General features: G+C 43.4%; 3 protein-coding genes, 1 long non-coding RNA gene and 2 pseudogenes across 16 annotated transcripts; 4 read left to right on the plus strand and 2 right to left on the minus strand.

Moving 5' to 3' along the window:
* Positions 1-12,571: 12,571 nt before the first annotated feature.
* On the minus strand, positions 12,572-28,080 carry LOC101788406 (zinc finger protein 583). 5 transcript variants are annotated; one of them, XM_023566074.2, is made up of 5 exons: positions 27,969-28,080; positions 26,237-26,333; positions 23,850-23,976; positions 23,356-23,448; positions 12,572-14,142 (listed from the first exon to the last, which is right to left on the minus strand). In XM_023566074.2, exons 2-5 carry the CDS (start codon positions 26,243-26,245, stop codon positions 12,665-12,667), a joined length of 1,707 nt encoding a protein of 568 aa, XP_023421842.1. In that variant the 5' UTR covers positions 26,246-26,333; positions 27,969-28,080; the 3' UTR covers positions 12,572-12,664. The 5 variants fall into 5 exon arrangements, with proteins under 5 accessions (XP_023421842.1, XP_013010841.1, XP_004999857.1 ...); XM_013155387.3 differs by having other exon boundaries at positions 27,727-28,052; XM_004999800.4 differs by having other exon boundaries at positions 27,548-28,052.
* A 3,918-nt stretch (positions 28,081-31,998) lies between these two features.
* LOC101788927 (zinc finger protein 582) lies at positions 31,999-71,029 on the plus strand. Of its 9 annotated transcripts, none has more exons than XM_004999805.4 (8): positions 51,245-51,553; positions 51,850-52,000; positions 57,431-57,557; positions 57,686-57,781; positions 59,128-59,300; positions 59,692-59,806; positions 60,230-60,325; positions 66,675-71,029. In XM_004999805.4, exons 2-8 carry the CDS (start codon positions 51,992-51,994, stop codon positions 68,378-68,380), a joined length of 2,322 nt encoding a protein of 773 aa, XP_004999862.2. In that variant the 5' UTR covers positions 51,245-51,553; positions 51,850-51,991; the 3' UTR covers positions 68,381-71,029. The 9 variants fall into 9 exon arrangements, with proteins under 9 accessions (XP_023421820.1, XP_063108379.1, XP_023421818.1 ...); XM_063252306.1 differs by having other exon boundaries at positions 57,431-57,520; XM_063252304.1 differs by lacking the exon at positions 60,230-60,325.
* On the minus strand, positions 41,690-43,428 carry LOC134476690 (uncharacterized). Its single transcript, XR_010048500.1, has 2 exons — positions 43,267-43,428; positions 41,690-42,577 (listed from the first exon to the last, which is right to left on the minus strand). It is a non-coding gene; the product is annotated as an uncharacterized LOC134476690 (long non-coding RNA).
* A 15,989-nt stretch (positions 71,030-87,018) lies between the features above and the next one.
* LOC134477091 (zinc finger protein 470-like) lies at positions 87,019-106,955 on the plus strand (annotated as a pseudogene).
* A 12,707-nt stretch (positions 106,956-119,662) lies between these two features.
* On the plus strand, positions 119,663-128,334 carry Smim17 (small integral membrane protein 17). Its single transcript, XM_003461664.5, has 4 exons — positions 119,663-119,796; positions 122,434-122,661; positions 124,586-124,662; positions 126,603-128,334. Exons 2-4 carry the CDS (start codon positions 122,493-122,495, stop codon positions 126,711-126,713), a joined length of 357 nt encoding a protein of 118 aa, XP_003461712.1. The 5' UTR covers positions 119,663-119,796; positions 122,434-122,492; the 3' UTR covers positions 126,714-128,334.
* Positions 128,335-131,938: 3,604 nt separating this feature from the next.
* LOC100715933 (long-chain-fatty-acid--CoA ligase 4-like) lies at positions 131,939-133,930 on the plus strand (annotated as a pseudogene).
* Positions 133,931-143,870: the final 9,940 nt, after the last annotated feature.

Raw genomic sequence — 143,870 nt, forward strand, 5'->3', positions numbered from 1 at the left:
TCATCCGTCCCGCTGCATGCCCTTAGGGAGGACAGTGCTCACACCCTGGTGGCTTTTCCAGTATCCATGTCCAGAGCAGACTAATTTAGTAGTTACACACCCTTCACCCAGTGTCACACATGTAATCCCAGCAGCACACACTGTAGATCCAGCCAGCTCTGAAAAGCCCACCTATGACCACAGGAGGCTTTGCAGGGACATCTGGACATGTAACAGAGGTCCCTGAAAGTCCTGAAAACTCTTCAGGCTTTTTTTTTGCTTGTTTGTTTTTTGAGTCAGGGTCTCACTGTATAGATTCTATTTATTACAGTAGCCACAGATTCCATGTCACAGCACTTCCGTAGGATGCTCTTGTGGTTACACTTTCCGCCATTTGTTCTCTAAGCCACTGTCAGTTTGTTTGAGGTTGCTCTGCAGGTAACTGGATGAGATGCAGTGGGGAGAATAAGAGGTTGTTAGAAGAGAGGTGTCAGGACCTGAGGGAGACCTTGGAAGGGGAGGGCAGTGGTAGGTGAGAAGAAAAGATTGGTGTGGGTCCTGATTTTATTGGACTACTTTTCACTGAGTTGAAGACTTAGTATTGAGTATTCTCAAAGGATAGTTTGTGGGGGGAAGGGTGAGATACGGGAGAGAGGGGTCCACCTTGCAGTTTAGGAATCTATGTGGTTATAGCGGACAGTAAGCTAGGTAAGCTCAGCAAGGGCCAAATGCTTCGGACGGGCGGACCAGGAACTGTACTAGTGACTGTAGGAATGACTGTGCAGGAGGTAATACGATGAATTTAAGACTCGAGTAGTTCACATGTTTAGAAAACGAAAAAGTACGCTAATAATATTGTCTCAGGAATTTGAGGCTAAGAACATAAAGAGCTGAGATGAGGGGGAGAATCCAGATACCTATTAAATCAGAGGCAATCAGCCAAAAAATGAGTAAAACCTAATAAACACGTGAAATCATAAAAGGACATAACATAATCCCAGGTTACTAAATAAATCAAGAAATTAAACCAATACAAAAAAAATCACAAAAATTTAAACCAATGAGATATCTGATGGGAACCCACGATATTCCAGTGAGGAACTGCAGATGTAATTCCCTAGTAGCTTCTTGGCCAGAGAGCATGAGTGCCTTCATCCCAGTAGCCCCTCGGACCCCCCACACTGCAATGCTGATGCTAACTCAGATGCAGGATGTCTTTCAGCCAGGATGCAGGCGTCCTTGTCTGAGCTCTTGGGTCAGGAGCTCTTGCTGTGTCTCTCCCCAGGTGTGACAGTGGACTGGGCCAGAGTGTCACAGGTAATCAGCTGTCCAGAGTCCAATTTTCCTATGCAGTTATTTAGCTACAGGAGGAACAGGCTACTCCACTGCAGGGAGATCTCTCAGGACTGGCTGAAAAGTAAACACCCAAGACATTAGTGGGGTCTCCCTCAACCCAGAGAAGAGACACACTGCTATGGCACAAGCATGATAACAGCCCAAGCCTTGACCATGGTTAATGGGCACTAAATGAGATGGCTGTGTCTCCCCTACTGGTGAAAAGGAGTGTGCAACTCTAATTTTACAGAATCTGTTACCTAAAGCCCAGGAGGTTGTGGACCAGTAACACCAGAGGGAGAAAAGAAGACAAAAAGAAAGGGAAAAAATGAAAGTCCTCTGCTCTGTGGGATGGAAGGAATCAGCAGGAGGGGCAGAGGTTCCTATCAGTGTGAAGGGTCTGTTGCATATTCAGAAAGGGAAAACATGGAAAACTGCAAAGCTGGTAGTGGGAATTCGGCGATTGATAAAATACTAGAGAAAACGCTTAAGGGAGACTATGGAAAAGGTGGAGAGGAGAGAAAAGTGAAACTGAGTAGAATGCAGGAGGAGGAGGCCTGGTAGAGGGGTTGGGTAGGTAGGAGGGGCCGGGATGTGGAAATCCTCTCCCTCTCTGCGGACAGTGCTGGGAGAAGAACAGCAGAGGATGCACACAGACACGCTTGCAAGAGAAGACGTGTAAAACAGTGGGGCTGGAGCATAGGGGAAATGTACAGGGGGAGGCAAACAGCAACTATCAACAACAATATTACATTTAAAGTAAAATAAAAATGAAATATGAAAACAATACGACCAGATAGAAAATGAAGAAAATTTCCTCCTGTCTTGGACACGTGGTTGTTCTCCCCAGGCTCAGGGCAGGCAATGTCTCTGTGCATGCTGGCGGTCTTGGTGGCAGTGGTGACCTGCTCAGTTGGACACAGCGCCATCTGAGCCTGCTGGCCCGGACAGCTCAAGCGGACCCTGGTCTCTGACTGTAGGAGTAACCCATAGCACCCGCCTCTGTGGGGCTCTGCCGTCTGCCTGCTCTCTGATTGCCTCAGTTTCCCATGACTGCCCTTCCCTGATCCCCTCTGGGAACTTGGCATTGTGAAGCAATCAAGGCACTGTTTTGGGACCAAGTTTCAATACCCAGTCCCATCCTACAGTGGCATCCCTATCACTCCTGTCCTACACGACTGTGTTCTGGGGCCTGGGAGACCCCTCCCAGGGCACCAGTTATGGGGGACCCTGGCAAGTTTTCAATCTCCTTCCAATTGTTAAGGCACATGGCAGGAAGAAACAGGAAGAGACAAAATAGGGTTGCAGCGGGGATCTGGGGTGACCAATTGTTCTTGGGGAACAAAAGGCTGTGAGGCACCCAGAACCTTGGTGTTTAGTCTTTCTGTCTGAATCAAGGACAGTGGGTGGAGGGCAGTAGGTGTTTCAGAAGAAACAGAAGCCATGCTTTTAAAGTACCACAGGGCCAAAGGGGTTTCCTGTGGCCCTGTGGTGGTCTCTGGCTGTCAGGACTGCAAGGTCTCTGGTTTTCCTCACGACCCTATTCTGATCCATTCTCGGAGGAAAACAGAGGGAGGTCTCTCTAGATTTCTGGTTTTTCTTTTCTTTTTTCCCTGAGTGTTCTTTGCTCTCAAGTATTCTGTGACTGTAGCCCTGTGCTCTCCTGACTTCCGGCTCCGTCACTGCTGTGCAGGGAGACCTGTGCCACAGGGTACCTGTCGGGACTCACAGGATGGGCCTCTGAGGCTCACTGTCTCTCAGGGATCATTCACTGTCTGGCATCCAGCATTTTTAACACTAAGGTTTTGTACATTTTGTTGAGCTTTTTTCATGTTTTAGACAGGATAAGCCACTTCGCCAGGAGCCTAGGTCTCATACACATTTAAAGACAGCAGGAATCAATGTGAATCTAGGATTTATGTATAAAAAATTAACAGCATTGAAGTTAACATTCTTACACGTATACATGTGTCTTTGAAAAGTTTCACCAAATGTTTTTTGGATAATAAATGAGTTAAAGATAGACATATTTTAATGGAGCCGGCAGCCTCCTGTCCTAACCAAAGTAGTATCTATCTACAGTGAAGCAAAAGAGCCCAGCAGGTTTAGTAAACTATACTCGGAGCTGCCTTTCTCCTGCCGTCCAGACCGGGATACAGCGCTGAAGTCTTGCATCTCCTTCTGTCTGGTTGTTGTCTACTAATAGTGCCTCTACTTGCCAAAGACACTGCATGCTTTTAGTGTGGCCCAAACAGTTGTTTCTTTGGTCTCCTTTCCCCCTAATGCTTTTTCTTTCCTTCTTTTGGTGCCAAGGACTGAGCCTGGTACAAAGTGTGTGCTCCAGTGCTGAAATCCGCCACGTGCCAGCCCACCCCTGTACCCACAAGTGTGTGACCTGAGTTGGCGCCAAACTCTTCAGTGCTCAGTTTTGGCGAGGGAGATTGCTGTAAGTGCAATTCTACCTTATTTAGTAGGATTTGTGAAGAGCTAGACTTTTGCATTTTCGAAGGAAGGACACTCTCTTTGGATAGTTATCAAAAGGCAGAGCTTCAGGGCATCAGGAAATTTGTTTTTGTCTAGTGATTATCCAAACCTGAAATGTACTCAGATCATGTGGGTATCTTATAAAGAGTGCAGATTCTGAGTTGTTGGGCTGGGGGAGTCCTGGGATTCTGGAATTCTCCTAACCCAGGTGACCCTGCTGATAGTCCATCTCCCACATGCTGGCTGTGTTCCCTCCTTGAACCCTCCAATCACCTTGCTGATCTGTGATTGTGAATAGAATTCAGGGATGCTCTTAGGGGCAGACTGCTCAGGGATGTGGGGGCTCCTGTCAAGTGGCTGTTTCTTTTCTCTTTCCAGATATGCCACTGCTTTGGGGGAAGTTTGTGACCTGCAGTGCAGCAGCTTTGTCTTTCCGTGGGATTGTCGGGTTAGCAGTTCCTTTATGGACTGTGAAACTCAGATTTACAGCTGCTTTCCCCCCGAAAGATGGAGCTTCCAGTATCTGTTGCTTATTGCTTTCAATTGGTTTCATGAAGGAGAAATGGAGAGACATTTTGGTTGTTCCATGTTAAATTAAAAGCATGTGTGTGTGTGTGTGTGTTGCACATGTGTGTTTTCTGAGGTAGGGTTTTGCTACATAGATCAGGATGGCCTCAAACTTGCAATCTCTCTCCCTCAGCCTCCTAAGTGCTAGGACTAAAATGTGTGCCACCAGCCTAGCTATAAGTATTTTTTTTTGTTTTATGAGACAGAATCTTGCTATGCAGTTTACTGTTGCTTTGAACTATGTCTTCCAGGCTGACCTGGAACTTGTGGTCATCCTCCTGCCTCAGCCTTCCACATGCTGGGATTATAGGCATGTGCTACCACACCCAGCTTCTAAAAGTATATTTTAAAAAGATGCCACTGAAATGCATTCATGTTTCCGTCTGTAGGGGGGTACACTAGTCATCTACAGAGATGAAGAGAAGGAAGTCAGAAAAGAAATTTCCTTACTTGAAGGCCACATTATTTGTAGATCAGATACTGTCCTTTATATATGTAAACAGTCCTGTGTTCTGTGAGTTGCAACTGCCTGGGAATTCTATGAGCAAGGGCTTGGAATGAATTCTGCCATTCCTGGTCCTTGCAAGGCTAAAGCAGCTGACATCACCCAAACCCCACCTTACTCTTGGGGTTACTTTGTGTATGTAGCGTGCTGTTGCGTCATGACTACTGGCAAGCCAGCTCTTATGTATGTGCCCATTTGACTCATGAAAAATTGACTTATCCTTGCTAAAGGGTCTAAGGCAGCACCCTAATCAAGCGTGCCAGTACTTATGCAGCAGAGGACTATTCAGTCTCCCTAGATGAAGTGGACATTGGTACGTACACTAATGTGAGCTCAGGAGAACGAATCCTCAGCCTTCCTCTACCTCACCACCAGTTTGTGAGGCATTTTTGGAACCAGTCAGTCCAGTTGTAGTCTCCCTGGCAAGGTGGATGCATTTACCTGGAAGTGTCCCCTGTTAGGGATCCAGTTGATTCCCAGTGGGTACATGGTCTATGTTGGAACAAATCGTATCATTGCCCATCCCAAGACTGATACAGAGGCAGAGAGGCCGAGAGATTGTTGCTTTTCAGATCAATAGCTGCAAAGATCTCTTAAGTTTAATATCAGATGCCAGTTATTTTTCACCAAGAGACAGAAGCTGCAGGAAATGAAACAATGGGAGACAGTTGAGAGGTACAGATCAGTGTGAGCATCTCAATCCAGCATGGGAGTGCACTTGTACACTGTCTACATAATCTAAGAAATATCTTTCCTCTTACATTTATACTAGTTTGATTTCTGCAACCTTGACTATGGTTGAAGTTTCTGGGTTTATCAACCCTTGTGAGTCTTTTTTTTTTTTTAAAGCAGGGAGTATTTACTGAGGGAAAGCAAGTTTCTAAGAGAGACGGGGACTCAGGAAAGTGAGTCCCCCTGCTTTGAGGCTTAGGGGAAATAAAAGTTTAGTGAGTTATATTTCAGCTGAGAATACAGCTAGCTCATAGTGCCTACTTTATCAACCCCAGGCTTCCTGAATCCTCAGTCCCCCAGTCACGTGGTCTTTCACGCTTGCTGTGGAGCAGTCCCCTGCTCTCCCTCACTGCACATTTCCACAGCCACTGTTTACTGGGGCCCTTCGGGCTTTCTCCTTTACCACCCACACTTTTCTAACCAGTCCTTTTCATGGCAGTAAGGGACATATGGAGTAACTACAGCACACTGCACATTTCAGAACAGCAATTCCTGGTCGCATGTTTTAATCATTATTGACTGGGTAGAGATTTCTGGATCAAAGTAATTTTGCTTTTCTATATTATCCAATATAACTCTTGAGAGGGAGGGGTAAAGCCAGCTTACTTCTTGTTTTCAGGTAAACTAAACATTACCAAGAGGCTATCAGAATGTTCTCATCTTCAATACTACAAGGTTTCACAAGTATGTTTTGGGATTTTTCTCCTGTTGTGGCTCTCCTGATACACTCTGCCCAACATTCAGTAAACTATTCTAATACTCATGCTTTACTTCAATCTACAGAGATTCTCAATTATTCACTTGATACATTCTTACATTTCAATTTTTTCTAGAATATAATGTTGGATCTTCTAAATTTCCATGTTCATTTTTTCTGGCTTTTAAATTTACATGCCTTGGGGCTGGGGATTTAGCTCAGCGGTATCAGCACCTGCCTTGTAAGCAGGTGGTCGTGAGTTTGATCCCCAGTACTGATAAAAAAAATTACATGCCTGGAAAGTTTCTTGGATATTCTTTCAGACATTTATTACTAGATGTTTAATTTTTTGAACTTCACTTATCTATTGTTTAAAAATATTATTATATTAACAGTGCAACATCTGTTCAAATGTTAAACAAAAGAATTAAACTTTTTACTTTGCTATGACACAGCCTTCATCATTCTGGATTGCATTCTGTCTCTTTGTCTTTATTATGCTGTCTTTATCACAAGTGATCATTAAATACACTCACATTAAAAATGATAGTTTGGTTGTCCCATGGAAATGACAGGGAATTATTTGGGTAATATCACCATAGGTATGTTTGCTCACTGGGAAGGTTTATCAGGATCTCTGTACGCATGGGAAGATGAGCATGTCAATATAAGAATTCCAGAATCCCAAAGTAAAGGCTGTAACTAAGCTGCTAACTCTCCACTCTAGCTGCTGGAGGATCCATAAGTTCTTTAGTAAAACATCCAACACTTCAGATAATACAAACTCCCCCTTTGGCCAGATTCAATTGTTTTCAAAAGGAACACTCATTAGCTGGATGTCCAGAATCTTTGCTAAGCATTTTATGCTAATATAAATGCATTAGAAATGTATTTTAAACTATAAAGGGGTGATAAAAATACAGTGACTGTTTAAGTTACAGTAAAAGGCACATTGTAAAAACTGATAGTGACCGGCGCAGCCCCCCAGTGAGACAGAGGACGCTCTTGTTGGTAACAGGTAACTGCCGCTTTATTGACGCAGGTTCTGGCTTATATATCTGGCCGTGACCAATCACAGGCTGCCATGAGGAGGCAGGGTTGGGATGGGACACGGGCTCTGGCTAGTATACCCAACTGTGGCCAATCAGGGGTTGCCACAGAGTCACCACTGGGCGAATACGGAGTGAGCACGGGGTGTGCACGGGGTGGCTAGTTTGGAGAGGGACGTAGCGCATTGCGGAAGCTGACGTGGTCCTTGGTCCTGGGCGGAGTATGTTGAGTGCCTGCGCCCAACATCTCCCCCTTTCTTTATAACTGACACAGGGTCTCCAGAGGTTGGTGCCCCTCGTGAGGTGTCACGCTGCAGTCATGACAGTGCCTCACTACTCGTTGGTGCTCTTTTGGAGGGGGCGGGAGTATTGTTTTATGAGCCCAACCGGCATGCTCATCGACTTGGAGACCGGGGTGTCTCCTGGCCAAGGACGACACCCCCTGCGATGCTTTGCTCCACACCTGCGTCACAGCATGGCGAGCCATGCTGCCGGGCTTTGACCGGATTCCACGGCCCGCAATGCTTGTTTGATAATTACCTTGTCCCTATTCCTTTGTCTGCGAATCCGACAGAGCAGAAGTAGACTGCCGAATGCGGCAAGTGTAGCCATGGTAGCCAGAGCCCCTATTCCTGCCCATTCCTTTATGAAAGAGAAAGCTTTATGGATCCAATTGGAGAGTTGGCCCAAGTTTATGGCAATATATTGCGCACGAGCTGGATCACAGGAAGCTCGTCTGGGTCCGCCATAACTGGAATCGGTACGAACTGGGGTACCTGCATAATGACAGCTGAAAGTGTACTGTTATCCCAACATTGTGACACATAACAGGTTGCGGTGGAGCAATTTAGAAAAATCATATTTGTGGTGGCTTCAAACAACAGAAAAAGGTAGGGAGCTTGCAGGCAGATTGGGGTTTTTGTGATATTGAAGGCCTTTTGAGACTTGTAGGTGGAGGGTGTGAAGGAATTGTTGCTCCTCACCCCTGAAACATTGCTATGAAAAACACGGACTGGGGTCTCTGTAGTCTGGCCTAATTGGAAAAGGGCTGATATATCTCCTGCTGCTCCGGCCCGTAAGGGGCATTCCATTTATATCAAAAGCTGAGCGGCACTCCGCAGCGGAGTGGTTCCCCTTTTTACATCTAGGGCACTTTCGGTTCTCAGGGGGAGGAGCGTTTTCTCTTCCAGGTCCCCAGGTCGGGCAGTCTCTTTTTATGTGTCCCTGCCTACCACATTTGAAACAGCCCTCCTTCAGGCAGGCGCCATTTTGTGGCGCCGCTCTGCCTCCCTGATTTTCTCTGGTTAGCTTCATCAACATGGCCGCCAGTCCTGAGTTGGTTAATGGTCCCCCGATCTCCCGACAGAGTTTCATCCATGCCTCAAGGGGTCTATTTTTGTATGGGCTAATAGCAGAGCGACATTCTTTGGTGCATTGTTCAAAAATGAGCTGCTTAATGAGCGGCATGGCTGTCTCTGCGTCTCCAAAAACTCTCCCTGCTGCCTCCATCACTCAGTAAGTCGCTCAAAGCAATTAACAGCGGCTAACTGGCAGTGTTACCCATCTTAAGATAGATTTCTCTTTAGGGGACAGCTTAATCCCTGTGCCCCTTCATGGTGCCCCCATAGCCCGCCTTTTTACGGCTCCTGGAACTCTCTTTACAAGTTCCTCAATCCCTTGTGACGCGTCCGCCCAACGTTGCCCAACAGCCCCCGCTATCTGGCGCTGTAGCCCCCGCTACCAGCGTTTTGGCAGTTTTACCTGTTAACATCTCTGTTCCATCGGAGAGAGAGAGGTTCCCCGTATGGGCCGCCAGTTGACCGGCGCAGCCCCCCAATGAGACAGAGGACGCTCTTGTTGGTAACAGGTAACTGCCGCTTTATTGACGCGGGTTCTGGCTTATATATCTGGCCGTGACCAATCACAGGCTGCCACGAGGAGGCAGGGTTGGGATGGGACGCGGGCTCTGGCTAGTATACCCAGCTGTGGCCAATCAGGGGTTGCCACAGAGTCAGCACGGGGCGAATATGGAGTGAGCATGGGGTGTGCACGGGGTGGCTAGTTTGGAGAGGGACGTAGCACATTGCGGAAGCTGACATGGTCCTTGGTCCTGGGCGGAGTATGTTGAGCACCTGCGCCCAACAGATAGGATGTGCTTTAAGTGAGGGGGCATATAGATGCCATCCATAGAAATGTCTTTTACTGTAATAAAATTTCCAAATGTAAACATTACCATTTTTAAACTCATTCTTCACTGACCAACATTTATGAAGTTTCTGTCAAAAGCATTATAGTTTGCCCTCATCCAGCTTACTCTCTGGATCTGATGCTGTGTAACTTCTGATGCTTCCCCAAACTCAAAATGATCTTGCAAGGTAAACATTTTGAACTGATTAAAGACATCCAGGCAGCCACGACAGTGCCAAATAAGGCACTCATGAAAGACTTCCAGTACGACTTCAGAAAGTGTCAAGAGGCTGGGCATGGTGGCACAGGCCTGTAATCCCAGCACTCAGTTGACTGCAACAGGAGGATTACTACGAGATGAGGCCAGCCTGGGCTACAAAGTGAGCTCAAGCCATCTTGAACTTCAGAGTGAAATGCTGTCTCAAGCAAGGGTGGCAAGAATGACAGAATAACTGAAATAAGGGTGAGAATAACCAGGGACTCTAATGGCCATGTTTTTTACTGTAACACATTTTACCATATGCTTTGATCACGCCATGTGAATTCTGAAAAATTTGCTTTTTCCACACCTAAGTCATTTAGTCAAGTCCATCACTACGTCCATTCTTAAACTGTTGGGTAGAATTTCTAGTCACAACTCTGATGGCGTTTAGACTGTTTTCAACCTTTCAGCTACCAACTGTCTTGTCCATGAATGTGCACAATAGTGAACATTTAGAAATTTCACTGCCTTCAAAAGTGACAGTGATGACATTTCTTCTCACTCCAAATATTACGCTTTTGGAATTTGCATGGCAGTATGAGTGGAGTTAGACAGGGACTTATTCATTTGCCATCTGAATTTTACCTGTGGTTTATGTATTTTTCCTTTTCAGATTCCTTCTCTAGGGATCCTCTGCAGACACTCCCATTGTCAAAACCCCGTTTCAGATGATTCAGGTGGCAGCTTCTGCTGCATTTCAGGAACACTTCTATACTTTTTTTTTTTTTTTTTACAAAATTTATATCTGTTAATCTGCTAATGAAACTGCTTTGCTTTGTTTGGTAGCTTCTTACATTACCTCATGTGTTTAATGGGATCCACAGGGAGGACAATTTAATTGCAGAAGAAAGTTCATTCTCTCAATGAAACTTCTGATATTGGCAAACTGCTTATCTGAAAGCCTGCACAGATCACACTCTCCCACATGTGTACAGCAGAAGCAGCTTTCCTATGCTCTAGCATACATTTTTTCTACTCAATGTATTAACATTTTGACCTCATTGGTTTTAACTATTTCTTCTGCTCAGATTCAGTATTTATCACATGTATACCAATTACCTGTCACTTGGTTATATTCTTTACCAATGGGAGAAAAAGTTACTTTATGATTAATTTGTAGGAACACTTAAAGGTATGAATTTTTTAAAAGGGAAGTTTTTATTTTTCTCCCAATCTAGGGTTTAAAGAAACATTTATGCTACATTGGATCATATAGAAGTTTTATACTCAGGTATTTATATAATCAATGAATCTGTGTGAGAAGAGCAGAGACATCTGGCTCTCGTAGCAAGGTTGTTCTCATCCTGTTGTGTTAAGTGTCCACTAATGTTTACTCCACAGCTAAACAACTGGGAACTTTCATGCACAGAATGAACATTTTTTTGTAGAGAACAGAGTCAGATTTTCCCAGTACTGTTTTCCCAAGTACTGAGCCCATGACGTGAAATGTCACTTTTATGCATTTTTTATGTGTATCTGTATGAATGTGCATGTATGTTCACACACAGTATTTTAAAACTTGAAAACTGACTCAAACTTAGTGAGGTAAAATCCATAGATTTCCACTACTGACATCTGTGTAACACTGAAAATTCTTAGAGGATTAATGTATATTCACATTTTCATTTCTACCCTCCATTAAACTTTCATCATTCTCTTTGCATCTGTAAAAGTGCATTTGTTACTACATTGACTGCATACTCAAAGGCTTCAAAAGTCAGCAAACAGCAACCCAGGACAGCTATAAGGCAACAGGAAGTGTTTTGAACTCCAGAGAATTACAAAGCACAGGTTTTCCTAAAGGTGTTACTATTCCTTTAACACTGGGTTTTACTATATAGTTCAGGCTGGCCTTGAACTCACTGTGTAGTCCAGGCTATGCTCAAACTCGCAGTGATCCTCCTGGCTTAGCCTCTCAAGTGCTGGGAAAACAACTTTTAAATGACATAGATTTGATAGACTACATTTGCCTAATTAGGAAAAAGTATCAATCTTATTTTCTATTATTTTTTGGTTACTGATCAAGTTGTTTAATATTTTGCTTTTGCTTACATGTAAATGATGACTATATCTCACTAAACGCTACCTCTTAATTTATTTTAAAACCAGCTTCTGACAACTGCGTTATCTATATGATGTTGTTTTCCTTATCAGGTCATAAATCCACTTTCACCTTTGTATCATCATAAAATATAATGATCCTCCTACTATATTAAATCTCACCACTCAACTTTACTATTTTTAATTAAGAAAAATCTTTACACTTTCCCAGTTGTGTTACTGGTTATTTTTGGTTGATGGGCAGCTCTTTTTTTGTATGCCATAGTTCCTTCTCATTTTACACTAATATCTGAATTAGTTTATGTTAGGCACTGTGATGAGAAATTTTCATGCATTATTTTTCTAATTTTTTGAGGTAGTAGTAGCAATATCTCTCATAATATAAGACTGATGTTTACAAATGACAAAATGCCACCCCAAAATTAGGGCTAGAAAATGGAAAAGCAAGGACTAGAGCCCAGAACTTTTTACTACTGGAATGAGTTCTTAAATCTGGGAGTGTTCAGAGAATTAGATGGATACTGACATGAAGACTTTGGAGTGTAGTGTGGACTAAGGAACTGGGGTGGGGGCATGTGTAATTTAACCTATGGGATGTCACTGGGGGATTTTAAGGAGAAATGACATGATTAAAACTTTTACATTAAAAACAAATTTGGTTGGAATGTGGACAGCTGACAGAGGCAATGGAGAACACAGGGAGACAAAATAGCTATTTTCATAAGGATCTATGTTAAATAGATTAATGTACAAAGATGGATAAAGATGATAAAATGAAAACAGATTAAAGGAGATTCTGAACAGATTTAGGAGATAAAACCCACAGGTCTTGGCAACTGACTGGAGGGTGAAGGTGAGGGAGAGGAAAAGGTTAAGAATGCTTCCATAGTATGAATTTTTTCATGATGAGCAAGGTGTGCACGTTGCCTGAAAGATTTTCTGCAATCTTTACATTCATAGGGTCTCTCTCCAGTATGAATTCTCTGATGTAGAGTAAGAGATCCACTATAGCTAAAGGCTTTCCCACAAACATTACATTCATAGGGTTTCTCTCCAGTATGAATTCTCTGATGTTGAGCAAGGCCTGCATTCTGGCTAAATGTTTTCCTACATTCCTTGCACATATATGGTTTTTCTCCAGTATGACTTCTCTGATGTTGTGCAAGTGATGAACTGTTGCTAAAGGCCTTCCCACATTCAACACATTCATAGGGTTTCTCCCCAGTATGAACCCTCTGATGTTGATCTAGATATGCAACCTGGCTGAAAGCTTTCCTACATACTTTACATTCATAAGGTTTCTCTCCAGTATGTACTCTCTGATGTTGGGCAAGGTGGGCATACTGACTGAAGGTTTTCCTACATTCTTTACATTCATAGGGTCGTTCTCCTGTATGAATTCTCTGATGTACAATTAAGTATCCACGATGGCTGAAGGCTTTCCCACACACATTGCACACATAAGGTTTTTCTCCTGTATGAATTCTTTGATGTTGAGCAAGGAATGAACCGTTACTAAAAGCCTTTCCACATTCAATACATTCAAAAGGTCTCTCTCCTGTATGAACTCTTTGATGCTGAGTAAGATGTGCAATCTGGCTGAAGGCTTTTTTACAATCTTTACACTGATAAGGTTTCTCTCCCGTATGAACTCTCTGATGTTGAGCAAGGTGTGCATTTTGGCTGAAGGCTTTCCTACATTCTTTACATTCATAAGGCTTCTCCCCTGTATGTATTCTTTTGTGCTGAGCTAGGTTTGCACTCTGGCTAAAGGATTTTCCACAGTCAACACATGCATATGGTTTCTCTCCAGTGTGAATTCTCTGATGGAGAGTGAGGGATGAGCTCTGATTGAAGACTTTCTCACATTCATTACATTTCAAAAGTTTCTTTTCCACATAAACCTTCTTATATTTCATTTCAACAGACTTTTTCTGGTAACTTCTCTTTTGTGACTCATGTTTACATGCTCTTTCTTTTGTAGGAAAATTCTGTTGTATATCTAGTAATGCATCCTGCTGGAATGTTTGCCAAGATTTACTATACTCATCACTTTGACCTTCAGAGAGGATTCCTTTATGTCTGATGATCAACTCACTAGAATGTACCTCTTGATGTCCCAACTTATTTTTATACCAGTGCTCACTTCCATAATTTTCTTTTAAATTGGGGTAATCAAGAGTGTAACTAAGATGGCTTCTTTCCATTGTCATTACTTTGGCTGATTCTTCATTAATATTTTGCTCTGTTGAAAATTCAGTGGCTCTAAATACATACTCCCAATCTGAAAGATAATAAGAAAATAAGTATGTTTTATTTACTCATTGTAAGATAAGAAACTTCTAGAATAAAATTAGGAGGATAAAATACAAAAGAAGTTTAAGATTTTCACAGCTTTTAAAGTAGTCTAAAAACTATGAAATTACAAATAGTAAGGGCTTAACAAAGTTGAGGAAATAAGCAGTTATATAAGCAGTTAACTATATCAGAAAAACATAAGAAGTTAAAAGATCATCTAAAATTATCATATCATATCTAAGGTAGCTGTACAATCTTCCAATATCTTTTCTCTCTTGTTAAAGGTTATCCTGCATTTAACTTAATTAGCTTTACAAAGCAAAATTTTACATTAATCATATAAAACCAGCATTGGCCTTCCAGACTAAAAACACATCAGAATGCTCATGAAACTCTCTGGTTGAACTTTTGCAGTTGCAGAAAGTTCTCTGTGAAAATCATTTCCTATGTGATAAATTCCAACTAAATATAAACTTCAATTGACACCTGAAGTTAACCTTGTGTCACACACCTTGCTTTTATTAACAGAAGATAAATCTTTTGGCTTCCAGTTTTCAGTCCCAAATCACAGCACTTCTGTTTTTTTCTTTTCTTTTCAGTACTGTGAAAATCATTTCCTATGTGATAAATTCCAACTAAATATAAACTTCAATTGACACCTGAAGTTAACCTTGTGTCACACACCTTGCTTTTATTAACAGAAGATAAATCTTTTGGCTTCCAGTTTTCAATCCCAAATCACAGCACTTCTGTTTTTTTCTTTTCTTTTTAGCCCAACAGCTAAGGGCCAAGGATCTTGCACATGTGAGGCAAACACTCTACCACTGAGCTACAGCCCCAGCCCTTTGTAACTTGTTTTAAGACATGATTCTGAGGGGCCAGGGACTTAGCTCAGCAGCATAAGCACCTGCCTGGTAAGTGCAAGGCCGTGAGTTCAATTCCTGGTTAAAACAAACAAACAAACAAACAAGAAAAGAAAGGATTTTGTTAAACTGCCCACGTTTGGTGGGATTATAAACATACCAGTAGGCCTGGCGTCAGATCACCTCATACTCATACTTGCTTCCACTACGTTAGCCAAATGGGTACTCATTTTATCCCCACCGTAAGAACACCACATCTGCTTTTTCCTGTCTGGAAGTATCTGTTTCACCCAATCCCTTAAAGTCTTTCTTCTCTTGAGGTTTTACTTACATAGTTGTCTCTTCACTATGACCTTCCCTAACTGCCCAACAAAAAATAGTGCATACTTACCGTTCTCCCTCCTTCTACCTCACTTTTATTTAATACATTACATGCTAATTTACTCTCTGTCCTCATTAGACTGTAAACTTTCACGTGCAAGAACTTTGTTTTTTCTCTCTTCACCCAGACAAGCATCATCTAGAAGAGGCTGGGCACACAGAAGGAACCAATAATACATGAAATATCACAATAACTCCTTATAGTAATTTGTGTGCATAAATCGGGTAAATGGCTAAAAAAATAAGTGGAGTATTACCACTGAACTGGATGTGATACCACAGTACATAACAAAATTAAATAGGAAAACAATACTAAAGACAATATACTTTGAGACACTAAACCCCACCTCATGCTCTTCCAAACTCCAACTTCCCCTCTGATGAAACAATAACAAACCATATTCATGAGATTTTCCTAGAATGTAACATGAGAGTGAAATCCTGAAGGCTCACTGGTAGAGAGTATGAAATGACTGCAAGGTAGCAATTAAACTAGTTAAATATGGATTTAGTTCATAAAACAGTGAAAAGAAGGTACAAATGCAAATATAGTCATTCCTAATATTCTCATTAGATCAAAAAGTTTATATACTGTAATTATGATAACAGTGATTCTCAAACTTTAGAGTACATCAGAATTACCTAAGGAATTTGTTAAAATAGGTTACCATGAAACACATATAGGATTCTAATTGAGTAGGTCTGAGATGACGTTAAGAATCTGCATTTCTTTTTTAAAAACATGTTAGTATATGTTTGTAATACATGATGAATGTATTCATCATGGGGAGAATCTACATTTGTAGCGAGTTCCTAGGAGATACTGCTGGTCCCAGACTATATTTTCAGCACTACTTCTCAACAGCAGTCACTGAAAGTATAATATAAAAATGTGTAACTAAAATGTCCCAAAATTAATCAAAATTCTAAAAAATATTCTAAGATGTCAAAGAGATAAGAAGATAGGGAAAAAGGCAGATGTGGTGGCACACAGCTATAATCCTAAGACTCCAAGAGCTGAGGTAGCATAACTGCTGCAGGTTCAAGGCCCTGGCCTACATAATTCAAGGCCAGCCTGCATTACACAGTGAGACCCTACCTCAGAACACCAACCAACCAACAAATAAATAAATGGGTGGGGGGAGGGTGGTGTATAAATAAGAGTAAATTAAAAAGCAATTTTAAGGCAGATTCAAATAAAATTACACAAATAATTATAGACTGAGTATCTCTTATTCACACTGTTAGGCATGAAAAGAGTTTTGGATTTCAGATTTTTTTTGGTATTTTGGAATATTTGTATATACATAGTAAAATTACTTGGGAATGGGCCCACAGTATAAAACACAAAACTTGTTTATTGATTCATTTTATTGTTATTATTATTATATTTTGGAGATTGAATCTTGCTATATAGCCTCAGCTGGCTTTGAACTTTCAATATTCCTGTCTTAGTCTCTGAAGTGCTAGAATTATAGCTGTGTGCCACCATGCTCAGCTCTGATTCATATATACATTAAACATATAAAATACACATAATTTTGTACATTATTTTAAATATTCAGATAAAACAAGTTTTATGATATGAAAATATCATATATCTCAGAAAGTTTCAGAGTTTGGAGCCTTTCAGGTTTTTGGATTAGGAATGCTCAAACTGTGTACTTAATATTAATTGACCACATATCCACTTAAAATGTAGTGATGGATAAAAAAGGAAGACCCAATGCTGTACACAGAAAACTCACATTAAATATCAGGATATAGTGCAAATAAATAACCAGACAGACAAAGATGCAGCATGCAAATTATACACATCAGGCTTACTCATACAGTGCCTATACTTATATCAGATAAACTTCAAAACCAAAGTACTGCCAAAGATAAACAAAACATATCATAATGATAAGAGGGTCAACTCATCAGGGAGAAGAAATAATTACTAATATGTGTGTATCTAATACAGAGCCTCAACTAAGAGAAAAACTGGCAATGAAAGTAACAAATAGGTAACTCCATAACCATACTAGGCCAACTGTAGTAAGAGCTGCTCAGCCACTAAAGAAACCAGAAAAGATGTATAAATGCATAGAGGATCCTAACAGAATGAATGATGCTTATCTGGTTTATATTAACAGAACAATATGCCTAACAAACTGTATAACATGTATTTATGTGTGATCAGTAAGACAGACCATATGCCAGGCCATAGCCATGTGGCAGTACATGAAAGCATGGAAATTAAAGACAGTTCTTCACCCTCAACAGAATTAAATTAAAAAAAGATGTTTGGTAAACTTCAAACATCTGCGAATTAATCTATTTCTCTATAATTCATAAGTCAAAGCATATAACTGGAGAAATCAGAAAATAACAGTGTGACTGATAATGATGATAATATAACATGTCAAAATTTCTTGGATACAGCTTAACAGTACTTAGAGCAAAGTCTATAATTTTAAAATGCTTATATTAAAAAAACTAAAAGTATAAAAATCAATAATCTAAGATGTCACCTCAAGAAGGGAGGAAAAGACAAAGTAAACTCAAGGAAAAGAAATAGAAACAAAAAAGCTAAGTAGACAAAATAACAAATTAGAAAACAGTCAATGGAGAAAATAAATCATAAGTAGGTTCTTTAAATCATAAGTAGGTTCACGAAGACAAAGCAGAAAACAGAAATCAGCAACATCAGAATTTAATGATGTTATTATACATCTTATGACATTTCAAAGATTATAAACAACTGATATTAATAAACTGGGAAACTAAGACAAATGCACAGATGCCTTAAAAATACAACCTCCCAAAGCTAATCTAAGACAAATTAGATAACTAGAAAAACAATACATCCAGTAAACCTAAGAACAATTAGATAACTGGAAAAACAATATATCCAGTAAACATAAAAAATACTACTTGCACAGATGTCTTCACTGGTAAACTCCACCAAAAACACAAGAGAGCAACAGCAGTATTCTTCTTAACTCTTTCACAAAACAAACCAACCACAAAAGCCCAACTTGTTTTCAGAAGGCCTGCATTATCTTTTTTTGGAACTGAGCATCGAACTCAGGACCTTGTGCTTGCCAGATAGGTGCTTGTGCCCTGTGTTACTTGATACTGAAGCCAAGTTAAGGAATTACAAGAAAGTAAACCTAAAGACCTATATAGCACATAAGCATTTGAATTTTATAAATCTGTGGCAAACCCAAGAATATATGAAAAGCATAATCTTGATCAAATAGAATTTATCTCATCAGTATGGTATATATCAGAACATCCCCCCAAACCTTCTATGCTTAAAGTTACGGCTTTGAAAGATGATTAGGTTATGGGGTTTTTAGCAGGCTTGCAGTTAGGAGGTGGGGCCTGGTGGGAGGAGCTGAGTCACCAGAGGGGAGCTGCCTGGGAGGGTGTATTTCCTTGCTTGGTTCCGCCCTCTCACTCCTCCTCCTGCTGAGAGGTCTGTCTGCCATACCCCAGTACCCTGGAGCCATCTAACAGTGGACTAAAACCACTATGAACCCTAAGCCAAAATAAACCTCTCCACCTTTACTTGCGGGTATTGGGTATTTTGTCCTAGCAATGAGAAAAATATGACATCATGAATATAAGATTGGTTTCATATTTGAAAATCACCAATGCAATTCACCATATTAACAGAATAAACAAAAAAATTACAGGATAATATGATGACTATCTGACCCATTTATTTTAAAGATGCTTAGTATACTAAGAATACAAAGGAGTTACTTCAACTTGATCAGACATCTAAGAAAAATCTATAGCTTGTGTTAACCTAACAGTGAAAGATAAAATATAAATTGTCCTAAGATTAGTACAACACAAGTATATTTTTTCTTACCACTTCTTTTCAACATTGTACAGGAGGTGCTAGCCATTGCAATATACCAAGAAAAAAAGAAGGCAAGGGTCAGAAAGGAAAATATAAAACTCTATAAAAATCTACTGACATCAAGAATCTACTGAAAAATCAAGAATCTACTGAGTAACTGGTAGAACTACTACAAAATGAAAATAGTATGGTCACAAGATATAAAGCTGGGGACTGGGGATTTAGCTCAGTGGCATAAGTGCCTGCCTTGCAAGCAGGCAGTTGTGAGTTCGATCCCCGGTACCGATAAAAAGGAAAAAGACAAAAAAAAAAAAAGATATAAAGCTAAAGATCAATTTACATTTTTGCATACTAGTAGTACTGGAAAATGTAATTTTAAAAATTCTATGTGTAATAGCACCCCAAAACCATAAGACTCCAGAAAGAATATGTAAAAGACATACAAGACCACACTACATTGGTTACTTTAAAATATTCCTCAGAGAAATTAAAAAAGCCTATAATAAATGGCTTATGTCATACTCATGGATTAGAAGACTCAATGTTGTTAAGAGGTCAATCCTTCCCCAAACGATGTATAAATTCAACATAATCCTGATCAAAGTCCAAGCTTTTAAGTAGAAATTCTCAATTTCATTCCAAAACGTGTATCACATACAAGGTGATCTAAAACAATCAGAGCAATTTTACAAATAGCACTATCTGAGCTGGGTGGAGTAACACACCAGCAACCCCGGCACTTAGGAGGCTGAGGCAGGAGAAACACTGTGAGTTCAACATCAGCCTGGGCTATAAAGTGAGCTGAAGGCCAGCCTGAACTGTCTCAAAAAAGACAAAAAAAAAAAAAAAAAACCAAAAAAACAAAGAAACAACAAATATACAAAGCTATAGTAATCAAGATGGTGTGGTTCTGGTGAAAGGATAAACATGTGAATCAATGTAATGAAACAGTACAGAATCAGGATCATACAACACATGTATTCAACTATTTTCAGCAAAGGTACCAATACAATGAAGAAGAGAAAGGCTTTTCCAATAAAGGGTAATGAACAGCATGTTCACAATGGGAAAAAAATGAGCCTCAGTCTTTAGCTTATGAGCTAAAAATATTACAATTAGCTCAAAGTGGATCACAGACCGAAATGTAAAAGCTAAAACAATAAAACTGCTAGAAGAAAATCTTTGTGATGTAGCTATAATAATGAAATAAAAGAATTTAAACAAAACAAGTATTTATTAGATATTAGAAGCACTGACCAAGACAAATCAATAAATTGGATTTTACAAAAATTGAAAATTGGGGCTGGGGATTTAGCTCAGTGGCATAAGCGCCTGCCTTGCAAGTAGGCAGTCCTGAGTTCGATCCCTGGTACCGATAAAAAGGAAAAAGACAAAAAAACAAAAAACAAAAATTGAAAATTTTGGTCCTACCAAAGATAGCAATAGAAAAACAAAAAGCCAAGCCAAAATTGTCATCCATATATTCCAGGGCATATAAAATGAAAAACCTTCTTTGAAATCTACTTAGAACTCTTACAATTCAATAAGACAACTCAATAAAATAGAGAAAAAAGGTTCGAATGAACAGTTCATGAAAGGTAGATTTATGGCCAATAAACATATAAAAGGTGCTCATCATCCCGTTCAACACAGAAATTCTTTTTAAAACCACAAAATGAACTAGACGTAGTGGTACACGTACATAATCTTGGCACTCTGGACAGTTGAGTCAGGAGGATCACAAATTGAAGCCCAGCTTGGGCAATTTAGCTACTTAGCAAGATCACGTATCAAAATGAAAACAAAACAGTTCAAAGCAAAATGCAAATAATAAAAAGGGCCACGGATGTAGATGAATGCAGAGGTACTGAGTTCAATCCCTGGTATTGCAAGTAACCAATCAAGAAACACATAAATGAAAAAATAAGTGACAAAGCAACCGTTAGAGTGACTTTAATTCAAAAAGTACTGCCCATACCATGATTAGGTGACAGCATGAAGCACTTGGAATGCTCATACATCACTAGAGGGGATATAAAATGGTACAATACCTTCAGAAAACCAGCAGTGTCTTACAAAGCTAAGCGTATAACTCCCATATGACTGAATTTAGAAAAATTAAAATATGTCTATATAAAGTTCTACATATGACAGCTTCGTAGAAGTTTTATTTATTATAGCACCAAACTGGAAACAACCACGTCTACCAAGTGAATGGATAATAGATAATGTATTTATCCATTCTCAGTGAATACTATTTAATGGACTATTACTCAGCAATAAAAAGAATAATCTATTCAAACACACACTAGTGTGGATGAATTTCAAAATTATCACGCTAAGTGAAATAAGCCAGATAAAACATAAGCCACATTGTATGATTCCACTTATTTTAGATACAATCCAAATTAAATGAGAGAGACCATTTCGCTGGTTGAAACTGGAAGTGGAGAGAAGGACAGACTGAATGATACAATCAATCTTTTGCAATGATGCTAATGCTATGTGTGGTACTTGTGTGATGGTCTCATGAGTATATGCAAGTGTAAGAGTTCCTTAAATTGTACAATTCATACAAATCAAGTTTTCTCTACAAATATTCTTTGATGTTAACATTATAAAATAATTGATCAAAATACAACAAAACCAGAATGATCTCTTTTAAATAACTTGAGAAAAGGGCAAATTCAAAACAGTAGATTTAGGAAACATCAATAACAAAAGAACTAACAGAATCCATAGGAGCTAGGTGAATAACAAAGAAAAGTCATAGCCCTTAGTAATTTCATTGTTGAAAAAGATATTAAATTAACTGATTAACCTTTCCTTTCAGCAAAGTGGAGAATGAAATAAATGCAACAATAGAAGGAAAGAATAATAAAATCAGCAAAAATAATTGAAAAACAGAAGAATGTTACAGGATAAATCCGTAAGTTGGGTCTTGAAAAATAAATAAAACTGATTTATGAGTGGCAAGCCTAATACATTCTTTCAAAAATAATTACTATCTAAAATAGGAAGTTAAAATAGAAAACTATTATAAAAAAGTAAAAAGAATTATAAGAGATCACTCTGTCCAAATTCATGGAAGTAAGTCTGATGCCCTAAATGAAAAGGGCAATTATCTAGCAAATTTAAAATGCTAAAACTTAATCAAGGACAGAAACTACAGACAGGTAATTTATTTACAATGGAGGATGCTGAGAAAGTTGTCAAAGATCTGCTTTTCTGCAAAGGCCTCAGCATCAGGCTTTACCTCTTAAAATTAGCGATATTTATTCCCACTGGTATCTCTAAATCAGAGTTCTTCTCTGAGTCTTTTCCCCAGTTCCACTGTATACTGCATTTCTAGACTTAGAAATCTTCACATATCATAAATTTCTTCTGTCTCCAGCCAATTTATCCTTTTTTTCTCCTACTAACCTATTTTCTTCTTATAGTTTTATTAAATGCTATCTTCCTCTAGTTAACAGATATGAAAATAAAACCAGAAATACTTTCTTTTGCTTTGATGGTCCACAAACTTCTAAATAATTCCAAGAATTTAGGAGGATGCTATGCTTAAAAGCAGAAACTCAGGGAAAGAATAAATGGCTGACCAATATGTAATCTATTAACTAGTGATTTCTTACCTTTTTTTTTTTTTTTTTGTAAGTCTGTATTACTTGTACCCTTATACTGTTTTGTTTTTTTCCTTTAAAAAAAAAAAGTAAAAAAAACCAAAAAGAATAAATGGATGAGTAAATGTATTGATCCTTGCACCTAAAAAAAATGAGTAACTGGAAAGGAAAAAAAGTGTAGATTTGTAAAAAATGGGAATCAGTGAACTTGTATGAAACTAAATGTAAAGATGTTGGGATATTTGGACCCACAGAACAGGAATACAGGTTAACAGAGTAGTCGCTAATTTGTAAGACAACACAGACAAAGAGAACACATTTAGGGAGCTCATGGTAGAGATAGCTCAGGGTTTCTTTCCAGGCCCTGAGCCATTAATAAAATCTACGTGGTAAGCACCACATATAAGCTGGAACCTTTCAGAATTGCTAAACCCTTCCTGCAATGGTATGTACTTTCCTAATTCTTTCTCACTCACCAGGGCACAGGTCTCTTGTTCCCTTCTTCATCATCCAGGGCTCTTTTCCTTGTTCCAATAATGAGATTACATCTGGCTTAGAAACAGAAATTCCTGATTACAAGAAATAAGAAAAGAATTAGCCACATCTGTAGATCAGATCAAATTATTTGGTCATCAGGAAAGATGTGGGCACTATAGGAGGGAAGGATGAGAAAGATGTTTCAGGAATAGTCTAGTGAAGCTACCAACCGTGCAAAAGTCAACCTATTTTGCAGAGCATAAGAACTTTTGTTTCTGTTTTTAGAGGGATCTTGCTCAGGCCGGCCCTGAATTCCAGAGTAAACAAAACCTTCTGTCTCAGTCTCCCAAGTAGATGGGACTACTGGTGCATACCAAGACACCAAGCTTGAGAAACAGAAATTTAGTTCGGGAAGCATATGGGAGGCTTCTCAATCATATCACTGGAACACAATCCTCTGTGCAGATTCTGAATTATGGGGAGACTTCCTTACCCAGTGATACCAGGCTCCTATAGTTCTCCAACATCACCTTCCTGTACAAATTCCGCTGCACAGGGCTCAGCCATTTCCATTCCTCTTGAGTAAAATTTATAGACACATCCCCAAATGTGACCAAATCCTGAAATGACAGAAACACATTCTTGCTCAACTAGTTCTGACACAGGCCTCGGTTAGAGTGAAACTGTCTATACTTTTGAAGAAACATCTTGCATACAGCAAAAATTTTAGGCAAGATCCAACATATGTCAAAGAACTGCTATGAGAAATATATGGTTTCAAAGAGAATCCGGACTGGTAGAGAAAAGATATACATATATGCACAAAACTGGGCAATAACTGAACACTGTAACCAATCAAATATAAAATTCTAGGCTATTCACACTAAATGCCACAGCATTTCTCCATTTGGGGAAATCAGGATACATGGGGGCAGTAAAGATTATTACATAATAAGTAATGGCTGCATATCATCTTAAAAGTAGCCACTAAAAGATTTATGAAAATTATGTATCATTAATAAGAAAATAGGAGGGATGCCTAATTTATCTAAAAGGCAAAAAGGATAAAGGAATAAAAATCAAATGGCATAAGTGGAAAACAAACAGATATCATAGCTATGTTTTAATATGCATCTATATGTAATAATATTAAACTAAAATGTACTGAGCATTAATTAAAGACCAGTCTCGATTCTTTTTTTTTTTTTTGGTCTTTTTCATTTTTATCGGTACCGGGGATCGAACTCACAACTGTCTGCTTGCAAGGCAGGCGCTTATGCCGCTGAGCTAAATCCCCAGCCCCTCGATTCTAAAAAGCCAGCTGTTAGAGTTGTGTCTGGATGGACCCCAAAGACTCATGCAGTCATGGGGTCAGGCTTGTAGAATTTGTGATTAATTCATGGTCCAATGCTGGGGTTATGGGTGTGAGTTCTATACCCAAACTAGGGTGGGTGTGGCCTACCTACAATATAAGGCACAGAGAGTCTTGTTTCAGTGCTCCTCCCTTTTTGCTCTTGATGTTCTTGCTGTTTTCCACCACCAAGAACCATTGCCCTCTACCATGTGCCATTCTGCCTTGGAGCCAACTGATTATGGATTGAAACCTCCACAACTGTGAGCTAAATAAATCTTTCCTTTCTCCATTTTGGGTGTCAGGTATTTTGTCTCAGAATTGACAGAAAAATAACCAAGATACCAGCCAATGATATACTATTTTCACCAACTATACTTTAAATATATACTCTTGGGTAAAGTTTTTGAAAGGTGTACATTAAAATTTCCCTGAGAAACGTAGCACCAAGAGATTATGATTCAGGAGGCCTAGATGAGGGTCGGGAAACAGCACTAGGGCTGATGGGCTTGATCTACTCTGTAAATTGTACCCTGTGCTTTCTCTCCCACCTTTAGCAAGTCAGAGACAAGAAACAGAAGGTGAATGACCCCTGCTGTCCTTGTCCAGCTCACAGATGAAAGAATAAGCCTATATATCAGAGTGAAGGTGGGATTCATTTCCATAATTCTTTTGTTCATTCATGTATTTATCTGGCAAATATTTACTAACTGCTACAACCTCCTGGCCACTATCCTAAGAGTCAGAAATACAAAATGGAAGTCCTTTCCTTTGTAGAGTTAAAATTCTACCAAAGCAAAAACACTTCAAACATAAGATCACACTATACTAGGTAGTGTAAAATACTGTCACAAAAAACAAGTGAGTGAAAAGTGATTGAGAGTGACAGAGGTGTTTACTATAGATAAGCCTAAATGAAGAAGTAATGATTGTTAGACAACCATTGTTAGACAAATGGAGACAGCAAGTCACGGCAATATCCAGGGGAGGACAATTAAAGAAGCAGGGAGCACATGCGAAAGTTCAGACAGGAGTTTGGTAAGTCTGAGGGGCAGCAATTTGATCAGCGTGTCTGGAATGAAGAGAGGGAAAGACTTATGGGAAAGGTCTGAGATAATGAGAAGCGATGCACACAAGGTCTTACAGGTCAGAGTGAGGGTAGGATTCATTCCAATAAGAGGAAAGCTGATTAAGGTACTAGGCTAGGAATGAAACAGGCACCATTGCAGTATCATCTATGCTATGGACGCCCAGTGTATTGTCTAACTCATTACATCTAATTCAGTCACCAACTGGTGGCAAGGATGTGACACTTTTCCTCCCTTGATCTCTTAATTAGCTGAAGGGAAAAAGGAAGCCCATGGCCTTTTTAGCATCTCTTTTTTTTCTGGAATGGAAACCATGAGGAGCAGCGTCATTGGATAAAAAAGATATTGTCAGGATAGGAAGTTTTAGAAGCAAATCAAAATGTTCAAATAACCTGGAAGGTAAGAGAGCACTTCAGGTAAGAAAGAAGAAACACTTCTTACCTCGGACATGGCTTTAAGACTTTAAGGATTTTTGATGGTTCTACCTCCTCCTTCTCGTTCCTCTATGGGAGAAGAACAATATCCTGAGAAAGCAGAGCTGGAGAAGAAAAAAGAAACCATAAAAATGCTAGGTCTGCAACTGCAGCTCCCAGCATCACAGGCCTAGAAACCCTTCTTTCCTCTTCTCCTTCCACCACAGAGGCAGACTTCAGGAATCACTGAATGAAATCAGTTTAACTGAATTTACAGTCCTTTTCTCCCTGTGCCTTATATCTACAGACTACAATATATATCTGTGCATAACTTATCTCATTTATATTCATGAACAATAACAGCAACTGCAGATCGGTATTACCAAACAAGGTTTCTCCACCTTTTCATGCATGAAGGTGTTCCACTGGTGAGTACCAAGGTCTCATGGTAGTAAATACTTGAGCCAAAATAGAAACTAGGTCTAAATATTTACTTTTTCTATAAGTGATGATGATGAAATGAAATATGTCCCTATCCTTTCTAAACAGAAGACAGACAAAATCATCAATTGAGTTCCTAAAGAAAACATCTTGGGGCCAGAGATACAGCTCAGCAGCACAACACCTGCTTGGTAAGTTTGAGGTCCCGAGTTTGATTCCCAGTTCAAAAAAATCTTTACATAGAGTATACATCAGAAAGGCCATATGATGTGGAGATGCTGAACCAGAATCAGGACATCATGAACCTGGCTTATAAAAAAATGACCTGAAAATCTAGCCCTTGATTTTTCGGAGCGATTTCTTTGGGGAGGAGGTGGTGGTGGTGTGTGTGGGAGACACAGTGTGTACATGAATACTCATCACAACCTTTCAACCAGGGGTTGGGGATTTAGCTCAGTGGCATAAGTGCCTCCCTTGCAAGTACGTGGTCATGAGTTCAATCCCCAGTACCGATTTTTTTTTTTTTTTAAAAAGAATCTTTCAACAGTGATTCTTTTCCTCTGGACTTTACTGCCTTGCAGAATAAAGCATTTAAAGTGCACGAGAACCCCTACGACAGCACCACGCACAAACTGTTCACAAAATCACACTCTGCACTCACACACACTATCACATGGTCCAAACCATTACACATTGTGAGCGCCTCAGTATCAGTCTCCCACATACACCCGTGGCAGGGGCTGTCAAAGAGTCACACGCACCCCCCGGAGCTTCACTGTCACGGGGCTCTCACGCTGTGACAGTCTCACATATCGTCACGGGCTCATAGTCTCACACTGTCACACAGAGGGTCACATCCCCGTAGCCTTAGTCTCACAGTGCTGGTGGATAGGCTCACCTTGGCGTGACTGCGTCCCGTCACACACAGTCACACGCACTGTTTGCACAGTCACACACAAGTGACCCGGTCTCGCACTGTCACAGTCCCTCCACGGTCACAGGACCTCCAACGGCCACGCACAGTGGCACTGTCGCACACTGTCACAGGTCACGCATCTCTCCGGCGGTCACACACACAGTGTCGCATTTCCACAGCGCTCCACGGGTCTCTCTCCGGCCTCACGCCGTCGCGGGTCAAACGGTGCTTCCCGCAGTCACGCATTGCCACGCCTCCGGCACGGTCACAAGAGTCTCCGGCAGTCACACACGGCGGCCAGTCGCGCACTGTCACACGCCGTCACATTTCCACACCGCCCTTGTTTCTTGCCGGCTCCCCGGGTGACGCGCCCATCCAATCCCAGGGTAACAGCCGTTCTCACCGCCTCCCCCGCCACAGGCCTGAGGTCCGGATCCGGCGCCGACCTCACTCACAAAGGCGCCGCGCGCTCGCGCAGGCGGCTGGGGCCGCCCAGGGGCCTCTGGGAAGTGGAGTCCGGCACGGGGCGGCACGCGCCAGGTGCGGGAGGGCGACTCAAACTGCGCAGGCGCAGCGGCGTCGCCCAAGCCGTGGCCGTGCGTTGCAAAGAGCTTTGTGCGCATGCATAGTGCCGGCCAAACCAGGCAAGGGTGCTGGCTGTACAAGTGATTAGACGAGTTGCTCCCCACGTGTACTGTCTTTTTTACTCTGCCTCACGCTTTTATTCTTCATTTGCTGAGGGCTTGCAGTGCTTCAGGCACTGTTGTGAACTCTGGGGACAACACTGGATAAGCAGACAAAATTTCTGACATTCATAGACCTACCATTGTTATTTCAAGACTTAAATTGAAGAAAATGATACTTTATTTTTTTTAGTGACATACATTCTAGATGCGGTTTTCAGACAGGGCCTTTCCGTATATTTCAAGCTGGCCTGGGATTCCCTGTGTCACCCAGGTTTGCTTTGAACTCCCTGAGATCCTCCTGCCCTTGCCTCCCTAGTGCTGGGATTACAGGCCTGCGCCACCGCTCCCAGTTTAACTGATACACATTAAAAAGGAAGGAGAATTAAGATCGTTCAGTTGTTTGCTGTCGTTTTCATTATTCAACCTTCGTTTGAAACTTTTTACAACTATCCCTAGACTTAACTACTATTCATGTCATAGGAAATTGGTTATCGTCTTAGAAACTTGGTCTCAGTGGAATTGCCAATGACAAGCATTATATGAACTAAGAAATTTTATCTTGGTGTACAAAAAAATGCAGTTACATTCATAAAGACAACTAAAATGTGATGAAACAAATATGGCTAAAAAAAGTAACAGCACAAAGCTATACAACTTTTAAAACAAATTGTGATAAATGTGTGCTAAAATGCTTTGGGGTGATTTTATTTTAAAGGTGGAACAAAGTTTTTATACTCGTATTAAGACTTTAGTCCCAGAAAACTGTTCCTGAGTGTAAAAAGGAACACAATTCACAAAAATTGTAGTTGATTACAAACATTCACTTGTTTTTTCAAATCAGACTCATAAATTTTAAGGTAAAACAGAAAACTTCCAGGAGATTTTAGTCTTTTCTACATTTCAAAAGTACTGGGCTTATTTACATTTAAGAAGTTGGGTCATATGCCAGGCATAGTGATGCATGTTTGTAATCCCTGCACTCTTGAGGTTGAGGCAGGATGGCTGCAAGCTCAAGACCAGTGTGAAGTCAAGGCCAGCCTAAACTATATCTTGTCTCACAAAACATAAAAGTTGGATTGTAACATTTTAATGAATTAATTTATTTATGGTTTATTGAAACAGTATCTTATCAAGTGTTACTGCCGGGGGTCTGAAGAGGTACTTTGGCAGGTGAGAATGTGTAGGGAGCCACTGAAGCTGGAGATTGATCACATGTGTGAAGCTAAAGCAAGGCCAGCCAGGAAAAAACAGAGACCAAAACAAGTTATGTAAACAAGTAGCTCCAGCATCAAGAAGGCAAGGGGCCCAGGCCTGCCAAGCAATGGGTTGCTAGGCAGAGGGGCTGAAATTGACATCATCTTTCCCAGTATATAAATAAAGGTACTACAGTGGTTGGGCGGTTCCTTTCCTCCCATCAGGAGGATAAGGGCTCTACCTGACCCCAGCCTTGTCTTTTCTTTGTTTTTTTGATCCTCTTGTGGTTCTTAACCCCAAGAACTTCAGGAGCCACAATGGGTTGCAGCAAGAATGCACTTTGGGTAGAAAAATGTTCAAAAGTCAGGGAACATGGACTGGAGGTTTAGCTCAGTGTCATTAAGTGCCTGCTTGGCAAGTGCAAGGTTGTGAGTTCAAACCCAGGTATCGGGGAAAAGACAGGCAGCAGCAAGAGAACACTCTGTGTCTTTAGTGTTTTATATGGGTAGTTCTTATATTTACATTCTTCCATGTTGGTTGAACTAGCACATGCGTTGTTGTCTACTACTAAGTCGCCCTTGTATAACTTCGCTAGTCTGTGCTTGAGTTAGTAGGATCCTGTCCTAAAGCTGGCCACAGGCATCCTTATCTATCCCCTGATCCTTAAAATCTAAAGGAGTTTGTCTGGAAATATACTCCACACCAAGGTTAACCTTGAACTCATTTGCCCAGGCTGCCCTCAAACACTAGGTGATCCTCTTGCCTCAGCCTCACTAGTGCTGGGATTAAGAGGTCTGTAACACTACACTCTATTTCAATTGTAACATTTTTTTCAGCTTCATATCTCAAGCTTCTTCCACTGATAGAACCTTCTTCAAAGTTTAATAAATCACTAAATGAATTAAAATTTACTTTGATTGCATTAAAAGCTGTATTTACCCTTCTTAAATGGATAATCAGTAGGTGGCTCCCTACAGTATCAAAGTTTACTTATACACTCAGAAGGATGATGTCAGTTTCAGCCCTGCTGTCTAGCAACTTGTTTGCCTGGCTGGCCTGGGCCCCTTTCCTTCTCAGAGCTGGAACACCTTGTTTACCTGGCTTGCTTTGGGCTCTTCCTGTTTTCAGCACTGGCCTTGCTTGGGCCCCACAAATGTGATCAATCTCCAGCTTCACCAGCTCCCTACAGATATAGACTTTAGTCCTTATTGCCTTGGTATCCAGGGAGGAGTCTTGAGAGGATCATAAGAATATTTCTTTGAGATATAAAGGTAGCTAGGTAGGCTCCCTAAGTTAATCCATGCCTGAAATTTATTCTATACCTATACTTCTAGCCACAAGGGGCAGTAAATGCTCTGAATGTTAAATTCAGTTAAGAGCTTAACTCTTATCTCTGCCTTGTATTTATGCCATATTACCCAAATTTATTCCATAACATTATAGTTAAAAAAGGAACTCTAGACTGCATCTGACAGGACATAAATGGAGAAAAGGAACTGGAAGTTCCTGATCTTTTTCATTGGGTCACCTGCATTATTTATGTGCTTCCCTTATGTTGTATTTTGCCTAGCACAATGGCTTTGGTAGTTTTTTTTTTTTTTCAGCTGTAGTAGTCTTCTGGATTTTTGAGCCATAATTAAAATATTCTTTCACACATATAACTGATTATTAAGTCCACCTCTGTTCCCCTTTTGGTAATTAAATGGATTAATTTAGACCTCAGATAAATTTGGAATTTATTTTTTTCCATTATGTCACCTATGCATGCATAAAAAGGCAAAATGGTAGATTTCTTGGAATAAGCATCTCTGGAGGAAGAAACCATTAGTTTCATTCACATCGTGATCAAAAGCAGCAGCAGCTGCAACATTACTTTCCATATGTTAGCTCATTCAATCATCCCAAAAAACTCAACAAGAAGCGCTGTTATCATTTTCACCTTCAAATGTGAAAGCTCAGGGAAATTTCTGAGAATAGGCCTCAGGAATTTTGGCTCCAATGTTCACCTGGTAACTGAAGCATTACAGACATCACATGGCTGGAGGGTAAGTGGATTGACTGAGTGGGCATTACCTTGGATTCTGGGCCTGACCTGCATCCAGGACTTCAAACCCTCACCCACACTGGCCCACGCTGCCTCAGGATGTGTGAAGTCCAAGGTTTCTCACACTTTCCCACACCAAAGAGCATAATGTTCCTGTGGCGTCGGTCCTTTGCTAGACACCACCCCATAATAGGTTCTCCTTCGTAATCCACATGTCTCACTGCCTGTATTTATAATTTTACCAGACAAAATCGAAGGCTCTTCCTCCTTCCAATCCTGCAATCACACACAGTTGTGTATCGATCATTAGATGGCCCAACTCACTCAAAGGGTGCCATCCAGTCGGAACTAAACACCACACATCTCTACAATAAACACTTTGCAGACAGCGACAATCATTCGTTCACAGAGCATCGCGCATCAGCATCCAACGGACTCGAACGCGCGCGCCTTGCTATAGGTAACATCGCGAGATGAGCATCAGGCTTTGGCAACAGCCTTGACGACTGGAGACTACAGTTCCCAGAAGGCTCTGCGGCATCCACGCCACCTTCCGGCTCCAGGCGGCAAGTCCGCTAGTGCTGAGGGGAAACGCGCCCTGGGCTGCGGAACGCGGTCGCTGTGGCAGCGGGATCTAGGACCGGCAGGTGAGGCGCTCTGGGGCTTCTCGGGCGCTCCGGGATCCGAGCAAGAGCGGCCACTTCGGCCTGGCGAGTTGCGAGCACTGGGAGGGTCGGTCTCAAGTCAGCTCGCGGCTCCTAGCACTGTGAACCACACTTCCCAGGGGCCCCAGCGTGCTGCGCCTCCTGCCCCCTCGGGAGGGCGGGCCAGAGGGGGGTCCTGCCCCTGGACTCTCGGCTCATTTGCATGTATTTGCATATAAGCTTTTTAAATCTGGAAGGAATATTTGTTTTCTTTTCCACGTCTTCATTCCTTTTATTGAAAAAAAGTTTTAGAAAATGGTAGTTAATAAAGGGCGCAAATAAATCATGCCTTTCTGAACATTAGGAGTACTGGTTTGGTTGTCATGAATTTCCCCCAGTTTTCTTTGTCGTGGAAGTATCTTATTTTTCCATCAGTTTTAAAAATAGTCTTGCAGGGTACATCAAACGACTGGAAGTTGTTTTGTTTTAGGGGTGGAAATATTTCATTCCAAGCGCTGTCCTTGACTTGACTGTGATTCTGATGGGCTCTCCTTTATAGGTGCTTTCTTTCCTTTAATAGCTTTTAATATTCTGTTCTTGTGCAGAATTTCTGGCATCCTGACTATTACATGCCTTGGTGTACTTGTTTTATGAAGTCCTCCAAGAATTGCAAGACCTCTGAAGACTTGGAACCGCTAATTTAGAAACAAAGATTATCTGTGAGGATATTTTATTTTTTATTTTTGTCTTTTTTTCATTTTTACCGGTACCGGGGATTGAACTCACGACTGCCTGCTTGCAAGGCGGGTACTTATGCTGCTGAGCTAAGTCCGCAGCCCCTACCGTGAGGATATTTTAGTTGGTTTTGAAATTGTGTGTTCAATAATGGAGAAGCAAATAAGTCACAGGCTAGCCATATAATAGGATGCAATAGTGTCTATATAAGTGATCATCATAAGGAAAAACTTACTATTGTATTAAGCAACATTCACAAATATGTACATCTTAGAGTGAAGTATTTATGATATGCCAGGCACTGGCCTGCACTGCTTCACAAAATAATACTCGTTCAGTGATGACTCAGGGAGTGGTTAAATGACAATACGTGACATACCTGTTTTCTGTTCAGTTGGTTTGGAGTGTGTGTGTAGTATTGAGCCCATCTTTCAGTGGGCAGGGGGTTTGACTTCTGTTTGATGAATATTCCCATATTATGCAAAGGATCTAGTTGTCAATATCTTTCCTTGACATTTACTGTTGCCCAGTGTCAGTTTTGATAGTTGTGTGGTATTTCATTGTAGGACTGTGCCAAAAATGATTTAGCTACTGTAGATTTAGTGCAGTAAGTTTTTATTCTGTTCCTAAGCAGATGTACTGTGTGTGTGTGTTTGGCTTTGCATACTGTTCTGTTTTTATAGGTGGGCACATTCACATGCCAATAATGGAGTCCTGGGCCTGCTCTGTTTCCCTTCTCACATTTTCCCCTGCAACTCCACCCCCTTTGCTGACTCATGGTGGACTCTAGAGATGGTGTCCACAAAGTCTCAGCTTGGGCTGTGGAGCATTTTAAATTTGGAAGTTGGGAATAGCCAGAAAGACTTTTGAGGGTGTTACATTTGATGCCTAAGAGAATTACGTGGTTTGGTCCTGGGCAGGTTTTTATTTAGGCGTTGGAGCTATGCAAATTATGCAGGCCCGCTATATGTTCTGACTGAGGAGAGCTCTCTTTGTCCTTGAGGAGCTGGGCTTAGGCAATGGAACTGATGTGAGCACCCGGGTCTTGCAATTAGTATCTGCAACAGGGCACAACTTGTGCCACTTTAGGGAAATAAGACAGAAAGGATCGCTGTTTCTGTCCCAGCTGAAGCTGGTGTCCTCTAGTTGGGTGACAGCTGCAGTGTGTCCCATCTCTCTCATTTGAGGGTTTGGTGGGGACAGTGAGGTGGGGATTGTAACCTTGGCATTTTGGGAGCTGTGGGGCAAGCCTCCCCCTCATGTTTACTCTTTCTTCCTACAGCTCTGCCCACTTATGCGCCAGGCCATCCCCTCGAGTGGAACCTGGAGGAGGACCCATCAGGCCTCAAGATTCTAAAAGTCATGTCCCTCGTGAGTTTTAAAATCATGTAAATATTTGTTTTCTTATCCTGAAACTTCCCACCTGGGTTTCATCCCTTAATTTGACTCTCAAAAGTCTCCGTTTTAGGCAGTGAAACAGCTAGTTCCCCTCCCCTTGGCTCCTCTGACAAATGCCCGTGAATTTATTCAGGATAGCATTCTTCGTCTCCTGAGAGTCAGTTTTGGGCTAAGAGGCCAGATGGAGTAGAAACATATTTCCCTATCTGAGATGAGAGCATTCCCATGGGAAGTGACGTTTGAAGATCTGGAAGTGACACTCAGGAGGGATCACATGGAAAGGCTGGGAGGTGAAGTTGGTTGGTCTCAAGTCAGTGAACAGTACAGTGCCCTGCTTCAGAGGAGATTGACAGTTAGGTGTAACTGAGTCTTGGCTGGGAATCCATGAGAAATTGAATGCCAGAATTAAACTCTTGATTTGTGGATGGGATCATTCTTCCTTCACCTCTTCAGCTTAGGAGCAAGAGAAGTGAGGAGCTGAAGATGATAGATAATAGCAGGTTAAGTTATTAGCTTGGGAAGTGCAGCATCAGAGCTTGCAAGAGTAGAGAAATCTGATCCAATCTCTGAATCCAAAATGAGAGGATATTTGAGTCATTCTTTTTGTTTGATAGAAAACTGATCAACAAAAGTGATCTTTCATTTTACTCATGAAGAAAATGTTTGCAGCCACCTGGGAGGTACAGCCTGTCATCCCAGCACTCAGGGAGGCTGAGGCAAGTGGGTCGTAGGTTCAGCCCCAGGCTGGGCAATTAGCAACTTAGGGAGACCTTCTCATTACATAGCTAGCTAGAGAAATAAAATTTAATAAAGAAAATTAAAGAAATAAAGGCAAGTGAGCAAGCTTGGGGATATAGCTCAGTGCAGAGACCCTGGGCTCAATCCATATGACCACACACACACGAAAGAAAGAAAGAAAGAAAGAAAGAAAGAAAGAAAGAAAGAAAGAAAGAAAGAAAAAGAAATATAAATATAAAGAAACGTCAGATATACATTGATATAACAATGAACTTAGATCTTTAGGAAATTTTTGATTTACATGAAAATCCTGTTTCTAAGATCTTTTTCCAAAATTTCTTTGAACAAAATACTTGGAAAAAGACTCAAGTATCTCTTTTGTTATTCCATGACATTAAAAATAATAGTCTGACCTTAATTGAGAAGTTATTATGTACCCTGCATGGTGGGCGGTGTGTTTTATTACACTCTTCCCTTTGGTAAGAAGTCATTTGGTTTTCTAATCACTATTTCAGACCTGTGCACAAGAGCTCTGATGTGCAGGAAAGAGGGTATTTGAGAATATAAAAGTTATTTTCCTCACGCCCATTTCCTTTGTCACTTGTTATATCCAGCCACAGGCTTTCTGTTCACCAGAAAAGACCCTTCCAGCCCCCACTGTAAAACACTGACTCAATTCCCTGACATGCATGTCATTCACGCCCTTTGTTTCAGGGGCCAGCACTGTTCAGGGATGTGGCTGTAGTCTTCTCCCAAGAGGAGTGGGCGTGGCTGGAGCCTGCACAGAGGGACCTGTACCGGGATGTGATGCTGGAGACATACAGCAACCTGGTGTCACTGGGTAAGGTGATCTGTCCATTAGTTTGGAGTTTTTCCTAGGCATGTCTGTTCCCTCCTGCTCAGTTCCTGGTGCCTCGAAGTGTGGTGACCAGTTGGTCATATGTGAGTGGCCAAAGGGCAGTCCACTGGCTGAGGCTGTGTTCCTTTCCTCCAGTCGTTCCTGCAGCTGCCTTGCCTGCTTAGGGATCAAGCTCTGGAATGAATCCTGGGGCCCTCTACAATATAACCGGTGGTGTATTTTCTCATCTCCAGGTCTTGCCATATCCAAACCTGATGTAATCTCCTTTCTGGAGCAAGGCAGAGAGCCCTGGGTAGAGGAGAAGGTGAAAGCAGGAGGCCTGTGTCCAGGTAAAGTGTCAGTGGCAACACAGCAGCTCCTGCGGTTACAGGTCAGCAAGGATCCCTGCAGTAGATCATCTTCCCTCCAGACTGCCAGACCCAGGGGTCTGTCTTTGTTACCTCCCTCCTCAGCTGATCAGTAACATTTAACATAGGTGATTGCTCTGGCATGAAGTGGAGACCAGCTGAGACCAGCAGGCTTGTGTAAAGGCAAATGGGTGTAGAATTTATTGTGCTTGGCTTCCTGCAGAAAGAAGTAGGCTTTTTTTAAAAAAGGCTTGAAAGAAGGCAAGGAACATGAGGCGAGAAGGTCTTAGTAAACTTCAGTGTTCAGAGTTCTCTGGATGTTTCGTGCCTCAGTGAACAAAGTGTTCTTCTTTTTCTAGAAGTTTGAGGTTCAAAATTAAGTTGTTTATTTGAGCTTCTCTTTCTCCTAATAAGTATTTACTGCTATAAATTTCTTTTGTAGGACTGCTTTGATTTTGTTCCATAAGTTCTGGTATACTGTATCGGCATTATGGTTGAATTGTGAAAACTAATTTCTTCTTTAACATCTGTGACCCATTGGTTGCTCAGGAGGGTGATAGTTAATTGCCAAGAAGTTCTTGTGGTTTCTTTTGCCATCAGTTTCCAATTTCATTGCACTTTGGTCTGATAATATGCATGGGATAATTTCAGTTCCTTTGCATTTACTTAAGCATGTTCTCTGAGCTAGTAAGTGGTCTGTTTTGGAGAATATCCCATGTACAGCTGAGAAGAATGTTTATTCTGATGCTGTGGAGTGGAACACTGTAGACATCTACTAAGTCCATTTGTTCAAAAGTTTGGTTCAATTCTAATATTTCATTGTTGATTTTTTTGTCTAGTTGATCTATTTGTGACAGTGGGATATTTGGATCCCCCAATACAATTGTATTAGTGCTTATTTGATTTTTCATGTCTGTTAATATTTGTTTTATATAGTTGGTACACTGATATTTGTTGCATCTGTATTAATGATTGCTGTCTTTTCCTCTTGGAGTGTTCCCTTTACAAGAATATGTAGTGACCTTCTTTGTCTTTATAAGTCTTGCCTTGAAATCCACTTTGTCTGCAAATACCTATCCTTGTTTTTTTCTGGGTTCCTGTTGCATAGAGTATTGTTTTCCATCCTTTGACTTTCAGTCAATGAATTCCCTTCTCAATTAAATGTGTATCTTGTATACAGCATATTTTTGGATCTCACTGCTTCATTCAGTTTCTTTTGATTTGTTAAGTTGAGACCACTAACATTCATGGTTGTGACTGATATGTGTTGACTTACCCTCATCATGTTACTTTCCTATTGCTGGCTCTCTATTTTTCCCCTTTTAATTGTTTGCCTTTCCTGATGGATTTTTTTTGTTGGAGTTCATGGAGTTGTAGTCCTTGTTACCTCTTGCTGGAGTGTCTTTCAGGACATAGTGGAATGCTGTTTTGACTGCCATGAATTCCCTGTGGCATTCTTTGTAATGGAAGTATTTTATTTCTCCATCATTTTTTTTTTTTTCTTTTTGAGACAGGGTTTCACTCTGAAGTTCAGGCTGACCTTGAACTCATGTCATAACCCAGGCTAGCTCCAAATTTGCAGTGATCTTCCTGCCTTGGCCTGTTGCTGGGATTACAGGTATGTGCCACCATGCCTGGCCTTCCCATCAGTTCTGAAAGATAGGTGAGCAGGATATATCAGTCTGCCCTGGAGGCTGTTTTGAAACATCACTCCAAGCTCTCTGGCTTGAGGTTTTGTGTTGAGAAGTCAGGAGTGATTCTGATGGGCTTTCCTTTGTGGGTGATTTGTTTCTTTTCTCTAACAGGTTTTAATATTCTATTCTTGTGCTTAATCTCTGGGCTCTTGACTTTGATATGCCTTGCTGTATATATTTTTTTGATCATGGCTATATGCCTCATTTATTTATTTATTTATTGTCTTTTTGAGACAGGGTCTCGCTATGCAGTTCAGGCTGGCCTTGAGCTCACTTTGTAGCCCACGCTGGTCTCAAACTTGCAACGATCCTCCTGCCTCAGCCTCCCAAGTGCTGGGATTACAGGCATGAGCCACCATGCCTGGCCACCTCATTTGTATGTCAAATTCTGTTTCCTTGCCAGGAAAGTTTTATGCTATAACATCTGTGAACAGTTTTTTTAAAAATCATTTGTGTTACCTCTTTTTTTCATTGACTTCAGTCAATTTTATGTTATTCTTCTTTGCATCATCTGCATTGATTTCTTGTGGTCCCTTGTTATTTTTTAGGAAATCTTTCTTTTCCTGATCGCTAACCCCAAGCCTGACATCTATATCTTGAGAGTCTGTCCTCATGTTGGTTTATTCTGCTGTGGTAGTTTCAATGAAATTTTTAATCTCTTGGATATCTGTTTGAATTTCTTTTATTTATTTATTTTATTGGTACCAGGGATCAAACTCATGACTGCCTGCTTGCAAGGCAGGTGCTTATACTGCTGAGCTAAATCCCCAGCCCTGTTTGAATCTCTTTTATGGATTTCATTTTTTTCCCTATGTTTCTCATTCATGTTTTCCAACATTTTCCTAAACTCCTCTTTTTTTGTTTTAATCTTTATGTGCTCTGTACTCACTAAGCATGTTTTTCACCCTGGTCACCATCTCTGTAGTTATGTGAGAAATTATTGCTGAGTTGACTTTTTCTAGAGCTTCATTCATTCGCTTTGTTTTTATGACTTCAGAGAGGCGAGGTAGGTAGCTTTCAGATTGTCCCACCTCTTTGTCCCCTGGGTTTGTCTTGGTGCACTGGATGAGTGGGGCTGCATCTTGTTTAAGTGTCTTCTGATTTTCTCTTTTTTAATTTATTTTTTATTTTTACTTTAATTCCTGGATTGATGCTTGTAAATTACCTATGGTGGGTTGCTGTATTGCTAGTATTTAGAACCCTTAGGAAATGACAACTTCTCAGATATGTCTTCCAGATGTAGCTGGCTTTTGGGTTGCAAGATCCTACATCTTCAAATGATTAGGGATAAGGAGTTGCTGCCTGCTTGGCCCAGCCCCTGGTTCTTTGGCACTGGCCCACAGTATTTTCGATGACCCTTAGGCAATCTCAGTCTTGGTGTATGAGGAAGAATAGTGGTTAGAACAATTATGTCTCTTTGGCTAAAGTGGTACAATCAGTAATAATGATAGTAGCAAAGACTACTAGAAGCCTAGAAGATGACAGCTTGAGGTAACTGTTCATTTGCCACCTTTAGCCATCTGAACTAAATTTGTAGTTGTACAACAAAATCTAAAATAAAGTACAAAATTGTTTGCAGCAAATAAGTCCTCAATATGCTGATTTTACCCTCAGGGGAGAAAATGTAAAATGGGTTGGGGAAAAAATAGAGAAATAAAAGAAGAGGAAGAAATTAGAAGCAAGACTGGAGGATAAAAGAGGATCACACAAACTTTGGGAAACTGGTGCAGAAGATGGAGGAGAAAGAAGATAAAAGGAGAACAGAACAGTAATCACAAAAGAATTAGAAACTATGTTCACAGATAAAAATAAGATCAAAAAATGAGGAAAACAAAAAAACTGAGCCAAAAAAAGAAGAGAAAATAACAGTGTCCCCTCCATGGTGTGTCTGTGTTGTCACTGGTAGACACAGCGTGGAGACAAAGTCCAGATCCATGTTGATTTATCTGAGCAGGCCAGTAGTAGTTTTAGGGCAGAGTGGTGGCTGCACCTTGATTCCCCTGAAGCTTAGCGGGTTTCTGGTCATGGGGTGGGAATCAGGCCCCGACTGCGTGCAGCAGTCAGTGCACCCTCCTTGGGCTTGAGCTCAGCTGGGAGCCATTAGGTGGAACTAGCAGTTGTTTTGAGTTTAGGGCTCACTCAGCCCTTCCCAAGATGGGTCATGGCCAGTTGCCCTCTTTTTTTTTTTTTTTTGGTCTTTTTCCTTTTTATCGGTACCAGGGATCGAACTCACGAATGCCTGCTTGCAAGGCAGGCGCTTATGTCGCTGAGCTAAATCCCCAGCCCCCAGTTGCCCTCTCTTGAGGGAACACCAGATCTGTGCCCCTCATGAGTCAGTGCAGTTCACAGCATCTGCTGCTCTGTTGCACTTTGGGTCTTTCTGTGGAGCCCCCTGAGGCTGCCTGCTGGCAAAGTGTGTCTGCAGGTTGGACAACTCCTCCCCTGCAGGAAGTCCGCCCCCAGTGAGAAGGCACTGCCCATCCCCCTCCTTCTTTGCTTCATTTCTCTTCCCTGTGCTTTATTCATTCCTTGTGCTTCATTTCTCTTCAGATCCTGCCTGGGTCCAGCGGACACACTTCCTTCCCTCTTCTTTTCCTTGCATTGCTGTGTCTCATTGCTTGGACACCAAATCTTGGAGAGGCTCCTTCTCTGCTTCTTATCATGCTGCCATCTTCCTAGAAGCCCTTTCTTTTTTATGTCAGTATCAGATGAAGGCATTAAACAGAAGCTAGAGATGATGACTACAGTAGTCTCCTTGGGTACTCAGAACTAGAGAAGAGTAGAGAAGTGCTTGGGGAACAGACACCATACTGTCATCAGTCCACACCCCTCAGTTGTGAGTAGGACATGGCAAAGGCATTTGGTGAAAGAAGTGCCTTTAATGCGCTTGTGAAGTTCCCCGAGGCCCTCTGCCTTGTACGCCAGGGACACACTCAGGCGTACTCATGGTCCTTGTACCAAGCTGTGCATGCGTCTTCTGCAGCTAAGCAAGTGGTTGCTGTTGCAGTGTAACCTGCCACCCACTGCGCCTGCAGCCATGCACCAGACAAATCTGGATTGCATACGCTGCTCAGCTCTTGCCGTTAATAAGCAGCAAAGTACACTTCTGTGCCAGAGGCTCCCGGTTAGCACACCAGGCCTGGTCCTCTGTCGAGGAGCAAGCCATTCTTTCCAAGGTTACCTTTAAGCCATGGAAAGTTCGAGGAAAAGCCACTCAGTGGCCATTGCTGTCAGAGAAACTTCAGATACAGAGGCCACCACAGCGTCAGGCAGCACGAGAGGTATTACATGTCCACTGCGTGTGAGGCCAGCCACCAGGATTCTAGCGCACTGGGACCTGCTGGTGTGTCCACCGTCCTGCTCACCCTTCCTCCCACGTCTGCGCCGATGTGGGACACAGGTCTGGCCGTGCAGTCCTGCCATCACTTTCTCACTTTAGTTTTTTAAGTCGTGTTGAAGTGCACGTAACAGAATTAACCATTTGACGTGCGCAGCTCAGGAGTGGCAAGTGCAGTCACGTTGTTCTTCAGCCCGCACCACTCCATGTCCAGAGCCTTTCATTTTGTGACATCTCGGGTTTTAGAGTGTACTCTAGGAAAGTATAATGTACGCTCATGTGGTAAAATGTAAATTGTGAGCACAGTGTGTCAAAGGACAGACACATATACCCGTGTAACGAGACACAACACCTCTATCTCCACGAAAAGCGCCATAAGCCTTCTCTCCCCGGCAGCCATGACTTGCACAATGCACTCAGGCACTCAGGAGATTTGTCTGTCTTGTAGTTTCAGAGAAACCATTCAGTTTTTTTTTTTTTTTTTTTTTTTTTGTCTTTTTTGAGACAGGGTCTTGCTATGCAGTTCAGGCTGGCCTTGAGCTCTCTTTGTAGCCCAGGTTGGTCTCAAACTCGCAACAATCCTCCCACCTCAGCCTCCCAAGTGCTAGGATTACAGGCGTGAGCCACTGCGCCCGGCTCCCATTCAGTTTTTTTTTTTCTTTCTTTTTTTTGTGTGTTTTTCGTTTTTATCGGTACTAGGGATCGAACACACGACTGCCTGCTTGCAAGGCAGGCGCTTATGCCGCTGAGCTAAATCCCCAGCCCCTCTCATACATTTTTTTTTTTTTAAAAACGTAGTTCAGAGGTGAATTGGAGCTACACTAGCATTTTATTTTTATATTTTGTTTTTTTCAAATCTGTTTTATTTCAGAGAGAAAAACAAAACAATTTCAAAACATGACAATCGGGACAATAATGGTACCTACCGTTGCACACTGCCATCCCCAAATACATGAACTACTCTTATAACCTCTTTTTGATTATACCCGTGTCATTATCTTATTATTCCTTTTTCTTTTTTATTGCCTCACTTTCTAACTGTTTAGCCGATACTGTATTTCTTCTTTTGCAGTACTGGAGTCCGAATATTATACCAGAGCCCTGTCTCCAAAGTGGGATGTTTATGACGGCGAATCCTCACAGTGGGAGTTAACAGAAGGCCTTGCACGCTACAGTCTTGCGTGCTCGAGTTCCCAGGATGACTGGGAGTGCAGAAGCCAGTTTGACAGACAACCAGGAAGTCCAGACGGCCATTTCAGCCAAACGTTAGACAGTCACGAGGAGATGCCCACTTTGAAGCAGGAAGTATCCTTTACTTTTTATCAGAAAATGCATCCTGGAAGAAAACCATGTGGATACAATAAACGTAGAAAAGACTTCTGGCAAGAGGAATTCCTAATGGATCATCAAGGTGTTCATACAAACGAGAAACCCTATAAATGTAAGGAATGTGGGAAAGCCTTCAGATACGGCTCTCGACTGATTCAGCACGAGAATATCCATTCTGGCAAGAAGCCTTATGAATGTAAGGAATGTGGGAAAGCCTTCAATTCTGGTTCAAATTTCATACAGCACCAGAGAGTTCACACCGGGGAGAAACCTTACGAATGTAAGGATTGTACAAAGGCCTTTAGTCGGAGCTCACAGCTGATTGAACATCAGCGAATTCACACTGGTGAAAAACCCTATCAGTGTAAGGAATGTAGCAAGGCCTTCAATCGCATCTCACACCTTAAGGTTCACTACAGAATTCATACTGGTGAGAAACCTTACTCTTGTAAGGAATGTGGGAAGACCTTTAGTCACCGTTCCCAGTTAATCCAACACCAGACTGTTCATACTGGCAAAAAACTTTATGAATGTAAGGAGTGTGGGAAGGCCTTTAACCAAAGGTCCACTCTCATCCGCCACCAAAGAATTCACACTGGTGAGAAGCCCTACACCTGCCAGGTGTGTGGAAAGACCTTTAGAGTGAGCTCCCAGCTTAAGCAACATCAGCGGATTCATACTGGAGAGAAACCGTACCAGTGTAAGGTGTGTGGCAGGGCCTTCACACGGGTCTCCCACCTCAGTGTCCACTGCAGAATCCACACGGGTGAGAAGCCATATGAATGTAGGGAATGTGGGAAGGCCTTCAGTCACTGTTCACAGCTGGTCCAACATCAGGTCACTCATACTGAGGAAGAGCCCTGTGGACACAAGGAATGCAGGAGGCTTGTAAGTCATGATTCAGCTGCTCCTCTTCAATATCAGAGACTGCGCGCTAGAGAAACACACATGAGTGTGTTAAATGTGGAAAAGCCTTCCATCAGCACTTACCCACTGTTCATCATTAGAGAGTTTATGCTAGCAAGTAGCCACATGAATAGAAGCAACAAGAAAAGCCCATTAGCCTAGGCCAGTGATGGCAAAGCTTCCTGGGCAGTGGTGGCGAACCTATGGCACGTGTGCCCCAGCAGGCTGTTTGTTAGCATTGAAAGCCTGAAAGGTTTGCCATCACTGTTGTAGAGTTTCAGTGATACAAACAGCCCGCTATGGCACACATGCCGTAGGTTCGCCACCACCTGCGTAGGTGAATCACAGTTAACTCTGGCATCTTAGAGAAAGACCTGGGAATTAGAGTGCAAAAGAGAATGCCTTGATTCTGAGTTTATTTAGCCTAAGTCAGGACGCTTCATATAAAACATTTACAAATTATTTACAGTTGTCAAGCAGGGAAAGGTTGGAAAGTTGTTTCTAACACATTCCAGAATTATATTTTCTAACCAAGGCTTCTTTTCATAAGTTTAAACGTTTAGTTTTCTCAGAAAACAATAAAACGAAACAAAAAACCAACTAATCAAATACTGTTGGATTAACTAGGAAATCCATTATGCAAACACCAAGACTGAAAAGAGGAGAATGAATCCAGCATTTCACATGCAGGGAGGTGAGATGGGCTTTCCATTTTGCCACCTTTCAGTGCGTGTAGGTCCAGGTCCAGACTGCTCACACACACGAAATGCACTGTTGAAGATACCCAGGCACTTCTAGACACCCAGGCAATAAAGAATGTGCAAATAGAAAATACAAACAAGAAATGACACGGGGTGGTCAGGCATTTTACAGTCATCTCAGTACTTGTTCCTGTTTCAGGAGTCATCTAATTTTGGGAACATGTTTCTTGACTTCCACGTTGTTAAATTGTTTTGTATTATCTTTATGACTTGGTTACCTACACAGGAGCTATACGCAATTCTTACTGGTAGCATCTGTCTCTTGACTTAGAATTTGCTGATGTAAGATTCTAATTTTCTGATAGGCGGGGTAGTGCATGCTGGTAATCCCAGCACTCAGGAGGCTGAGGCAGGATGATTGCTGAGTGTGAGGCCAGCCTGGGCTACATAGCAAGACTTTGTCTTGAAAAGAGAAAACAAACAAACCCCAAACAAACTAATGTTCCAACCTGGTGCTATTCAGAGTCCCCGGTTTCTCCCAGTGGTGGCCAGTGAAATCTGCTGGGGCTTCTGGGAAGAACCCTTTTCCTTTGGGGAGACAGATTGTGAAGACCCCTCGTCTCTCACTTCCTGCCCTTGAACCTTCCCATGTGGTAACGAGATGGCAGCAGTTACCTTGGACGCAGGATGGGGAGGACGCAGGATGACCTCGGGGAAGCTAACTCAGCTTCCAGGCCAATTATGAAACTGCCTCTTTGATGCTTGGTTGTATAAGAAAAACCCTTGTTGATGAAGTTACTTTTAGTTGATATTTTGCTTTTTTAAAAAAAAATCAGCACCGGAGATCTCATAACGTCATGCTTGCAAGATAGGCACTTATGCCACTGAACTAAATCCCCAGCCCCTAGTTGGATATTTTATAAATTATTATCCAGAAGCATCCCAAATGATGTCAAATTTTATCATTAGTAAAATGACCTGAAAATACCTACTTAAAAAAAATTTGACATTGTTCTTTGTGGTTGACTAAATGACTGGTTGTTGTGTATGTTCCTTGAACTTTTCTTTTTCTTTTTTTTTTTTTTTTTTGAGACAGGGTCTTGCTGTGTAGTTCAGGCTGGTCTTGATATTGCTGTGTCTTCCAGGCTCGCCTCAAACTCAAGTGATCCTCCTGTCTCAGCCTCCCAAATGCTGGCATTATAGGCACTCTTTTCAAAGATGAGACTATGCCTGGGTGAACTTTGGGAACCATATACATCCTACATCTCTTATGGCCAGGATGTTTTGCCTAGAAAGACATATTACTAATTATTTATGAATCATACTTCTTACCAGTATATAATATCCCGTTTTTCCTACAAAATCCAGCCTTCTGCCAATGTTACAATCTCAGTGAAGCACAGCCCTGCTGCTCACTGTTGGTGACTGTGTTTGCCCCCTTGTGGCAGAGCTGAGTAGTGACAAGGGCAGTCAGCCGCAAAGCCTGTACTTACTGTCTGGCCCTTCAGATAAAAGGTTTGCTTACTCCGACCCAGAGTAATTATTTTGGTATTTGATGCTCACATTTTGTAATATTAAATAGTAACAACTTGACTTTGGTATGTTTTTGCACATCCATTGGTTTTCAGCCTATCATGTATTCTGAAAATAACACAAATTCAAAATGTGGATATTTGGGATTTGTATTTGAAAGAGAAATTCCCATTCTTGGTGTAGTGATTAAACTTTATCCCTTTGGTTCACGTTGTGTGTTTGTGTGGCACCCACTCCTTTCCTTTCTGTATGTGACTGATTGTCTCGTTTCTCTTGCTGAGTCAGAACTCCGCTGTGCTTGGGGTAGTGGTGGTTTTCCTTAGAAATCACTGTTGGGACTGAGAGAGATCACCGTTGTACCTTCTATCCTGGCATGGATTTTTTTTCTCTTTTCAGAGAAGAGACCCAGATGGTTAGCTCTTTCTCTGCCCTCGGCACACATTCATTAATGTCTCTTTCATCTCACTAACCTAGTGGTCAGCTTTGAACTTCCTTCACTCATTTGCTTTTGCTTAGTGATTATGTAATCACCAGACTCTACCCAGATTTCCATTTAGATTTAAATACACTCAGGGAGAGTGGCTTTCATCGATGGTCACTGTTGTCTTCCCCTGTCTATACAAGGACAGAGTTTTACTTCAAATGCCATTTAGTTAGGCCATTTGCTTGGATATTTGTCTCAGTGAAGTGTATTCTGAATCCTTCCATGTTCAGAAAGCTTTGTACCTTCATAAATGTACTTCAGGTCAGTAGAACGTGCTGATATCTTCTCCATGATGTGCAGGTATCACTGCAGTGGACAGTGGCTTCTGATTTTGGAGTAGGGAGATGAATTCATTTCCTATTGCTATGGTGATAAATTATCACCAGCTAGTGACTTCCAGCATATTAGCTAAAGTCAAATCCAAAGCATCTCACTGGACTAAAATCAAGATGGTAGCAGGCCTGTGCTTTCTTCTGGAAGGTTTTATTTGCTTTCTGGGAGAGGACTTTACATGAAAATGTAGAAAAGTGGCCACAACACACCCAGAGGCCGAGTGGGGCTGAGTTGGCCTTTGCACTCAGATGTCTGTGACTGAAAACCCTGCTTCCGTCAAGCATGGTGCTTACAGAGAACGGACCCACTTCCCTGCTCCAGCTTCTGAGCGGTGAAATCAAGTGGTAGATTACTTAAAGAAAGAGAAGTCAGAGATTGGAGATGCATGCTTTGTGCCATTCCAACTTTAGGAAGCTGGACAGAATGAAACTAAGGCCAGGGGCTGTGGCTGGGTTTGGAGACAGTTCTGGGACAAACTGCTATCGTATGCCTGTTTCCAGAGTAGGCATAATAGGCCATGCCTGTCTTAAAACTGATTCGGGATAGAGCAAGCCAGTTCCACACTCCAAGGGTGTCCAGGTTTTTCTATAGCCATCTTCCTATCAGGAAAACATGGGTGTCCACTTGACACCAGGAATCTCTTTCGATAGTCACTAAGTCTGGGATGACTTCCCTTCAGTCTGGCCAGAAATGACCTGGCCTCCTTGAGAAACGTGCTTAGCTTCGACGAGGTGTTGAACCAGGTCTGTAGTAACAGCCCTCTGCCCGCACCTGTAGGTGCCTCCTCATAGGCCTAGCTATTTCAGAGGCTGAGGCGGGAGAATGGCTGGATCCCGGCAGTTCAAAGATAGTTTGGGCAACATAGCGAGGCAGTCTCAAAAGCGAAAAACAACAGAACAAACAAAAACAAGAAAACCCTACAGGAGTGGAAAAAACAAACACCCCCCCAACCCAAGAAAAATGTGAGGCTTGTACGTACCTAATCTTTCCAGCAGGTGGTGCGCACGCGCTGCTGTGTCCCCGCTGGTGGCCTTTCTGAATTTCTTCAACTTCCGATACAGCTACTAATTGTGATTTTACTAGTCATTCGTTACAAGGGTAATTTCCACTCTGGCGCGGTGCAGAACCGAGCTCAGGCGTAACAGTGTGGTGCTGAAGACGCCGTCCGATCTGCCAACGCTCCATACTAATAAAGAGGCAGGAGTCGCAGAGGTGAGGAGCATTCGCGGTTTCTCAGTGCTGTTCTTACTGTGCTAAAGCTCAGCCTAGAGGAAGGATCCCGCGGCACCGACAGGCATCTGGGACCGCATGGAACCAGGACACTGGCTCAGACGCCCGGTAACTAGGGACGCTTCTGGTTTCCAGGCAAGGGAGGGGGGCGCGCACTCCCCGCGCCTGCGCACATCTGTCCCCGAGCCCCGGGCCACGCCCCTTCCACACGCGGCCTTGCTGTTGGTTTTCCATCGGAACTCTCGTTTTGCGGGTCAGGGGAAATAAGTGGACTGTTAAAGACGAGGGCGTGTTCGCGTGCGCGGCTGCAATGTGTGCGGCAGTGGCGCGTCTCAGACAGACATCGTCGGGGCGTGTGGGAAACACCGGGTTTCGTGAGCGTCGGGGAGGAAAACTGCCTCGGTGGTAGCGAGTCCCGAGCCGCACGGTGCCTTGGTGCGCGTGCGCTTGCCGGAGCGCATGCGCGTCGCCGTGGCCTGGCCCGCCAGCCGCACACGACCACGTGCTGTGTTGTCCTGGTTGCGCGTGGTCGTCGTGTGATCCGGACTCACCCGACTGACTGCTAGTAACCGTGGCCCGGTTACCAGGCCAACCGACTGCTGTGGAGATGGACAGCGTTGGATTCCTTGTGGGAGCCGCTGTTTGGAACGTTGCGTTACTGCGCTGGGAATCCAAAGAGTTGGAGCTGAGTGGCAGCGACTCAACATTAATACTTTAGTGGTGTGCTTGCGCAGGCTCGCCCTTGCAAGCAAGAGCTGAGTGCAGTTCGGAATGTTCTGTGAACTGGTTGTTAAACCGTGTGTTCGGTGTATGCATGTGTCACACAACCTTACCAGTAATATTGAGGATAAGAGGCATGCATGCATGTTCCTGGGGAGCTGGATATCAGACCCTTACCAGCAGGTCAGCAGCAGGAAAAGATAACCCGCTGTGATTACTGGTAAATCTGCGGCAGTGAACTCTGCTTAGCTTAATCTTTTCAGCCGACACAGGGCTGTTCAGATAATCTTGTTGCTTGAGTTTGGGTGGTTTGAGAGTTCTTTCAAGGAGTCGGTTCATTTCACCTGAGTTATCTAACTAGGGGACACAGCATTGCTCGTAGCAGTCCCTGATTAACCTGCAGTATCTGTAAGATCAATATCGATGCCTGCATCTTCTTACTAGTGTTTTTCATATGTTGTCTCTTTTCTTTTGGGCAGTCTACTTTGGTCATCTCAGTTTAATTTTCAAAGAATTCAGTTTTGCAGTGGATGTCTACCCAGTTCCCAGTGAGGAGAGGACTGCCACTCTGTCCAAGCCAATCACAATGATTTTCCTGAATGACTGGCACAGGTCTAGGAGTGGGCTGTGTCCATGCTGGCACAATCAGGCCAAAGGAAGGACCCACACCTTGTGGATGTCAAATCCCTGTGGGGAACCTCAGACTGCTCAGGGGTGTACGTCTAAGGACACCTGAGGATGTGACCCTGTTTGCCTACTGCAGGAACGCAGTGGGATACAGTTCTGTAACCATGACAGCACAGGTAAACACATGTGCTGGTTATGGCACTATGTAAGAATGTAAATACGAGCTAACAACCTGCTCTTCTCCATTGGGCCTGCTCTTGTTGCTGATGTCTTGCACAGGTGTGTCCTTTAACCTTGAGACTTCATCCTTGAAAATCTCCCTTGGGCTCCCTGAACTGGCCCAGAATCCCTCTCAGAAGATACAGAATCAGAAGTTATGATTTTGTAGAAAATGCATTTTTCGCTGTACTTTCTAGATAACTAAGTTCACTGAATTAAAATTATGTCCAAAGTGAAATATGTCATCTTGTACATTCTGTTTATTAACTATCCAACAGCCAAGAATATGACATCCTTACTTGGTGCTGGAATTCTTTTGCCTACTGTGAAGAACATATAATTCTTTGTAATGGATTTCTTCAAAAGTAATAAAAGCGCTGTTCTGCTAGCCTCATAGGGGGGCAGCAAGCCCCATCACCACAGATAGGAGGTGCCTGGGTCAGCCTGACCCTGAAAACAGGCTTTTACCAGGAAATAGGCGGGTGTCCAGGGGAGATGCTGATCTCAAGCTTCCCCAGCTGGCGGCTTGAGGCTCCCTGGGATGGAAGTCATCTTAATTCCTCATTGAGGCCACGGAAAATGGACCAACCCAGAGTTGGAAGAGCAGGTGGCTGGGTGTGTAGCTGAGTGTGTCTGTGATGGTGGGGACAGAGATGCCTTTGTTGCTTTCCTCATTGTTGCTGAGACAAAATAGCTGACACTCAAAATTAAAGGGTAAAATGTTAGCTCACAGTTTGTAGAAGTTTCAGTCCATAAGTGTTTGGCTCCAAGGGAATGTAGCATGGTGGAGGGACATCACAGAGAAGAAACAGTTCACAGTGGGCAGAAGGTAGAAAGCAAGCAAGGAGCAAGACAACAAGCCTCTTTCTGTCCCTTATGTTGTATTCAGTCGAGGGGCTTTCGGGTTGTGCCCAGTCAGTGGGCTAATCTACTGATCACCCACACTTAATCTTAGCATTGCACCATGAATCAAAATATATTCTGGGTTCATCTACCTCTGCAAAAGCCACACCTATGACTGCATAAGGCTTTGGAGGGACATGTAGACGTGCACCATAACAGGGGCATCTGTGATGCCTGCACATCTTTGATGCCACGCACCTGTGATAGTGGGCTTGCATGTGACTCTGCACACCTTCTACCGTGGGGATACCTGTGGCCGGCGCACCTGTAATGCCATGCCTCTGTGACAGTGGGCTGATCCCTCCCTCTGACGGTGGGGACTCCTGTGATGGGGCAGGGCACCTGTGACTGTGCACCTGAGAACGTGGGTAGGTTCACCTGTGGCGCTGCGCACCTGCGACAGCCCTTGGTTCCCAGGCTGACGCCACCCTCCCTGAGGTCAGCGCCCAGACTGGCACTGCGCGTGCACGCAACAGACGCCCGCGAACTCCTGCATTACAAAAGGGCTCTCGAAGGTCTTGACGGGGGGGGGTCATTATAGTCGCAACCCCGCGGCTGTGTCTGGTGAATGACCAAAGAAGCCAGGTGGGACTAGAGTTAGGAGGGGCCCCAGTCCCGGCCAGGGTGAGCTAGGAGGAGACTCCAGAAGCCTGGAGTTGGCCGGATCTCACCGGCACCCAGCCGTACACCTCCACCAGCATCACATTGGACAGACAAGGTCTGGGGAGACAGTGCCGCGGTCAACGTCCCTGACCCCGCCTCCCCAATAGGCCGCACCCCAGGAAGGACGCCCCCATGGTAGGCCGCGCCCCTCCCATCCGCTCTGCCAGTGCGCCTGCGCACTGCGAGCTTGGCCCCGGCTGCTTTGGGGCGCGCTTCTGCATCTCGAGGTGTGTTGTGCTTACGGCCAAAACCAGCTGGCAGGCGCGATCCCGAACGAGTGACCCGGAGCGGGGTTCATGGGCACGGCCTTAGCCTGGGGCGAATCCAAGCTTTGCAGCCGAAGGGCCGCCGCTGCCTGCTCCGAACTCCATTTCCCACAGGGCTCTGCGCGGGCCACGCCCACTTCCGGCGGCGGGAGCAAACTGCTGGGCAGCGGGGCTGGCTGGCAGGGTGGAGGCAGGCGGGCAGGCGTGGCCGGGGGTGTGTCCCCCAGCGCCCCAGCCGGTTGAGCGTCCTCGGTTACGGGCGGGGAGCCCTCTCGGTAGGAGGCGATTGCCTCCCCAAGCCCAGGACTCCGGTCGTCCCTGGCCGCGGAGAGCCGCGCTGCTCCGGCGGAGGCTCAGGGGCCTGCGGGGAGCTGGAGCCGCGGGGCCTGCGCGCGGAGGTGAGACCGGCCGGCGTCGCGGAGGGGCGGGCGGCGACAGACTCGTGGGTCTGGAATAAGGACTGGGGTCCGGAGCTGGCGGAGCCCTGGTGCTGGATGTCCCTGACCTCCAGGCTGGCGACCCCGGGCCGTCCAGAGATTGGGAAGGGTCTGAGTCAGCGGCGGGCCGAAGGGTGCTTGACTTTTTCAGGGTCCCACAGAGAAGCAGCCCGTGCCCCAACTCCTTGGCAGCCTCTCGGTGGGCTAATAAAGGGTCCCACCTGCTCCTTTAAAATGGCTTTACCCTGCTCCTGCAGAAAGGGCCGTCTCCAGGCCGGTGCTTTGGGAGTCTTGTCCAGACTTGGTCTCTTTCCCCCGGCACTGCTTTCAAGGGACACTGCCCTCCAGGAGAGAGGCCACACACTGGAGACCGCAAGGACAGGAACTAGACTTAAAGTCATGTCCCAGGTGAGTTGGCATTTCCTCTCCTCTCTCCTTTCTAAAATACTCTTGCTTTTTTTTTTTTTTTTTTTTTAAGAACTTAGTGAGGAGCATTTTCTCTGAAAAGTTTTAATGTTAAGAACCCTGTCCTGGGTACCAGTTCCCATTTCCTCAAATTCTGGTGAATGATGGGCTGTGGGGATAGTGTCTTAGTTACCTTCTCGTCGCTGAGACGCAATACTGGACACCCACAATTTAAGTAGGATGTGTTGTATTTTTTTTTATCGGTACCAGGAATCGAACTCACGCTTGCAAGGCAGGTGCTTATGCCGCCGCTGAGCTAAATCCCCAGCCTCGACACCCACAATTTAAATAAGTAAAAGTTTATTTAGCTCACAGTTTGTAGAGGTTTTGGTCCATAGTTGGCTGGCGCCAAGGCAGGGCAGTGAGGTGAAGAATTGTTGCCTGCAGTGCTAGCATGAAGCAGAGAATGAGGTCAATGGGAGAGGAAGGGAGACTTAAGCTTCTGGGCCACACCCCCATGTCCCACCTCTTCCAATGTCAAATTTAGCTCTCAGTTTGGGAGAGGACTGATGAGTATCCACACTCATGACCCAGTCAGCTCTTAAAAGCCCCATTTGGAGCACACGAGGGTTTGAAGATGTAAACCACAACAACGGGTTTAAACTGCCCAGGGCTTCCTCTGCTGCTTCCTCTCCAGCCCAGTCCTTGTTCAGTGTTCGGTCCTGATGCAGTGACCCAGCCCCTTGGAGGTCCCCCTTTCTCAGAGGGACTCTCAGGAGTGGCACCTGCACCTAGAAACAGCCCGCTCTTTCGTACCTTTGCTGGAGCTCCCAGTCTGTGGATGTAAACTCAGGAAAGCAAGCAGGATTCAAGGAGCTGCACCTTGGCTGGAAGACTCATGACCCCGCTTCTGTGTTTCTTTGCTTGCTTCTGCCCATGCTGACCTCAGTGCAGCGGCTGCATGGCTCTGTTCAAACTCCAGGTCTTGGCACTTGCTGCTCAAGACCCTCCAGTGGCTTCCTGGAGAAAGCCAAAGCCCCCACGTGACTGGTGAGCCCTCAGCGGCCCAGCTCAGGGCGTCCCACACCTGTTGCCCCACTGCCCCTTGCTCTCTTCCCTTCTCATTTCCCCACCACAGTACTAAGGTTGCAGAGCCTCCCACGGTTCTTCAGATCTCTCTCATTCTTCTGTTTAGCACTTTCATCATGCTACTTTACTTAACTGTCTTATTTTCTCTTGTATCATTTCCATGTTTCTAAGGCAGGATTTGGGGCAGCTTTGCCCTGTTTCCTGATAAGGAAAATGTTTGCTGGGTGAATGTTCTCTTGAGATCAGCATTTTGTTGTGTTGGTGGTGTCACAGTCCTTCTTTGCCTGAAAGTGTGCTTCCTTACTGATTATTTCATCTGAATTCCAAGCCATTTTTTCTTTCTTTGTGGATTAAGTTTTCCTAAATTTAGGTGAGATCAGAGTACTGTACTTCCAATATTATATGTGGATGGAACAGCAGTAGGGCTAGAATTGATGGTCCCTCAAAAATAGCCTAATTATTACTATTATTAAATTATTATTAAAAAACCTAATTATTACTGAATAATTTTCACTAATGTTTTTAAATGAACAGAATTGGATTGAACCAAAAAGTTTTTAATACATTTGCCCCTATAACATACTTTTTTTTTTTTTTTTGTCTTTTTCCTTTTTATCGGTACCGGGGATCGAACTCATGACTGCCTGCTTGCAAGGCAGGCACTTATGCCGCTGAGCTAAATCTCCAGCCCCTATAACATACTTTTTACTCATTTTTTTCCTGAAATTCTTGAATAGCATTTTTCTATAAGGACAGATTTGCTGTTTTTATTTTTAATTGGTTTGTGTGGTTTTATAGTCTCTATTTCTTCTGTGTGAATTGGTTTGTGTGGTTTTAGAGTCTCTATTTCTTCTGTGTGAAGAAACCAAGTGAAGTCACTGAACCAAATGCTTGTAGCAGATGCAGACTGTGTGCCTGTGTGGAGTTTTCCTGCTGGGGTAGTGCGAAAATGTAAGCCAATTTGGAAATCTACATGTTCGAATCTCAGCAAAGAGATAAGAATGCTTCTGCATTCGAGAGAGTTCTGTGTGCTTGATTAAGCAGGTTGATCTAGACCTCAGAAGCCTCTCACTGTGTCTGGAAATCATGTTGTTTTCTAGTGGGTCTTGCTTCCCAGTCAGATGGATGGGATCACTGCTGTGATCCCTGTCACACGCTGGAATAGTGGCAGAGCTACGTAGTAGCTGCAGGCATGGCCTTGGGAACAGGCTTTGTGGGCTCAAATGTGGCTCTAGCATGTAACTACCGGGTAACTGTCTTCCCGGCTGTGGAGTGAGGAACAATGATGGGGTCTGCCTCAAATACTTCCTGTAAGGAGTAAGTTAATACATGGCTTAGAAATATTTTAAAATATCTCTAAACTACTCTTAAACACAACTGCTCTTAAAGAAGAATGTGCTCAACATCTCAGTTATAGATTAAAAGTTAATTGCCTGGTGTCTGCATACATTAGTACTTTTTTTTTTCCATTAGTACATTTTTGTTAATAGAAGTGGCAGTATCAGATGTAGTGTTCTGTAAAATGCTATTTAATGTAGCAGAGTGAGATGCGTCCCTTTCACCTCCACAGATTCAACATGTACATCATGATGCTCAGTGATACAATGAGTAACTTTTCTCATATCCCTCACTACCCTCTATTATGCACTCTGCTCCTTCCGTCCCTTTATTCCCTTCCTCTTGTGTAGTAACTTTCATGCTATTTTTTTAGTTTCCACATATTAGGGAGAATATGTGGTATTGTCTAAGTCTGGCTTATTTTGCTTTGATAACGGTCACCATTTCCATCTAGTTTCCTGCAAATGACATATTTTCCTTCTTTTTTTACAGCTGATTAATACTTCACTGTGCATATGGACCACAATTTCTTTGTTCACTCATTGGCTGATGAGTAACCAGGCTGTTTCTATACCTTGGCAATTATGAATTATGCTGTAATAAACATAGATATGCAGGCATATCTATAGTACCCTGGCTTTCATTCCTTCAGGAATGTATCAAGGAGTGACATAGCTGAATCATATGGAATTTCTGTTTTCAGGTCTCTGAAGAATTTCCATCCTGATGTTCATGGCAGTTATATTAGTTTACATTCCCAAGTGCAGTGTAGATGGTTTCTTTTCCCCACATCCGCTCCAGGACTTACTGTGGTTTGTATTCCTGGTGGTGACCATTGTGACTGGGACGAGGTGGAATCTCAGTGTAGTTTTGATTTGTCTTTGCTTGCATACTGAAGATGTTGAACATGTTTTCAACTAGTGATTGGCCATTTGTACTTCTTTTGAGAAGTGTCTGTTCAGTTTGTTTACCCTTTTACTGGTTGGATTATTTGCTTTTTTGTGTTAAGTATTTGGAATTCTCTGTATGTTTAGATACTAATCCCCTGTCAGGAAAGTAGCTGACAAAGATTTCCTCCCATTCCTCAGACTATCTCTTCACTCTGTTGGCTGTTTTCCTTGATGCCCAGAAGCCTTCTAGTTAGGTGTAGTCCCGGTTGTTGGTTCTTGCTGGGATTGGGTGGGTTGCTCTTAGAGCGCCTATTCAGGAAGTCTTTGCCTGTGCCTACTAAGGTGTCAGGTGTTTCTCCTGAGTTTTCTTCTAGCAGTTTAAAAATCTTAAGTCTTATACATAGTCTTTGATTATTTTGAATTGATTTTTTTTACAGAGTAGGAGACAGAGGTCTAGTTTGAATCCTCTACATATGGATATCTTGTTTTCCTTGCATCATTTGTTAAAGATGCTATCTTTTCTCCAGTGTATATTTTTGATCCTGTTGTCAAGAACAGATGACTTTAGTTGTATGGTTTGTTTCTGTGTCCTCTATTCCATTGGTCTATGTCTATCTTTGTGTTGGTACCATGCTGTTTTTGTTACAGTGGCTTTGTAGTATAACTTAAAACTGGGTATTGTGATGCTCCCTTTATTGTTGTCCTTGCTTAGGATTCCCTTGGTTATTCTGGATCTTTTATGTTTCTCTATGAGTTTTAAGACTGTTTTTCTAGTGCTGGGAAGAATGCCATTGATATTCTGATAGGTTTATATTGAGTTTGTAGGTTACTTTCAATGATATGGCCATGCCAATCCATGAATATAGTAGGTCTTTCTATTTCTAGGATCTTCTTTAATTTCTTTCTTCATTCTTCTGTAATGTTATTGTAGCATTTTGTCCCCTCTTTGGTTAGGTTTATGCCTGCATAATTTTTTAAAAATATGTTTATTTATTTATTCGTTGGCACCAGGAATCTGTACTGCTGAGCTATACCCCCAACCTCTGGGTAATTTTCTTATACTTATAAATGGAGCTGTTTTTCTGATTTCTTTCTCAGATTGTTTACTATTGTTCTATAGAAGAGCTATTTTTTAAATGATGATTTTATATCCTGGACATTCCTTTTTAATTTTAGAAGAAGGAATATGATCATGTTTTGTTTAACAAGCATTGAGTTAACACTAAAAGTGAACTAGCAGCCCTTAGGCCCCAGCTGGGCATTGGCTGTGCTGCTCTTTGAAGGTTCACCCCAGGCTGGTTTTCTGCTTGGTCTGCTGTGGGCCACTTGCACACCTCAGACAGAAATGCTCTAGTGTCCCTACTAAGCGTGGGGCAAGTTAGTCTCATAGACTGTCTGGAATTGATATATTTTGTGTGTGTTGCCTCCCTTCATCTCCCCCAGATGACACTTCCCCAAGGGTAGGGTGGTTGCCATGTCAGTCTCTGACATGGTCTCTGACTTAGTCTGAGGTAAGTCCCTGAGATCAGCTTTTGAGGGATGTGGGTGTCGGGTATGCTTAATATGTGCTAGTAGGTCCTCGGTCCAGTCGACAGCACAAGAAAGGAAGAGAGAAAGAAGCAAGCAAGCTTCCCAGCAGTTACCTAGCTCTCCAAATAGATAAACATGTATTTGTTACTGACATGAAGACAAGGTAACCTTCAGACCCCCTGTATTTTGCTAGGGATGCCATACCAGACTACCAATGAAGTGTCAAAATACTTTTCTCACAGTTCTGGAAGCTAGAGCCCGAGACCACAATGTCAGTGGATTTGACTCACCATGAGGCCTCTCCTTGGCATGGATTGTCCTTTCTCCCTGTGACCTCACACTGTGTGCACCCCCCTGCTGTCTCATCCTCATATAAGTTCTGTTCTGTCCTGTCCGATCGCATGAGGGGCCCGATGTATGACCTCATGTAACTTCATCCCTTTAGAGGCCCTGTCCCTGGATGCAGTCATACTCCGAGGTACCAGGGATAAAAACTCCAACCTAGGAAGGAGGGGAGGGATTCCCTCAGTAGCAGGCCTTGGGCCCTGAGCACTGACTGAGCAAGAATATATTAATGTCGTTCCAGGGCTTGGTGACATTTGGTGATGTGGCTGTGGATTTCTCCCAGGAGGAGTGGGAATGGCTGAACTCTGTGCAGAGGAGTCTGTATAGAAAGGTGATGTTGGAGAATTACAGGAACCTGGCCTCACTGGGTAAGGGTGTCTTGCTGCTTTGTGACCTCTCGTCCTGTGCAGTGCCTTCTTCTCTGAGCCCGGGGGGCTGGATCTCAGTCTGCGCCGGTCCACAGCCTGACCACATTCTGGTCTTCTGGTGTGTTTAGGCCTCTGTGCTTCTAAGCCTGATGTGATCTCCTCGATGGAACAAGGACAGGACCCCTGGATGGCCGGAAGGGGGAGGACAGGAGACTGGCACCCTGGTACGTATGGACGGGACAAGGAGCTGGGAGCTGCCGCCCACAGGTGCTGTCCTCAGCACATGCATTAAACACCTGGGTCTGGGCCTGGCCTGGCCTGGCCTCAGCGCATGCATTAAAGACCCTGTCATCTCCCAGAGGAGACCAGATAGACCTATGTCACTGAAGTGCGTTAGACACTGCCGTTCTGAGAGGGGAAGAGAAGATAGGGACTTAGGAGGAAACAGGAGAGTCAGTCACAGTTTTAAGTCAGTGAAACAATAAACAGAGGCATTAGAGGTGAGTGGTAAGTTAGAGATGGATTTTGGTTGGGCTGAAGCAGATCCAGGGTTCCACTGGGCTTCTCATTGCAGGAGGGCAGTGGGTAGTGCTTTCATCGGACCTGGGGGGGGGGAGCACAGTGGTCCTTACCACTGGGGCATTTTTGGAGCTGTCGCGGTGACGTGGTGCTGTTCCGGATGTGGTGCAAGGTTCTACACACAGCTTTACTTGGGAAACCGCAACCCAGTGGGGCAGGGACTCAGCCTTTCTGGTTTCTTGTGGGGGCTTAATCAGAACCGGAAATGGTAACCATTTCAAAAAAATTGAGTCTCCTCGGACCTCTCTGCTCAGGTCATGCTTGAAAGGAGGAGCTTGTGTTTTCAGAACTGGGCAGGTTGCCCTGTTACAGATTATGACTGCCCACACAGGACATGGGGCCACACGGAAGGCCAAAACCAGTATTTTTGTGAAGACTTGGCATTTTTAAGGCTGTGATATATCAGTTCTTTTATGAGTTAGCATCGTCATAAAAGGGAGGTCGGAGAAACAGGATCAGGAGTTTTACTTAGCAAAGCTGGAGTAAGGCTCAGGCAGCACTTTTCTCTGTCAGAGGCGCTGGTGAGTAAACTCAGCCCCTTCCCAGTGACCGCATCCCCAGAGCTTTGTTTTTTATTTTTAATTTGAGACAGGGTCTCACTGAGTGCCCAGGCTGGGCTCGAACCAGTCCTGCCTCAGCCTTGCAGAGTGCACCAGCCCGTGCTTTTCCTTAGAGGGGCCGCTGCCTCTTTGTTTACGTTAGAACCCCCTGTCTCAGGTTTGAACCTTTGTGAACTCCTTTATGCCTTACTTTCTTTTTCTAGTCTTCTGTGAAAAACAGAACGTGTGATGCTTGTTCAACATCGTGTGGCCTACAGGCCTGCAGGCCTGCAGCTGTATAAATTTGGGAATCTTTACTAGTCATATAAAAAAAACCTTCCAAAGTGACATGTCTTGTTTTGAAGGTTTTCACTTACCCAGTTGCATTTTATAAATTTGCATCGATGTAACACATAAAGGAGTGAGATGTTTGCTTTCTTACTATCCTTCAGATCTGAAGGCTGTGTGTGGGACAAAGGAGTTCCTTCCACCCAAGGACTCACCCGAGAAACAGTTCTCCCCAGCAGCCGGACCAGAGCGGCTCGAGGGCTGCGGCATGGAGTGCTGTCTGCTGGGGCAGGGCTGGAATTACAGTGCCCTGTTGGAGACCCAGCCGATGAGTCAGGTGATACCTCCAGGCCAGAGAAGGCACAGGGGCCCTGTGTACCCACAGCAACAGTGGGCGAGTTCCCATCGGGATCCAGTGTTTTCTGTGGGCAGATGATCCTGCTGGAAGAAAGATTCACACAATCTTTCCACACAGTGGGGCTGGGGTGGGGGCTGAGTTGAAGTGAATCACAGTGAGCCTGTTTAAGAACAGTTTCACTTTAGGGAATGTGAGGAAGCTTTGAGCAGGCTCTCAGGTTTCTCCTGTTTTTCTGTAAGTAGCACAGATACCTGGATTACTCGGCACTGGTAAAGAGTACTCAGGTCACCATCTGTGATGCTGCCCATCTACTTAGGGCCACACAGGTCGGAGAAAGCGAGCTAATGGAGAACATGTCTGCTCCTTTCAGGGCCTGGTGGCCATTGCAGACATGGCCATAGACTTTACCCCGCAGCTAGAGCCAGCGCAGAAGAGCTTCTGTGGGAATGTGCTGTGGGAGAGCCATGCTGGCCTCGGACCCCTCGGTAAGCTGTCCGTCTCACAGATGCAAGTCTGTCTCCTGGACCGCTGTGTTCATCACCTCAAGTTTGAGTGTGGAGAAGGCAGAGGGTTTCCTGAAAGTTTGCCCCAATTCCTCAGATAAGAGCTTGGCCTTGGTGGGGTTGGTGTCTTTCTCGTATGTGCAGCCTCGTCTTTGAGAGCTCCCCTTCACTTGTTCTGATTCTCCCTGCAGTAATACTTTTCTGTCAAAACCGGGGAGCAGCTCCTTGATTTTTTTTTTTTTTTTTTTTTTTTTGTCTTTTTCATTTTTACCGGTACCAGGGATCGAACTCACGACCGCCTGCTTACAAGGCAGGTGCTTATGTCGCTGAGCTAAATCCCCAGCCCCGTAGCTCCTTGATTTTAAAACAGCAGTTAACCAGATCCTCTGTCTTCCATTCATGCAGGCCACTGTGTGTCCAAGCCAGATTTTGTGGCTTTTCTGGAGTTAGGGAAGGAGCACTGGGTGGTGCAGAGAGAGCTGGTGGCAGGCCTGTTCCCAGGTGAGTGTGGGCAGAGGTGTGGCGAAGTCACCGTGGGGGAAGAGCTTAGTTTTTACCCCTGGATCTGGTCCAGAAATGGACACTTAGAAGTTGAACCAAATCTTTCAGGTCTGGAGAGAAAACCACACACTGGGATTTCATAATTACTCTTCTCTCCTCTTCCCCTCCTCTCTAAAACCACATTTCCCTGTAGTGTTGCTTTGTTTTTGACCACTGAGACGTGGGTCATCAGTCCATTGAAGTGGCTTTGCCTGGTCCTGATGCACTTCTGGAGGTCTGCTGTTTGCTTGTTAAGTGGTCACTCCTGTCACCATGCGCCTAGTCATGGAGGAGTGCAGGCTGCAGGGCGGGTGATGGGTTGGTGTGTAGGCAGTGGGAGAAGGAGAAAATGCACATGTAAATGTAGGCCGCTGGAGACCTGCTCTGGTGAGGGGGGGCCATGCGTGGACAACTTGCCAGAGGTGGTGTTCTCAGATTTTTACTAGGGTGGACGGAGGCAGAGACTCCCATGTTTCAGTGTCACAGGAGTCACTGAGAGAAGACGGAAGTAGCAGGTCTCTTCCTCCTGACACACAGGGCGAGAAAAGAAGTTTCCTTTGAAACAGTGGTTGGTAGAACTGTTAGAAAAGAATAGAAAATGGCAACTCGTCATCACGGCACAGCCACATGTGACTGCTTGAGACTTCGTTAGGTCGAGGTAAAGGTGTACGTTCCCCACAGGAGGAATGAGGATGTGTTTCCCTCATGCATGTTGGTGTCTGCCGCGTGCGTTCGTGTCAGTGTCCCTTGGCTCAGGGCACCTCTTCCTTGGTGTTGAGTGCACGCCTTCCTGGGGTGCTGCGTGTCAGGGAAGTAGCTCATGTCGGGTCACCATGCACCTGGGTGTGGGCACGAACTCTGTTCAGAAGTGCCATCTTCAGTGACCTGGTGAGGCCAGCAGTGTGGGTTTAGTGGGACCCTCAAAGCATTCTTATTTGTAGGCCAGTTTTTACTCACTATTTAGTGAAAGATTATGTAGCCAGAAGTAATTACTTTATTATGATATAGAGATGAAATTTGGTTTTCTCCCTTCTGTAAAATGTCCCTTGTTTGCACCCATTTCTCTATTTGTGTATTAAATGCTGTGTTAACACTCCCAGTGATTTCTATATATAAACATACCCACTACCTGGTGAAATGTCTCGAACCATTTTTCATATATGGTAGCAGGAGTCTACATTTTAGGTAGGTGTTTTGACATTACAGTAGATACACTTTTATGAAATTTGTGGTTTTTGCTATGGCTCCTCTCTTGTGTCTGTCGGAACTTGTTGCGTATTGTTCTGTTTGGTGGTTTGGGTGGCATCCAGTGTTTCACTGTACTGCTCTGCTGTACTTTATCTACCACACCACGACAGGACTGGAATTTGTATGTCTTGTTGCTGGGTGGCTTAAACCACCAGTGATCATGTGTGACTACTGTCCCAGGCCACCCAAAGGGACTGTCATTCCTGTACTACTGGTGGCCCAAGTCTCCCTTTCAGGTATTGTCCAAAAGAGCTGAAACCAGGATTGTGAAGAAATGTTGCTCTTGCGTGTTCATACCAGCAACATGGGCAATGATAAAGATGTGGACACAGTCTAAATGTCCACCAGCAGGTAAACAGTTAAAAGAGAGTTCAGTATGTGTGCCACGCAGCAGTGCTCAGCTGGACACAGTAGGGAATTCTGCAGTCTGGGCTGTATGGGTGAAGCTGGAGGGCATGATGCTAGGTCCAGACACAGAAAGTAAGTGTTCTGTGATTGCCTGCGAGGTTATGTGGTGTCTAAGACAGTTAGGATCCTAGGATCAGAATGGAAGGGTGATTGGCAGTGGCCAGCGGAGAAGGAAACAGGGAGTTGCTAATGTATGGGTACAGAGATTCAGTTAAGCACAAGGAATAAAGTTCTAGAAATCTGCTGTACACCGCATTGTTCTTCTAGTCACTGTCTTGAATACTTAAAAACTGGCCAAAAGGGGCCATCTTGTGGTAAGTGTGTTTTTCCTCATAAAATTACTGAAGTAAAAAATAAAATGTGATAATAATGGTTTCTTTTTTTAGAAAGCCAGTGGTTTTTTTTATTTTTGTCTTTTTCCTTTTTATTGGTACCAGGGATCGAACTCACGACTGCCTGCTTGCAAGGCAGGTGCTTATGCCGCTGAGCTAAATCCCCAGCCGGTAATAATGGTTTCTGAGACACCGGTTATCTGAGATGTTTGGGTTTGTGTCTGGGCTCTTAGTTCTGTTCCACTGATCGCTGTGTCTGCCCTAATGCCAGACCTTGCTGCTGCGAGTGCTTACTGGTAGAAAGTTTGACAAGCAGGAAGTGTAGTCCCTTACTTACACTTTTTTCTAAGATCGTTTTAAGATTAGCTTTTTCTATTTTTGCACGAACAACTAGTAGGATTTGTGGAGATTGCATTGAATCTGTAGATTATTTTAGGAGTATTATGATTTTGTCATCATCAAGTCATTGTAAAAAAGCTATTATGATTTTATTATCATCATGATGGTCACCGTAAAAAAAAAAAATCAGGCATCATCCCACTGATTTAGGTCTTTTTGTTTCTTACAGCTCTTTTTGTAGTTTGCAGCATACAATCTTATACCTCCATGGTTAAAGTTATTTCTAAGTAGTCTATTATCTTATGCTATTTTTCATGAAATTGTTTTCATAATTTCCTTTTTTGAATCAGTAATGTATAATGTATAGTGTACAGAAATAGAACTGACTTTTGCATGTTGGTCTTTTCCTGAATTCATTTTTCTGTCAGTGTTAGTACTTCTTTTTTGTATTCCTCCTGATTTTCTCACCTGTGAGTAGAGATAATTTTAATTTTCTTCTAATTTGGATGACTTAGTGTCAAGTAGAAGTTTTAAAGCAGGCATCCTTTGTTGGTGATCTAGGCACAAAGCAGTGAGTCTTTAGCTGTCATAAAAGACTTAAACTTCTTTTCAAAGAAAAAACAAACTTCTATTTTTAAGAACATATTTTTGCAAGCATTTGATGCACTCCCTAAAAACCAGGTATAACTCTTTGGGTGTAAAATTCTAGCGTCTGCCAAGTGACTTTGTAAAAAGACTTCAGGCACAGTTACTCTTCCCCATAAGTGTATTGTGTGAGATTAAACCAATACTTGTTACTTGTGTATGAGAATGTAAAATCATCTCTGTGACAAGGGAAAACTAACTCAGTCTCCCAGTAGATAAAGGAAACACGTTTAACAGAATTCAACATTCTTTTATGTTCATACTCTTGACAGTTTAGGTGCAGAAGTGATATACCTCAGCAAACTAAAGACCATGCATGACAAACGCACAGCTAACATCATGCTGACTGGGAAATAGTTGGAAGCTTTTTATGATCAGAAACAAGACAAGGACTCCTACTTACACCACTTCTATTTAGCATATTACTGGAAGTCGTAGCTGGATCAGTCAGTAAGAAAAAGAAATGTAAGGGTTTCAGGTAAGAATAGACGGAATTGTCCATGTTTGCAGGTGACATGGTCATATATGTAAGACACCACACACACACACACACACACACACAGACACACACTGCCAGAGCTAATAAATGAATTCCACAGAGATGTAGAATACAAAACCAACATATAAAAATAGGGTGCATTTATGTTACACTAACATGAACTATCTGAAAAAGAACTTACAAAAATTCCATTTATAAAAGTGATTAAAATTAAAATACTTAAGAGTTGAAAATAATGTAATTTACTTAGGAACAAATTTAACCAAGGAGGTAAAAGACTTGTGCACTGAAAACTGTACATTATTGATAAAAGAAATTAAAGAAGGTGGAATAGATAAATGGAAATATGTTCCAGATTCATGAATCAGTAGAATTAATATTGTCAAAATAACAATATTTCCCAAAGTAGTCTAGAAATTCAGTATAATCCTCATCAAAATCCCAAAGACAAAAATAGCCCTAAAATTAATATGGAATTCCAAAAGATCACAAATAGCTAAAGCAGTCTTGACCAAGATAAGCTGGAGTCATCACACTCCCTGATTTAAGATTATACAAAGCTATTGTAGTCAAAACAGCATGATACTTGCATAAAACATATAAGGCATGTAGGTCAGTGGGCTAGACATCTTAGGAAAAAAGCCGCACCTAGAATGTAAACTGATCTTTGACAGAGACACCAAGAACATACAATAGGGAAAGTATAGTGTCTTCTGTGTTTAGTTTTGGGAAACTGGATGTCTACATACAGGAAAATAACTGAATGTAGGTTGAAGACTTAACAGCCCTGTAGCCATAAAAACTAGTTAAAAAATGTAAGAAAAGCTAAATGATATTCTTGGCAGTGATTTCCTTGATGTGATAGTAAAAGCACGGCAGCAAAGGTAAAAATAAGCAAATGGGATTCCATGAAAAGAAAAAAAGGTCTGCACAGCAAAGGAAGCAATCCATAAAATGAAAAGACAGCTTACAAAGTGGGTGAAAATGTTCGCAAATCAGTTATCCAATAACTGTCCAAAATCTATAAGCAACTCATAAAACAGCAGAAGCCAAATCGCCCACTGAGAATTGGTAAAGGACCTAGGCAGACCTTTTTCCAGAAGACGACACGGAATGGCTAACAGTCATGCAGAGATGCTTAACATCCCCAGTCCTGGGAGGAATAAACCTCAAAGCACAGCACCTCATGCCTATTGGGACAGCTGTTGTTAAAACATGAAAGCAGGAGTGTGGATAGAGACGTGGAGAAATGAAACCTTTGTGCAGTGTTAGTGGGAGTCTAAATAACTGCAGCTGTTAGTGAAGGCAGTCTGGAGGGGCCTGAAACTAGAACCACAAACAATTGGCTGTCCTGCTGCAAGGTTATAACTGCAGAAAGGAAGAGGCGCTGCCAGAGCCGTCAGCACTCCCAAGTTCAGGCAGCGCCATTCACAGCACCCCCAGAGTGCAAAAAACCCGTGCCTGCCGGAGGGGAGTGAATTAGGGCAGTGTGGTCTCTGGGTATGTGCACGTAAGAGGATCTTCTTCAGCCATAAGAGGAAGGGATTCCTCCTGTGGAGTCCTGCATGGGCTGAGGGCCTGTTCCACATCAGGGACTGAGAGAGTACCATGCTAAGTGAAAGAAGCCGGATTAAAGATGGTGCTTAAGTATGTGGGGTCCACGAAAAGCCAAACTCAAGAAACAGAGTCAAAGAGCGATTACTTGGAGTTAGGGCTGGGTGAAAAGGGAGGAGGCATTGGTCAAAGAGCACAGAGTTTTAAGTTCAAGATGGATCCGCTCTGGACACTTACTGTGTAGCAAGCACAGTGGCCACATTGTGACTGTGGTGGTTGGAATCTGCTCGGTAGATCTCCAGCACCCTCACCACACACAGAGATGTCAACTGTGTAAGGTAATGGATTAGTAAATAGTGATATTGTGATATTACATAATGCATATCAAGACCCAGGGCATAGGTTAAATGTACACAGGTAGTTATTTTTCAGCTCTGCTTCAGTAAAGCTGGAAAACCCGAGTGGACCTTGTGGATTTGGGAAGGGGCAAAAGGGAAGGCAGGAAGTAGCAATGCTGCTGCGAGATGTCTGTGTTCCAACTCCCGAGAAGAACCTCATTACTATGAATTGTAAACGTGCCAGGAAAGATTTTTAAAAAGAGTAAAATTTTAAAGTCTCATTAAGAAATGTTCAGAGAAGTGAGGATTTTTTTTCAAACTTGTAGAAGCAAACAGGAAAATGCAAAAATGACTTTATGCAAATACTAGACTCGAGCAATTCATTGGCCATTAGCTTTTGTTCCTAGTAACGGCACCGTTTTCTGGCCATGATGAACATCGGCTTTCCGGTAATCCTAGTGAATAGACAAGAATACAAGGTGTTAAAAAAAAAAAAAAAAAAACAAGGTGCTGAGTGTGCAGGGGCGTGCTCTTCTGAACAGCTTTTGGGATGTGATAACCTGTATTTAATGACATCACCTACACAACCTTAGAGAGCACATTCCAGGGAGAAGTGTTCTAAGTGCAGAGTGTGAGAGAGGTTTCAGGTACAATGTATACCTTGCGAGGCACCTGAGGGTCCAAAGCGTAGATAGGAATGCCATAGCCCATCAGCTCCTTCTGTTTGAGATATGTAACTGACTCCACATATACTTAACTGTTTTCGATTTCCAATATGAATTCAGTTTTCTTATATACAATGTACACTGAATATTTAAAAGTAGTAGCTCTTACAGCTGCAGAATTTGTGTTTAGTTCCGCAGTTAGTGAAATAGTTAAGCTTTCCTTTCATCACACTTTTTTTAGCAAATGATAAAGGAGATGATTGTTTTCTTGATGTGTTTCAGCCCAACAGTGTGCACGTGAGACCCCGCAGTTACTTCTGAAGCAGAACTCATGCACGGAGGTCATCACAGACAGAGCTTCAGGCGCGAAACTTGCAAGTTCCACTTTCCGACCAAGTTGGGCTTCTGAGTGTGTGTTTGAGATGAAGCTAGCAGATCAGGAGACACAACTTGGGCAAGAGGGTGCTTCTCATAACGAAGCTCTCCCAAAGGAGAGAGAACACATGTACAACAAGTCTGGAAGATGGTTCCACTTGGATGATTCAGAAGAGAGAGGTCACACTGGCATTTCAAGTAAAAGCTTCAGAAAAGCCTCAATGGTAAGAAAACAGACAGGAATCTATGCAGGAAAAAAGCTTTTCAAGTGTAATGAGTGTAAAAAAACTTTTACCCAGAGCTCATCCCTTACTGTCCATCAGAGAATTCATACTGGCGAGAAACCCTACAAATGCAACGATTGTGGAAAGGCCTTCAGTGATGGTTCCTCCTTTGCCCGACATCAGAGGTGTCACACAGGCAAGAAGCCCTATGAGTGCGTGGAGTGTGGCAAAGCCTTCATACAGAACACGTCCCTTGTCCGCCACTGGAGGTACTACCACACCGGGGAGAAGCCCTTTGACTGCATTGATTGTGGGAAGGCCTTCAGCGATCATATAGGCCTCAGTCAGCACAGGAGGATTCACACTGGAGAGAAACCCTACAAGTGTGATGTGTGTCACAAGTCCTTCAGGTATGGCTCATCCCTGACTGTGCATCAAAGGATTCACACCGGAGAGAAACCGTATGAGTGCGATGTTTGCAGGAAAGCCTTCAGCCATCACGCTTCTCTTACGCAGCATCAGAGAGTGCACTCTGGAGAGAAGCCTTTCAAGTGTAAGGAATGCGGCAAAGCTTTCAGGCAGAACATTCACCTTGCGAGTCATCTGAGGATCCACACGGGGGAGAAGCCCTTCGAGTGTGGGCAGTGCGGGAAATCCTTCAGCATCAGTTCCCAGCTCGCCACTCATCAGAGGATCCACACGGGAGAGAAGCCCTACGAATGCAAGGTTTGCGGTAAAGCCTTCACCCAGAAGGCCCACCTTGCCCAGCATCAGAAGACGCACACGGGAGAGAAGCCATATGAGTGCAAGGAGTGTGGGAAGGCCTTCAGCCAGACTACGCACCTCATCCAGCACCAGAGGGTTCACACTGGAGAGAAGCCCTACAAATGTGCCGAGTGTGGGAAGGCCTTTGGGGATAACTCATCCTGCACCCAGCACCAGAGACTGCACACGGGCCAGCGGCCTTATGAGTGCATCGAATGTGGGAAGGCCTTTAAAACAAAGTCGTCCCTCATTTGTCACCGCAGAAGCCACACCGGAGAGAAACCTTATGAGTGCGGTGTGTGTGGCAAAGCCTTTAGTCATCGCCAGTCTCTGAGTGTGCATCAGAGGATTCATTCTGGGAAGAAGCCCTACGAGTGTAAGGAATGCAGGAAAACCTTTATCCAAATCGGACACCTCAACCAACACAAGCGGGTGCATTCTGGAGAAAGAGCCTGTAACTACAGGAAGAGCAGGAAGGTCTTCAGGCAGACCGCACACTGTGCCCACCATCAGCGGGTTCACTCTGGGGAGGTGTCCCCACGCCCCTCCTTGCCTCCCACGTCAAGCTCTGTGGATCTGTTCCCCAAATTTCTCTGGAATCCACCTGCACTCCCGTCGTCATAGTCTCAAGACATTGTCATTTCATATGCACCCAGGTCATTAACAAACTCTGCCCTTGTGGCTTGGTCCCCACCAGTTTGTTCTTCACATTACAGTTGGGCTGACTTTTTAAAAGTATAAATGTAATTTGCTTATGTAAAGCTTGTATTGCGGTCCTCTCACTTGGTTAATGCATAAGATGAGCCCCATACAGTACCTGAACCATGCTGTGTCCATGGAGCTTAGTTCTTTTAAAACATTGTTTTTGAACATTGGAAAGTTACTATAGCCAGTTCTAATAAATGACCCAGTAGGATGAGACCAGGAGAAGCCAGATTTCACTTAGCAGTGGGGTGGTTGAAGCAGTTGAGGTTTTGCCTGTGTTTGTTTCAAACCTGATTCCCTTGTGCCAGGTCTTATTGTGGCTTTCTGTCCAGTCCACATGAGTGTAAGGTGGGAAGGTTTGATGTGAAGGTGACCTTTGGTGACACTGTCAGAAAGGCTAGGGAGGGGAGTAGGCCAGCTGGAACAAATGGGCTGAAAGAACCAGAAAATCAAAAGATTCGTGTGCATAAAGTTAAAACTACTGACATTACTCAAGAATCAGAAAGTTCAGCAGAATATAGTCCATTTGACAATACTGGTTTATGAATAAATTCTATACAATTTAAGGACCCATCAATGCTGGGCTAAACTGAGTCAGAGCAGAGTCAGCAAGCTGACTCACAGTCAAGGTGTCACTACATTTTTATAGGGCCCATTAGCTCAGAATTTATAAACGTTTTCAAGTGGTTAGAAGTGGGAAGACTGTTTTCAGTGTAATGATGTGAAATTTAAATTTCGGTGTCTGTCGTTGAGTTGCATGGGTGGACAGCCACTCCACCCTGCTACTGTCTAAGGCTGCCCACTGCCACCACAGCAGCACTGAGTCAGTCACAGAGACCACATGGCCCACCGTCAGGCCTCCTTGCAGCCGGTACCTGCCCGGGAGCTTCCCAGAGTGCTTGCTAACCCCGGTCTGGAGTCCTGAGAGACCGCAGCTCAGGGTCCAAGTCCTGTCAGCTGCTGGCTTCCCCATTGTCCAACACAATGGCAGCCTGAGCGTCTGTCGCAGGGACTGTGGGCTGGGAAGGTAGCTCAGTGGCACAGTGCCTGCATGGCAAGTGCAAATCCTGAGTTCAGTCCCCTGTTCTGGGAGGAAAAAACCCAAGTCTGTGGCGGAGGCTGTGGCTGCAGCACTCAGAACATTTGCCAACCACTGCCCCAGCATAGATGAGACTCTACAAAAGGTTTTCATTTTATGGAGGTAACACAGCTTACATCAAACACAAGAAAACAGACTAAAAACAATGTATGAAAAATGAAAGAGAGGGCTGGGGATTTAGCTCAGCAGCATAGGTGCTTGCCTGGTAAGCACAAGGTCATGAGTTTGATCCCTGCCCCCCACCCCCAAAAGAAAAAAGAAAAAAATTTTTTTTGTCTTCTTGAGAGAGATTCACTATGCATTTCAGGCTGGGCTTGCACTCACTTTGTAGTCCTGGCTGGTCTCAAATTCACAGTGATCCTCCTGCCTCAGCCTGCTTAGAGCTGGGATTCCACCCCTGGCTAGAAATGAAATTATTAAATTAGAAAATACGTAAAGGGGGAGTTATTTTTAGATTAAATATTCAGGATTATTAAAATGTTTATAAATTTGATTGAAAAAATAGGATACATTTACTCTGGTGTTTTTCCTGAAACAACATGAAGCATGAGGCAAAAATAACAAGGATTTTTTTTTAAATAGTTTTTTTTTTTTTTTTTTGGTATGAGGCTTGTAATGTCATGTTGATGTTTCAGTTTTAGGGAAACGACATTTTGATAATTGGTTGTCCACATCTCCAAAAGGAAGAAGCACACGTACGCCTTACAGATAACTGTAGGGCACCTGTATTTAACATATCTAGTTATAAAGTAAGATTTTAAAGTAAACATAGAAAAGAAGATGCCTTTAACAAATAGGAGATGGGATCCTAGGAGCTGAAAAGGCAGAAAAAAAAAATTGGCCTCCATAACAATTTAAAACCAAAAAGCCACCAAAAACGTGGGAAAATCAGCTGATAGAAAATGCGTGTAGCTTGTAAATGCGCCGATTAGGGATGACGCAGTTCCACCTGTAGAGCAGAGTGGGGCAGTTGGCAAAGCCAGGAGGAAGGGAAGTCACACAGCGGAGCATTCGGGTGCATGAATTTTGTGAATGTCTCACCTTCGTGTATCAAAACAACAAAAAAATAAAGGGAAAACAAGCTCTCAGCCCTTAGATGGATTAAAGTCTAAAATTCGTGTGACACCAGTACTGGTATCTGTGAGAAGACTAATGCTTGCATTATGAGCAGTGTAAATCTGTCTCCTTCCTGCCTTTGAAGATGGTACCTGGCATGACCTGTCAGAATTCTGACTGTGATCCTTTGAGAGCAATTCCAGATCTAGGAGTCTTATGGGAAGAAAGATATATATATATGAAATTTATGCACAATTTTTAAAATTGTGGCAGAGTTTCTGTGTCCTGCCAAGCACATTGCCTAAATTGTGATTATTTAGTACTGTGTTGTGCAGTTAGCAGAAAGGTTGGGCATCATGTCTACCCATAGAGAGCCCTCTGCAGTAATTAAATGAAATATGACATTTGCAGAACGTTATGTGTAAAATGGTTTTGTAGTCGAGTCAAGATACTGACTGTGTGTGTGCACTCAGGCATAGTGTGGGAATGTTTTTGTCTCTTTTTTTGCTTGTTGTGGGACTTTACTCTTCTTCACTGTGTATTCTGGCAAACCGTCAGCCACACATGGCTCCAGTTAAGCCAACTAGATTTTTCATCCTTGGTATTTTGATTGGACACAGGGATAGAAGTAGGGCCAATTTTCAGCTTCTTGCACATTTGGAGCCACGTGTCCTAGGCTGTGGCCTGTCTTGCCACCTGAGGCATCTCCTTGTTCTCAGTCCAGCCATGCCACAGCCCTGCACATGTATTCAGCTTCAGGCACCATGATGGACGTTTGCCTTTAATCCACATTCATTGTGGTTGGCTGGATCCCTTACTGTTAGCTGTTTGGTGTGTGGGGTATCATCCCAGGGCTCCCCTGCGTTGGAGTTGAGGCATCTTTTGATAACAACACAAGTCACTGGGACCCATTGAAATGATTCCTGATTTGCCATATCCTGGTTTGTTCAGTTCTTGAAGTCTAAGCTGCGCGGTATTTGTCAGTACTTAATTTGTTTTTAAATTAAATTCTTTTGTTCTCAACCAAAGAAAGCAAACCTATACAGAAGTTGATACTAGGGCATGATCGCCAGGCTATTGAAAAGCAGGGCAGTAACAACTTATTACACACCAGCAAGTGAAATCAAAAGATAGAAACTCCAGCTGCCATTTTATTCAAGGAAAGAAGATTCCCGATGTGGGATTGTAAATCCATTATGTGATAAAGGAGGGGCTGCACCCATGAAAACTGTAGGTGAGGATGACAGCTATTTCCAGAAGTATATGTGGGATTTGCTTATAATGAAACTGGATAATTGAAAGTCAAATTTCAAGGATCTTTATGATTGTTGGGAAATATTTCTTACTGGTTCCAGTTGGGGATGCAGTTGCTGAAAATCAAATATACCAATAGAATCTGAGCGGTGATGCCTAACTGCACTCCCAACCCTGCCACTTTCCTTAAGTCATGGAATGAAACTGTCAGGGATTTCAGTCCATATTCGGTTGGCTCCAAGGCAGCATGGCATGGTGGGGCACCCATTCATGGCCATTGCAAACAGCCAGGTGCCAACCGGCAAGAGAGAGAGACACCTTTCTGTCCTCCATCATATCCTGGTTCCACCCTGGGGCGGGTGAAACACACCACCAATCCGAGCTCTAGATAACAAACTAATCACAAATGCTAGATTTGGTTGCATCCATAATTGCATGAGGCTTGGGGGCTGCTGACATAAACTATGACACCCACCTAATAAAGTCAGAATTTAATATAATCTGTGATGTGAAATACAGAAACAGGTCAATTTAACCCAGAAATATTTAATACCTTGTACCAATTAAACCATCATAAATTGAGGGAACATTTTTCAGAACATATTTGAGTTAATTATTTTGCATATTAAATAAGGGCTGAAAGAATCCAAGGAGTCACAAAGGTGGATGAGTTCATTTATCATCCGTGCCCCTCACCCTTCTTCAGGTCCCCTGATGGCTCAGCAGCTCTTCTGTGTCCTTTGGTGAAAGAAGCCCCAGCATCTTTTAAAAGGGCTTCCTCCTCTTGGTGCTGAGACACTTTGTGAAGGGGACTGCATTTGGGAAGGGTATCTGGAACCTCTAGGAAGTATGGCATTTGTAGTGTCTTAGTTACAGAGCAGCAGTCAACTATGAGAAGTGGTCATAATCTCAGAGCTCTAGAAGTGTTCTATTTGTGATATTTCCTCTTTATTCAATAATCCCCAGTGTTGAAAATGCACTAAGGCTTCCTATTAATTACAAAGACTCGGTGGCGGGGGAGGGGTGTTGTTAATGTATCTCAGTGGCAGAGCATGCATTTGACACATAAGCCCTGGATTCAATCCCCAGTGCGTGTGCATGTGCATGCATGCATGCACACATGCAATTCATGGCATTCTGATCATTGGCAGCAAGACTGGGTGCTCGAGTGGCCCTAACTAAAGTTGTTGGACATTTACACTGGGGTTTCTAGTGAGTTGCATTAATGCACATTAGAGGGGATTCATATCCAGGTCCCCCGAGGCTACAAACCCAAGTAGTGGTCTTTACGCACCAGCAAGTGTTTTCCTTAGTGGCATCTAAGATGCGACCAGATGTTCTGTGCTTTCTTTCTGCTGTCTGAAATTAGTTCTGTGATGTGTCCACCTGCATGTGCTACATCTCCCAGCCATGCTTGTTTCCCTTTGTGGCTAACTTGATTACTTTTATATCACCCAGGCTTTGTTAATCAGAAAAAGATGCGCTACTCAGCTGGGGAGGGATCTTAACTGTGTGGTACAATGAAGCCAAAAGATGGAAAGCCCGTGGGTCACTAACCCACTATTGGGTGGAAAGCCCCCAGTTACCCAGGGACATCAGCAGCAGATGACTGTGTGGTGAGAAATATATTCATCCATAGCAGGGTGCTGATATTTGGGGTTTAATTATAAAAGCTTCTGTAACTGTAATTAGTATGGTCTCTTTGGTGAAACCTTTATTTTATTGAGTCATTGGCTAAGAGCAGCACTGGTGTGTTAGTTGTCTATCCTTTGTAACAAGTTGCCTCTTAGTAGCTCAACATGCTTGTCCAGTTTCGTTAAGGAAGCCAAATGTGGCTGGGCTGTGTGCCTGTGGCTCAGAGTCTCACAAGGCTGTGGTCCAATCGTCACCAGTGTGCCAGGTACCTGGAGGCCGTGCTAGAGGAGAATCACGTTGCAAACTCACATGGCTCTTGGCAGCCTCAGCTCCTCCCTGGCTTTGTGTGGGCATAGCAGTCCCTTCCACTGGGGCCTTTTTGTATGGCCACTTATAACGGAGCAAGTGGCTTCCTTGAAAGTGGACACACAGGACAGGGAACCCAGGATGGAAGCTGAAGTCTTCTTTCCCTACCTGATATTAAAGGTGACATTCCTTCATCCTTGTTTTTGGTTGGTTAGAAAGCACTAGGTCCAGGCCCCTTTCAAAAGGAGAGGACAACAAAGTGCATAAATGCCAGGACATCGGGGTCACTGGCAACCGTGGTAAATGTTATTCACCAGCAACTGGCCTCTATGCACCCTGGTGGTTCATGTCCCTTCCACATGCCACATTCACTCCCTCATTCCAAGGCTCTTTCCAGAATCCAGCTTCATCACGGTATCATCTTCAAGCAAGAATCTTGTCAGAAGGGGCCAGGCACTGGCGAAGCACATGTGGCGTGGTTTCTTCAGTACAAGTACTGTCCCTCTGCAGAACATTGTAAATAAAGGAACTGTCACCCGTGTGTGCAAGCTTCAGCCGCTCCCTGTGTACACTGGCCCACAGTAGCCCTGCAACTGGCCACATGTTTGGACATTCATTAATTAGGCCAAGGCCTGGGATAATTTTCTGCCTTCTGGGTTCTTGGTTCTATCCTTGGCATATGTTGTTTTTCATCAAATATATTTGTCTCTGAAGATTTTTCTGCTTGTGTTCTGACATTAGAATTTTGGGAATTCAGTGGCCTCTCATTGGCTCCATCTGTGTCTCTTTCACTCTGAGGGACCAGTGTTTCTCCTGAACTGATTTTCTTGAAAACTTTGTACGTTCATGTGAACCTTACTAGGGTAGAGACCAACCAGAGTCTCACATCCCTTTCATAAACTTCTTAGAGACCTAAGTACAGTATTCGAATGAAAATATCTATGATGTTTACCCTTATGTCTTCAGAGAGCTTCTGTGTGGTTAAACAGCACTAACTGATCTTTCTGAGGTTCTAACAAAATATTTCATGGTCATGTTCTTAGTTTCTCAGCCTTGATTGGTTTTATCATCTGTACTATGGATTTTATCTTTGCTTGGAAAATATCTGGATTTTAGCATCATTTCTCATACAGAAGCTGAAAATTTTCAAAATCCAAATGTCCTGGTTCTTTGTTAACAGTCCTGTCAGTTTATATTTCTTTTGTCTCAAGTGTCTGTCGACAGCAAGGTAAAAATAACAAGAAGAAGCACCTTCAACACCGTTTAGCTTGAGTACCCAGTTCTGCCCAAATCAGCTAAACTTTCAGACAGTTTGCAACAAGGCCCCTTTTCATCTAGATTCTAATACAGTTTTCTCTCACTGTGCTTTAAGATCTTAAGGTCCAGAATTTAGGTGTAATACTTTCTTTATGTAAATATCTTACAGACTCCAAGCATCCCGGCAAAGGCTGAGAGGACAGAGAAAAGGCTTCTACATTACCTACTTCAGGGAGACAGAGTCTTTCAGTTAGGTTCACCCAACTGAACTACACAGCACCAAAACAAAAGTCATTACTCTTTGCAAGAACATAACAGAGTCTTTACAGTATTATTCAAATAAAAATCATTAGATAAATAAAAAACTGGAAAGTAGGCCATATACAGGAGAAAAAGAGCAAAGGCCAATCCTGAGGTAACTCCAGTATTGGAATTAGTAAACAATGTTCTAGCCTCTATAATCCTGAATTAATATGGACAATATCCCGAGTAATATAAAGAAGTGTGCTATTAATGAACAGATCAGAATTTTGTCAAATAATCAATGAATTCAGAAATGGGAATCCTAGAACTGAGAAACATTTGGAAGTAAACATTTATTGGCTAGGTGTAACAGGAAATCAGAGGAGAAAGAAGTCAATGGAGTTGAATAAACATAAATAGATATTTAAAAAGAAATTGAAAGCACTGAACAGTGCCTAAGTCACTTATGATAATGCCAAAAGGTCCAAAACACATGTATTTAGAGTTAGCAGAAGAGAAAGGATGAAATATGAATCTGGTTTCAGTTATGTTGACAATTTTCATAATTTTGGAGGAAAATTGCAAATTTTCACATTCAGAATATCACCAAATGCCACATAGGGTACATACAGAGAAAATATAACTTTCTCATATCATTAGAAGCCTGCTGAAACCAGAAGATGAAAAATACCTGAAAATCGTCCCCCCTTCAAATGATGTATTGCAAACAGAAGCAATAACATGGATGTTGGTTGGTTTTTCATTATCGGTGACAGTTGTTAAGTGTTGGTATGAAGAAAACATTTCAACTTAGAACTTTATACTCAGAGAAAATGCCCTTTACAATGAAGGTAAAATATTTTCAGATAAAGAACTGCTATGACTTTTTTGTTAGCAAGGCAATGAAAAATGTTAAAAAGCAATTCTTCAGAAAAAAGAAATAGCCGAGGAAGCAAGGCGAGAGGCTGAGATGGCTCCTTTCCTCTTCCAGTGGTTCAGTAAGACTCTAGGAAGCAGTTTTCCTTGGAGTGCAGGTAGTTATTAAGGAAAATACTCTGCCTGTTTTTCAGCATGGTTTCTATTCCCCTTGCTCTGCCCAAAATATGAGGAACCCCTCCCCCAATTTCACTGAATAACTGATAAGATTCCTTGGGGTAAAATTCATAAAATTGTGGGGGCATATTTAAGCCTGGGCCTGTAGGAGATTCTAACTCATGAGCTGGTCTACATTAAGCCTCTAGCAATTCATCAAAATTACCAGTGAATAGTTCATATAATCTGGGGATGGTGTTGTGTTCATTTATCCTGGCATTCTGGTAGACTGATGCAAGAGAATCAAAATTTCAAACCCAGCCTTGGAAGCTTAGTGATTTAGTAAAACCTTGGCTCAAAATAAAAACATAAGAAGAGCTGGACTTCCATGAAGATGGCAGAGTGATGAACAGCAGAGAAAAGCTTCTCTGAGATTTGGGATGCTGATGCTAAAATATAGTAATGTGAGGAAGTGAAGGAGGGAAGTCGGTTCCAGGGACCTGGCAAGGATTTGAAGCAAGAATTGAAGCCCATGTGGAGAGTGAAGAGTGAGACCTCAATGCAGAAGAAGATGGTCAGCCGTGCTTTCTCCTTGAACTCTTTTTTTTTAAATTTTTTTTTATTTAAGGAGAAAAGAAAAGAAAAAAAAAACAGTGAAGGGGTACAAGTTATACAGATTTACAGAAGAAAAAAATGCACAATAGGGAATCACTAGTTAATGGATTACATATTGCCATCTTAGAAATAATTGTTCAAGTCACAAAATTAAAGCTTGTAAAGTGGGCATTCCAACAATGATACTGCAAACAGTTCTGTTCAATGATCCAATAAAACTCTGTGATACCTTTTTCTATCTTATACACTTAAATATACATGCAGTTATATAGTTTAGAGCACTTTCTTTTCTTCTCTTTTGTACAATGACTATTACACATTTTGGGTTTCATTGCTCCCACGGTTCTTATTGCTTTTTTGGAAGAGAGTAAAACCAAATGTGACATAACAGAACAGAATCGGTCAAGTCAAAAGGGTGGACATAATAGATAATATAAAAACATAATACAAGGTGATCAACAATGGTTACCATAATGCCTCCTGCTATCTCTAATAGAATTGCCTATATCATTAGTTGTAATACAATTGAACAAAACAGTAAAGAATAAAACCGACAAAACCAAAACATTGGAGACATTGTAGGTCTTCAAAAGTAGATAAAAGTCAACGAGAATGGGCGTTATAATGAATCTCATTATCTTCTCAGCTGATACCTAAACTTTCAAACCTGATACTATCCAGCAAAACAGAATAGAGGAACCTCAGTCAAAAACAAGATGGTGAGAGTAATACAGGGCTTCAAATCGAGATAATAGAAAGTCAAAGTGGGTTACTATATTATATCCTGCTATTTTTTCCCTTTAATTAAACGGATAAAAATAAAAAAGTAAATAATGGAGTGGAGATTGAGAAAAAAGAGGGCATAACAGCGAAACAGGGCAGATCAAAACATAACCATTTAAGCAGAATAGTGTTTCACCACCAGATATTTCCGACCCAAAAGTAGTTACCATATTGACTCTTTCCTTGAAGTCCTTGAGTACAATTTCGTATACTGTAGCATTAAGTATATCAAAACAATGTAAAACCTTTTAAGAGAATGACAGCATTATAGAGTATTTAGAATCGACTAACAGAAAATGAACAATAGTTTCTGTATAATCTCCTTGTCTTTAAAGGGTTTTTGCTTATACTATCATACATATTAAAATCCAATAAGATACAACCTGTTTAGACCATTGGAGACAGAAGAACAAAAGCTAGATGAGACTTCAAAACAAGATGGTACTAAATCAGTATTACCTATTGAGATGTCATTTTCTCCAAAATAGCTGTTCCTATCATCCAATCTTCTCTGTCTCATTTCTGTTGAGCTCTTTTTCTGTCAGTAGCTGTCAGTTTGTCTTCTTCATTTTGTTCTCTGCTCCATTCGTTGTGGCCTCCCCGCCACTATTTCTGGGTTCTTTGTATTTTTCTTTTTTTAGAATATCCTGCAATACTTTCTGTAGGGTTGAATTGGTGGTTGCAAATTCCCCCAGTTCTTCTTTATCCTGGAAGCACCTCGTTTTTCCATCAATTTCCAGGGACAGTTGTGCAGGATATCTCAATCTTGGTTGGAGATTATTATCTTTCAAAGCTTGAATTATTTCCCCCCATGCTCTTCGTGATTTGATGGTTTGTGAAGAGAAATCTGCTGTAATTCTGATGGGTGTTCCCTTGTAAGTAGTCTGTTTCTTGTCTCTTACAGCTTTTAATATTCTGTTCTTGTATTGAATTTCTGGAATTTTTATTATTATATGCCTGGGTGTTTCTCTGTTAGGATTGTAGGTAGCTGGGGTCCTGTATGCCTCGTACATCTGAGTATCTTTACCTTTTGCTAAATTAGGAAAATTCTCCTGGATTATTTCTGTGAGTAGCTTTTGTAGTTCACTTGTTTGTGTCCCTACTTCTTCTTTTATGTTCTTAATCCTTAAGTTATGGCTCCTCTTATCATCTTCTTGTCTTTGTATTATTGCTGTTTGTTTCTTTGTTATTTTTAAGAAGTTTTTCATTTCATTCTCCCATATTACAAGTCTGCCCTCCAGCTCAGATAGTCTGTCCTTAGTTTCTTTCAAGCTGTTATGCCAGTCTTGGATAGACTTCTTAATTACTTGATAGTCCCTTTGAACCTGCTTCACATACTCAATGCTTTCTCTGTTTTCTCCATCAAGCAATTCTCCCCTCTTTTTCTGTTCTTCCATTCCACCATCTGTTTTTTCCTGGGTGGTGCTTAGCATTTCTCTAACTATTCTGCATACTTCTAGCTTCAGGTCGTTGATAACTTCATTCCTGAATTGGTCTATGAGGCTCTCTATATGGCTCTTAATGTATATTGATGCGGTGTCCACTATTGCCTGTTTCTCAGAATTGGGGGCCGAGGAGCCTTTCTTGTTACTTCCCTTCCCCAATTATCTGTTCCTTATAAAATGCAAGCTTACATAGGAGGCCCGGCTTCCCTGCCTGTCAGCCACAGCCTGATCAAATTGCGCTGGCTAGGTGTTCCCGCCCACTGCTGCGCACCAGGGAGTCGCGGAGGAGGCAGCCTACTCGGGAGTCAGTCGCTCCTCCGGGCCACCGTCAGGCTCTGGGATCTGGGTTAGGCCAGGCTAGGGAGTCCACCAGCAGCGTTACGCAGGCCAGGCTCTTTTCACCAATCCCATCCGAGAGGGGGATGTGTGGCTGGAGTCGACACCGCGCCCTGCTCTCACAGGACTGCCAGAGCCCAGAAAGTCCTCCGCTGGAGTCAAACTGTGGTAGGGGGTCAGTTTCTCACTCACCTCGCCACCAGTCAGTTTTCGTGTACGCCTCCTTGTCCGTCCTGTTTTCGACTCCGTTCGCAGACTCCCGTTCCCAGAGCTCGGCGCGTCTCTCCTTGCCGAGCCGCTGTGGAGGCAGCCAGCCGCCGGGCGGCGGGAAACCCAAATCGCGGTTTCCAATGGTGCGGGGTCGAGCCTCCACACCGAGTCTTTTCTGTTCCTATTTTAGCGCCAGGACTGTATTCTAAGTTGGTTTCTCTCAGCCCAGTTCGTTCCTGAGTCAGCAGAGCATATCTCTACCGGTTCGTGTCTCCTTAGTCCTCATCATTCCTGGTCTCTGAGCCGAGCCTTTCAGAGAGCCTCCGGTAGTTGCTGTTGTCTGTCCGCCATGTTCTCCGATTCCTCTCCTTGAACTCTTACAGCATGGGAGGGGCAGCTCAAACCTGCAGACGCACACTGAGTATTGGTCACCCAACAGGCCTCCACAGGAGAAATGCACCAGTGGAATGGATCAGCAGATGCAGCAGACTTCAGTGTCAGGCGAGTTATTCAGTTTCAGACATCTCCCAGGAGAGGGTGATTAGCTGGTAGCCATCTTGGCGGGGAGCCAGCTGAGCTCAGAACTCAGAGCAGCTGTGGGGTGGCTCCATCTAGCAGCTCCCAGTGTTAGGGTGAGGCAGAACTGAATTCAAGCAAGAGGTCATGATTCTACTCTGTTCTGTTCTTATTTTTATTTTTTCCTTTTCTTTTTCTCTCCTGTCTTCCTCACCAGTATACCAAATCTTCCTTTGTCCTCCAGCCTTGCTTCTAATATCTTCTATTTCTCTATGTTTTCCCCAGCCCCTTTTAAATTTTTTCCCTGAGGGTAAAAATCACCATATTAAGGGAATATTTACTGTTTATAATTTTCTGATTTTACATTTTGTTATATAACCACAAATATAATTCATATTGTTAAAGGTGGCAAATTTATAGTTACTATGGTTCATAATTTTTAAGGCTGATGATTTTGTAGCTAGCTGGGATACTGGGAAGTGAAGTGTGGCTAGAGGTGCATCACTGGAGGTCTGCCTGGGGAGGATAATCTTGCCACTTCCTCAATCTCTGCCTCCCCATGGCCGTGCCATGAGGTGTTTCTCTGCCATACCTCCCTGCCTTGGAGCCATGCTACTATGGACTGAAATCTCTACAAACTGAGCCAAAAATGAACCTTTACTGACAAAAAAGAAAGAAAAGAAATGAAAAATGAAAGAGAAATATGTGTTTAATGGCCACAGAGCAGATATAGATAAAAAATAGGGAAATGGTGGAAACCATGAATGGGAAATAGGAAAGAAATGGAATCCATGAAATAGATTTAAACAGTTGTCCAGGAGATTAAAACTTCCATTGAAATTATATGCAACAGAATGAGCCAGTATGAGGACATACTAGCATATATAGAAGATAGGACTGCAGATAGGATCATGAAAAGAAAGATTTCTTTAAAATAGCAAGGGACCATGAAAAGTCAGTCCAGCAGATGCTAGGTGTTCAAAAGAATACATAAGATTGATTGGAGTCAATTAGAAAAGCAGGAAATAGCACAAATAACCTAAAAACCTGTTTGTAGAAATAATAGCAAAAAACTTCCCTGGTGGGGGCTGGGGATTTAGCTCAGCGGCATAAGTGCCTGCCTTGCAAGCAGGCAGTCGTGGGTTCGATCCCGGTACCGATAAAAAGGAAAAAGACAAACAAAAACAAAAACAAAAACAAAAAAACTTCCCTGGCAGGGAAAAATCATTTTACATACAGATAAGTGAGGCATATAAAACTCCAATTAGCTATGATAAAAAGAAAAACAAAAGTTCACCCAAATATATAGTCATCAAGATTCCAGAAATCCAACACAAGAAGCAAATATTAAAAGCCATTAGATAAAAGAAACAAACTATCTATAAAGAAAAGACCATCAGAATCGTAGCTGACTGCCTAACACAAGCTCTCAAGTCAAGGAGAGTCTGGAGTGAAGTATTTCAAGCCCTAAAAGAAAAGATCCTCCAATCCAGATTGATGTACCCTGCAAAATAACCTTTCAAAATTGATGGAGAAGTAAGAGCATCTAAGGAAATTAATGACCATCAAACCAGGTCCAAAATGTTCTGAAGAATATTATACATAGAGATAACGAGGATTACGATTCATGAACCTCAAGAGAATGAATCCACCAGGTGAGGAAAGTAATTGAATAGATGAGGTGGGTGAGAGAACCAAAAACAGGAAAATAACATGACAAGGATAAGCCAACAGTGATAACCATAAATGTTAATGATCTCAATTCACCAAGTAAAAGAAACAGTCTGGCAAAATGTAATAAGAAGCAACACCCAACAATGTGCTTCATACAAGAAACATATTTAATTAAAAATAAATTATAGACTGACAGTCAAAGGATAGAAATACTGCATGCAACAGGAACTCAGAAAACAACAGGGGTAGCTATTCTATTTACAGACAATGTGGATTTCTAACCAGGACTGATTAAGAGAGAAATCCTTGCATCCTTGCATCCTTGCAGAGGAAACAATTGAAGAAATCCTGCATCCTTGCAGAGGGAACAATTGAAGAGGAAGACATAACAATCATATACATGCACCAGACCAGTGTGCTCAAATATATAAAACAAATATTAATGGACATGAAGGATCAAATAAGCCATAATATAATTGTTTTAGGGTGAATATCAATACCCCTGTTTCACAATTAGACAAACAACTAGACAGAAACTCAACTATGAAATGTTAGAACTGAACCAAACTTTTGAACAAATGAACTTAAAAGTAGATGTATACAGTGTTCCACCCCACAGCATCAGAATATACATTTTTCTCAGCTGTACATGGGGTGTTCTCCAAAACAGACCATGTACTAGCTCATAGAGCATGATTAAATAAAGGCAAAAGAACTGAAATTATTCCATGCATATTATTAAACCATAGTGCAATGAAATTATAAATGAATGGCAAAAGAAACCACAAAAACTTCATAAACACATGGAAATTAACACCCTCCTGAGTAACCAATAGGTCACAGATGAAAGTAAGGAAGAAATTAGATAGCTTCTACAGTTAAATGATAATGCCAATACAATATATCAGAACTTATGGGTCCCCATGGAAGCAATCCTATGAAGGAAATTTATAGCAATGAATTCTCATGTCAGAAAAACAGAGCAAGCTCAAATAAACAACCTAATGTTGAACCTCAATGTTTTAGAAAAAGAAGAGAAAGTCAATCCCAAAGCTTATACGAAGGAGAAAATTATAAAGATCAGAGCAGAACTTAATGGGCTGGAGACTAAGAAAACAATACAAAGAACGAGTCAAAGAGCTCGTTCTTCCAAAGATTAAAATTGACAAACACCTTAGTAAACCTCATCAGAAAAGGAAAGAAAAAACTCAAATTCATGCAATTAGGAATTAAAAGGGAGAAACTGGGGGGCTGGAGAATTAGCTCAGTGGCATAAGTGCCTGCCTTGCAAGCAGGCAGTCGTGAGTTCCATCCCCGGTACCAATAAAAAGGAAAAAGACAAAAAAAAAAGGGGGAAAAATTACAAAGGATCCTTCAGAAATCCAGAAGATCCAAAGGCAAGGGAGAGGGCGTCACAATCCCTGACTTTAAATTATATTATAAAGGTACTGTGAAAGAAACAGCATAGTAATAGAAAGAAAAACCTTGAAGATCAGTGGAACAGATTAGATGTAAAAACAACTCCAGACATATGTACCTTATCTTTGACAAAGGTGGCAAACACATTCACTAGAAGAAAAATAGCTTCTTTAATAAATGGTGCTGGAAAAACTGGCTTTTCACATACCAAAGATTAAAATTTCATCATCCACTAAACTAAATTTAAAATGGATCAAGGATCTAAATATTAAAACAGAAACATTAAGTTTGCTGGAAGATAGAATAGGTAAAACTCTTGAAGACACTGGTATATGCAAAACTACTTTTCCATAAAGAAGGATACACTGGAGACTTTTATAGATAAATGGATGAACCTGACACTATACTCATATGTGAAATAAAGCAGACTCATATGTGTGAACATTATATTGTCTCCCTAGTGTGAGAAGATGAAAGAGTAAACAAGATCCAAAATGTACAATGGATATTGTAAAATGGGAAGAAACTGCTCAAAAAGAAAGAGAAACTGGGATGGGGGAAAGGAAAAAAGAAGAGAGGGAAAAGCAAAAAATATATATTATGTATTATATACAAGATGAGTAAGATTGTTGCACAACTAATTTAGTTCATTGAAAAGAAAGGTTTGCGCTAATATCATTTGGTCAATTAAATGTCTGTATCTTGTACTCTGAGTAACTAATTTAAAGATAACAATATGCAATATATTAATCATTGTTACTCTCCTTTTATCTTACTTTGAAATTTTATCTTTTTCTCCTTAAATTAAAAGAAAACCAAAACACTAAAAACAGAACTGAGGATCAATACAACAACAGAAAATGCAGAAACCATTCCAGAAATACTCAGCTATCTTATCTTTGACAAAGGAGCCAAACATCCTCACTGGAAGATAGATATCTCTGTAATAAATTGTGCATGAAATAGTGACTTTTATATACTGAAAACTAAAACTAGACCCATATCTATCTTGCACTAACCTAAAGTCAAACTGGATCAAAGATCTAAATATTAAGAAGAAACTCTAATTCTACTGGAAAATGTAATAGGCAGGATTCTTGAAGACACTTGTGTAGGCAAAGTCTGTATGAACAAAACCTTGGTCATAGAGGAGAAAAACCCCACAAAGAATCAACAACTGGAATCTTATCTCATTAATAAGCTTTTTTTTCGCAGCAAGAGAAACCACCAACAAAGTGAAAAGACAACACACAATGTGGGAAAAACATTTTGTCAGCTTTTCCTCAGACAAAGGACCAAGTGAAGAATATATAAAGAACTGAAAAATCTCACCCCTCAAGTTTAAAGACTAGATTTAAAAATGGGCATCTGAAATGAACAAACTCTTCTCAGATGAAGAAGCACAAACAGCAGATAAATTTACGAAAAAATGTTGAACATCACTGGTCATTCAAGAGTTTCAAATTAAAACAAAACAGTCAGAATGAATGACTCTCATCAAGAAATCAAGCAATAACAAATGTTGGTGGGGCCATGAGGAAAAACGAACCCTTCTCCCCTGTTGGTAGGAATGTAAACTGGTGTAACCACTATGGAAATAAGTGTGGAGATTCCTCAAAAAGTAAAAGTAGAAGTAGAAGTTCCATTTCCAAAAGTAAAAGTAGAAGTTCCATTTTACTCAGGTATTCCTCTCCTTGGTGTCTTCCCAAGAGAATTAAAAGTGTAATTCCACAGCAGTATATGCACATGTGTGTTTATAGTGTCATAGTTTGCAATGTGTAAATCTGGAAACAGCCTAAATCCCCATCAACTGATGAATGGATGAAGAAGATTATAAACAACGGAGTGCTACTCTGCCATAAAATAAGCTTGAGACATTTTCTAGGTAAGTGGACACAATTTCAGCCCATACTCTTAAGTGAAATAAATTGGACACACATGTATAAAGACCCTACCTTATTTCTCTGGTACAAAATAAGACACCATCTTATTTCGCTGGTATGAAAAACCAAAAGTGTAAACAAGGATCAAAATGTATAATAGATATTGGAAAATGGGAAAATAATTTTCCAATTAGAAGGAAAAAAGGGAAGGAGGAGGGGGAAAGGAGAGATAAAGAATAGAAAGGAAAATGGAAACAAAGCTTTTTTAAAAAACGAGGGGAAGAAGGAGTTCAGGGAAATACAGCAAAGTGAGAGAAAATGAAGAAGCACTATATATCAGGTACAGGTACAAATTCCCTATGATGCATGTTATCATTATGTATATCTAAAATGTGCCAATAAAATAAATAAAAAGGGCTGGGGATGTATCTCAGCATTAAGGCCTTGTGTGCAATCTTTAAAAGAGCAATAAATAAAGAAATAAACAAAAACAGAGTTCATTGCAGTTTATGGCTCCAGCAACATCTGTTTCATGTAAGCTGATCTTGACTATGATTTCAGTTTGGTTATTTCCTTTGTGCCTATATCTTTTTTTTTTCTAGGCTCCCGTGTCCTATATCTTTGATGTATCAAGAAGGGTTGTTGATTTTTATTTTGTTGAATATTTTTCTAGTTGTGAAGATTGAAGCTTTCCAACCTTTTCATATCTCATAACTAAAACAAAAATATCAGTAACATTTTTATATAAATCAACCACAAAAATGTATATACTGAAATGGCATTTATAGTCCCTTACAAAAAGCACCCTCACAGCTAAATTTAGCTTCATTATGTAGCCTAGGGACGATGAGCGAAATCAGATCCAGAAAAGCCAGTGTGACTGAGTGGGATTAGGTGATTATGTCTGGAAAGGAGAAATCCTTTTGTAGTGCCGTGCAGTAGACTAGTCAGTATCTGTGATCCTGGGTCTTGGTCAGCTGGGTCTGCTATACCCAAAATGACACAGACAGGTAGGTTTCTTTAGGTAGAAACAGGTAGGTTTCTCACAATTCTAGGGTCTGGGAAGTCAAGGTCAGAGGTACCAGCAGTGTCAGATCTTGTTGAGGCTGTCTTCTTGGCTTTCAGGCTGCTGTGTGGTCACACAGTTTTCCTTTCTGGGTGTGAGAGCATGATAACCTTCCTTAATACACCCTTATGAACTAATGTAAATCCCTTCATTTTCCAAAAGCCCCACCTTCTAATAGCATCAGTCGGAGATAAGTGATTCAGCATCTGATAACTGGGAGGATACAGTGCATAACATGCTGTCATCATTAGACTGCTGATCTTAATTTAAGTGTTTTAAAACTAAAAACCTATGTACCCAATACTCTTTAGTCACTCAAACTATAACCCAGGACCAGACTGAAGCTGCGTGGCTTCTTGGAATTCTTCTAGTAGGGGGAAAGAGAAAGGAGTAAGATGACAGTGCACTGTGTCAGAGGACAGAACCTCCACTCTCGGACTGGCACAGTTTCTGCAGCTTCACCTAATAGGAACTGTATTTCCCAGGGTCCCTTGTGGTAGGGATTTGGCTACTTCTGGCGAGGACCGGAAGTTGGGTCCAGGAACCGGAAGATGCTGAGGAGGGAACTCAGGCGGGAGACTAGCAGGGAGGCAGCGGCGACGTGTTGTTGCTGTCACCACGAGCGGTGCTTGAGGCCGGGTTGCATGAAGGCTGAAGCGCCTCAGGGCTGGGCACCTTCCTGCCTCCGCGCCTTGGTGGACTCGCGCGGCGTCCGGGTGGGCGCGAGAATGCGCGATATGCAGAGTGAGACCCCACCATTGGCCTGGAGGAGGTGACAGACGGGCTGGGTGGGGCCGGAAGTGGGTTTAAGATTTGCAGGGCGCGGTCCTTGAGGGGCCGAGTGCTGGATGAGGTTTCCAGCTTTGAAGTTGACCCTGGAGCCAGACCGTAAGGGGCCCTTAGTGTGAAGGTGGGTTCAGAAAGGGACTCGGGCTTGCCGGGAGTCCCGTCACCAGGCCCTGGCCAGCCCACGTCCAGCTCCTGTGGGTGACCATGGAGAGAGTGCTTCGCACTGCAGTCTGACACCTCGTGTTCTGTTGTTCTCTCAAGACTCAGTATTTAGGTTTTACGTGTCAGATTCTATCTTGTCAGCTTGGATGGGACTTGAGAGGCAGGTGACAGTCACAGCTTCATCTGAAAGTGGCGAGTGGTTCCATCACCTTCTAGCGAGTGCAGGAAGATAGCCCCATTTCTGAAACTTACCGTCATTGAAGAAGGAGAATTGCTATCCATACCTGTATTGTTTTTTGTTGGCTTTACGGCGTGCAATAGAGTAGATAATATTTAGTGAGTCCTTTCTGTGTGTCAGATGCAGATCTAAGACCTTTTGGAAGCATTAACTCTAATCTCTACCATATTACGAAGTACAAGGGTGATTGAATATGGTGAATATTTAAATTAAAAAATTATTACTGACTGTAAAAGAGGCATTGTCTTTAATCCCCCTCAGAATACTATCCCTCCCTTCAACCATACCTGTCCCGTCATTCTTGATGCTTTCTGAAGCGGTTTTGGGAGTCCTCTTTTGTGACTGTCTTTAGTGGCACTCTTGTGGCTGCCTCTGTGTCCTCTTGTTTCCCTTGTAGTAAGTTTCTTTTCTTTTCTGAAACAGAGAAAAAGTAATTATTAGTAAGTGGAAGAGCCAGGATCCAGATGCAGGATGGACTGTGTCCAGCATCTCCTTGGGCACAGACTATCATGTAATCCTGAGTGACTGCCTGAGGTGGGTGTTCCTAAATACTTTGGACAGTTGAAGAAACCAACCCCGAGATGGTTAAGTAATGTCAGATCCCATGATCTCCACTGAGCAGGGTTGGGGCTTTCTTAAACTTTATGACTCTCAATATGTGTTTGCCTTTTTTTTGCTTTATTTGTTTGTTCTATTGAGACAACATCTCATTATGTAGCTCACACTGACCTTAAACTCATGACAGTTTTTTGGTCCATTTTTCTGTAATGAGTAGGGACCATTTGTTACATCAAAGGTAAGGCCTTTCTCCATGCGTGATTGGATTCTTCAAGGAATTAATCTCATAGAGTCTTTATACATCCTGCTCTGTAGCATAGAGGCATATTTTCTGCTGTTTTCTTGGGCTAATAACCTGGGTGGTGGAGTCAAAAAGATACAGGTTGATGAGTTTTTCTCACAATAATACTCTATGATTTATGCAAAAGTTTTCATCTCCCAGAGATTTTATTTGTAAAACAGTGACAGTATTCCCTGCTTTTTAAAAAAGATTGATTAAAAGATTCATATATATGTTAATATAAATAATACATACTGCATACCTCATACATTGCTGATGCTGAATGAGTGACTTTGAGAGCTATTACGTTCTTGAAAACCTAAAGCAGAGGGAAAACCCAGGTGTAAGATATAGGTCTCCCAATGAGTACTTGGTATATGGGGTTTAGGGGAGATAAAAATGGAAGCCAGGTGAGAGGGTTTGTATGCTGTAGTTTTAGTGCTGGTTGGTGTTACAATTCTTTTGTCTTCCTTCAGTGCTACACTGTCAGGGTAGCATTCTTCTCCACCTGAAGGGCGAGCAAGAGGGGGAGTTGACAGGAATAGAACTGGTCAAAGCCATGTCCCTGGTGAGTGAGTATCTCTTCCACTAAAAGTCTTGCTTTTCAGGATTTTTCAGGGTTTTTTTTTGAAAATTGTCTATTTTAAGTGTTCTGCTGCGGGCCAGTTTCTGATTTCCTTCTTATCTTTTGGATGACAGGAATACAGACAGATTTACCCAGTCCAGTCTTCTCTGGGGCTCTTCCTCTTCCTACTTGGTGTTTATTTTTTATTCAAGAAGTAGTTCAGTCTGAGCCCTTCATTATTTTCCTCAGGGTTTTTGTAGGCATCTGACAAAGCAAAAGTATTGACCTTGAAGGAAATTTGATTGTCACTGTGTGCCTGGCCCCTATGTCTCTGTCCTGGCTTGCAGAGAGCTTTCTGTGAGAGAAGTGAAGACACAGCAGATGTTCACTCTGTGGTAAATGTGGCAGGCTGGCATAGATTTGCTGTGTAGCAGTGGGACGGCATCATTAATAGACCATGTAGACAAAAATCTGCCCCCTCTTCTGGCTTGGTGGTTCTCTGAGCCATGCCACACTGTTTACAGGAAGTAGTCTATTTCATGTTGGCTCCTTTTTGGCTCCTTAGTGAGGGGTCTTTGTGCAGAATATGGTCTGCATAACTGTACCACTACTGAAAGGAAGAGGTTGGCAGGCTTTCATGGACGGAGATTCCTGAGTTGCATCTTGAGGAAAGTAGAGATCTACAGGAAAAGATGGAACAAGTGTCATTCTGACTGGAGTATTCAGAGGTTTCCCTCACCTCTTGACTGGTACTGTCAAGGTTCTAAATCCTTTTTTCTTTCTAGGATGACTACCAGTATCTTCTTACTCATAGGAAGATTGTTGCCAGTTTAGTCATTTAGAGGAAGGCTATGTAGTGATCTTTGTTTTTGTTTTTGAGACAGATTGTTACTATGCAGTTGGACTGGTCAGCCTTGAACTCACTATATAGCCTAGGCTGGCCTTGAATTTGTGGCAGCCCTCTGGCTTCAGCCTTCTGAGTGCTGGGATTATAGATATGTGTCAAACATGCCCAGCCTTGTAGTGATCGTTCTTGTAGTTGAATTTTTGCGTTTATCTCTGATTATGTTCTTCAGTTAAATCCCTATTTTTCATTTTTTGTGAATGAGAGTTCCAGAACATTTTTAATGTTAGTATTTTTAAGACCAACAATAAAAGCTTGAGAGCTGTGATTTATATTCTGATTAAGATGAACTAATTTCACCAGCAAATTGACTAAGAAATCATGCAAATCAGTTCATAAATTTAGAAAATTAATCAAATAAAAATTAATTTAGAGTCAACTTTTTTTAATAGCAGAGACACAATGAACAATTTATGTTAATACAAAATTCCTTTTCTAGGGGTCATGAAAAACTTATACTACTATTAGAACTTGTTTCCTAGAGCACTTGTAAACATTTTAAACAAAGGTATTATTTTAAGAGCAGAATATGACTTAGTTACTTTTTGTCATTGCTGAGATCGAATACCCAAGGTTAAAAGAGGGAAAGATTATTTTGCTCACAATTTGTAGAGGTTTCAGTCCCTAATTTTCTGGCTCCAAGGCAGGGTGACATTGCAGAGGAGAAACAGTTCATGGTAGTCAGAAGATAGCAAAAGCAGCAAACCAGTGACAGTTGTGTTTCTCTTCTGTCTTATTTAAGCTGCTCACCCTTAGGGCAGATTAGCAGTCACGATCTTATCCTAACACTGTATCCTCCAACCCAGCATAACATGCTCTAGATGCAATCATCTCTGAAAAGCCCCAGCTGTGACTGCTGGGGCTTGTGGGGACAGCTAGACGCAAACCATAACAGCAGCAAAAAGTTTTGTAATGTGGGCTGCAGGGATAGAAAGTCTGGATCCACTAAATACTCATTACACTGCCTTAACTTTAGTTTCCTCGACTGTAAAATGGACATAGTAATAAGAGTCTAATTTATGGGACTGTTGTAAGGATCAACGAGTTAATATATTTTAAGTATTTAAGTAGAAGTATCTGGCATGTACCAAGCACATTAGAAGATATGCTGTACAAGCACTACAGTGGAAGGGATGCTATACAAGAGCTACAGCAGAAGGGATGCTATACAAGAACTACAGCAGAGGGGATGCTATACAAGAGCTACAGTGGAAGGGATGCCATACAGGAACTACAGCAGAGGGGGTGCTATACAAGAACTACAGTGGAAGGGATGCTATACGAGAACTACAGCATAAGGGATGCTGCACAAGAGCTACAGCGGAAGGGATGTTATACAAGAACTACAGTGGAAGGGATGCTATACAAGAAATACTGAATATTATGATGCTTTTTATTCATTTATTATTTATTTAGAAATTAATCACTCACACTGAATTTGATAAGGTCATGGTTGTGAGTGAGATGGATTAAACACATAGTCTAGCTTGAATTTATCATTGAAAGCTGCTATAAAACCAGGACAGCCTGCCTGCAGCAGGAAGTTGGGGTCTCCGAGAAGAAACTGGTAACAGACAGATTGGGCAAGAAGTTCCAAATTTATAGTGCCACTGCTGTGATGTACAGTAATACCTCAGTTCACAGACACTTCTGTTCCCAAATGAAAGCTTTTGACAAAATTTTATTTCTGTTTGCAAGCTCCATTTTGGATAACACATAAACTATGGCCATCTCCCTGTAAACACAAACACAGCCATCTTCTCCAAAATCATAAAACAAATTAAGTCTGTGAACAAGATACCACTGTATTTCCCTTCTGGTCTTCAGTATCTTCCGAATGGGTTCCACAGGCCCTAAATCCAGTAGTGGGTATGACATGGGCAGAAAGAACTGATAGTGACTAAAGAATTTTTATAAAAAATTTTTTTGGTATTTTTTGAGACAGGGTCTCTGCAGTTTAGGCTGGCCTTTCCTGGAGCTCATTTTGTAACCCAGGCTGTTCTCGAACTTGCAGCAGTCCTCCTGCCTCAACAGCCTGAGTGCTGGGATTACAGGTGTGCACCATCATTCCCAGCTTATATAAATGTTTTTACTTAGATTTTTTTCTTTTTCTTTTTTTGATACTACTTTTTTCTTATTTTAATACTACTTGCTATGTAGTGCAGGCTGGCTGTAGCCCAGGCTGGCGTCAAACTCATGGCCATCCTCCCACCTCAACCTTTTGAGTGCTGGGATTATAGGCATGTGCCACCATACCCAGCTACTTAGGGTTGACAAAAATGAAATCACAAAATAAACTGAAAATCTTCCAGCAGTTGTAGAGTGAAAGATTGCCATTACCTTGCTGGCCAGTTAGGAAATATGATCCATGCAACAGAACACAGGTTGTATGACATGTTTTACATTGCATGACTTCCCCTGGTACTTCTCAGAAGAGTATAAAAGATAATTTCCAAACATTCTCCCCATATATATTTTTCTAGGTAATATTTGCTTTCAATTTTTAGGCACAACTCTTAACATCTCAAGAACATGTAAGATTTCTTAGAAAATATTGTGGAGGTTGAAATCATGTTCATCAGCACTGTTCCTTGAAACTTCCTCTCACTTTTCCAGAGCTCCTTAATTTCTCCGTGTGAAGAAATGACCCAACTCCCAAATGGATACCGCATTTCACATGGTTTGACTCTTGATTACAGCTTGTGTGGATGTAGTGAGTGTACATTCGTGGGAGAATGTGTTCTCACTGTTGTAGAGTGTCTCATTTTCTGCTAGTGTGTGCTCTACACCCAGGCAGACAGTTGTTCAGTAACTACCTGATGGACTATTTAGACCCTTGGTGCAGTTATTGATGAGATTTTTATTGCATCATGAGAACATCATAACCTGTTATCTGGAGTTTCATGGTAATGTGCACAGTGACTGGGCAGGACTGCATTTGTGTCATTTTAGGATTTAGTGACTTTCACAGATGTGGCCATAGCCTTCTCCGAGGGTGAATGGGAATGGCTGAATCTTGCTCAGAGAAGTTTGTACAGGAAGATGATGCTGGAGAACTACCAGAACTTGGTTTCAGTAGGAAAGGATGGTGTTCTTTCTTTTGCCTCTCCATGACTCAGCAGCCTTTTATCCTTTATTGCATTTTCCTGATAGTGTCCCTCTTTCTCTAATACCTATAGCGTACTCCACTTTCATACGTTCTGGGCAGGTCTTTGCACTTTTAAACCAGATGTGATGGAGAGCGGAGAAGATGGTGGATAGATAACAGCAGCTATAGTGGCTCTCTGAGATAGCTAGCTTAGATTCCAGGAATGGTGTGGTGTGGGGAATCCTAAGCAGGGGGAGATATACCCTGCCGACCCAGGAATGAACTAAGCTGAGAGAAATCAATTTGAAATGCAATTCTGGTGCTACGACTGGAACAGCTAAAGTCTCAGTGCCGCTGCTGGAACCCGCACCTCTGGAACCCACGGCTTGAGTTCCCTGCCACTGCTGCTGTATCTGAATTGGCACAGCAGGGATAGAGACACAAAAGCTCTGAGAGTGGAATCGGTGAACTGAATTGAGAACAGAGATGGCAGGGAGCCCTGCATTGACCTGCAGTGAGTGAGAGGAACGGGGACCCTTCCATAGACTAGGAGGTTCCAGCAGAGGACATTCTGGGGCTGGGCAGACTAGCCGGAACAGGATGCTGCAGTGACTTCAGTCACATGTTCCCCTCTCAAGCAGGATTGGTGGGGAGCACTTGACCTGGGTAACGCCATGGACTAAGACCCAGTAAGCTAGCCCAAACCAGGTCCCTGCACCTGGAAGTGCACCATAATGCAGTGAAGCCTTCAGCAGGTTGACTAACCTGGAGGGGTGGGCCCAGCATAGGCTGCCCCGGTCTGTGTCTCCCTAGTACAACTGCAGTGGGTGGGAACACCTAGCTGGTGTGATTCAAACAAACTGTAAACAACAAAGAAAGAAACTGGGCCTCCTATATACACCTGAATTGAAGGAACAAAAAAATATGAGAAGAGGAGGCAACAAGAAAGGGTCCTTGGTCCCCAATCCTGAGAACACTGATCCTGGAAAGGTAAATGCAAAGGAGAATGAGGACAGAAAACATGCAGTATCAGGCATGGAACCAGGAGACTTAAAGTGATATCTCCGGGACCTCGTAGATAAGTTCAAAAGTGAAGTATTTAACCAAGTAAAGCAAGATATAAGCAGAATAGTTAAAGAAATGCTAAGTACCTCAAAGGAAAAAAAAAAACAGATGGTGGAATGGAAGAACAGAAAAAAAGGGGAGAATTGTTTGATAGATAAAATAGAGAAAACATAGAATACATGAAGTAGGTTCAAAGAGATTACCAGGAAACTAAAAACTCTATTGAAAGCTGGCATAACAGCTTGAAAGAAACTAAGTATAGATTATCTAGAGGACAGATTTGTAATGTGTCCGACCCAGGAATGAACTAAGCTGAACTAAGCATGAAAGGAAAAACTTCTTAAATATAATGAAACAAGGATCCTAAAATGGCGGCTTGCTAGGGGATCGGGTGGACAGTCTCTCCGGAGAAATCATATTAGATGCTAGAATATGACAACATGGAGAGGGCCAGATGAATGGATAATGATTCTTATTAACCAAGACAGCACGGCTGGAGGATTTAAAGACATTCTGAGACTGCGAAGGCTGATAACAGGAGGCTGCAAATCCTGTGCCTTTAATGCAACAAACTGACCTGTGGACCCAACAGGAAAAGCTGTGTTGGCTTTTGGTGACTGCTGGAAATTGAGACCCGGGACCCCAAGAAGCAGCCAGGACTGCCCCGCTGCACCAGAGGAGATTGTGAAAGGCTCTGGAGCTCCAAAGCTGAACGCTGTGCAGTTTTCTGACCATTCCATGCTGTGCCGGGAGCACAGTGAGGGCGAGCGGCGTGGTGTGCAGTAGACTCAAGAGGAGGACCTGCCCCGAGCCCTGGTGAGTACTGTGGACTGGGTCCCATGGCTGCTGGGGTTGGTCAGAGAACATCTTGGAACTGGGCAGAGGCCGCCACCACAGGGACATCAATAACACAGAGAGTCTGGCAGAAGACATCTTAGAGTTGGGCAGAACCTGTGGCTCGGTGACATCAAAGAGTCACCCCTGTAGAGAGATCTGGTGGAGGACATCTTGAAATTGGGCAGAGCCTGACGCCATGCTGGCTTCAGCGTCATACAGAGAACTAGTGGAAGACATCTTGAAATTGGGCAGACCCGCTGTCCTGGTGCTCCTGTTAGAGAGGTCTGGAAGAGAACAGCTGGGATTTGGGCAGAACCCTGTGCCATGGTGACATTAGTCAGTTGCTTTTGGCACAGAGAGAACTGGCAGGATCTGCTGGGGCTGAACCAAGCCTCTGCTTGGGGCCCAATAAGCAGATACAAAATAGTCACAACTCAGTGACATCCAGAAAGTACAGCCTGATTTACGGATTGACTGGCACAGAGGCTGGAGGCTAGCCTTACCACCCCTGCATCCCAGCCTACCCCAGATAACAGCAAATTGGGGAGGACAGCAAAAACTCAAGTCAGCATGCTTCTGAAAGGCCCTAAGCAATACAGAGAGGGCCAGAGACCCCCAGGACACTCCAGTCTGAAAGAATCCAGAAACATGACAAGAGATAAAAATAAAAAAATCTCCAGCTGCCTAACATGAGAAAATAAGCCCAGGAGAAGTAAACACTGAAGAGAACAAGCACAGTAACCATCCAATACTGGACACAACATCAGCCGAAATTAAAAAATACCTCCATGACCTCATAGATGAATTTAAAGCTGTACTCTTGACCCAAGTGAGGCAAGATATAAAGAGATTAATTAAAAAAATGACAAGCCCCACCCAAGAGAACACAGATGGAAGAACTGAGGAAATCAGAAATGAAAGAGAAACTTCTGAAGAAGAATTTAAACATAACTTAGAATACATGAAACAAATCCAAAGAGATTTCCAGGAAACTAAAAACTCCATTGAACACTGGCAAAATATCCTGATAGAAACTAAAGACAGCCTTCTGAAACTTGAAAGATTTATGGCATATGATCATGAAAGGAAAAGTATCTTAAAAATAACAAGGAACCAGAAAGAAACAATTCAAAGGATAGAAGATGACAAAAAGATACATAACTTAAGAATAAAGAATGTGAGTGAGGAAGCAGGAGCAACCAAAAATGAAATACAAAGAATATTCACAGATATATTAAAGCAAAATTTCCCATGTATAGCAAAAAGAAATGATATCCAGATAAAAGAGGCATACAGAACACCAGCCACCTACAACCAAAACAGATCTATGCCTAGACCTATAATAGTCAAGATTCCAGAAATCCACCAAAAGAACAGAATATTAAAAGCAGCCAGAGAAAAGAAGCAGATTACCTACAATGGGAAAGTTATCAAAATAACAACAGACTTATAAACACAAACTCTTAAGAAGGGAATGGGGAGAAATATTCCAAGTCCTGAGAGAAAATAATATGCAACCAAGGCTCATATACCCGTCAAAACTCTCTCTCAAAATTAATGGAGAAATAAGATGCTTCCAAGACAAGGAGGAACTGTAGGAGTTCATGGTCACCAATCCAACCCTACAGAGAGTGCTGAAGGACATTCCAGAGAAAGAGAGGAAGGGATACCAGGATCCCAGCAACAGTGGCAGAGAGGCCTCAATGAATGGGGCAGACAGTGGAATGAGGGAATAAGGCGGACAAATTATAGCAGAAAAGTGGAGTAGTAGACATGAGGCAGAGACGGTAAGCTATAGTCTTTAGTATAGACAGCTCTGAAACACTATAAAAAAAGGCAGAGGTCATTGTTAATAGTGTATCAGGATTTAAAAGACACAGTAGTCTTATCCACCATATGTAGTTTGAATTTAATTTGTTCTGGTCTGTCCACTCATGTCAGATTTGAGGGCACAGACATCTGACCCAAAAATAGCAGGTTATACCATGGTAACTATCCTTACTTTCCTATTAACTTAAACTGAAATCCTGTATTACTTACATTGTCTTACTATGACTGATCTTAATTGAATCTGAATCATAAGACCATGGGTTGGCCTTGGCTGATTTTATTTGAATTTGGTATGCTTGTTAGTATCAACCCTAAAAGTAGAGGCAACTACTCTGAAGATGACAAGATGTAAAGGATATCCATACTGGTATTAACTATTGACAGCTCTCAAATCCTACAATGCTTTCAAAGTTGTGTTTTTATAAAAATGGGTAATACTATGTTTAACTATATTAAGCCGGTGTTGTGGACAAATCTATTGAAAATAACAAGAGAAAACATAGTAACTACGGAAGATCACCTATATTGTGATCTTATATGTCTTATCCATTGCATGTTTTTCTAGGAATTTGTTTTGCTGTCTTGTTACGACTTGGTTTTCCCTATAATACAGAGAGGATAGATATAGATGTAGAAATTCTAACATGAGTTTTTTTCAAATTATTTATGGGAACAGATTATATAATGCAAGATGTAATGAACAGATACTCTGAAGAAGAGATGCTAAGAAACACAGTGCTAATTTTGTAGCATTAAGAAATAAATTTCTAGCAATACTATTGTTCGCTGATTAGAATGACATTGGTCTGGTCTCTTGAGTTCAATTTCAGCATATGTGGAGATGGGACGGCTACCAAGAAGAGAGTGAGAGATGCAATGGTAGTTATTGTCTTCCCTAATGTTGGATCTTAAAGACCTAAAAAGCCTTCATCATCCTGTAATGATTTGATTAGTTTTATAATATGCAATAAGTATATAAAGTGGGTGAAGATGGGGACAACTATTTGTAAGAAACTAGAGACAATTAGATAGACAGTGAAGATCTCCAGTGGACTTGCTTTGAAATCTGTATTTCTTTAAATTGTTTTTTTTTAACCGTTTTGTTCTGTTTTGATATGTTTAATCTTACCCTCTTTGAGATGTAAAACAAGTGTGTAGGACTGATAACCATATTACTGAGTTTTTGTTCGATATTGAGCAGAACTGTTTGTAGTGTCACTTTTTGAATGTCATTCTAAATACTTTAATTTTGTAACCTGAACAGCTATTTCTAAGATGACAATATGTAACTTATCAACCAGCGATTTCTTGCCATTTGTTTTTCTGTAATTTTGTATTATTTCTACCCTTTTTTATCTCCATGTATTTTTTGTTTCCTTTTCTTTAAATAAAAAAAAAATAATGAAACAAGCAGTAACAATACAATGGTTAGAAGATGATAAGAGGTTCTATAACTTAAAGAGTTAAGAATGTAAAAGAAGCAGAGATACAAACAAATGAACTGCAAAGTCTATTCACAGAAATAATCAAGGAGAACTTCCCAAATATAGGAAAAGATAAAGATGCTCAGATGTATGAAGCATACAGAACTCCAGCCACCTACAATCCAAACAGAGCTACACCCACGGATGTAATAATAAAAATTCCAGAAATCCAATATAAGAACAGAATATTCAAAGCTGTCAGAGACAAGAAACAGATCACTTACAAGGGAACATCCATCAGAATTACAGCAGACTTCTTGGCACAAACCATCAAATCAAGAGCATGAGGCGAAATAATTCAAGCTTTGAAAGATAATAACCTCCAGCCAAGATTGATGTATTCTGCACAACTGTCCCTAGAAATTAATGGAGAAACAAGGTCCTTCCAGGAGTAAGAGGAACTAGGGGAATTTGCAACCACAAATTCAGATCTACAGAGAATACTGCAGGACATTCTAAAAGAGAAAAATACCAAGATTCCAGAAACAGTGGCAGAGAGGCCATAATGAATGGAGAAGAAAGCAAAATGAAGACGACAGACTGACAACTAATGACAGAAAAAGAGCTCAACAGAAATGAGGCAGAGAAGGTTGGATATAATTTCTAATATAGATGGCCTAGATACACTAACTTAAGGGAAAAAAGAGAATTTCAGGCAGAGTGGATCAAGAGATAGGGTCCACTGAGAGGCTCTTTATAGGGAGTATAATTAGCCTGAAGAAAGTTATATGGACCAAAGTCAAACATGAGAAAACAGAACTCAATGTGATAGGGAACCAGGAAGTAATAGGGGTAACTAGATCAGTATTTATGGATAGGTTGAACAGACAGGCTTAATAAATGAAAAAATATAACTAGAAATCCAGCCTAGGAGTGAGAAAGTTCAGAAACACTTAGGTAAATAGCAGGTTGCCCCTCCAAATACAAAATGGTGAGTGTTGGGGAGACCCAAAAATACACAATTCATTTTGGGGGAATAGTCTTTTAAAAAACAGCAAAAGATACAGCTAGTAGTGTATCAGGAATTAAAACCTCTATTACTCACACCACTCTGCTTGGTTAGAACTTGCTCCGTCCGATCTGAGGGGCACAGACAGCTGTCCATAGCACAGAGGACATCTTTAATTTCCTATTAACTCAATCAGGATCCATGTATGACTTATACTGTTGTGTCATGACTGATGTTAGTTAAATCTGACTTGTTTGATTGCTGCTTATTACTGACAGATTTTATTCAAAACTGTAAGGTTCATGGTATCAAGTTGAGGAATATAGACAACTATACTGAACATGACAGTGATTCACTATGATATCCATTCTGATTTGATTGATGCCTGTTTTTGTAGCTCTACACTATCTACAAAGTTATATTTCTGTTAATCCTGTTATGTACTGATATGTTCAATTATACTTTATCTGATGACATAGCCAGTTCTGTTGATGATAACAAGAAACAGCACAGTGACCTTGGTAGTACTCCTTATATAGCAGATTTATATGTCTTTTTATTTTTATATGTCTACAGGAAAAAGTTTAGTTCTGTTCTGCTTTGTTATGTTTCTCCCTCTAATATATAAAGGCTAGAAATACATGTTAAGACTCATGCTTACATAAAACCTATAAGCAGTTTATGAGAACTGATCTGTTGACACATGATGAAGTGAACAAAAACTTTGAAGGAAATAAAGTAGCACTGCAGTACCCAGTGCTGATTCCGGAGTGTTATGATGTGAAATCCAGCCATATGATTAATCTTTGTTCAGAAGTGACCGGAGCCGCGGGAGACAGGAGACCAAACTCGAGCAGGATCAGCTCTCAAACTTTATTGCGTACAGCGAACCGGACCTAACAAGGTCCGCCACCCTCAACGTTGGTTCCTCTTCCACCCGTTGGGGGCAGGAACAGCCTCTTATAAGGGGAAGCAGTATCCAATCACAGAGAAGCGCGTCTAACAAGCTGATAGGCTAGCGTCACGGGTAACTGGGCAGACATGACAATTTGGCGGGCTTGTTCAGGCCGGGAAGAACCCGGAAGCAGGAAATGGGCGCCATCATAGGCGGCTTCCCACATCTCCCCCTTTTTTATTTATTAAAATAGGATGGTCTGTGGGTCCCTCCAAGGTGTCTATGACCTTGTTGCTGTTAGACACCTAGGAGTGGGCCTACCTTGTAGACCGAGGCATGAGAGAATGTAGAGGTCTACACCCTGCTGTGCATCACCCTGTTTTGTGCATATCCTTGCGCCAGGACCATGCTCAAGGTGAGTGGTTCATTTTTTCGCAGGGCCAGGCTTTTGTGAACCGAACCTGGATGCATATAGACATTCATTCCTGCCTTCCCCCCAACCTTTGGGGCGGATGGCACTGTAGTACCCTTGGTCTCGCATCTCAATGCCAATAATTTGACTCCGGGAGGGACTCCTGGCCTTATAGGCCATGTATATCTGAGTGGAGCCTGTCTTAGGTTGACCGGGAGGGCTTTTCCCATCTTACCCGTCATTGGCTTGCCCACTCAGCTTTTATAGCTGATGTTCTGCAATGTGAAGGAGATATGCGGTGGCCTGCTGGCCTGATGGGCCACCTGCTGCCATTTGCATGGCTGCCATAGCTGTGATCTTAACCTGCTGCTGAGTTTGTATGAGGCGATCTAACAAGCATTTAATAACCACAAGCCCCACTAGGATGGCCACAGCAATCAGGATCCAAGTAGTCAGGTTGGGCCAGGAGAACCAGGAGGTGACGTGTTCCCACAAACTGGCTATAACACTGCCTAAAGTTGATAAATCAAACCTGACTGGACCTAGTTGGATACCGTCCATATTGTCAAGTTCCTGACCGACTATGAGGGACAAATTGTGAAACTTAGGTAGGTAGGTGTCTTGCAGCCAAGCTGTCATATTTTTAACAGTGTTGGTCAAATTTGTGCGGACAGGGGTGATTAATAGGAACCCACAGAATAGAAAAAGCTCCAAACCAGACATTTTAGTTTGTAGATGGTCTCGGGCGCTGAGCGTCGGTCCCAGAAGGGTCGAGTTGACTTGTGTCCGCGGGCTTATCCTCCTGTGCTTTATCAGGAACTGGTGGGGAGTTTACTGCTCGCGTCAATCTTTCCGGGACCCACAGTGGCTTGCGACCTGGTTCCTGTGGGAAGACACAAACCGCACCTCGGGTCCAACTAACCACTGGATCCGGGCCCATCCATTGTCCTGTAAGGACATCTTTCCATCTCACCAGCCCTTTGTCGGCCGGGGACGGGTTATTGTGCTCCATGGCAGGGGAATGATTATTGTGATTAAGGTTTAAAAAATTTATGGTAAAGAGTGCCAATGATATTCTTCCTTTGGGCGTTAGGCCATGGCCTATTCCCTCCTTTTGTTTTTGTAAGACACCCTTGAGTGTCCGATGGGATCGCTCAATGATGCCTTGTCCTTGGGGGTTGTAAGGAATGCCATGTTTAAGAGTGACCTCCATTTGTTGACAAAATGTCATAAAAATTTTGCTGGTATAGGCAGGACCATTGTCTGTTTTTAGTATATTGGGCTTTCCCCAAGCAGCCCAGGCTGCCAGGCATTGATTAATAGCGTGGGTGGCCCTTTCTCCGGGTTCTGCCGAGGCAAACATAACCTGAGAAGCGGTGTCAACCGAAACATGTACATATTTGAGTTTTCCGAATTCTGGGATGTGTGTAACATCCATTTGCCAAATATGATTGGGGCGCAGTCCTCTCGGGTTAACACCAATAGATTGTTGAGGTGAAGAGATCACACAGGCCTGCCAATGCCTCTAAAAGCGCCATGGTAAATTGCGTATTGGGCCCATAAGCTGAAACTGCGTCCTTGATAGCTTTAAGTTGTTTAATTTCTAAGGGCTCATAATATCCTCCTCCTCCCCTGCCTCCTACTTGTACCGGGAATGCATTGAGACCGGAACACTCAAAGGGAAGCCGCGACCATACCCTCTGGTGGAAGGAACGTCCTCCTCCCTCCCCAGATGGGGGCGCAGAAGGCAACCCAGGAAGTAGCTCTCCCTCTAACCAGGGCGGTGCCATAGGTTGTGGGCGCCCTCTGGCGGCCACGGGTGGAGGTGGCAGCCCAGGGAGCAACTCCTCTTCCGGCCACGGCGGTGCAGTAGGGCCTGGCGTCCTAAAGGGGGCGACCATGGGTCGCGAGCTTGCCAAGGAGCGGAAGGACCTAAGTTCCTCCCGCAAAACGGAGTAGCTCGGGCAGGGTGGTGTTTGGTTCCCCTTTTTATCTTCCCGAGCCCTAAGTTCCTCTTTTAACGGTGTAGGAGGGTCATGCTTAGCAAAGACGACCTCCTCTTCTGAGCCTTCCGAATCCGAATCAGAATCGGAGCCCTTGTGTTTCTCTGGAGGCCCAAAGTCAGGTGTGACTTCGGGCTCCTCCGAGCACTCGGATCGAGCTTTGTCAAGAGCCTGTCGGGCTGAACAAAGCCCGGGGGTTTGTTCGTCCGTCAGACAAGCCCTAATCAGTTCCCACAGGGGTAAAACCATGGGATCCAAGCGTCCCTCTTCTCGGGCGCATCTAAGATCCCCTCCTAACTTCTCCCATGACGGGAGGGTTAGAGAGCCCGTGGGCCAAAACCAGGCCAGAAATCTCGAAAGGGTGACCCGGTTTATGTAGATGCCTCGGGTCCGCAGCAGGACTCTTAGGGAGTCAGCGAGGGGTTTGCGAGCAGCGTTGCCCATAATGGCGAAGCGAAAGCGAAACAAATGCAAAGAAAAAAAAAAGACCGGCGTCCACCCGTGTGGCGCTCAAAATCTGTTAGGTGCGTCCACCCAACCCAGGCGATCCAGTACTCACCTGTCCCGGGAACCGCTGTATCTCACGTAGCTGATCAGGGTGAAGAGAAGAGGCGCTCGGGGCCTTCCGTTGTTATTGGGCCAGGTCCTCCATCGTACCGCAGGCGACAGCAATCGCACCTCCCGGCCGAAGAGGCACGTCGCTGAGTCTTTTACCTTTTTCCCTGTACGGGCCACCAGATGACCAGAGCCGCGGGAGACAGGAGACCAAACTCGAGCAGGATCAGCTCTCAAACTTTATTGCGTACAGCGAACCGGACCTAACAAGGTCCGCCACCCTCAACGTTGGTTCCTCTTCCGCCCGTTGGGGGCAGGAACAGCCTCTTATAAGGGGAAGCAGTATCCAATCACAGAGAAGCGCGTCTAACAAGCTGATAGGCTAGCGTCACAGGTAACTGGGCAGACATGACAATTTGGCGAGCTTGTTCAGGCCGGGAAGAACCCGGAAGCAGGAAATGGGCGCCATCATAGGCGGCTTCCCACACAGAAGGATTTTAATCTAATAAGTTATGTTAGGTCTCAACATAAATGGAGATATGGATAAATGTGTACATGTCTAAGTGTACAGGATTGATAGCCATAATACTTAGTTTTTGTTGGATAGTTGAACAGAACTGTTTGCAGTCTCCCTGGTTGAATTCCCATTTATATGTTCCACTTGTGTACCTTGAATAACTATTTATAGGGGGACAATATGTATACATCAGCTAATGATTTATTACTGTCTAATTCTTTTCTTTGAAAGTAAGTACTATTTCTGCCCACTTTCTATTTTGTTTTGTCTTTCTTTAAATAAAAAAAATTTCTAAGGAAAAAAATAAACCAGATGTGATTTCCTTACTGGAGCAAGAGGATCCCAGGGTAACACCAGGAGAGATATCAAGAAATCTGTGCTCTGTAAATACAGGGTAACTAGAGTTGGAGAACATGTTCTTAACAGTTTCTTGCTCTAATGTTTGTTGGAAAATATCTCATAAGTTCACTCCCAGATTGAGTAGTTCTTTTGAATGCTGCCACCTGTGTGGGTTTCATTTTTGTACCAAGGTGTGTTTTCTGAACTTCTGCTCATTCTATGTTTACTTAGCACTGCTCAAGTTCTGGATGATAATTATTGCTGATTCCAAACATTTCTGAATTGTTTCTAGACAAACTTCCTTTTGTTTTTTGAAATGTTTTAAATGGTTTCCTTTCTTTAAAGGTGAGCTTATCGTCTTAACAGATATTATAGCTACGAGGTGTGAAAAATACATTGGATATTTACATTTTTAAAAATTTATTACAGTAGGAGACACTGTAATATCATGAATCCCCCTCCAAATACTCCCTCTCACTTTGAACATGTTTGTCCCATCTTTTTTGCTAACTCCTGAAGCAGTTCTGGAAGTCTTTTTCCAGTATCTGTAGTTGTGTCGTTGTGGCTGCCTCAGTGTCCTGAACCAGTTGAAAATGCTTTTACTTTTCATGGAGTAAGAGCCAGAAGATGCATGGTTCTAGATCCAGTAAATAAAGTGGCTGAGGACACATCATAATGTTTTTACTTAACAGAAATTTCCATAAACATTTGTTCAATGATAAGGTGTTAAAATATGGTAAATGTTTAAATTAAACACTTACTATAGTTAAAGACACATTGCCATTAATCCCTTCAAAATACTTCCTCTCACTTTAAATGTATTTGTCCCTTTGTTCTTACCAGTGTATCCTTTTTTGTACGTATGTATGTACGTATTGGGTAGTGGGAATGGAACTCAGGACCTCACACTTTCCATGCAGGCACTGTGTCACTGAGCTAGATGCCCTGCCACCACTGTAATAATTTTTTTTAAAATGTAACAATTTTAATTTCCCATTGCATGTTCTTAACAAATATGTTATATATTATGATTTGTATCTGTAGAGATAAAAGTAGAAATACATGAATAAGAAAGAGATAGAGCTAGTGAAAATAAATACCAAAAAGGAAATTACAAATTTCAGTTACAAATCTGGGTACAAAATCTTGGATGAAAGTTAACATACTGTAATATACTATGACAAACAAAATTTTATTCTAGGAATGTAAAAGTGTTTGTATCATTTAAACTTACTTAAGAAATATCAAAAATACACCTTTTGTGAGCTTCAGTACCTGATTCATGTGTTTCATTTTAGAAATTTCCACGCTTCTAGCATTTAATAAAAAGTTACATTTGCCTTCTTAAGGCCTTTCAGACCTGGAGTATATGTGTTTGTCCAAAGAATTACCTTTAAACGAAGACATTTCTGAAGAAGCTTTATCCAAGGCAGGACCTGTATACTGTAACCCTGAAAGTTTTGCATTAGAGGAAGACTAGAAATGTAAGGGCTTGTTTGAGAGTGGCCCAGTGAGTCAGAAGACATGTTAAAAGCCAGAGGTGATCCCTCCTGTAGGTAACCCTTCTGAGAAGACTGACCACTCTATCACATCCGGGACAGACTTTTATCTGAGTACATCCTCTTATGTAAAGCAGATTTTTCCCATGGAAGAGAGAATATATAATTTTGATACAGATATGAAAACACAGTCAGTTGTGAGAAAACGCAAGCAAGTTTATGGAGAAAAGAAACTTTTAAAGTGTAATGACTGTGGGAAAACGTTCAACAGAATCTCAACCCTTACTCTTCATCAAAGGATCCACAGAAACTCTATGAGTGTGTTGAATGTGAGAAGGCCTTTAACCAGAGCGCTCATCTGGTTCAACATCAGAGAACACACACGGGAGAAAAACCACTTGAATGTAGTGAATGTGGGAAGGCCTTCAGCCAGAACGCTCATCTGGTCCAACATCAGAGAGTTCACACTGGAGAGAAACTTTACCAGTGTAAGCAGTGTGGCAGAGCCTTCAGCCAGCTTTCACACCTTGCTCAACATCAGACAGTTCACACTGGAGAGAAGCCCTATGAATGTACTGAATGTGGGAAGGCTTTTGGTGACTGCTCATCCCTAGCTCATCATTGTAGGATTCACACTGGAACGAGACCCTGTGAGTGCATTGACTGTAGAAAAGCCTTCCGACAGAATGTGGCCCTTATCATTCATTGGCAGTACTGTCACACTGGAGAGAAACCCTTTGATTGCACTGACTGTAGGAAGGCTTTCACCTACCACGTAGGCCTTGCCCAGCATAAGCTAATTGACTCTGGAGAGAGGCCGTACAGGTGTCAGATGTGTGGTAAGGCTTTTAGCCATGGCTCTTCCTTGACTGTGCATCAGATAATTAATACAGGAGAGAAGCCTTATGGGTGTATTATCTGTGAGAAAGCCTTTAGTCACCATGGCTCACTTACTCTTCATCAAAGGGTTCATACTGGAAAGAAACACTAAGAGTGTAAGGAGTGTGGGAAAGCTTCTCGGCAAAGCACACACCTCGCCCATCATCACAGAATTCATACAGGAGAGAAACCTTATAAATATGGGGAATGCAGCAAAACTTTTAGCCAGAATGCTCGCCTTGTGCAGCACCAGAAAGTACACAGAAGAGAGAAACCTTATGAGTGCCAGGAGTGTGGTAAGGCTTTCAGCCAGATTGCACACCTTCAGCACTAGAGGGTTCACACTGGAGAGAAGCCTTATGAATACACTGAGTTGGGAAGGCCTTTAGTAATGGCTCATACCATGTTCAGCATGAGAGACTGCACTCCGGCAAGAGACCATATGAGTGTCTTGAGTGTGGGTAGCCCTTCAGACAGAGGGCATCTCTGATTTGTCACCAGAGGTGCCATACTGGTGAGAAACCTTATGACTAGTGTTTGTGGCAAAGCCTTTGGCCATCATAAGTCCCTCACTCTACATCAGAGAATTCACATAGCTGAGAAACCTTATGCATGTAAGGAATGTAGCAAGTCCTTCAGCCGGATTGCCCATCTTACACTCCACGAAAGAATTTATACAGGAGAAAGATCCTACGAGTGTAAAGAATGTGGAAGAGCCTTCAGGCAGAGTGTACGTCTCACTCACCATCAGTGAATTCACACCAGAGAGCTGTCCTCTGTTATTCCCTCCTCAATCTCTTACCACCAAGTCCTGTAGATTCCAAATGCCTCTAGAACCTGCTTTTTCCCAGTCTTCATCCTGTCATCGTATTTCAAGACATAGCTATCTCATTTGGATTTCTGCAGTACCAACTTCTGTCCCTCTTGCTTTTCTTAAGTGCATTTCAGCACTATACCCAAATTAATCTTGGGTATCTCATATAATCTTGGGTACCTCATAAAATAAAAATGTATCTCATATCTTTCAGTTTAAAACATTCTCTTTGAAGTTGTATATACATACACACACATATATACACATATACATATATTTTGGGGTAATACATTTTAAGGGTTTAACACACAAGCTCTGATACAGTTAGTGAAAATAGATGCTAGGCATTAAGGTCGAGGTTTCCTTAAACTCTCATATTAAGCTCTAAGATAAAATAACGGTAGGTCAAATCTAAGAAACTTGTAGCTTTGGGCACATGGAGAACCTTTCTCTCAGTGGGAAGAAAAGGTTAATTCAGAATTGAGAGACTGCTGATGCACAAAACAGCTTGGTGCTTCACCACTTCTGTGAGGATACAGGTAGTAGGAGCACTGCTGGTGCACTATCACCTGACCTGACACAGAACAAGCTAACCAGGCAAAAGCCTCTGGTAGAACGTAGAACTAGCCAGTGGGTAGTAGAAGGATGCAGTAGATGACTACTATGCAGAGAATGGGCAATGGTAAAAACCTCAAAAAAGCACCTCAGACAGTTTCTGTGGTGTTAGAATTGTTCTCGAGCATTAGAAAATGCAGTAAGAGCTGGACATTGTGGCACATAACCATAATCCCATTCCTTGGGAGGCTGAGGCAGGAGAATCATTGTGAGTTTGAGATCAGCATGGGCTATAGAGTGAGTTCAAAAGCCAGCCTGAACTGCACAGTGTGACCTTGTCTCAAAAGGACTGAAAAACCATGCAGCAAGAATGTGCATCTTGCTCCACAAAGTTGAACATACCAAAACAGGAAAATATATTGCAGTTAATTTTGTATTTAGATCTTAAAATTGAGCTCATTTTAAAACTATTATAAGAAGGCTGGACATGTGCCTCAATTAGAAATAGTTGGATGAAGATGTTATATATGTGAATTTGTTGATATTCCAGAAAAAGACCCAATGCAGTATTCAATTGACAGTGTGTCTCTAACCATCTGCCTATTTGTGATGACAGCAAGAGATGCGGCTTACATTGGGAATGTAGTATTTTTTCAATTAATACTAGTGAAGTGTTGACTAATGTGCCAGAGATGGTTTTAGGTGCGGGGATACAGCAAGGAACAAAGTGGACAACATTACAGATACAGTGGAAGAAAACAAAAGTACTGTGTGCTAATTACATGATACATACCTTAAAGAGATGATCTAAAGAAGCTGGGGGTTCCTGGATGCGGGTACCTTACTGGAGGCAGACACTAAGGAAGAACTGGCTACATGCCCTTGATGGTCCCAGGGCAAGTACTGGCATTGAAGAAAGGGAGCAGTGATAGATTACCCAGAATCATGAGAGTTCTGTCACAGCAACTTAGAGGCTGTGGAAGGTTTTGTTTATTTTGGTAGCAGCTTGGTTGTGATATAAGATATCATATACCATACACTTTCAGATAAGACCCCTCGCCTCAATGTCACCATCAGCAGAAGCCAAGAAGTATTCCCAGGCTTCTTCTAAAGTGATTTAGTGACTTGGTGTACTCAAGATTTGTGTAACCACCATCACAGTGAATTTCAGACCCACATCCTCTAGGAGTTATCCAACTCCTGTATAACACTATCTCAGGGAGTGCCTGGAGCCCTTGTCCATGCTTGTCTTACTTTCTCATTGCTGGAACAAAACACTGGACACTCAAAGTTACAAGTGCAAAGGTTTATTTGAGCTCACTTTAGCCCAAAGTCAGTTGACTGCAAGCAGGGCGGCATGGTAGCAGAGCCTGGCAGAGGAGAAACAATCCTAGGCAGGGCAGGCACAGAGCTGCGAGTACTGGCCTCTTGCCTTTTTTTCCATTCAGCCTCAAGCCTCTTGGTCGGTGCCATGCATACCTGAAGTGGGCTCATGCACACTCAGCATTATGCCAAACGAAGCAGGGAATGAATCCAGTCACACCTGCCCTTGACCCAGGCTCACACTGAGAATCCAGCTGCTTCCTTCCCAAAAGTCCCACTATGAGCCCCTGAGACCTTGTGGTGGCATCTGTGTTTAAGCCATAGCAACCCTCCTGGCTGCCTCCCAAGATAGTACAGAGGACCGTGTCAGATGTGCTGTTAACCAGAGCTCACATCTGCCAGACATGAGCTTTCAGACTCCCTCTTCACTTCTGATGGAAGCATACAGGCGGGGGCAGTGGTGGTGAACTTAACGACATGTGTGTTACTATATTTTTCATTGGAAGGACTGATCTGTACCTTGGATACTAATAGAAGCCTGAAATACTTAAATATTTTACATGCTGAATATTTAAGTGTAAAATATTAAAAGCATGAGAAAGATATAAAATAATATTTATGTAACCTTGGTTTGAGATGGGCCTTTAGCATTAAACATTACCACAAAATCTCAGAGCCAGAAGTGACCCAAGTGTGCAGACACAGATGATGGATGCAGGAAATACTGTGCATCCACACAGTGCAGCATGATCAGCCTTGGGAGGGAAGGGTGCTGCTGTGACAGGAGTGTGCATGGACAGAGCGTACTCTGACAGCCAAAAATCAGGTCTTGCTGCTTTCGTGCCCAAACCATGTGAAGAATGAAGAGGAAAGGACTAGAGGTTTGAGGAAGGTGTTCCAGCCGCAGGAAGAGCACGGAGTCACACCAAGGGGCAGAAGGAAGTTGTGCTAACCCAACTTCCTATCAGCATGCACAGCAGCCTGGAGGACTCGGCACAAGGAGGAAGCAGCTCCTCACAAAAGCCCTAGTCCACACCCTCTTCCAGGGAGCAGCAGCACCCCAGCAGGTCCCTGCCTGCAGGTGAGTCTGCTAAGCTGACTCCAATCTTCTTTACACAGATGCCCCTACCTGGCCTGCCTTCTCTGGGGACAGATAAACCACTCCTATATTGATGCTGCTCCTTGCTAATATCTTGGCATTTCTCTGTTCCACACTGTGACACAGTGTGCAGAATTAATAAGTAATTCAGTTCTGAAAATCATTCGTGTCACCCAGCATGGGGGGTAGGCAATGCCCCGTGTTGGCATGGGTACCAGGGCGGCCCTGGTCCAGATACTCAGCATCCGAGCCAGAGCCGCAGAGCCAGCTCTGGTTCTCCTTGAATCTCTGGCTGTCCCCTGGCAGCATCTTTGGTCCACTTTGCATATGGCAGGGTCCCTGATGGCAGCACCTCCTGTGGAGTCTCCATCTTCTCAGTCATTCTCAGTCAGAAAGAAACCACTTCTGGTCATATCAGGAAAATCCTAGGCTCTTTCTGTTGGATTCGCCCACCGATCAGTCCCTGTCCTGTCTTTATCGCCAAAATGGTAACTGGCAAGGGGGTGAGGTTGACTGAAATCACTGCTCACCTGGATGTGGATGTGGGGTCTGTCCATCTGGGTTACAGTGGGGTGATGGACAAGATGCCCATTATCTGGGGGTTGTGGCAGGGGGGAGGGGGCAGAAGGAGGTTTGGGCTGGGAACAAGCACAGCAGCATTGCCTGTGTCCTGTCAGCCAGTCTGAGGAGAGCGGTTCCAAACTCCAGGACCTAGAGCAAGGGCCGGACAAGCTAGGACACATTTATCAGGCTGAAGGTCTGAAGAGTGTGCGGGGTTTGATGAAAAGCAGAACACATGGGTTTAGAGATGTTTGCCTTATGTGTTTTAAATCCGGTGTTGTCTGAATTTCTCTTCTGGAGTAAACATGCTGCTTTGAAGCACTGCATCAAGGATGTCTTCAAGCACTATTTTATTTATAGCAGCTAAAGTGTGTCAGCAGCCCGGTGTCACTGCCGAGAGAAGGAGTAAACAAAATGCAGTCGACTCACACTGTCGGAGTCATTCAGCCTAGGTCGAAGGCCACTGTGACACAGGCAGAAGCAGGTCAGCCGTGGGGACGTTGTGCTCAGTGAAACAAGCAGTCACAAAGTGACAAGCACCACGTGGTTCTACCCACAGGAATTACCTGGAGGCATCACATTTGCTGGACAAGAGTGAGGCAGTGAGTGCTGGGGCTGGGGGCGGCGTTAGCCTGTGTGGGCGGGGACAGAGTTTCAGTTGTACCTGACGAAGAGCTGTGGAAATGGTGGCGGTGGTGGTCACATAGTGGTCTGAGTGTAATCAGTAATCAGGCTGTGCATGTGAAAATGGTGACTATGACAAGTTTTGTGTTATGCATATTGTGCCACAATTTTAAAAGGAACAAAGCATTGGGGAGGCGCTTCAAGGTTGCAGGACAATGTAGAGAATAAAACAAGTCACTTCTCAGGCATTTACAACTCAGAAGGATTTAATTTTTAAAACTGTATGGTTAGATCACTTGAGTTCAAACAGAAGCTATAAACTACAGTATATCTCATGCCAAAACAATTGCTAAAATTTATTAACTTACTCACTTTACAAGAATATTTAAAAAATGAACCTAATTTCTCACTTAAGTGCAGCTATGATACAGTGTGGAAAAGAAAGAAAGAAAATGACAAAAAAAGTAAGGTTGCCCCCATCTTCTGACACCCAGTTCTCTTTCCCTATCAATTTCAAAGTAAAAAGTCTTAGACTTTTTATTGCACATGCACATACACACACATGCATACACATGCACAGGCACATACTTCCCAGGGCAAAGCACGGCCTGCGCACGACAGTCCAGCAGCAGCAACACCGTCCTTCCCTGGAGCTGGGTATCCACAGCAACCGTTCTTCCTTGAAGATGGAGAGAAAGCATCCTTGGCTGCTGAGGCATGGAGCCGGGATCCTGTCTGGGAAAAGTGGCCTCCTGCAGACCAAGGACAAGGTAGGAGGACTCTACACTGTCGTTCTCCAACTAGGGCCTAGGAATTCAAAGACCTGGGAGTGGGGCTGGGGAAGAAGAGGGTCTCTCCTGGTGCTGAAAGTCCATCAGATGGTGGCTTCTTGGGCTTGAACTGGGGCAGGCGTAACCCCAATCCCAACCCAGCACCAGCCCCAGTTCCAACCCCAGCCCTAACCCTAACCCTAAGCCTAACCCTTTACTGGTGGCATGAGGCAGCCACCTTGTTTGATGGATTTGTGCTAGGTGTGTGCCAGTCTTTGGGAATCAAGGGAAGTAGGACCTTTCCAGTCCTGCATTTCAGAGGGTCTTTTATTGTCTCTGAATCCCACTTTAAAAATTATTACTTCTGTTTTTTTAAAATAAAAACCCCCACATTTTCTTGGTCAGATGTCACAGAGCGTCTCACTCTGGCAGCCCATCTGTGCTTGTCAGGTAGGTCACTGCTGTTGGGCTGTGGTGCCGGTGGGGAGGCACTTGGTCCCTGTGAGCACTGGATGAACAGACAGGTGTGTTGTGGCGCTGCGCTGATTCTCAGCCTTGTTTCCTTACCGTAGGCTGTGCCCGTATCACAGCACCAATGCTAAGTGTGCATCAGCTGCTTTCCATGAGCTAGCGTGTTGTTAGTAGGTGGGTCATGATAATTAAATCTACCTACCGCAGTTCACCGGTGCTACAGTGATTTCTAAGTTTTTTTCCCATTTTAACCAGTTCAGCATTAAAATACCTTAAACTGTCCACATCTTTGAATTTGCCTCTTCAAGATTCTTAACACTTTCTTTTTATTATTATATCTTTATTAGTGTATGTTAATATTGCATGACGGTGTGGTTCCTTTTGTGCAGGAAAATTTGTGCCTCAGAAATGATCATATTGAAGCCATATCATGATGAAGAAGAAACACCGGCTGCTTCCTGTGGTTAGCTTAGTATGTCTGAACCTGTTTAGTCCTGGTTGTCAAATAAAAGAGCATCCAGCACAGTCTGGGAGCCTGAACTCATTAATGAAAGCAGCTGTGTCCCAGGCTTCCTGTGCTGAGATCTGAGGGTGTGTCACAAGGTTTCTGGATGAGCTAAGTATCTAATAACATTCATTTTTTTAAATTGTGGAAGAACAAATGCAACATTAGTAAAATATATAATCTTGCATTTTTCTTTTAAATCCATGCACCCACAAAGATATCTGGCATTGTTTTATGTGCTGGATTTTGATATAAATGATGTCAGACCATAATCTGGTGGTTGTGTAACTTGTCTTTTTAACCTCCTGCCTCCAAGTATCTATCATTCCATATCAGTCCACAAAGATTTTGTTCTGCAAAGTGAGGATAATAACATTACCCAACCAATAGGATGCTGGTGAGAATGTAAGATGTGATCTGTACATACTACCTGACTTACAGTGGTTGCCTTTGGAATGTCAGCCCCATCATTTCTGCAGTGGGACTTCAGAGTGGCCTTGCAGGCTGGCCTGGGTGGGGGTCAGCCTTTCTCCAGGCAGCCCAGGCAGCTCACTGCCCTTCTGTGACATCACCCTAAGTTCCCCCCGAAGAGAACAGGCTTCAAATCTGAGGCCACAAAGTGAACCCTCCCATTTCAGTCATTGCCTGTTCCCCCTTCATAATGATAAATGGAAGAATTTTCAGTATTATGAAACAGGAAAGCCTGGGGTGGGGACAGTTTTCCCTGAGCCAAATTCTGGCGGTGTCATTTAAAACTGAGTAGGAAGCCTTCCCAGGGGGTCTGAAGCCCTGAATGACCCCTATTTGGAAATAGCTCCTGCCAGTGTGAGAGTGGCTCACAAACATGATGCACCCACATGGAATCGTTTTTTTAAAAAAGTAAATTATTCTCCCTGTGGGATGATCCTTGCTGACAAGATTCCCTCAGGTTTCCCCACCTGGTGTTGCAGGACTCTGCTGTCTGGTCTTAGGGCAGAGCCTTGCTCAGTAAAGGATCCATGATCTTGGAAGTCTTAACTCACTGTGGCATGAGCTGCCTCCAGCCGAAGGATGAGCTTGGCTTGGCACACTTGTTTTCTTTTCAGTTGAGTGAGTTGTTAATATAGAGGTGCAAATGTCACCATTCTTTCATTCAGTCCTCAAAACCACATCCGTAGAGCATGTGGTATGTGCCAAGAAGTGTGCTAGAAGACTCAAAATAAAAATAAATAAATAAATAAATAAATAAATAAAAACATCTAGTTCCTACCACCGTGGAGCCTCAACTTTTTTTGAGGCAGGGTCTCACCGTGTAGCTCAGACTGGCCTTGAACTCACTATGCAGTCCAAGCTGTCCTCAAACATGGTGATCCTCCCTCCTCAGCCTCCCAAGTGCTGGTATTACAGGCATGCTGGTATTACAGACTGCAAGGCCACCCTGAAGTCCCACTGCAGAAATTATGGGGCTGACATTCCATTCACCGTCTGGCTAAGCCTCAGTTCTCAAAGGCATGGCAAGAAAAAGTATGCAATGTAATAAACTAGTTTTTTTTGAGAGCTGGGAATATCAAGACCCATGGGCCAACTATTCCATAATAGCATGGGGAAGTAAGTTACAGCCAGATTAAAAATTGTTTATATGTGCAGAGGAGTCCAGTCCAGGGACTGTATTCCCCTTTAAGAAATCTGGACGTCACCCTCTTAGAGGACAAGAATCTGCCTCAGGCCTCTGACGCCTGCTGCACTTTCCAGTACACAGTGGAAGCTCTACAAATGCCCTGCTCTTGAGTGACTGATTTAGGAGCTGCGGTTTTTCTGGAGACCAAACGTTGTAAACTTGGAGCTCGCTTCCCTGGTAAGCGGCTGTGGTGTGGCAGGTTGTGGCCCCCCAGGGGGAGAACCACCAGTGACTCCTGAGATCTGTGCCATGTTGTAACTTAGGGTACTGGGAAACCAAGCAACCAGCTCGCCTCCCTGCTAAGTGGTAGTGAGCCTGCTGGTGCATGAGCTGAGAATCAAACATCCCACCTACACCCCCCTTAGCAAATGGGAGCCAGAGTTCTGAGCATCTTTTGAGAGACTGACCATATGCAATATAGCAAACAGGGGGATTTCCTTTTACCATCTCTTTGAAGACAAATATTTGTACCACTGTTTTGCTTTATTCTGACTAATGGTATTATTCCATTCAATATTCTGTTTTGATTAGTTCTATAATGTGCTGCATTTCATTTTATTTTTCTATACCTGATTGAAAGAACAACTATTGTGAAGATAATGAGATATACTGTGGTACCTACTACTGTTACCCCAGTAACCTGCTGTGATGTTCTGTACCAATTTCACTAAACTGTCTAAATTGGCTTTTTTCTGTCTTGTTCTGTTTATTTTAGTACCTTTAAAATTAAAAAAAGAATGAACTTGTTCATTCACTCAAAGATTTTGAAGAGGTGGGAGAATTTTAAGCCAGAGACTCATTCTTGAAGAGGCTGCACAACTCAACGCCTACATAATTCAAGGCTAATCCTTGCCAAGAATGGCAGGCATGCCCACTCACAATCTAAAGTGATACTGAAACAACAAACATAGTTCACAATGCATGCTTTTGGCTATATTTTAAAGTAGGGGTTTTTGAACAATTTAAAGTCACAACATCTTCATTTCAAAAAATGCAGCCTATGGGTGAGAACAGCTATGGCTCAGGATTTCAGATGTTTGTAATGATATCCAGTCACACCACATTTCCATACATGTGCAATAATACCTCCTTTGTGACCCCTGTGTTGCAGCATAAAGGCTGGGTTTTGCAAACAACTCACACGTGCTTATATCACTCTCCACCCTGTGCAAGTCGGGATGGCGATTTCCCCCAACCTGAATGCTAGACATGTCTTTCCTCTCATCTTCCCTTTTGTACATTCATTCGGATCTTTTCAGTCAGGCTGTAGCCAGGCCCAATCCTAAGAGCCAAAGCTGCCACTTAGAAATGACTGTGCCGTTTATCCTTATTTGCTTTCATCCCACGTTCTCCGCATTCCCCGGAGTTTTGTTTCTAGGCAACAGCTGGGCTTTTCCCAGGCAATGGATGCTTTGGAAGTGCAGGGGGAGGAGGAGTCCTCTCGTTTAGACTGATTGGAGATTCAGCACCGTGGATAACCATGCCGCGACAATTCAGCACCACGGACAGCTCACACCGTGACAGCATCCTTTGTGGCTCAGGCAGAAGTGGCGTTGGTACCACGGACAGCGGCGATATACAAGGTTCAGCACTGCGGATAGCTCGCAGGGCCGCGGGTGAGACTAGCCGGCGGCTCGGCGGTAATTTTCAGCGCCATGGACAGCAGCAAGTGGAGTGGGGCCTACGCTGCAGGTGGGTGGGTCTGCACCAGGCCCTCCCTCTCCCCTTCCCTGTCTGGTTCCTTGTGCATTGCATATCCACCGCTCAGCACTGCAGGCGGCCAGTGCTGCAACTGCTCAGCACCGCGAACACTCAGAATGCAATGATCTAGCGCTGTGGAGAGCTCTGTCCTGCAACGGATTCTGCGACTCAACACCTGATGCCCCTTTCCCGCTCCCTGGACGGTTCAGGCCTTGGATTTTCAGCACCACGGAAAGCTCCCGCAGCACTAATTCACCCAGAAAGTAGCAGGGCATATTTTAGCCACTGCCCACGCAAAATGCATGCGCCCTGATGAACTGGACCCCTTTTCCAGCCGCACCCCTAGAATCTCCGGGTGGCGACATTTGCAGCACTCAGGCCTTCCTGGTGTACAGGCATCCAATGCTTAACATGCCCCAAAGGGAACTCTGAATATCCCTGCAAAGACTTGCTCCTCCTCATTGCACTACTGGACACTCAGCTGCTCCTGCCCATGTTCCCCCTCCCTTCATTCCTCTCATGCACCAGGGGAGCCTCTCGGTGCCACCTGAGTGTGCACCCCAAATCTTTCCACATCCTTGGGCCACCATGCCCCCGTCCTGGCCTACTGTGGAGTCCCCTAAGTGAGCCTTCCCTTCCCCTTTCCCTTTCTCCACACCGTGTTGTTGTGACCTCTTCCTATGTCAGTCAGAAGTTGTAGCATACTCCTTAGTAAGGTGCCATTTCTTCCCCACACATCTACAATCAAGTCTCAGCCTGCCCTTGTTTCCAAGGCACTCGGGGTCTCCAGAGCCCACAGCCCATCACCACTCCCTTGTCTGGCCACGCTGGCAGCTTTAACCTCCTCGTCGGTTCCTTTGACCTGAGGTTCTCTCCATCATGGCTCTAGCATCACAGTCTCCACCCCACTTTTCAGATCTCAGCTCAGAATGTCACCTCTTCATGAAGACTGTCTCTGACCCTTTCCCAAAGTGATCTCACAGTTGTTTTCATATTGACTTGTTTCATACACTTCCTGCACTGAATATAAATTATGTTTTATTTACACTTTTTGCTTCACTTGCCTGTTGTCTGTTTTGTCATTAGAATGTAAGGTCTGGGCCATAGACAGCCCTTGTCTTGATCACCCAGAGCAGCATCTGCCATCTAGAGGCTGTTTAACAAATACTTGGTGAATGATGAAGCAAGTGAATTCCCAGCCCTGCTTTGCTCTGTCTTTTCCCAGCCGGTCATGGGTCCAAAATCATGTAGAGTCTGGTCCAGGGCTTGAGGGCTGCATGAAGGTCCCCAAGGCCAGCCCAAGTTTTGAAGATTCACTGGGAAGACCCACAGGACTCATGATAGGCACTCACAGCTATGAGATATTACATTGAAACATACAAAGCACAGTCAGCAGAAGGAAAAGTCTTGTGGACTTCACAGTCTTGTCCCACACCTGATGGCATCGTGAAGCCACAGCCAGGGTGAGGCTGTGCTGTGCAGCAGAGGAGAGGAGGGTAGAGACTCATCAGGCTTCTGCACCAGGCCATGCATTCAGGAGGATTGCTGCCTCTGGATTCTTTTCAATTTCAGGCTACTGTGCAGAAATCTATTTTTCACGTGTGCGGATGACATGAAGTTCCCTCTAGAAAGCCCTCCTGAGCCAGGCATGGTGGTGCACACCTGTCATCCAGCCCTCCAGAAGGCCAAGGCAGGAGGGTCACAGCTTGAGTCCAGCCTGGGCAACTCAGGGACTTTTGTTTGTGTGAGACTCCATCTCAAAAGTCAAAGACAACTTTGACTTTTGTGTGAGACTCCATCTCAACACAAACAAACAAATAAACAAACAAACAAAAAACAGGGCTGGGGATGTAGCTCATTGAGAAGGCCCAGGGTTCAATCTCTAGAACAATAACAACCACAAAATAAAGGCACTTTTGAAAAGGTTTTATTTAATTGATTTATTTTTGTCTTTTCGAGACAGGGTCTCACTATGCAATTGAAGCTGGTCTTGAACTCACTTTGTAGCCCAGGCTGGCCTCCTCCTGCCTCAGCCTCCTGAGTGGCAGGATTGCAGGTTTGTACCACCATGTCCGGCCCTGAAAAGTTTTAGAAAATGGGTTATTTAAAATAAAAATGCTGAGTAAATGACAACACAGATGTCACATGAATTGGAGCCAGTCATGCAGGTGGCATCCACTGATGCAGAGGGGGACACAGCTACAGCTCAGGGGGATCGTGTGAACGATTGCAGCTAGAAGGAGACTAACCCAGCAGGGCTCCCACAGACCTTAGTCTAAGGATTTTCAGCATGAAGACTGGACTTGCTCTTCACGCCATGGACCCCCTATCTCAGCACAGTGATAACCCGCGACACTTCCCAAGCACTCAGCATGCATGGGGCACAGGTGCCAGCTCACTGGATCCCAGAGGACCTTCTGAGGGTCCCTTTTGAAGACAGAGAAAGAGAGACCAGTGAATCCACTTCCCAAACTCACCCAGTGGTCTGTGCAGAGAAGGAGCTCTTACACCTGGGCTCCCCTCTCCTTGCCTCCTGGCTGTCACAGGAGGCAGGGAGGCAAGGGGGAAGTGTCTTCTTGGACAATTTGTCTTCTCTTCTTGACACAGAAGGCCTGGAAACCCGTGTCCTGATCCTCCACACAAGGGATATTTCTCCCAGCACTTTCGGGACATACATGGAAACTCTTAAGGAAACTCCATCTCAATCCTCCATGTTCTTTCTGTGTCCTCTGGGCCAGTGATCTAATTTCTCTGTGTTCCAGTTCTTTTCTCAGTAAGATGGGCATGTAACACATACCCACAGGGCTGTCAAATTAAATGGGATAACATGCAAACAGACGTCTTTGTTTACAACACCTGTTGGATAAATGACGGTTGCTTTGATTGTGTTCTTGAGTACTGAGGTCATCCAATGGTTTATTCATTTGCAGAAGGAAATTATATCCTTACCTCACGCCGCACAAAAAAATTCCATCAATTTCAACTAGCTTTTAGGAACATATGCAGTAAAACCACGCAGGAGATTATGCAGGAAAGCGTGCTTATGAGAGGAGGAGGAAAAAGCATCTTAAATAGGACTTCAAAGGCAAAAAACAAAACAAAAATCTTGATTTTTTTTTATCAAACCTGAAAACTTCCAGCGCTCTGTAAACAGACCCACAAAGCCGGGGACAGATGAGCAGGCGGGGAGTGAAGGGTGCCCCAGCCGCAGGGCTTCGCAGGAGGAGAAGCCGCCGCGCACGTGCATGACCGGGACTTTCTCACCCGTGGCCGCGTGGACACTGTTAAACGCTTCCTGCGGCCTGAGAGGGCCGGGGACGGTGCAGGCGCTGAGGACTTTGGGGTCTTCAGAGCCGCGCGTCCCCCTCGCCGCGACCCGCGTGGAAATTCCCGTCCCGCCCCACGCAATGGGTCGCACGGAGGCGGCACCGACCTCACATGCGCGACCCTTCCCCCGGACTTCTCCCCTCCCCGCGGGGGTCCCCGGGCGCAGGGGGGCGCCCCTCCCCCACCCCGCGTCTGCGCAGCCGCAGTCCGCGCAGTGCCCGCTCTGCAGCGCGGACCGGCGCGAGGGGAGGGTGAGTCGGCGCGGGCCTGGAGGGCGCGGGGTCCCGACCCGACCCGGCGGCCCCAGGGACGGGGTCGGGAGGGAGCAGGGTCCCTAGGCGCTGGCGGGAGACCGCGGGGTCCGCAAGGGGCGCAGCTCAGCTTCCCGCGCCGCGCGCCCTGGGTCCGGTATGGGTGCCCTGGGGCGGACTTGCCCGGGCCAGGCGGGGAGGGTCCTGGCCACGTCCCGGGGTAGGGAGCGGTGGCCTCGCCGGGCCGGGGCCCTGGAGCAGACGCTGCGTCACGGCGCGGGTGACCGGTGCCGCCCTCCCCGGCCCGCACCCCGGGGCGCGCTGCGCACCCCGGTGCTCGCCTCTGCCTCCGACAGGCGCGCACTCCCGGCTCGGGCTCGGGCTCGGTCTCAGGACCTAACCCTGCGCGGGCTCCTCGAGCTGGCCGGCCCCGGCCTGGCCCGTCTTCCTCCTTTTCAGCGTATTTAAAACAATCACCGATCGCAGGTTGGGTGGTGCTGGGGATGGAGCCCAGCGCCTTCGCACGCACCGCTGCCTACCAGGCTTTGCATTTTTCATTTTGAGATAGGGTCTCACTCATTTGCCCAGGTTGGGCTGGAACTTAGTGATCCTCCGGCCGCAGCTCCCAGAGCACAGAGCTGACGGGAGCAACCTTACCTGTTAGCTGTCCTAACAGATGGCTAGGGCCTGAAAGGCCAGTGAATCAAGCACCCAGGAAAGGTGGCTCTCGCTGTCGGCATTGTCTTTCTTTTGTTTTAGGAGGAGGAGTCAAATCCACATGAAGTGCAGACCAAGCTTAGTATCTGTGTTAAAAACAGCCTTAAAAAAAAAAAAAAAAAAAAAAAAAAAAAAAAAAACAGCCTGGGATCTCAGCTACGCAGGAGGCTGAGGCAGGAGGATCTTGAGTTGCAGGCAAGCTTGGACAGCTAAGTGAGGCTTCATCCAAAAGAATAAGAAAAAAAATTTTAAAAAGCAAAGATTTTAGAGCTGGATGGCGTTGCTGGTGCCACAGGGAGCACAGAAGTCCCCTGAGAGGAGTCCACAGGGCAGTGCCACTTTGGGGACAGAATCTCTCCGTGGAGGCTCGCGATGTTGGGAGTGGGCTTGGGCTTGGCTGCTGGTCAAGCAGGAGATGTCGGGCTTCTAAGAAGTCAGAGATGGCCAGCTGGGCCTGGGTTTTGTTGGGTTGGACAGGCATCACCCCCGGCAGGCACCGGGTCTTTCTCTGCCCCGGGAAGCGTCCCTGAGGTGCCCCGCTCTCACTCGCCTGCCCGCCCATTGCCCTGCTCAGGCTTCCTGGACTGGAGAGCTTTCTCTGGGCCTATGGTTCCTTTGTGCCTTTGGAAATGATGATGCAGCTGCCCGAGGTGGCTCTGTGAGTGCCAGGTTTACAGCCAGCTCATGGCACTCAGAGAGGAGACGTGGCCCCTGGGTCACCGCATAGCCAACTGCAGCCATTGGGCGTCTTACTACCCTGTCACTTTCCTGCCTTCCTAGTTCCCACTGGGCAGGGTGGTGCTCCCTGAAGATTCCCATTCCGTGGATTCTGGGCCTGTCCTTCCTGTGATGCAGGAGTGGGGCCCGGGTTGTGGTGAGGTGCATATGAGTCAGGTCCCTTGGAGGCAGAAGAGTCCAGGACTCTCCAGGTGGGCCAAGGGGGCCCCCAGCCCGTGCCCCCTGAGTGCTGGCCAGAGTCGTTTCTTAGGTCTGGGAGAAATCAGGGAGCAGTTCTGGCTGCAGCTTCCAGAGGCGGCTTCTGAGATGCCGCTGTTCTGAGCTGTGCTGCCATAAACATGAGTGTGCGTGGGTCACCATGCTGCGATAGCTGAGGTCTTACAGGCAGATGTTCAGAGGAGCCGCAGCTGGGTCAAACGGAATTTCAGTCTTTGGCTCTTGGAGGGATATCCATGCTGACTTCTGCAGTAGTGGTGCTAATTCCCACTCCTGCCCACAGTGCGGTAGTGTCTCTCTTTCCCTGTGGCTCCATCAGAACTTGTTATCTGATTTCTTGATGACGGCCGCTCCTTCAGGATGAGGCAGGCCCTTGGTTGTTGGTTTCACTTGTGCTTGTCTGATGCCAGCAATGTTGACCATTTTTGTGTATTGTCCATTTGAATTTCTTCTGAGAAGTGTCTGTTCATTTCAGTAGCCTGTTTTTATTAGGTCCTTTGTTCCAGGGACCTAATTTTTGAGTCCTTTGTGTATTATAGATATTGGTCCTCCGTGGGGAGATTTGCTGGTTGTTTCCTTTGCTGCGCAGAAGCTTTTCATTGGAACTTGATGCTGCGTGGCGTGTTGATTCTGGATGTTGATTCTTGTGCTGTTGGGGTTCTGTTCGGAAAGTCCCTGCCCGAGCTTGTCTGAGGATTGTGCCCATTTCTTTTTCCAGCAGGCACTCTGCCCCTTCCCCCTGCACTGTCTTATCCCACTGGAAACGCTGAGTGCCTGGCTCCCTCCCCGCCCTCGTGCCCTGGAAAGCAAATCCTTTGAGGGCTGGGATCTCCATTTTGATCATTGCACTGTTCTTGGCGCTTGATACAGCATCTGGTATTCCTCCGCCCCTATGCCCTGCCACTGTTTGTTGAATGACTGTTGGTCAGTCCTCAGGTTCTCACTTCTGTGTCTGGGAGCCCACAGGACTGGACTGGAAAAGGAGGAGGAGAAGCCTGAATTCACACCCCACACCTCCCGGGGAGATGCAGAGCCTCCGGCCCGAGCAGGCTCGGGGCCTGCTGGAGCCCGAGAGGGTGAAGACACTGCTGCCTTGGGAGAGCCGGGCCTGGGAGAAGCCGTCGCATCTCACACTCACCAAGGACTGGGAGGCTGTGGAGGTTGGGGCCTCTGGCTATGATGGTGAAGAGAAAGGTGAGGGCCAAGGGTCCCAGGCAGTCTTGGCAGAGCCTAGAGAAAGCCTGAAAATTCCTTCCCTCACAGGTCAATCTGCCAGATTGTGAAGTCCTGAGTGGCCAGCGTCTGCTGTGTGATGGCCACCCCAGTGGGGTGAGGTGGCCCACACCTGGGATCCCAGCATTCTGGAGGCTGAGGCAGGAGGATCACCTTGAGTTCAGGCCAGCCTGCACCACATAGTTTGACCCTGCCTCAAAAACAGAACAGAACAAAGCAAAACAACAACAAACACCAACTCATCCAAAACTTATTGGTTAACACAGTGATGGTCAGTGGCTCCCAGCCTGGGGTCCGCGGAGTGACCCGGCTCCAGGGGACCTTTGTCCTGTTGTGTGTGCTCACTCCCACAGCCTCAGAGAGCTGGTAGGCGGGCTTCTTGTAGGCTGTGCTGGTGGGTGTGGGCTCCACATGCCCATGACTGGCTGTGAGTCTGCAGCACGACTGCCCAGACCAGTGCGGGGTCCTGTGGGCTCACAGAAACAGCAGGAGAGGTGATATTTGAGTTCACAGTCACCCTGAATGCAACATTGGAGATTGGCCTTCATACCAAGCTACACCCACAGCCTGTTTATAATTATTTTTATTTTTAAAAATTCGAGATGAGGTCACATCAAACACCAATGTTTCCCAGGCTGGCTCAAACCTGCAATCTTCCTATCTCAGCCTCCCAGAGAGCTGGGATGACAAATGTGCACCACCACAGTCGGTTGCACAAGCGCTCTCTGGGCCTCTGCTGCACGGTCAGCTTCAGACTCCATGAGGAAGGGGATCCGAGAGGCAGACGCAGAGGGAAAGGGACACACCAGGGCTGCTGGATGCCAAGGGTCTCTCAGTGTACCGGCAGGCGGGGAAAGGGCTCTCAGAGGAGCAGAACTGGGCAGAGGAGCAGGGCAGGAAGCCTGGGGGCGCGTGGTCCAGCAGTCGTGTGAGCTTCTGGGCTGTGGAGCAAGGTGACCACATGGACATGGGGATAAGGGATGGGGAGGAAAGCAGGAAGAGAGCTGGGGTCAGCACCTCGGGCAGCCAGGGTGACACACGAGGCAGCTGCAGCCACCTGGGGGCCCTTGGAGGCCAGGCTCGGTGCCTTTCATAGACATCGCAAGGACTCGGTGGCCACCTGAACCCACTGGAGGGTTAGAAGAGAGAATGACATGACCTTTGTATTTCAGAAAGATTCTCTGACTCTGGTTTTTATCTGAGGTGGTTTTTCAAAATTAATCGCGTGTATTGGTACACATTAGGTATACATCGTGATCACAGTGTCACAGGGAATCCGCACCTGTACACCATGGGCCCTGATTCCTTTTCCCCACTCCCCTCCCTCCCTCCAACTCTTCTTTCCCCCTCATTTGCAAAAGCTTTGTTTCCATTTTTAACTTCTTGTCTGGTTTTTTCCTTTTCCCTTCCTCCTTCCCTTGTTCCCCTTCACATTTGAACATTTTCTTCCTGTTTCACAATATCTATTGCACACTTTGGTTCTTACTTACACCTCCAGTTTCTCACAGCTGTGAAACAATGCATTCTTTAAGCACGTGTGTCCAGTTTATTTCACTGAAGTGTTTGGTCTCAAGGGACACCCACTTACCTAGAGGTGTCTCACATTATTGTTTGGGGACTTGAGGGGTACCCCGAGGAAAAGGACAATTGCTGGTGGACTGCTCAGAGGGACTGACCCAGTGTGGTCTTCCCGGTAGTGGTGGGACCAGAATCCAGGGTTTCAGCCCCACCTGAGGCACACAGGCCATGGTGTGTCTCTGTGTGTGTGTGTGTGTGTGTGTCTGTGTGTTATCAGAAGGACAGGGTGGCGGGGGAGACCAGAAAGAGCCCTGGTGGCCTGGTCACTCACTCATGGCTCCATTCTCCTCTGCCCAACCTCATGCAGACCTGTCTTCTCAAGAGTCTGGGCTGTCCCAGGAGTGGAGCTCGGTGGAGGACGATGAGGAGTCAGAGGACTCCCAGGTATGGCCACGCTGTCTGGAGGGTGGTTTAAGGCCCCCAAGGAGTGACTGAGGCCATACATAATACTGAACCCCATCTACACTGTGCTTCTCCCTATACATAGATGCCTATGGTAAAATTTAATTTGTAGATTAGGCGGGGTGAAATATTAACAATAACTAACAATAATTTAATGTTCATATAATGTACTATAGTAAAGGTTCCATGAATGCAGGAATATAAGGGTCTGAGTGAAGTCTGGCCTCAGTCTTCTCCTGGGAGGCCTGGGGTGTGAAAAGCACCCTGCAGGGTCCTCTTCTGAACCACTGTCCATGATGCCCTGTAATCCATCCACGGGATTGGGCTTCCTGGTGTTGCTGTAACTCCCTGGTGGTCCTCCAGGGAGACTACTCACATTGTATAATGCATTTCTCAGGAGAAGGAACCATGAGCCACACAGTGATGGCCTCGAAGCCTGGTAACCAGAGACAGGGGAGACAGTTCTGGTGCCTCAGGGGCTGTTATGTTCAGTGAATTGTCCTGGTCACTTTTCTCATCACTGGGACAAAATATTGACACCAGTAGCTTAATAGAAGTCTATTTGACTCCCGTTTCAGAAGCTTCCATCCTTGGGTGGTCAGTGGCATGGTGGAGGGGTCTGGTGGAGGGAAGCTGCTCACATTACGGTGGCCAGGAAGCAGACAGCAAGGAGCCAGGGAGAGGGCCGGGGCCCTCAGGTCCCACCCAGCCCTGCCCCCCATGACCCAATCTTCTTCCAAAAGCCTAGCCTGTGAATGCATAAGCCTCTTGGGAAACATCTAGATTCAAACCATAATGTGAATGTAAAAGATTTGTATTTAAGATAACGTATATTTATTATATTTTCTTAATTTTATATTTGCATCCTACAATTATAGCATAGTCATTTCTAGGAAAACGTGGAGGTCAGAGAGGATTAACACACACACATCACCACAGAACCAGCACTCCACTTAAGACACCCAGCGTCCTCTTTCTCCTAGGAATCTCCTCCTCTGCCTTTCCAGGCAGCCTCACTCCCCACTCCAGAGGCAACCACAGCCCATGGTTTCTACTCACATGGATTAGCTTTGATTTTTTTTTCAGAGTCCCTCTAAATAGTCGCACAGCAAACTGTACATACTGGGAAAAGGAGATGAGAATAAAATTATTATTCTGCCATTTGGTATCTTTGCAATATATTCTGGACAGTTTTCCATGTTACTACATCTTGGTCATCTTCATTTTTTTTTCAAATTTACTTCACTTTTGGGAAAAACACTGGTGAAAGATTCGGGGAGAAGAAATGGGGTGGGAGTGTCCATACAGGAAGCAGGAGACTGCACAAGAGGGTGGGAGAGGAGGGGTTGGGGAATGGAGGGTATGGAAGCCATCAGCTTCAGGATGTGTTTAAAGGTAAAGCCAATGGTCTTTGCCATGACTCAGACGACTTGGATGTGGTGGGAGGAAGAGGGGGTGTCGAGGATGTCTCTTTGGAGCCTGAAGGTGTAATGTTGGGAAGATACATGAGGACCTTATCTTGAGGGTTGGGGTAGATGATAAGAGATTTGTGTGGGAAATGTAAACTTTAAGGTGCCCATTGGATATCCACAGGGAGGTGGTGAATACACAGAGAGACACATAGTTGGGGATTCAAGACAGGTTGGGTCAAAAAATGTGATGCACACACCTACTTTTTGAAGGGGTGTTTGTGTATAAAGGCTGCTTTCAAACTGCAAGACTTCATACACTAATGCCATTTCCCTCCTGTTTTTCTGAAATTCCCTCTCATAGAGTGTTACTTACTCTTGTGTATTTATCTTATATCTAGTCACTTTGTGGCACAGCTTTAATTTTTACAGTCACAGAATCCTATTTTTCTCTGAGTAATGATGGTATTGCCTTTCTTCCCAGTATTTATACTTTCTTCTTTTCTGTTTCAGGGCTTGGTGGAGTGGTCTAAAGCCCCACAACAAACGACCATAGTGCTGATAGTGTGCGTGCTTTTCCTGTTCCTGGTTTTAACGGGGATGCCTATGATGTTTCACATCTAATTACCCCAGCGGACGTTGTTTTCAGCTAGCTGCCTGTGTCATGTTAAGAGAATGTTTTGGTTAAAAATCAGGAGTGGGTTCTGAACATTATCAAATGCCTTTCCAGCATTCATGGAGATGATTTTTTAAAAGAACTTTTAGTATGAAGTTTTACATTACTGTCTTTCATTAAAATTAAGACATCATTGGCTGTAGAACATGTATTATTTTATATACACTGAGAAAGAAAAAATGCTAACTAATTGTAAATTGCCACCTCCTAACCTCAGAGAAGGTAGAAAAAATGTGCAATTTAAAATCAGTGAAATCTAATAGGTTTCCTATCAAACCATTTTTGCATTCTAGGGATTGTGGTGTGCTATCTTTTCATACACTGAATTACTTTTTCTTAATATTTTATGTAAGATTCTTGCTCTGTCTTCATATATGAGATGGGTGCTATTTTTTGAGAAGTTTTGATGTAATGGATCAGCCTGCTTCATGGGAACATTTGAGTAACACTTACCCGGTTCTGTGTCTCTCAATCATTTTTATAGCTTGAGAATTTCAAGCTCTCGGCATTTAAGAAGAGTCCATAGGGGTCTTAGAGCCCTGGAGGGGGAGTTTCAGCTAATTCTTGGTCAGCTTTCTCAGTTCCCACTTATCATCAGTTTGCTAATACTTTTTAGTCCTTGGATTCATTTTGATAATTTGTAATGTTCTTTTTCCCCTAAAGAATTTTTTTAGTTCCATAGTTTTGCAAATTATTATCTAATTATACACATTATTTTATAATTAAATAGAAACTTTCTTTTTAGCATGTTGTGTCTCCATTCTCAACTTCTCTGTGTGGTTTACCTGTTATTTGATTTATCAAAGGATTAGGTAGTATTGTTTTGCCAAAGAGCTAGTGTTAGGATCTATTTATAGCCACTATTTCTCTTAATTATAATAGTTTTTTTTTACTATATGTTGTTTGTTTTATTTTTATTCTTTGTTTCAATTTTTAAGTTGAGTGTTTATGTGGTCTTCATATTTGCCATAATAGCATACTTCCTACAAATGTATTTCTGGACATAGCCTTGGTTACATCTTAAAGATCAATGATGTACATTCTTGTGTTGTTTTTGTAATGTTCTTAGAGAGTGCTTTCAAGCTCAGTAGTTTTTTTCATTATTTTGTTAAAAAATAGCTTCATGTTCTTGTTTTATTGCACTGTGAATAGAGAATGTGACCTATAAATATCTGCTTTCAAAATATTTTAAAAAGCTTTTACTATAGCCTAGAATGTATCAAATTTTTGTAACTGTCTCATGGACATCTAAGATGAGTATGTATTCTGTGTAGAAAAGTCTGTATATCTTTTAGTTAACTCAGTCTCCTCAAATATATTGTTCAGATTCATGTTATTTAATGTTGATTTACTGTATCTCTCAAAAACCAATAAGATTATGTGAAAATGTTAGTCTGATTGGTTTAGCAATATATTTTTGTAGCATTTGTGTTACATATTCAACAGCTGTGTAATTTGATGCAAATAGTGCAGCATTGTTGTGTCATTGTCTATTAAATAATCTATATAAAATACCAAGCACAGTTCCACAGTATTAAGTAGGCACACAATAAACGTTACTTAAAAGCAGACACTGCATCTTTTGTCAAATGTTGAATGATTGTCTTTTACCAGTTGTCTTGCTTACTTTTCTCTTATTGCTGGGACAAAATCTCCAACACCTGAAATGAAGGAAGGAAAGGTTTATTTGGCTCACTGTTTGTGGAGGTTTCCGTCCATAACCAGCTGGCTCCAAGGCAGGGTGATGTGGTACAAGGGCAACACTTCAAGGCAGTAGCCAGAGCAAAAGGTGGGGAGAGCAAACCTCTTCTCCTCCCTTGTATTGTATGCAGGCCACCCCCCAGCTCCCAGGGCATTTGTAGCACTCAGAAAAATCTCTGTGTCCTCCTCTTTCACAGGCTGAGGATGTTTATAAAGTAAGGACCCTGGCTCCCTGCTGAATCTCTTAGTTAAACTTCTGAAATTGACACAGTGAATCAACTATAACAGCAATTTTAATATTTGCTGTAGAACTTTGCTTGTCTCATACTAGGTGATATGGTCATTATGCATTTTTTAAAAATTGCGTGTTTGTAATTGCGTGTTTGTGTGTGTGTGTGTGTGTGTACTATTTGTATACTCCTTGTGCCATTAAAAGGCTTTTTGACAACCTGCTATAAGTTTAGTGGAGCAGTTAACAGGGAGAAGCAGGAGATGATCTCTATCTAATTTTGAGCTGACTGCAAAAATAGTCCTGAAAAGAGGAACAGAGCCAGGACTGGTGGCACAGGCATTTAATTTCTGCACACTGGGAGGCTGAGGCAGGAGGATCATGATTTGCATGCAGCCTGGGTAATTTAGTGACTTAGCAAGACCCTGTCTCAAAATAAAAAATAAAACTGAGCTGGGGATGTAAGTCAGTGCCAAGACCCGAGTTCAATCCCCAGCAGCACCACCACCAACACAAACAAATAAACAATATCAAAAGCCAAAAAATGAAAAGGCCACCACTGTTGGGTTTGTTGGGGTTTATTGAATATGGATGAAAGAAGCCCAGCTCCTCTACCTCCCTTGCCTCAGAGAAAACCACCGTCCTGGCCACTCAGGCTGCTGTGAGGTCGCCCCTGGAGGCATTGGCTCTCCCTGGGTTGTTGCTGGGCACTGGTGCTGCTCTTCTGCACCTCACACACCTCGATGTGATTTCTGGGTGTTACACACGCCTGTGTTTTACAGGGTGGGAGAAACAGCCACTTCCTGCTCCCTGCTTTCTTCTGAGCCCACAGAGTTGGAACCTCGGACCCTTGGACAGTGGTGCCTCTCCTTTCTGGCCGAGGGTCCTGGGCGAGTGGGTCAGCCCTGCCCATGCAGAGGAGCATCCCTCAGAGCGCGTGATGTCCTCAGAGAGGCGCTGGAGTCCTGAGCTTTCACTATCCGGATGCCACTGTGAAAGGAGACGCGCAGAGCCTTAGCCAGACAGGCACCACGCAGGTTGAGGCGGGGCGCAGGCGAGGTCGGCATGCTCTGTCCTTCCCCCGTCGGCCCACCCGGTGTGGTGAGCCCCTGCCTCTTGTGAGTGGCTAACTCTCCTTTATTCACGAACTTGTTTCTGGTAGCAGGGAGGTTGACGCAAGGGCCACTGCCCCAAGCCCCAGCCCCAGCCCCAGCCCCAGCCTGTTCTTAGTTGTTAGTCTGAGTCAGGGGTCTTGCTAAGGCACCAAGCTGCCCAGGCTGGGCTTGAACTTGTGCTCCTCCTGCCTCAGCCTCACAGGCGTGCAGCACATAGCTGACTTAATGCTCTTTTAGGCGGCAATTATGTCCTGATCTCCTTCACTAGTGTGTGAAACTGGGCCGTGGTCGTGTGCTGCGGCTTGTGTCAGAGCCTGAGGATCTGGTTGCATCTCCTCATCCTCTGTGCGTGTGTGAGTGTGAGTGGAAATCGACCCAGAAGTGGAAAGCTGTGCTGAAATGCACAGCAGTTTGGAGAGGGTGTGTTCTGTTTTCCAAGTGACCGTGCCATGCGCCTCCGCTGTCGCTAGATGGAGCTGCTGAGCAGGGGCCAAGCAGGATCCCAAGCTTACAATCCTCAAGAATGCGTGCAATCCAATTTACTTACATTTCCAACCCACCCAGTCTTTCATGTCAATTCTCAAGCGCTGTTTACATTCTAAGACTTTGTTAAAGTACCTGTAAATTAACATTAATCATTTTAACGGTTTTCAAGTGTGCAGGCTGGTGGTGCTAAGGCCAGGGCCCCATCCCCTGGCTCCTCACCCCCACCCCGGTGTCCAATAGTCCCCGCTCTCCACTCGCTGTGCCCTTTCGATCTCGCCAAGCTGCAGCTCTGCACCCAGTGGCAGCGGCTTCTCATTCCCCGGCCTCGCTGCACTGTCCGCCGCCTCTGCGCATGCGTGCACCCCCAGTCCCCCTGTGCGTAGTGGAGCTGGGGGGCAGCTGCTCTTTTGTGACTCGCTGGTTCCCGTTAGTATAGAACTCAATGGTGCAGTCATGTGTTGTCACATGTGTTGGAATATTTTAGAGTGATCTTCCCTTTTACACTGAGTATTGTTCTTTGGACGCATAAGTCTATTTATCCATTCGTCCGTCGATGGGTGCTTGGGTGGCCACAACCTCCCTACCCTGCCTGGTTACTGGAACTGCACCTGAGCCCTCTAACCGAGCTATATCCCCAGCCTTTAAAGACATTTGTGAGACACGGTGCCACTAAGTCGCCCGGGCTGGGCTTGAATTTGTGATCCTTCTGCTTCAGCCTCCCGATAGTGCTAGTATTACAAATATGAGCTCCCATGCAGGGCTCAGCGTTTTGATGGTCAAGATAATATCGATGTAAACAGGGAGACACAAAACTCTGCCTCCTTCTCTTTTCTGACAGGGGTGGGATTGTTTCTGGTGGGGGTGACTGAGGCGGGGATAGCAGGGACTGTGGCCAGTCAGTGGTCACCACTGGACACCTGTGACTGGGACAAGCCGCTCCTCAACCACCGCCTTTCAATCCACGTGCACGGCTCTATGTGGAGGTTGTTCTGGTGTTCTCTGGCTGTTCTCATATAAGACCTTACAACTAACCTGACGGCTTAAAACTGAAACTTGTTTTCTCACACTTCTGGAGACCAGAACCTGGCACAGGTCTCTGTGGTAAAGATCTAGGTGATAGGGTTTGCGCCCTTTCCTGGGGGCTTCTAGAGCTACCCGTGTTCCTTGCATACGCCCTGCTCCTTCCTTGGAGAGCTGAGTCCTTCTCCTCCTCTTTCCACTGCTGAGGACTCCCAGCCGCCTCAGCCCACCCGAATGGTCCTGGACCAACTCTGTCCCACTTAGCTCTCAGCTCCATCCCAGCTGCGCCGAGGCATTCACAGCTCTGGGTGACAGGATGTGGACATCCTGAGGGAGGCGTTGTTTTACCCACTGTACCTGTAGACCTTGTGAATCCAGCTTGAGCTGAGCAGCGAAGAGGACTCCGTTCCTCACAATAGCACCTATGCACCTCTATCGAGCTGCACAGCAAACCACATCTATCTCTGAGCTGTTTGTTGCATTGCACGAGCCAACAAAACTCTTTTGTGTGTGATTAAACACAATTTTAGTGTGTGACTTGCCATGGCCCAGGAGTCAGGTTCACTGCACACAGGTCCCCGAACGCAGAGATGTGGGGTCTTTACTTGCAGGCTGGCTGGTGCCTTCCCCCTTGTTCGTAACAGTACACAGTGCCCTGACACATATTCGTGGGTATTTTCTCACCATTGCCAACAAGAAAAACGCTATGGCAAAGAGAATGAAAGCTATGCCCACTTTGGACAAACCTGTTCGCCCGTACCGCTCTGCCACACGCTTCTCCTCCTCAGCTTCGTCACCTCCCTGGGGCAGACGCTCTGGAAGAATTATTTGACCAGGCTGTATCTGAGCTTGGAAAGAGGACAGCCTTGGGACTGGGAAATCCTAAGTGAAGAAAAATGAAATGCAGCCAGATGGGAAGGTTTTTAAAAAGATAATTATTGGGAATTATAAAGGGATGAACTATTTCGAAGGAAACCAAAGAGTGAATAATTTTGGCAGCGGACCCACCGCATGGGGCCTGAAACCAAAGAATGCATGGCTGTTTTCTGTGAGGCCAGGACCATGGGTGGCTGCAGCACAGACCTGCTTTAGGTGTGACCATCCTCTTATGACTTTGTGTGCTGGACTGAGAGAGGAGCAGTGGTTGATGGACTAAACGAGTCTGAGGCTTTCAATCTGTGTCGAACTTCTGGAAATCAGATCTACAACTGCACTGTTAGGTATCAGTTGTGTTAAACACACAATTTATGTGGATACTAAGACTATTGATAAAAGAGGGGACCCTGAAAGGTTTGATATTCACAGCATGCCATCAGTAGATGAGCTGGGCTCCAGGTCAGAGTTCTTAAGCCTTCCTTCAAGTACCCCAACTGCTTCAGACATGGCCTTTGCCACCAGTGGCTCTCCTGGCCACCCTATGGGAGTGATACTGTGTCATAGCAATTTAACAGTGGAATGACAGGCCAGGGGCAGAGGGCACCTGGCCCAGGACCCGAGGACACCTGTACTGGCTCCTAACCTTTGTCTCATGTGTTAGAACTGACCTGTGACAATGTAACATGTTGGAGCTGACACACAGCTGAGACACCTTGCTTCACTATGGCTGTAGGAGTGGAATTTCATCTCCACTTATGCTGCCCAGAAAAATTAAAAAGGGAGGCAAAGGAGACTGGACCAGACTGGACTGAACCCTACACTAATGACTGATGGTCTGAAAGCTTGGATAGAATGTTATGGCCTAACTTCAAGAAATGAGTTATATTCAGAAAACTGTTTCAGGTAAGGTATAATTACAAATTGGAACAGATCAATACGGGATACAATGCACCTCTCTGTGATCTGTGACTGTTTAAAAAAGTCAAGGTTCTTCTGTGAGGGAAGGTCTGTCTGTACAATGCTGCCTGGAGGGGCATGGCTGTCTGCTCAGACACCAAAGAACATGATTGTCTGCTTCTGCTGTCCTGCTGGCTGGGCCTGGGGACACCATGAATCAGAGTCACGTGGTGCTGGGGCGGTTACTGAAGTTACCCCCTGTGCTGTTTGCTGAGTTGGAGCCCCTCTTATTTTGTGGGAGATTAAGCTGAAAGGCTTGCAGGAAGGCAATTACACAGCTCATGATAAAATTATTCCAGGATGAAAATGGGCAAAGGTGGTTTTTCACAGTGATGTTGGAGAGTTCTATCCTCAAGGATGCTCACAGGTTATAGACTGTGAGGAAGAGCTGGCAGAGCTGCACGCAGAGGGATGCACATCTCTCAGGAAAGCTGGCACAACTCTGGGGCTCTGTCCACTTATTGACAATGTCTGAGCTCTCGCCAAAAGTCATCAGTTCTGCAGCTCCTGATCAGAAAAGGTGGATGCTTCTGGCACTGCAGAAGTGGGTGGGACTAGCTGGGGTTGATCTCTGTGATAACCTTGCCATGCTAGTTGAAATACTGAAGGAAAATCTGAGAACCTGTAAACTGGGGCAATTCGAAATTCCAGTGAAGGTTGACGAAAGCCCAGAGCCACGGACCCCTGAAACTGGTTTGGTTGTTAATGCTTTCAACCAGAAAAGGGAGGAACTGAGACTCATTACCTTGGAGACACTGAATGAGTGTATGGGGTGTTGTAGTCAGGGTTTGAGAGGAGAAAAACTAGAATCAGGACATGGAGTTTATAATATTATTTTTATGATGGTCACCCAGAGTTAACACAAGAAAATGCAGGAAATCTATCCACAACACTAAAGACATAGAATATTCAGCCCAGGGCCTGAAGCCTACAGCAATGTCCCAATTGAGTCCAGATGAAGACCCAGAGCTCTTGACAATGCCTCCCATGAGTCCAATTGGAGGTTTAGAGCCTACAGGAAGGATTCACACCAGTCTCTTTTACAGATCTGTGCTGGAAAGGCCCAAAGGTCAGCAGTGGAAGCCAGAAAGTCCATGCCAGTAGGGTGAAGGAGCTGTGTTGATAGGTTGAGGGTTCTACGCTGGAGCCAAGAAGTCACACTCAAAACAAACACCAGGGCTGTCCTGAAAAGCAGCACAGCCATCCTCAGCAACATGACACTCCGAGGTTCTCTGACAATAAGCACAGCTGTGTACATGCCAGGAAGCCAGTGTGAGGAGTTCATCCTGGAGACCAAGCGGCACACGTCTTACCCTCTGGAGCCAGGAAGCATTGCTCGATGTGAGGACCAGAGTTCTCCAGGAGAACCAGCGGCACTAACAGCAACACGTAGGAGAACCCACAATGCCTCCACACCTCAATGCACCAAAGCAAAGTTCCTCCTTCTCCACCTCTCTATTTATGCTAGGAACTTTCCTCAGATGGAATATCTATGCTCAGCAGCGTGATGATCTAATTCAGCTGGCATTAAGTTGACCACCAGTTTTTAATCCATAACAAATATATTACAATTTTCAGCTACACCCAAACATTAAAAACTTTTCTCCAAATTCAAAGCACCACACAACTTTTAACTGTCATCATGTCACTGACTGAGAAGCTATTGTCACATGCTACTAAGAAAATATAGGCAAGGAATTACTAATCAGTCCTTGTGATCAAAGAAAATACTACCCTCCTTAATTTTTGACTTTTTAAATTATTTATCTGTAGTTCAGCTCTGAAAAGCCATGTAGTTATACCTCCACTCCAGGATAAAAAAAGAATGAACACAAATACCCAAGAGGCAAGATATGTTCATGTGATTAAGGCAAAGACCATGAATTTCTGATGCAGAAATGTACGTACTTGTAGTAAATTTATGAAGTACAACTCTATTTGATAGCTGATGTATAATAATAACTAAATGACTTGAACAGGTATAAAAATATGAGATCAAAATCTTTAATTACTTTAGAAGTCACAATGAATATATTTCCATTTACATAAACGTGTATTTTTTGATGAAAAATCAGGGAGTAGGGGCATATCCCTAATCTAGTAACAATATTTGAATTTTTGGAAGGAATTAGCAGCACCCAATCTTAACAGTTAATTACATGTTTCTAATGAACCTGTTCAACAGATTAGTTGGCAGTGCTCTTACTTCTATTAGGTGGGGTGGGGTATGGTAATTCAAACAAAAAACCCCAAAACTGATTAAAATAATTATTGGGTCTGCTTTAACTTAGTTTTGCTTAATTATAGTGAAGCTGAAATTGAAAAGTGTTTTCACTTTAGTTATGGTAATTTTAGAGTGAAATCTGTTTTAAAAAATTAGTCTAAGATACACACATCTTTATAAAGAAAAATATTTAATATTGAACTGTGGGCAGCAGCTAAAGCTGGCGCTCAATCGCATGTACAGAGAGCCTGAGTCAAGCCACATGAACCAGCAATTGCAGCTCTGAGAACGTGGAGAGCCTGAGGCACACCAGCAAACAGGTTGCTAGGAGGAGGGGTGTCAATGACATCAACCCGCCGGGTGTATAAATAAATGTACTGCAGTCATTGGGCAGTGTGTTTCTCCCATCCTGAGAGAGGCTCCACCCATCCCTAGCTTTGTTTCCTGACTTTGTCTTTATTTCTTCATCCCCTGCCATCCTTCACCCCAAGAATTTCTTTTTTTAAAAAATTTTTTTTATTTTAAAGAGAATAAAACAGAAGAGAACGGAACAAAACAAGTCAGAACAGAACAATGCAAGCAACACAGCACTTCACAATAAGACAACCAGACATCAACAGTAGCTACCATTTTGTCTCTTTTCTTTGAAATAGTTGAGCATACCTTCACACACAATAATATTAAACATAACAAAATAGTATAAAAGCATTCAAGAAAATGAAAGCATTACAGGACTTCAAAACCAAGTAGCAGGAAATAAACAATGGCTACTGTAATATCTCATTTTCCTCAAAAAATTTGCCTACACCATCACACATAATAAAATCAAATAAAACACAAAAGGATAGAACCAATCAAATCAGAAGAACAAAAGCATGGTAGGACTTCAAAACAAGATGATAAGAAATCAGCAATGGCTGCCATAATGTTTTGTTTTCCTCAAAATAGCTGTTCAAACCATCACACATAATAAAATCAAATAAAGTAGAATAAAGCAAATCAAACAATGAATGAAAGCATTATAAGACTTCAAAGCAATATAAGAAGAAACCATGATTACCATAAAATATCCCATTATATTCAAAATAGCTGCCCCTACCATCTGACACCATAGACTCTAACAAAACAAGACAGAACAAAGCCAAACCTAACAAAATTGTGTAAACAATGCAAGAGTTCAAGATAAAACAAGAAATTGACAGTAGTTTCCACCTTTCCCTCCCAGGTGTTTCCTCCCCTTTGCTCTTACATGAACTGTTTTGCTTTTGGATACCATTAAGTCCTGTTTCTCATGCTAGGTTTCATGCATATGAGTTCAAACTGTTTCAGTGTTGGACATGGTCTCCAGTTGCATCCATTTACCTCCCGGAGCCTTGAGATTATTCTACTTTACACCTGGGTAGCTTTCCACTGAGTAAAAATAGTATATCTTTCTTATCAATTCTGTGATTGATGGGAAAGTTACTCTTGCTTTTTTTAAATCTCCTGTCACAGGGAACAATTGTTTTCTCTCCTTTGATTTTCAGTCTATGAATTTGCTTTCCAGTTATATGTGTTTCTTGTATATTATATATCAATGGGTCTTATTTCTTGATCCACTCTCTCTGTGTTTGTTTTATTGCTGTACTGAGGCTGTCTGCATTAATGGTTACAAGCAGTATACATTGGTTTGTCTCTGCCCTGCTGTCCTCCTGCTGTTGGCCCTCCACTTTCCCTTTCATTCCATTGCCTGTCTTGTTTGGTGATCCTCTTCTGCTGCTGTTCTTGGAACCATGGTCATCTTTATCTTGCAGCTGTTGAGTTATCTTCTGATTCTGTGTTATTTTAAGAGATCTTTCCTTTTACAATCACTAGCTGCAATCATGTCTTCAAGGCTTGAAAGTCCATCTTCAGTTTCTTTAAAGTGGTTTTGCCAGCTTTTGATTAAATTTTTAATTTCCTGTGTTCTCTTTGAATCTGTTTCATGCCTTATAATTCCTTTCAACATTCATTCAAGGTTTCCATCATTTTACTACGCTCCTCTTTTTTGTCTCTGTCATCTTTAGACCTGTGGAACAATTCTTTCAGTATGTTTGTGATTTCTTCTTTTACTGGAGGCATTATTTCTGATTTGCCTGCTTTTACAATCTTATGAAGTAGTTTCCTTACTTCAGTTGCTGTCCTCTCAGAGATTTCAGGTATGTGACTTCTGTTTTCTTCCATGACTGTGTCTCCCAGACTTATTCTGTGTGGTCTAGAGGTCTGAGTTTGCCTTTTGCTCCTTTGCCTTGACATTATCCTGAGTTCCTTTCAACAAGCTGGTTGTGGGGTCCCAGGCACTTCCCACATTGGCTGTCCCTAGGCAGTGTAGGGGGGTGGGACAGGCACCTGGGTTCCTCTAATTCCGTATTTACAGGGAGGTAGCAGGGTGTGGAGTGGGCTTCTCTAGACCTATGCAGCTACACTGGGGCTTCTCTGATTATCAGGTGTGCATGGAGGTGGGGCTGGTTCTCTCAGCCTGTGTGCCTACATGGGGACTCCCACGATGGTGGCAGACGTAGGCGTGTATTTGTCTGATTCTGCAAGTGGATAACGGCTGTCTGAGGTTACCAAGGGCCTCCAATGGTGGCCTACAGATGCACAGGGCCTACCTGTTTGTGTGTCCCTGCTCCTGCTGGCTACCTGTAGGAAGGAGCCTTCTGGCAGTGACTCCCTGAGCGTGAAGGTAGATCTGCTGGTTCTCTCTGACCACACTGGCTGCTAGGACATGGCCTTTTGGCGGCAGCACACAGCAAGCAGAGATAGATCTGTTGGTCTCCTTCAGCCTGTGCTGGGCTTGCAGAAAAAAGGGCCTTCCCAGCAGGTGGGTCTTTTTTCTGGTTCTCTCTGCCCGCGCTGGGTGCAAGGCGGAAAGGGCCTTCCAGTGGTGGCACCTGGCAGGCAGAGCCCACCCCAACAATTTTGAGAGCTGCTTTGGACACAGCATTGACAGCATATACTGGAGTTGGAGTAGAATACAGTTTGAGGAAATTTCCTACTTCCAATGGCTTCCTAGTCAAGAAGTGTAAATATTATATTAAGCATGACAAAACATATGTATTAACATTTACTCAAACAGAAGTGCTTCAGGGATTTAAAATTCTCTTATAACCAGTTATCTTGAAAGGAAAATTCAATTTTAATATGACACACAGAGTCAAACACTACCTTGGAAGGTGTTATCTTATGATCATAATTGTTGTATGAGTTAGACTCAGAACCATTAAAATACTGTGAAGACTTACAGTGCCTAGAGTAAGAATTAAACAATGCATACATACCAAAGATATTTAGTAATGTAACTGAAGGAAATTTGAACTGATCTTTGAAACAGTCAGATAAAAATCAGTAACTGTAATTATTTGAATGACTTAAAAGGAAGTACATTTTAAAAATGCTGAAAATTGTCTTTTTGCATTCAAAGTGCAAGACTTAAGAGTAAAATGATACAGAAGTTAATCAAAGTTTAAGTGTAAACATTTTCTGTATTTGAAAAAGTGATAAAATCATAAGTATTTGGAATCACATAGCACAGAGCCTGGGAAGGAGCCTGGGACTATGGATTTATTTTCAATAAGAATGATTGATTTTAAAATGTACTTTAATCAAAATTACATTGGTAGTTTATGACCTGACTGGTGGTTAATGATTTGATTCTTGATCAGTTTGCATTTCAGGGAGATTTTCATTTTGCTTTAATTTTAGTAAAGTGGGTTGTGATGAATAATCCCTCATTTCTTGTCCAAGTCTACAGATGATTATTTTGAATGCAATTTAGGGAAGTCAAACAGAAGAAAACATTATTTTCATGTTTCCTGTTCATGAAGAGTTTAGAAACTGGAAATGACAGATTTAGGAGAAGGGCAGAGTTACTTGATAAGGGACTTAATTTGATGCAGTAACTTGGTGTGTGGGTTTCTTTTTAAACCTTTAAACTCTGCACTTACACATATTCCTGACAGCTATTCACACTTGAACCATAGTTATTGTAAAAAGCAAAAACTTTTAAGTGCTATTGTATCTTACATTGATTTGTATAGATGTGGGCCATCACTGCAATAAGATAAATTCTTTTTGTCCTAAAATATTTATGAAGAAAATATTTAAATGTTATGTATGTGGTGGTAATAAGGGAAAAATCATCTGATATTGTAAGCAAGAATGAAGGGTTCTGTAAAGGTTCTTGTTCAGTGTTCTGCCAAGTAGAATTCTGGGCGATTCCCCAGAAGTTACATGTGACGAGTCTGACTCTCCCCAACGTGCCTTTGAAGAGTGAGTGGCCATTGTTACCAAGTAGCCTGGTAGCACCCACCTTCTATGTTCCTAGTCCGCTGTTTAGCCATTAATGGTTATTTTCTCAGACCCTTCCCCTACGTGGCTCCTCCATTTGAAACAGTTATTTTTAAATGTGCACATGCATGCGTACTCTCTTATCTTAGATATTTGCACGCTTCCCCACCCCACCTCATAGAAGTTAGAACACTGCCAACTAATCTGTTGAACAAGTTCATTAGAAACATGTAATTAACTATTAAGATTGGGTGCTGCTAATTCTTTCCAAAAATTCAAATATTGTTACTAGACTCGGGAGATGCCACTACCCCCCCCAATTTTTCATCAAAAAATACATGTTTATGTAAATGGAAATCTCATATTCATTGTGACTTCTAAAGTATTTAATCTAAAGATTTTGATCTCATATTTTTATACCTGTTCAAGTCATTTACAGTTATTATTACATATCAGTTATCAGATAAAGTTGTACTTAATAAATTTACTACAAGTATGTACATTTCTGCATTGGAAACTCATGATCTTTGTCTTAATCACACTGACATATCTTGCCTCTTGGGTGTTCGTGTTCATTCTTTTTTTATCCTGGAGCGGAGATATAACTACATGGCTTTTTAGAGCAGAACTATAGATGAATAATTTAAAAAGTCAAAAATTAAGGAAGGTAGTGTTTTCTTTGATCACAGGGACTGATTAGTAATTCCTTGCCTATATTTTCTTGGTAGCATGTGACAAAAACTTCTCAGACAGTGACATGATGACAGTTAAAAGTTGTGTGGTGCTTTGAATTTGGAGGAAAGTTTTTAAAGTTTTGGGTGTAGCTTAGAATTGTAATATACGCATATATGTCCATTCTGTTAAAGGATTGTTATTTAGACTTTATGTTTATTCTTGATGAAAAGCTTTGCTCTTGTTTTTAAGTTTGTACTTGAGTCTTATTAAATAAATTCACCCATGTTGTCAAAAAGTCTTACACATGATCTAGTAAGTGTCTATATTTAAGGAATGTTCCCTGCATTCTTGTAGGGTAAGCAATCTTAGATGGTTTCCTGGACATTCCACTTGGTTCCCACCTCCTCCAGAAAGTCTTGGATGAGCCCCCAGATGAGTCAAGCCTTAGTCCATGTCATGAACCTCGAACCGTATTCTACTTCCTTGTCTGCCTTTACTGCAGACCTGGGAAGCAGGGCCAGTGTATGACTTATTTTTATGTTCCCAGCATATATAACACCACCTGTCACACAGTATGGCTTCGGTGCACGCTTCTCAATATGACCTGAAGGTGGATTCCAGATTACCAGTGCCTTCCACACCTCCCTCAATCCCAGTAAGTTTCAGAAGTTTTCCTCCCTCTGTTCTTTAATTCCATAGGGATTAGTGGTGGCCTCAGAGATTTTGGGTTTCAGTTTAAACTGCCCTCTCTGATGTCTATTGGCTGAGGGTGGAGCTACTATGCCAGTGCTTGGGTGACTCCTAGTTCAGACATGTGGAAGTGAAGGAGTAATGAAATCCAGGAAAGATTTGACATCTGCACAAGAGAACTCTGTGCAGAGCACCATAAAATCAAGGAGATTCCTGGTCTTCTAACTTCAAACTTTCTGGCTCCATTTTGGCATTCTGTCCTGGATTGGGTACTGAGGTCACCTATTTGCTGATCCAGAGAGACTGAGGAAGAAAGAAGACCCGTGTCCATGCTTCTAGACCTTCCTGCTTGAGTTACTCAGGTAAAAAGACTGGAGGTCTTGTGGTTGAGGGGGTCAAGATGAGGAGTAAAGAGGCTGTATTAATAGCAATTGGCTCTTTGCCAGGCCCTTTTGGTGAATGCTTTTCCTGTTTTATGCCATCAACTCTTTCCATGATCCTGCAGTGTAGTTAGACACCCTTCTTATTTAGAGAAACTGTTAAGAAAGATTGTCTTCATACAAATAAGCAGTGGAACATTTTGAACTTGTGTCCAGTTCTGTGAAATTGTCTACAATGCCAAGCTTTCTTACAGGGAAGAATGAAAGGAATATCTTTGTTGAAGACTAAAAATCTGGCTCTGCCTTCCCAAATGCTAACTGGCTCTGACTGAACAGTGGGTGAATGTTTACACCTTTGGTTTGCTGTTCCTTCTTCCTGGGCTGCTCATAATTCTCCGTGTATTCTAGCTTTCAGAATTCTACCACTTCCTCCATGCCCAACTAGCATGTTGATCCTCCAGAGGTTTTCCTAGTCCTTCCTCTTGAAAGTGACAACTCTTTTCTCAAATGTCTACCCTACCACGTTGTGGTTTACATAGCTGCTTTTTCTTAGGACAAATTAAATTGACATGCAGAAATTGAAATCTAGTTCAGAGGCCAGGCTAAAAGGAGCTTCATGAAATGGAATCAAACACATGCAACTTTTTTAAAAACAGGCATCAAAGTCTAGAGGACTCGGAATCAGATAGACTCACATTTGATTACTGGATTTGTTTCTTACTAGCGGTATGAATTTTGTTGATCTTCCTCACCTCCCTGAATTAAATTTTTTCTCCTGAAAAATGCGGCCAACAATGCTTCATTCAATGGAGTAACAAAAAGCGTGCACATCACAAGGATAATAGCTATACGTAATGGCACATTATTTAAAAACAATAATTTATTGTTTACTGTGTGATATAAAGTGGGTACATGGCAACCATATGAGATAAACGGTAAATAATTCCTAATTTGGGTATAAGGAAATCTAGGATATATGAAGACATATAAATTGCTCAAAATTTCAAGGCCATTAAAGAGGTTCTAACATTCAGAGCCAACTCTGTATACTCTTATTTAATGCTGTAAGCATTATTTAATTTGTAATGAAGATTAATGTATCTTTTTTCTCTGAAGAGGCTACTGGCAGTCACACAGGTTAAGCAGTGTGCCCACATCTAGCTGGTAGGAAAGCTGCAGGTAGGGAGCCCCTCTGGGCACACGGCCACATCTCCACATCTCCTGCTGTGTATGCATAGTGCACAGGACATTGAGCACCCTGGGGATGTTTATAGGAGAAACAAAACCCCAAATTGATCTTGGGTATTGATTCTGCACTGAAAAGTTACAAAAGTCACTTTCAAAATTAGATTTGTTTGTTCTTACGTAAGATAAGTTTTTGAAAGGCTCTTCTTCTGGAATAGTATGGTTAGCTGTGAGGTCTGAGATGAGAATCATCATTATCAAAGGTGAGACTGAGCGGAGGGGAAGAGAAACTTAAAAACATAAGGAGAAGGGGAGAAGGGAACAGAGAGTGGAAGAGCCCTGTAGGGGAGAGGATGGCCCAAGGGAGAGGGCAGAGAGGGGTTTTATGGATTCAGGGAGAGTCCAGCCAGCCAGGACTAAAGCTGCTTGGAGAAAGTTGCTTGGAGGACAGCACCTCGGGAGCCGGCCCAGTGCAGCTGCACAGTGAAGTTTCAGGACCAAGGTCAGACTCAAGGGCATTGCCCGCTCTGGTGGGAGCGACCTAGAGCTTCAGAACCAGGCCAGCTCTCTAAGACAGAGCGCATGGGGCAGAGTTTCAGAACCAAGGACAGCGCGGAGGGTTCTGGGACACCGTTTTAGGACCAAGGACAGCTCGCAGCACGGGTCCTCCAGAGGTCCATCAGGACCTGTGACAGCTTTGTTCTCTATTGGGTCGAAGAGAACAGACTCATTTGAACATTAACCATCTTCTGTGAAGTTAGACTCACAATCATGGGAATTGAGACCCAGAGAAATACAGTAGCAGATGAATATGACTCCATGGTATAACTTTCAGCTGTAAACCAAACCAGAGTGCCAGCTCCATAACTTGTGGAGGGACCTTGAACAGATTAACACGTTCTGCTCTCTGAGTCTCTCATCCCGAGTTAAGAAAATGGGACTAAGAAAGCGATGATCCTGCAGTATAATTAGACCCTTCAAGGTCCCCAGGACAGTGAGATAGGATCTTACCTGCAAAATCTTAGCCAAGGATAGAGCTCCAGCTGCTTCACACCTGCATTTTGGGAAACTTTGGACCCATCCTCGGTACCTCATTGTAATATCAGCAACATCACTACCTTCTGTGGAGCTGTGGATATATTTTGCTTCTGTCTTTACGGAGTGAGGATGTCAAGCTTAGTGCTTTCCCATAGCCTTCTGGCCTGATAATTTCCTTCCTAGAGGAGAAGAAGAGTTTTCTTTTTCTCTTTGGCCAGCAT

Source organism: Cavia porcellus, unplaced genomic scaffold (assembly GCF_034190915.1).
Source record: "Cavia porcellus strain 051 isolate PalLab524CR breed Dunkin Hartley unplaced genomic scaffold, mCavPor4.1 scaffold_7, whole genome shotgun sequence".
Taxonomy (NCBI): domain Eukaryota; kingdom Metazoa; phylum Chordata; class Mammalia; order Rodentia; family Caviidae; genus Cavia; species Cavia porcellus.

What these genes read in the sequence shown, in the direction of transcription:
- LOC101788406 (XM_023566074.2), bottom strand. An exon ending in TAGGAGCCTGGTATCACTGG is followed by an intron (nt 23,449 to 23,849) that starts GTAAGGAAGTCT and finishes TCTTGTAATCAG; the next exon opens with GAATTTCTGTTTCTAAGCCA. An exon ending in AACAAGAGACCTGTGCCCTG is followed by an intron (nt 14,143 to 23,355) that starts GTGAGTGAGAAA and finishes ATTATCTTTCAG; the next exon opens with ATTGGGAGTATGTATTTAGA.
- LOC101788927 (XM_004999805.4), top strand. An exon ending in CAGGAACCTGGCCTCACTGG is followed by an intron (nt 57,558 to 57,685) that starts GTAAGGGTGTCT and finishes TGGTGTGTTTAG; the next exon opens with GCCTCTGTGCTTCTAAGCCT. An exon ending in GACAGGAGACTGGCACCCTG is followed by an intron (nt 57,782 to 59,127) that starts GTACGTATGGAC and finishes ACTATCCTTCAG; the next exon opens with ATCTGAAGGCTGTGTGTGGG.
- Smim17 (XM_003461664.5), top strand. Translation starts at nt 122,493, where the DNA reads ATGCAGAGCCTCCGGCCCGAGCAGGCTCGGGGCCTGCTGGAGCCCGAG. An exon ending in CTATGATGGTGAAGAGAAAG is followed by an intron (nt 122,662 to 124,585) that starts GTGAGGGCCAAG and finishes AACCTCATGCAG; the next exon opens with ACCTGTCTTCTCAAGAGTCT. An exon ending in AGGAGTCAGAGGACTCCCAG is followed by an intron (nt 124,663 to 126,602) that starts GTATGGCCACGC and finishes TTTCTGTTTCAG; the next exon opens with GGCTTGGTGGAGTGGTCTAA.